The 123,031-nt window shown below is 42.9% G+C and overlaps 1 protein-coding gene across 1 annotated transcript; it reads right to left on the bottom strand.

The window, feature by feature from the left end:
- Positions 1-6,366: 6,366 nt before the first annotated feature.
- Positions 6,367-74,772, bottom strand: LOC101673386 (amine oxidase [flavin-containing] A). The gene is made up of 15 exons (XM_004754926.3): positions 73,452-74,772; positions 55,361-55,455; positions 44,599-44,736; positions 28,159-28,263; positions 27,362-27,453; positions 22,555-22,696; positions 21,771-21,920; positions 21,315-21,474; positions 20,291-20,387; positions 17,181-17,234; positions 13,067-13,124; positions 11,551-11,648; positions 9,631-9,742; positions 9,364-9,426; positions 6,367-9,164 (listed from the first exon to the last, which is right to left on the bottom strand). The coding sequence occupies exons 1-15, from the start codon at positions 74,770-74,772 to the stop codon at positions 9,018-9,020; spliced, it is 2,832 nt and encodes a 943-aa protein (XP_004754983.2). The 3' UTR covers positions 6,367-9,017.
- Between the last annotated feature and the right edge of the window lie 48,259 nt (positions 74,773-123,031).

The raw sequence follows: 123,031 nt of genomic DNA, 5'->3' as shown, positions 1-123,031 counted from the left end.
GAGGATGACTTTACAAGGTATCAGTTCCTTTATAAAAAAGATTTTATTTATTTATTTGACAGACAGAGATCACAAGTAGGCAGAGAGGCCGGCGGAGAGAGAGACGGGGAAGCAGGCTCCCTGCTGAGCAGAGAGCAGGATGTGGGGCTTGATCCCAGGACCCCGAGATCATGGCCTGAGCTGAAGGCAGAGGCTTTAACCCACTGAGCCACCCAGGTGCTACCAAGGAATCAGTTTCTAAAGACAGTTCTCAAGGCCAAGAAGTCAACATGTGTGTGTCGCAATCCTGAGTATGCTCAGTGCTGCATTACATCTAAGAACTGAAACCAACATGCTTTCCTGGCCCCGAGCTGAACCATACAAGAACCAGTCAAAACAACTTGGCATCTTGTCCCAGGAAAGACTTGTTCCTGGGATACAAAACTTTGAACTGCCAGCAATAGCCTATCTCTCCAGACTAACAGCTTGCTTGTCAAGACTCATTTCAAAGACACAGACCTCACTGTGCCTAACCATTTGAAACTATGATGTCATAGACTGCCAATCCCAACGAGCCTTCTTTAAAAATATAAATTTATTGGAGAGTGAGAGAGCCAGAGAGAGGACATGAGCCTGGGGGAAAGGAAGAAGCCAGCTTCCCGCTAAGCAGGGAGCCCGATGTGGGGCTTGATCCCAAGACCCCGGGATCATGACCTGAGCCCAAGGCAGACACTTGATGGACTGAGCCACCCAGTTGTCCCTCCTAACCAGTCTTCTACCTTGCAAGATCAGCCTTAAGAATCACCCAGCCCAAGTCGAACACCCTAGAAGCCTATAAACCCTGCCCTAATCGCTTTGCTTTGAGGACACTGCGAACACTGCTGATATGATGGCCTTCCTCACAGCAGCAAGTCTAATAAACTTAGCTTTGCTCAAGCGGCACATTGCCTCGTCTTTTGGGAGGTGACAAGTTGACAGGTGCCTGGTAGGATACTTTTACTCTGAGGTCCTACTACCTGAAGGGAGGACCAACAAGGTTTCTATAAGAGTCCAGTACTCAGTCATGTACTCAGAGTCTGAAGGAACTTGGTTTAGAAGAATTTCTGTTTTGTCGTTCATGGAAGGGGCAACACTGGGGCCTGCTTTTGTGCTTATCTGAGACCTTTGCTTCTGAGGATCACAGTTTTTCCAGCCTTTTTGTACCTAAAGGACAAAACCAAGAAATGGCTCTCCTCAGATGTATGTGTGGTGGAGTGGGGCAGGGGGGTGGGGGACGGCATTCGGGGAAGGAGAGAGCTCATTTGTTCTTAAATCATTCAACATTCTACTTGCTGCTCCAGATTCAGGCCCCCCAAAGAGCAGGAATCTGAGGACTGAGCAATGCTGGCATTTAATCCTTGGTTTTGAAGAGCATTACGGTCCATGCTGTAGACTGAACAATGACCCTAACAAAGACGTTCGTGTCCTACCCCCGGAGCGAGGAATATATTACCTTCCATGGCAAAAGGGACCCTGCAGATATGATTAAGTTAAGGATTGTAAAAAATGGGGAGACTACCCAGGACCCAATCATTTATTTATTTGTTTGTTTATTCATTAAATTAAAATTTTTTTTCAGTGTTCCAAGATTCATTGTTTATGCACCACACCCAGTGCTCCATGAATACCCACCACCAGGTTCACCCAACCCCCTCCCCACCTCCCCTCCAAAACCCTCCATTTGTTTCTCAGAGTCCAGAGTCTCTCATGGTTCGTCTCCCATTCCAATTTTCCCCAACTCCCTTCTCGTCTCCATGTCCCAATGTCCTCCATGTTATTCCTTACGCTCCACAAGTAAGTGAAACCATATAATAATTGACTCTCTCAGCATAATCTCTTTCAGTCCTGTCCATGTCGATACAAAAGTTGGGTATTCATCCTTTCTGATGGAGGCAGAATATTCCATTGTATGTATGGATCATATCTTCTTTATCCGTTCGTCTGTTGAAGGGCATCTTGGCTCTTTCCACAGTTTGGCGATTGTGGCCACAGCTGCTATGAACACTGGGGTACAGATGAAGTGTGCCCAATTATTAACACAAGTATCCTCCTTAAGAGAGAGTCGGGGGCGCCTGGATGGCTCAGTTGGTTGAGCGACTGCCTTTGGCTCCGGTCATGATCCCAGAGTCTCGGGATCAAGTCCCGCATCTGGCTTCCTGCTCAGTAGGGAGTCTGCTTCTCCCTCTGACCTTCTCCCCTCTCATGCTCTCTCTCTGTCTCTCTGTCAAATGAATAAGTGAAATCATAAAAAAAAGAAAGAGGGAGTTGGGAGGACGAAAGTTGAGGAAGAGGTGTTGGGTCCGTGGTAGCAAGAGACCGGAGTGATCTGGCACCAGCCAAACATGCCAGCAACCTCTAGATGCTGCAAAAGGCAGGGAATAGATTCTCCCCTGAAGCTTCCAGAAGGAATAAGCTCTATTGACTTTTTTATTTTAACCCTGTAAGACTCATTTCAGACTTTTGACCTTTGGAGCTATAAGATCTTGAGTTCGTGTTGTTGTTGTTTTTTTTTTTTTTAATTTTTTTATTTTTTATAAACATATATTTTTATGAGTTCGTGTTGTTTTAAGCCACTGAATTTGTGTTTATTTGGGATAGGAAGGATAGGAAACTAATACAGCCGGCAGGATTAAAAGGGCAGGCATAACGAAGGTGGTTGGTTTGTCAGAGAAGCTGATCCTGCCTTTAGCCTGTCTCCATGGACCCCACTCCCGCCACCTCCCAGTGAACTTGGCTTAAGGAGGCACACTCCAGCCTGCTCTGAAAAATATAAAGGCCATCTCACATAGCCTCTTTGGGCCCACCTAAGGGCCCCATGTCCACACCTCCCATGTTCCCTGGTTGATGCTGACACAATGGTCCGTGGTAGTCAGGTGAAGCCACAGGATGCATAAGCAGACCTCTCTTTCTCAATATAAATCGAATTCCCCGTGAGGCCTATTTAGCGTATATCCAGCCTGGGATACACAGTTTACCAGCTCGATGTGGACTTTCCAGGGCACAGTTGCTGAGGTCCTTGTCTTCAGTTTGTCTGAGATCCCATGAACTGAAACCACAGAATTCAGGCACAGTTCAGGATGCCAGGCACTATTAGCCATATATTCTCTGAATTTATATAGCCTTGAATAATATAGGCTGTTTGGAGGACTTCTAAGGTGGTCCCAGTACAATATAGTATCTGAAAGAAACACAATTTAGCCCCCCAAAGTACTCACTGCACCACACAACTCTTAGCCAGACTTCCTAAAGACCCTCCTCACCTTCTGGTTCCTAGGTGGTCAAGGCAGCTTTTGCAAACCCTTTTTCTCCAGCTACATTCCAGAGCTCCAAGTTGACTTTCTAGAACTTTTTCTCTTCTACCCCCTCCCCTAAGCCGCTCTCTCCTGCTTTTCCTGGATTAGGTCCCTGCTCTAACTGAGGTGAAAGTAATTCCTTCCACCTCTTTCTTGGCTCCCACACATTTTCCTCACCCAGTACCCAGACAGACACAGTAGAAGCCAAGCAACCAACATAACAAAACAATCTTTCTGGGGATTTTGGGCAGAAGAAAGGCTGTGGATATTAAATACTAAATATTTCTGATCCAGGTAGCAACTGGGAAGTAAGAGAGCACAGACAAGTAAGTGTGTCTGGAGGTGACACTTAGTCCCCAAGAATGAAACTCTTGAATACTTTAGGCTTTCCATTGAAACAGCAGTATTTGGCCAGAAGATGGCACTCTTTTAAAACAAATTTAGGTGGCCCCTGCGTACAGGGGGCTGGAAGAGAGTTCTAGTTAATACAGATCTCCGGGGGGCAGAGAAGGGCTCGGTAGTGAACAGTGGTCCATGGGGCAAATGGGACTTAACATTCAGCATTTATCGAGGTTGCTGGTTGTGATTTTCTTTACCCTTTTCGCCATGCTGTCTGCCAGGGACTGGATGCTTTTCCCCGTAAAATTCTTGTTGAAATTCTAACCCTCATGCTGATGGCATTAGAAGGCGGGACCTTTGGGAGGTGCGTGGGTCAGGAGGGTGGAGCCCTCAGGAATGGGATTAGTGTTCTTACGAAGGAAGCCACAAAGACTCCCTCCTACCATAAAGGGACACAGTGAAAAGGCATCATCTGGTACCAGAAAGTGGGCTCTTACTGGACACCAAATCTGATGGAGACTTGATCTTTGACTTTCAGCCTCCAGAACTGTGAGAAATAAATTTCTGCTGTCACAAGCCACCCAGTTTACGGTGTTTTGTTGACAGCGCAAATGGACTAGGACTCCATCTTGTTATTTTGTACTTCCTTTCTCGGCCCGAGGCAGTGTTCTCACTCAGTTGCCACACAGTGACACTTAAAAAGGCTTCAGGCAGATCCTAGAAACTTCCCCTTAAATCTCATGTCCCCCCAGAACACTTCCCCTGCAGTCATATATCCTATGTTTTTCTGTCACAGCACGGACCAGATTCACAGTGAACATGTTCCTTGGCTTCTACACTAGACTTTGTGCTCTACAAGGTGGGCTCTGTCTTGTTCACTGCTGAATCCCAGCACGGTGCCTCCCAACACATAGTAGGTGCCCAATAACTGTGTGTTGAGTGACTGTCTGTTCCTCTGATGTCTCAGCCGGCCCCTTCAGGTTAACAGACATACTTGACACTTTCCCCATCACCTTGGTATAAAGCGGACAGCAGCTTCATAGTTTTAAAAATCCATCCAATGTTGATGTCCTGTTTACTGAAATTATACTGTAGTCAGCGCAGATGGAACGCTGACGGAAGAGCTGAGTTCTATCTCACTGCGAAGATGTGATTTTTCCAATAAAGTTTGGCACTGTTCTTGTCAATCACAGCATTGACAGGGCTGGAGATAAGCATTGCCTGAGGTGGGCTGAGGGAAGGGTTAGCTCTTGAGGGAGATTTCTGGTCTAAGAGGGACTCGGGAGGAGTGCTTTTCCCCCTTGTCTTTTTGCTCTTCTAAACCCAGCCTCTCTTCCCTGTTCTGAATAGTTTTACAGAATAGTTGCTGGTCTTGGTGCCATTTCGCAGAAAATCAAAGGCATCCTAAAACAATCTGTCATTTCGGTGAAGTAAACCCGAGCCTTGTCTTACTTATCAGAGACTTCAGAAAAATTTTGACAATTGTGAGCAAAGCCTCAACACGTTTTCATCAGTTAACAATCTTTTAAGGCACTCTGAATATAGATACTTCCGAGAGAGGCAGGTATTGGCCAGATCAGCCACAATCCCCACTGTTCCCTAAGGCGTCATACCTACTGCTGTTCATTTTCAGCTGCGTCACTCCTGAGAACATCCGATTTGGGACTCCTGCTCATAAATTCACATCCCCCTACCTTGATCTGTTAGCAACCTGTTGAAGGGACTTCTTCATTGGGATAGAGATTGAAGCTTTTCTAGAGTTTCTTCCAATTTTAGTTTTTTCTTCCATCTAGCTAGTACAGAAGTACAACCTTCTAAAAGCAGTTCCCTTATCTAACAAGGATAGGCTCATGGAGATAACTCCATTCTATCTGTAAAACCAAAGCTCAAGTTCAAGTTTCATACATGACAAAGGGCAACTGTATTCTCCTGGGGAGTAAGTGGATACTGTGGGTGCCTCTCCCTGGATCCCACAGCTACTGGGAATACAGGCTGATCTCAGTTCACTGAAGTTCCTCACTAGGAATGGTCCTTGGACCTGCCTCACCCAACCCAAGGCAACACCAGTTCTCAGAGGGCAGCTAAGGAAGGGATAGAGGCTCTATCCCTTGTTTCAGAGGGGACCAATTCTGAAGGGCCGTCCTAGCTCCCCCCTTAGGATCTGCTGAGGCCTCAGCTGCAATTGCTTAGTAGGTCAACTCCTGCCCACTCTTGCCTTGCTCACCCCCCTGAGCTGTATTTCCTGAGAGCCATCCCCAATAGCTTCTGCCCCTATTCTCCAAGCTTGTTTGTTTCCAGGGAATCCAATCTAAGAAAAGGAATGAACCAAGACAGAGGGTGACTTTGCCTCTGCCATACCAGTAGAGGCCGAAATGTTACCAGAGTGCTGGCAACAAATGTATAAATCCCTTGATGATGACCTGAAACAAATCTTAGAAGTCATTGGGTGCAACCCACCCTCTTCCAGATGGGGAAACTGACACAGAGCCACAGTGATCGGCTCAAGGCATCAGAAGCTCCTTAGGTGAGAAAGCTGCCATTAGACTCCACACTGATTGTGACCCAGTCAGGAACACAATATTCTAGCATTTGATCATCTCCCAGGAAACTCTGATAGAATGTGAAAGTCAAAGGGAACTGTGAGAATTTGGGAGTCAGTACGAGGTAGCCTTGTAAGCCCATCCCTCACTGACTAAAAAGAGGAGCCAGTTCTGCGTCAGGGATGGTAGTGCACTTTATTAACAAACAAAACAGTACCATACGGGCAAAATCATTACTTCAACGGCAAAACACACACATATGCATACTCCCACATGTAGCACTGGGGCACATTTCAGACAGAACACTAGGCACCAAGTTCACAATCAAACTAAACAGAGTTCACGATCCTTCGGTATTTTCTCTTCAGTGCGGTTCAAGACCTTCTTTAACAGTTGTCACAAAAAGGTTACCTTTTTAAGTTTAATTCTCGACCTTACTGTGGACTGAGGCTCACGCAGCCTTCAGGACTTTGAAGCAGATGCCAGGCTCTATCAGCTGCTTAAACTGCCTTTAGTTTCTTGGGGTGGAAAGAAAGACCTATAGGATCTTGGTGGTGGACAAATAAAATGGTGGGAATTCTCAGCTCTGATTTCGCATCTCAGCACACCTGGAATAGCATTCATTTTTAAGCTTGATCTACAGTTTAATCAACAGTTTAATGGGGCTGATCTCATTTAGGTAAATTATTGGTCTTCTAAAAAGTTTGAAAAGAGGGTAAATTACGTACTCAGGAGTCCTTCAGCATTAAATACAGATAATGTTAACAACCTCCTTACCGTTAAAACTCCTGCCAGTTAAGAAGTTGAAGTCAGCATTTCCCAAAAGGTGTGTCAGAACAAAGTTAATCAGTAAGTGAACAGAAACAACTGAAATAGATCAGGGCTGTGATTTCTCTGAGCAGTTTGATATAATAGGCACCAACTCCTTATGGACTGGAGCATATCCAAGATATTACCCAAACTCCTAGTTGGCCAAAACACTTTTCAATTACAAAGTAAAGAGTGGCGGAAAAATCCTGCTCTTTGCTCTTAGGATAGGCAAAACTGGAAACCTTAAGCCCTCATTATCAGGGTCCAGAGATTTGTGAATTAATAAGGTTAATTATGTAATAAACTTGGGTTGATTTTCCCTAGAAATCTTTAATTCTCATTCAAAAGAAGATAGGAGATTAGGTTAAGAGATATTAGGAGATAATAAGGGTATGAAAATCCTGAAAATGGGAAGAGCAGTATGAGAGAAGAAGCAGTAGATTCACCAGCTATAAAACAATCATGTGACATTCAGTAGAGGTGCATACACAATGGTATCTATCACTCTCTTATAAAAGTATAAAATGATCAAGACACATAAGGATTGACCTGATTAATTAAAAAAGGTAAACTGGAACGAATCTTATTGAATAATGTGTGGAAGTATACCCAGCAACATTTTTATGTAAAATTTTTGGTCCACAATAGAGTAAACTTCAGCTATCTAGAAACTTCTTCTAAAATGAAATGCCTCATTCATCAATGATATGGGGTAAGGTGAACTCTGTATCCACCTGTGGACCCAAGTCCACTGAGCCTTGTCAACTGTCTTTGATCACATTGGTGTTGACTTTTCCCCCTAGATGCTGAAACCTCTGGAGGGGGCTTTAAGAAATCTGAGTTTTTTAAATGGTGAAGGCCAGAAAGAGGTGGGCACTGCTCTGGGTGCACATTACTCCTAAAATAGAGAACTCAGTCTTCATATTAAAACCACTCAATTTCATGTCTGTTATAAACTTAATAACTAAAGTCAGTGAGATTATAATATAAAGCCCCAGTTTCCTTTCTCTATTTGATAGTCTCAACAAATAGCAATCAGAATTTATCATGTGTATTTCAGTTCCTGTTTGAAAGAGATCAGCATGTTAATATTTACTCAAAGGTAACTCCGTCATTCAAGTTAACGGATCTGCTTAATTCTACTGTGGTCTTAGGAAAAAAGAAAAAAAAATACACCACTAGGGGCCTTCAGACAGCCAGGGTCTACCTGAAAAAATGAAAATACTTTTTTTAAATCAGCAGAGGAGGTTATCGTGCTGTCTAGCCATCTTCCAAGAGGAAGAGAAAATGCCTACTATATTCAGTCTCCTGCAGCACTCACCAGGAAGCCTTCTGGGGGGCAGTCCCACCACTAGTCTGCTCTGCTTTCCTGGGGAGCTACACCACAAGTCACAGCAAGTCGCCTGAAACATCAGACTAGATGTCTAGAGACTTCACAGGAAGAAGTGGCCAGGACGACCCATAAGATGTCCCTCAATGGTCTACACCTCCATTGTTTTCATTTCTCTTTCACTGCCTCCTCCAAAGGGGGAGCTGCTCATCCCCAGGCTCAGCCCCACCTCTTGGCTCTGGACCCACGCTTCCCCATTTCCCAAGGAGTGAAAAGGACGGTCTCAGGCTGGGTCGCCTCCTATTCAACCTCTACAAAGAGAAAGCGAACCGCTTCATTTCTGCAATTATTCGGCATTTCAGTTATAAAAGAGCAAAACAGGACACAGAAATTGTTTCTCATCAGCATTTCAATCACATATCTTTAAATTAGGGAGCTGGTCACAAGGTTTTATTCTACCAGCCAACACAAGTTAGATGACACAAGGCAAAGAATGTGATGGAGCTTTGATCTTACTGAAATTAACGAGGTGATTCTTTGGGTGGTTTTTACGTTGACACCAACTGAGACTAAACTTATGGGTGAAAACCAGTGCATTTAAAGATGGTCCAATGATACGGCCTTTGCCAACATTTTGCTTTTGATGATGCTGTGAAAAGAGTAAGCAGAAAGCGTGAGGCCGAAACCTCAAGATCGTGTCAGCAGCCTGAATTTGTACGCCACAATCCACAGGGCGGTGACGGATGTGGAGAAGCCAATGATCTTCAGTAGGCCTGCCACGGAAGGGAGGTTCCTCTCCCAGAAGGTGTGGGTGATCTCCATAGCTGGAACATCCTGGATGGATGAGCAGACAGCATTAGCAGAGCAACTCTCTTTCGCCTGGACAAGGGCAGGCAGAACATATCCGCCAGGCCCACACGTGGACATACGCCTGACAGTGGCATCTACAATGACCTTAAGAGCTAGAAGATGAGAGTCAAGAGCTTTATAAACTTCGATCACTGGCCCATGGAGAGGAAGCCGCGAAACTCACCTTTGATTCAGGTTCCTGGACTCTTATGTCTTTTTTGGCCACCTTCCCCAAAGCATTCAAGACCTACAAGAAAGTGACCATGGTGTTACGAAGTGAGCTTCTAAAGTCCCCACGGACTTGGCCCCACGTGCCATCAAGGAGCTCCCCCAGGAGTGGAGGGAGTGGCAGAGAAGTGGATGTGCACATTTATCTGTGTCAAGAGCCAGAAAGGCCCGATGCCAAAACCACCACCGGCCTCAGGCAACAGTGATGTCCCCCTTGCCTTACCTCTCTAGCCGCCCGTTCACCGGCTTCTACTGCCCCTTCCATGTAACCGCTCCAGTGTGTAGCTGTCTCTGTGCCAGCAAAGTAAATCCTGCCAACCGGTTGGCGAATGACCCTTTGAGAGAACAGAGAGGGCACGTACAGTTACTTGGGAAGGCGCAGAAGGTCACTGAGCCCACTGCTGCCCTTATTTACCCTAGATAAGACCGCGCAACTCAGATCATTTCCAAAACTCCTGTGTGGCTAAGCCAAAGGTGAAAGGCCCCTCCCTGTTCCCTGGGCCTGTGCCCAGGGATATGAACTTTCAAGCCAGAGAGAATTGGGCTGTCAGATCATTAGTCACTAACGGTGACACTGGCCTTTTCCTAGCCAGCTAGGATCAGAAAACAAGAACACACATGAAATCTATAATCATATTTCTTGGCTGTAGGTTTCCTGTTTGTAGTCCATTCTACTCCCAACACCATTTTTCCAAAGGGGTGCAGTCTTCACAAGAGGGGATCCGACAGCAGACTCCAGCCAAGCGGGCACTCCCAGGGTATCAGGAGGAAACACAGTGGTGAATGGGAAGACAGGAAGAAGAAATGATTTCCAGCAAAGGACAGACCCAAGGGATTAGAAGTCTGTCCGTCTTAAAATAACCATGTCTGTACAGTTAGCTTTTGTGAATTTATGTGGAGACTGGCTGAGGACAGGGAAATGGGCCTTCCCTTCCAAAGAGGTCTTGGCAAAGAAAACCACAGAAGGACTGGGCTGAATGGGCAAGTGTCCCCTCTTAGCTCATCAGCTTTGAAACCAACCACGTCTGCAGCCATTCTCATCCACTCTCCCGAGTGACACACCCTGTACCCGCAAGGTCTTCTCGCCTTTTTCCAATTCAGAAATCTCTGGTTTCACCTGTCCTTGATTCTAGTTTCCACTTCTGGGCTTCTACTCTGCCTTCCGAACTATTCTAGTTCATCAATCCCGTTATCACTAACAAAAAGACGATTTGATTCAATATATTAAAAACAAAGAAAAATCTTAGTGAACAAGTCCCTCTTTCTCTGTGGACACACGTGAGCTGGAGGTAACGTTCTAGCTCAGCTCCTCTGGGAACCTGATGGAAGGTAGCCTGCCACAGACGTTACCCAGTGACACGCTTATGCCCAAACGCCTCTCCCCATGCCCCTCACTTGGATAATGGCATGGGGTCTGGGAAGGCCATCAGGAATTGCAGACATTCAGCAGGAAGCTCTGTCTTTGGGCTTCCCCGAATCCATGCAGAGATCCCCTCCTCACAGGGTAGCTGTCCACGGAAGGGACAGCTCTGCTGAAGACAAGTGGCTGCAGTGAGATGTCTGCAGCCAACGTCTGTAGGTAGAGATGGGCACCCAGAAGCCTAGGGTAGTCGCGTGAAACTCGATGTCTCATCGGGCTCAAGAAAGCCAGTGGGAGGACATGGCAGCTTGCAGAGTGCTCATATGGAGCACTGACAGTGGGAGCACTGACATCTGAAATCCTCACCGGCGCTCTGCTATTGTGCTGTGTGCTGATGGCTAAGCTCCTACGTACCAGCATCTTGATTCTCCTATGGACACCCAGAAATCTACACACTAACTACGGGGCATTTGAAATTGGAATGCTGACTACTATTTCTATAATTTCCCCTAAACTTTGCTTATGAATTTATGTGGTGCATGACGGGCGCCTGGGTGGCTCAGAAGGTTAAGCATCTGCCTTTGGCTCAGGTCATGATCCCGAGGTCCTGGGATCGAGTCCCACATTGAGCTCCCTGCTCGGGAGGGAGTCTCCTTCTCCCTCTGCCTGCGCTCCCCCTACTTGTGCACACACGCGCGCTCTCTCTCGGTGACAAATAAATCTTTAAAAGAAAAAAATGTTGGTGCATGTCTTGGAATAATCAGGATGGTGTCTGGGTCATACCTGCCATAATGCGTCATGATCCCGGGGGGGAAGTAAGCAGTGTAGCAGCCCCCGGAGTACTGTTCCTCGCACCAGTTCTTCTCTTCGTAATGTACCGGCTGCATTTAGTAAGGAGAGAATTCCAAAGGAAAGACAAAACTGAAACACTACTGGTCAACCATGAAGGCTCTTGTGTGTTTTATAACAAAAGTTTACGTTAAAATAAAGATGGCCCTGTTTTTCTTTTTAAGGGGAAACAGGACCATACCAAGTAAATGGCCTTCAAGGAGGTATCAAGTGACAAAAGATGTATACTTTGACTTTTTTGACCTCTTGATGAGGGAAGGCATGGAATATTCCAGCATCTGGGAGAGAGGGTGCTGCCATGCAGACTCTGAAATCTTTAGTCTAAGTCTACGGGAAGCCCCAGCAACAATGAGATTCTGGAAAGGCCTGCTCAAATCTCTGGATTCTCTAAACTAACATACTTTACTTCCCCATCTACTACAGCTGAAAAAAAAAAAAAGGTGGAAGGGAGGAGGCATAAGATAAACACAATGCAGGAGGGCCTGGGTGGCTCAGTCAGTTGGGGGTCTGACTCTTGATTTCGGCTCAGGTCATGATCTTGGGGTCCTCGGATGGAGCCCCGCATCAGGTGCTATACACAGTGCAGAGTCTGCTTGTCCTTCTCTCCGTTCTCCTCCACCCATCTGCACAAACCCCTCTCTCACTATCTCTAGAATAAATAAACAAAATCTTAAAAAAAAAAAGTAAGTATAGTGTCTGAGAAAGGCTTTTTTTGGAGCCATTTCTCTGAGCTGGGAAAGTGAATGATGGGAACCCTGGTAAAATGGGGACAATCTGAGATGAATAATGGTTTCTAAGAGACATGAGAGAACCTTCTCTGAGTTCTTCCCTAAGGGAGTCTGTGAGTTTATTGTCTGAACAGTTCAGAGGTAATCCCCTGAAAGAGCCCCCAGCTAGCTAATAGCAGCTTCAGATAGAATTTCATTCCCATCATCCCTTTCGGTGGTTGACTGAAAGCACTGGAATTCCTACGTGAGCTGTGAATGAACTGTACAAATGGAGAAATCCATTAGTGTGGCTTTGACGTGAGAGAGTCTAGATTCTGCCCATCCTGTCGAGCATACGCTAGAGTGCGCTCACCAATAAACAAGGATATATTTGGGATTTTGCTTCAGAGCAGTCAGTTGGTTTTGATGGGAGGGCAGGACCTCTGTTCTGGAACTGATCTCACCCACCCCGGAAATACCTGTGACTCCAGGCCCTGATTGCAATTGGCTGCCAGTTATCCAGGGAACACGAAAACAGCCCAAGGAACTGCTGCATCAGAAACTGCATGCACCTGATGGCAGCTTTCATTGGCCTTTCTGTGACTACAGTTAATCCTCCAGTAAGCATATACTTTCATAAGATTCTCTTCGTAAGACTGTCAGGAAACCAGACTCTGCTTTGCTTTACCACATAGAGCAAACAGAGAAGAACCTTCCAAGGATTAAAGCTGAGGGTTTCTTACTTGTAAAGCTTCTTGGGATCCTAATACTTTGGCATAGAGCTCACAGATCTTCTTCTTCCTGTAAAGAAGAATTTAAAAAATGTTAAGGAAGTAATAACCGAGGAGTAGAGAATAAACACAGTGAGTTTACTCATTACCATTGGCTCTCGCCCATGAACCAGATGTATTAAGGAAAATCTAAAATCAATGGTAACTACACAACATGAACAGTTCCATGAATCTCTGCACTCGGGTCAGTGCTCTATGCCTCAATACGGTCATCTAATTTGAAGATGCAACAGAATTTTCCTTCTACAGTTTTGCCTCTTTTACTACCCAATATCCTATCTATTCAAGATTCAAATGGGGAAAATAAGATTCGATGAAGTACACTCGGTATAGGAAATGATGCTAAGTCACTTTTCTGGAACACATAGAATTCTAGAATAATCCCTTTTAGGAGTCCACAGTCCACATGACAGTGTCTTTTAACTATCCTCTACTTATGTTTTACCTAAAACTCATTTAATCTTTTAAGTATAACATAAAATATGCCACACCATGAGAGGCCTACAGTCATTCTACTCTAGTCATCAGGCATGTGACAGAATGGTCTACAGTACTTCCAAGGAATGTGCTACACGATGTTACCTCAGTCAGTCTTTGGCTACCCTCATAATTCATTATGTAAATGACTATCACAGCTCATGACATGTGGTAGAGCTTAAAAAAAAAACACAGTAACTCACTGATCTAAACGCTCCTTGAAACAGGTATTTTTAAACTCACAACCACTCTTGGGGAAATTAAAAAGTGCTAATTTACTAAAATCACCCCCTTTTCAAAATAAATGGTTCAATTTCAGGATTTGTTTGAACACGTTCACACTGGGCCAGTTATATGCTTTGGTATTTACCTTCTTTAATCCTTATATAGTTTCAACATTGAAACTGTTCCAAAGTATTTGTTATGAGCTAATGAGCAACTGGGGGGAAAATGTGCTAAAAAATGTGGTGCAGGGTTTACCTCGAATCTGAAAGGCAAGTTCTGAAAGGTGAGGGGACAAATGGCCAAAAACGAGAAGAGGGGGTAAAGGAGGGGTGCGAAGGTTGTATTTACGAGTAATAAAAGAAAGAGGTTTTAAAAGATGATTTTAAATTGCCGATTCCATTAGAAAACATTTTTAAAACACATCCTCCATTTCTCTGAATGATGTGAGACAAAATCTAACCTTATAAATTTGTCCAAATGCTCACATTTAGGCCATTTATATAATTCCCACAACTTTCATTTCATGGAGCTGCAGTGTAAAATCAGGAACAGGAAGTGAAATCATAAACATGGTGGCAATTAGCTAATTACCACTGTGTTCCCACAGAAGGTTTTCAGAGACAAAAGGCTACTGGTGAAGTAATGTCCTAGAACATTTAGGTAGCTCTATAAGTTTCAGTACATCAAGAAAAGTTGGGTTTCCTTAAAGGAGCTGTTCCTACTGCAGATGAATAACCATAAAGGAAAGGCAGAACTGGAAGAAGTTTCCAGACTACTGTCTGCCTCTGTCTCTCTCTGTCCAATCCAAGCCCCTTATGTCAAAAATAAAGAGGCTGAGGCTCAATAAAAATGTACTGAATCAAAATCCATCCTCAGGGGTGCCTGGGTGGCTCGGTGGGCTACGCCGCTGCCTTCGGCTCAGGTCATGATCTCAGGGTCCTGGGATAGAGTCCCACATCGGGGGTCTCTGCTCAGCAGGGAGCCTGCTTCCCTTCCTTTCTCTCTACCTGCCTCTCTGCCTACTTGTGATCTCTCTCTGTCAGATAAATAAATAAAATCTTAAAAAAAAAATCCATCCTTGGGATAGTAGCCTCTTTTCTACTCTGTGATGAGAGGACAGATTCTTACCTACTTCAAGTGGGTGTTACAAGGGAATTCCAATATTTGAGAGTCCATCAGAAAACAAATATATGGATAATCATTATTCTAAAGGTTTAATGATGCTTAGAGCTTATTTTTGGGACATGAGATAAAATCCTTATTAAAACAGAATGAAATCTAAAATCCAGTCAACTTACCTTGCAGTTAATTTTTCATGCATGGACAATAAGCCACTTACAATAGAAATGGAAGTCATTATTTACTGTATTTTATAGTTATCAGGTAAGTCAAGGATGAGTTCATACAAATCCATTAGGAAGTCATCTTCCCCATCCCTTCGTCCCATTAAAATGTAAAAATATTTGGAAAAGTTAGATAAATCAAAAATGTTAGAGTGATGAAGTGATCAAAAATGTTAGTTGAGCTCTAAAAATAATAAAACATATTTTAAATGATGGTCAAAAGAGGTCACTGTGGAAATCTCTTGTAATTGTGTTTACTCACTGGTTTCTAAATCTGGCTGCTCATCATAATCATTTAAAAAGCTTGTTGGGGTGCCTGGGTGGCTCAGTGGGTTAAAGTCTCTGCCGTTGTTCGGCTCAGGTCATGATCTCAGGGTCCTGGGATGGAGCCCCGCATCAGGCTCTCTGCTCAGCGGGGAGCCTGCTTCCCCCTCTCTCTCTGCCTGCTTCTCTGCCTACTTGTGATCTCTCTCTCTGTGTCAAATAAATAAAATCTTAAAAAATAAATAAATAAAAATAAAAAGCTTGTTAAAAAATACAAAATACTGGGGCGCCTGGGTGGCTCAGCGGGTTAAAGCCTCTGCCTTCGGCTCAGGTCATGATCTCAGAGTCCTGGGATCGGACCCCGCATCAAGCTCTCTGCTCAAGCGGGGAGCCTGCCTCCTCCTCTCTCTCTCTGCCTACTTGTGATCTCTCTCTGTCAAATAAATAAATAAAAATCTTTAAAAAGAAATACAAAATACTGAAGCCCCACCCTTAACCTACCAAATCATAATCTACTGGCCTCAGAAAAAAAACGTATTTCCCAAACATTCTCTGGTAGATGTCAACGTAGCCCGTTCTGGGAATCTTGCTCCAGTCAAAGACACATTTGGAGTTCTATGGGTTTTGCCTTATAAAAACTTTTGAAAAGTTCAGCCACCGTGTGGAATCATAACCAAATGTCTACATCCAGGCTGGTATTTATTTTACTATTAATAAAGAGGGAAAGCAGGAAATCCAAAAGAAAATGTCAAGCTTAGTGTGGCATAATGAAAAAAAAAAGTTTGCGTTGGATACTATTCCTGACTTGTCACAAGCTAGCTGTGGACACCTGGACAAACCATTCTCTGCCACTGGCCCCCAAATTCTTCCTCTTTTGAGTGAGTAGATGGACAAACACTTCCCTCCCCCAAACCAGGTAGCTCAAACAAACAAATTCATGCGCAAATGTTGAAACTTCGGCAGCCTGAATTCCAAAGTCATCAAAGTAACTCTCTGCTCCTTAATTGTTTAATTAAGTGCAGAGAGAAGTGTACATCTGTGTGTGTCCTGGTCCTCTTCAAAAGCTAACAAAGGATTTAGGGCTACCCTCCAGGGCACACCTCCCTGCCAAATGACTGTTTCCAGGTTAAGAATTCCTGGTAAGATTTTATCTGAACAAAGGAAAGGATTCCAAGGCAAAACAAAACAAATGCAACAAGGCAGAAAGAGAAAGGCAGAAAGGAAGAACAAAAGCCACTGTCCTACAATGACTGTTTTATACTAGGAAGCTATCAGGAGAAGGGAAAGTCAGAGCTGTGTCCTAGATAATCAAAAGAGGATACTTCTACGTACACAAACGGCAACAGGTTGAAACCCACACGCATGGCTTTGCTCTTCGGAAAAAGTACAGGTCAGAGAACCTTGGAAAAGGGATAATGGTCTCGCAAAGCGATCAGGACTCAGCCTCTAAAGCTTTCTGCACCACTAATGTTTCCTATCGGTTTTCTCCATCTACTCTACAGGGAAACCCTACCTCTCCAACCACTGTACAATAAACACAAGTATATAAACCTAAATTAATTTATGCATACAGGCAAGCCCTGAGTCAAGGGGACTTGTAACACAAAGGTTGCAATGGTGACCAAAGGTTGATTTTTTGGGATTTTAAGACTACTTGTGAGTCGTGGGGTTTTTCAAGATGCCATTATACTGTTGTTAGTGCGACCGGTACAAGGTGAAGCTAAGCTTTCACATGCGTTTCAGATGTCACTTCTTACCTGATTTCCTTATGGAGCTTGGCGAGTCGGTCAGCTTTTCGGGCAAGTATGAAACTGTAGAGAGAGGTTACATTTGAACAATTAGGTGACAGAAAGAGCTGCCTCTTTTTTGAAATGTTCCTGCCTCCACCCACTCAGCATTGATGAACGCTCCCACGCACTCCCATTATTTCCCTCTATGAGAGCAAATGTCAGGCTACTTTCCACCGGCCTGTGTCCCAAATCCCTCTAGGCTGCGGGCTCCTAAGTAACTGGTCACCTCCTACTCAGTGTTTTACCCCTAGAGTTCAGCATGGCTCTTGGCATATAGTTGGAAATCAAATGTTAGTTGAATTAATGTTGCGTTAAATGATAGCTTGGTAAGTGAACTTTGCCTTCGGCCAAAAATTTGATAAAAGCTGGAAAACCAAATTGAAGTATGTAGTTGTAGTGAATGCCATCATGGGCCCCCCAGAGTCCTCTTCGGGACCAAGCACTCATTACTCTGAGCTCAGGGCTGGACCCTTCCCCAGCCACCGCCTTCTGTAGAAGAGGGCTGCCTGGCTCCAGGTCCCGCCTCTCCCCAGAATGACCGGCTCTGGGGTGCGGTGGGTACCAAAGTCCACTCCTTCACCTCAGGTCATGATACCTATATCAAAGGCCATCCCAGTTCTAGAGTTCCCTGTGGTTTGGAGACCTCCGCTGGGATAACACTTGGAGCCCAGCCTCTTGCTCTGCCCAATCCTGATTCCTTCTCTTCCTCACAGGCAGTGACCAGGGCACACACCCCAATGAACCCCTTGCACCCAAATCTCCATGTCCAACTTGGCTTCCAGGAAACTGGCCTAGCAAATTTAGCAACTCAGTAAAACTTGGTTATAATTAATCTGTAAATACTGATTATTACTGATTGGATATATGTTTTAAAGAACTGAGTCATGACAAGAGTCCTTACATACACTATTATTAGAAAGCATTCACAAATCCCAATGAGCTAAAGGACACTGAAATTATTTCTCCATTTAGAGAAGTTTTACACTTATATTTCTTTGTTCTAGGCAAAAAAGACAAGTAGATCAGGACTGAGAATGCAAGAGCCGAACACAGATATTTCATCCTCTCCCTCACACCCAAATTAAACGGTTCCTCAGTTTGGCAATTCCTTTAGAGCCATCTGTTACTTGAGATCATTCTGGAGAGCAAGGATTACACAATGAATTTGCATTAACCCAGAGAACAGTATTTCGGAGGAATCTGTGGACAACCTAAGGAATCTGAACTAATCAACTCTATGGCATATAGTCATAATTTTGCTTGATTTAAGACTGTTACATTACGGCTTACTAGTAATGATTCTGGTTAAATTTTAAGTTTATGCAAGAATCTGTCATTTTGAGTCTTACACAGGACTTCAGTGAAAATCACCAATATCGGATGAAACAGTAAATGATTTCGATCTTGGGTGCTTCTTACAGCTCCTTCTCTAAAGGGCAGTTCGTGGTGGCCATTCCTGCCAAATCTCAAAACGAGAATGCAACAACAACCCCTTTGACCCACCTCTAACTACAGAAAACTATTCTTTAACTTGCTCTGGGGTTTTATTGAGGAAATGAAACATGCTGCTTTGGGTTGGGGACATTTCATGACTCTAAAGTACACGGTCCTCTGTAGTTGCCAGTCATCACAATCACAGCCTGGACGATTACCACCCCTGTCCTCAAGGCTTTCCTTGCCCAGAGCAAAGGGCAGGGTGGAAACCAGGCAGTGTGCAGGCAAGAGCAGGGCGTAGGCAATGGTCCAGATAGAGGAGATTAGAGTATCACTTTTTAGGAACTACCTAAATAACCCCATTCTCATCTGGAAAACTTGTGCCAAGCCTATCCTGGCTAATAAAGCCGAAGAAAGCCCAGAAAGGCAGAAACCACAACATCTAACTCCCGGGGCAAGAAGACCATCAGTGCCCTTCCAGCCACAGCTGGGTTGGTCTTGATGGTCTCCTGAGACCCCTATGTCCACCTTCTGTTTTCCTCTGGCACGCAGAAGGTGATGGCAAATGGCCCCCACAATCTGTATCCTTTTTTGCCCAGTGGGGTTAGAGATGGAGAGGACTAGCTGGTCCTCAGTTCATTGCGCTGTGAGCACCGCCCTTCCCAGGGAGGCTGGGGCTCGTTCTGATGGTCTGCAGCCAGCGACGTGCTTACAGGACGACTCGTGGGCAGTCCAGTAGAGCCGCCTGCTAAGTCCCGGGTCATGGGTCGGCCTCTGGTTTTGTAATTTCCCCTCGATGATGCAATGTGCATGAGCTTGACTCTCCCCAGGGGGAAGGGGAAAACCGCTGTTATCTGGAAGCCACTTGGCTCTTACAGAACCCTGCTGTTCTGCTGTCACGTGGGAGAATAAACAGCTCTTTTCTTTGTGGAGCTTTGAGAAAGGGTCCAAGGCAGAGGCGCTCCTTAGCCACTCCTTTGTGAAAGCACTGCTTGTTGTCTGGACCTTTAGGCCCCCAGCAACAGAGGAGCTGCAGGCAGTGGGGGCTGGGAGGACAAGGGGAGAGCTCTTCTCTTCCGGACACAGAACCAAACCCTGGACCATCTCTAGCAAAGGACAACTGGGCGTGACCGATCACAACAAGGGACATCCACTTGAGGCCTGGCTATACCTCCAACTGCACCTCCTCACTGGTCACCGGTCTCATAACCCTGGGTAACAATTAACGTATTCACACTAGTGGTATAGTGATGTCTGGAATGGAGAAGAGCCAATGGTCCAGAAACCCTAACTCTGAAAGGCTTTACAGAATAAAATAGTCAATTCTCATTCTAGATGAGTGTGGACAATCTGGCCCTGGGCAGGGTTGTCTACCCTTACCGCCTGTCTAGCTGCTTCCTTCACTCTGTCCTCAAGAGTTGCACGGGGGAAAGAAAGAGGCACAAGTTGAAACAGGGTCAGTTTTTGTAAAGTTTCCGAGTTCCGTGCCACATACCACACATTAACAGTTTAAAGTACAGAAAAAGATATATTCCTATAGGGTTATCTACAATTGCTGGAGCTCAAGTCCATACGCTCTGCCAGCATCCACACCAAGACGCCCACACAATTTAGGAAATGCGAAGCACCCAGCTCTAACCTACCCCATGATAGCGGGCAGCGATCCATCTGGTTTGGTGTCGTCCAGGGTTATTGAAATTGGAGCTTCCTCATCCTCAATGATCATACAACCACAGTAATCTTAATAAGGAAAAAAATCAAGAGGAGATTGACATGGACCTCATCAAAGATTTAAGGAAAAAATTATATATATAGATATATAGAGAGGTATATACACACACAGATACACACACACACATACACTGTATAAAACTCTTTTGCTAAGAGGAAGGCAAATCTCAAATAGTCTTTGCCCCAACCCTAGAAGACATTTCCTTATTAAATACATTAACTACACAAAGATGTCTGCAAACAGACACATGGAAAATGACCTATCTTGATGACCTCTACATAAATGTCATGTAGGACCAATGCATGGCTCACACCGTACTGAGGGCCCGGAGCCTTGCAGCACACCGGGAAAGAGGCTTGTGTCAGAGGGAATCACCCCGAGGAGCCCACGGAAGAAGCGGGGGAAGAAATCCTTTGAGGACCAGGTTTACCAACAAGAGCCGCCATATCCACTCAGGCCCTGCCTCAGCTAGTTGGCGGACACAACCTGACAGTAGGTCTCACTATCACCACTTGATGTAAGGAGACTGATGCTGAGTGGTGAAGTGTCATAGCCAAGGCCACTCAGCTAGTAAGCAAGCGAAGCCCAGGATGGTGGGACTTCAAAGCAGCGCTCTTCCCCCAGTACTCCTTTGCGTCACTCTCTCATTTAGAGAAAGGGGCAGGACGTATGCCAGGAACCAGGGTCATGGTGCCCCTGCCACTTGGTGGGTCTCTTCTTTCCCTTTCATTGACAGCAAGGGCTCTTGGGGTCCTTCTGTGTTGCACCAGGGGTTGTGGAGTGACGGAAAGATTGAGATTTCTGATCCTTTTTCTACCAATTTAAAAATACTTATCTCTGTCATCTTTTTTCTGGCCAGGGTCTACCAGAAGGTCCCTAAAGAGAGTGTGGTCCCTTCACTTAACACAATTTAAACATGAGCAGGTGCAGCCTACCCTTCTTCTTCCAAAAGGCCTCCTTGTAATACATCATGCACTTAATGATGGCTCCCATCGGAAGACGTTGGATTAATTGGTTTCTCTCCGATGGAAGTTCAGGTCTAAAGTGGATCTTGGCAGTCAAAGTTGGCGGGATGGCACTAATTACGTATCCACACTAAAAGACACAGACACAGAATACCACCTCAAACGTGTGAGTCTCAGTCTTTACAGAGGGGAAGAAACACCATATTTATCATTTAGAATGACACCGAGCAGTAACCACATATAAAATGAGGCCCCTGTGACGCAGCACAACAGAACAAGGCAGGTCAACTAAAAATGGTAATTTAGAAGACAGAGTTGGGATCATACTAGCATTAATTACACCACTGCTTGGATGGTATTTAGTTAGAAGCTGAGGAAGACACAAGGCCTATTTAATATATGTTCCTTGGGACTAGGCTGAATTACCTCGTAAGTTTCATGATTCAGCGTCTCGATGATGATGTTGTCACCTGACTGGTCCACATAGGTGACAGGGCACCTCAGCTTCACTCTGTTCCCGAGGCGTTCCATTATCCGTTCACTCACTTGACCCGATCCACCCACAAATTTCCGTTCCTATAGAAGAAGGCAGGCAATGAGGACTATAAACATCAAAATATTGATCACAATAGCTTAGAACGTAAAATACAAGTCAAAAGAAATAATGTGGAATTTCTAAGTATAAAGCTAACTCAAAGATGCAACTGTCCTACACTTGCTAAAGCTAAGGGTCAAATGGCTAATATCTCTTAGGGCCACAAGAACAACTTAGGGTGTTCCAAAGATCTTCTGAGGAGAGAAATTATTTACTTGGTGGAGAAAGATACTACACGTTGCACTATGGAATGGAGCCTGTCTGGAACATAGATGACTTTAAGTACCAGTTCTAGACATTTCTGAAAATCAGTTGATCGTAGTAACTCAGCTTCTCCCACAGAGCTATACTAATTTTATCCACCTCTCCTGCCCCCAAAAGGATGGACCCGAATTCCCAAAACCAAATTAGTTCAAAACGAAACACTCTTAAGCTGTAAATTCATCTCCAGGAACAAGAAAAGGAAAGGAGAACTTTTGGTTTGGGGCACATTCATTGAAATGTTTTCAAAAATTCGTGTCTCAGATCCAGACACGGGAGCGGCTATTAAGATGGCACACTGGGTGAGGGCAGAACCACAAATGAAGTTACAGGTTGAGAACGGACACTCCATACCTGGCCCCCGTTGGTGACTGAGAATATCCGAGTGGTGCCTCCGCACTGCTTCACATACCACAAGAACCACAGCGCAGACACCTCATAGGGCTCAGAGGTCACATTGATGTTCACGAAGAGCGATGCAAACTGCCTAGCAGTCCTGGCCGCATGACAAAGGTGACAGTCGGGTGTAAATACATACATGCTTCATGGGACAGGAGCTTTTTTTTTTTTTTTAAAGATTTTATTTATTTATTTGAGAGAAAGAGAAAGAGAGGACCCTGGGATCATGACCCGAGACAAAGGCAGATGCTTAACCGCCTGAGCCACCGGGCGCCCCAAGAGAACAGCAGCTTTTCAAAACACAATTCAGTATGGTTCAAAAGCATTTGCACTGTTTTGGGGAAAATAAAACAAAACACCTCAGAGGCTCAACTTCTGAAGGAATGCATATTTTAACTCCTGGTGAAAAATAACCTTTTCCTTTGTTTTGAGAGAGTTATGGGTCTGCTCCAAATATATTAATTCTGGTACCATCTAAAAGGGTCAAGATGCTGGTGAGGGATCGTTAAGGATACAGTTCTCATTTATTCAAACAACCGTCCTCTCTTCACCTGAGCGGCTCCCACCCCGCTCCAGTCCACCCGCATGCCTCACCTGGGTCACAACGGTGGTGGCTTCCTCCTGGCCATCTCTACCTGGTTTATGACTACAGCCCCTTCTGACCCCAGTGAAGCCTTTTGACAGTGCAAATCAAAACAAAAAAACCCCACTCGCAGAAAACTCTTCAATGGCATTCATGGCAAAAGGCAAAAATCCTGAATGTGGCCACTCTATCTTCTACCACCAGCCCCCTCTCTGACCTCTAATTACACTGCGTTCTCGTGGCATCCTTAGTGTCTAGGCATACTGTCACAGCATGGCAAAAACATGTCAATCTCCCCACCTCAGGGCCTTTAAGAGCTGTTTCCTCTACATGGAAAAAGGCATCCCCCACACAATCCACCCTTCATATCTCACAGCATTCATGGTGGCTCATTCCTGGAAGATACCGTGCCATAACACCATCCTTCTTCCTGTCTCCTATCTACTGTCACTGTAGCTCATTGCCAGAAAAGACGGCCGCTACACCATGTATCCTTCCTGTAGCTTCCCCTACCACCACATACCTGAGGCACTGTTGTTCATTCCTGGAAGATACTATTCTCCTACGTTGTCTGCCCTCCCCCATCTATCCTCACCTATGTAGCTCATTTGTGGAAGCAACCTTCCCCACATACCAACCACACCTCTAGTCTCCTCCCATTCTACTATGGCTCATTCCTGGAACATAGCATCTTCTCACACCATCCAATTTCCTGCCTCCCCCATCCACAGTGGCTCATTCCTAGAAGAAACCATCTCACCACACTATCCACTCATCCTCTTCCCTGCCGTCCATTGTTGTTTATTTCTGAAACATATCATCCCTCAACACCATCCACCCTTCCTGTCTCTCCTACCCACTGACGCTCATTTCTGGAAGATACCATGCTCCCACATGATCTACCCTTCTTGTCAACCCCCCCTCCCACGGTCACTGTAGCTCATTCCTGGGTGATTCCATTTCCTCTTCCTCTCTCCTCTCCATCCACCAAGGCTCATTCCTGGTAGATACCATTCTCCCATACCATCCAGCTTTCCCATCTTCCCCATTTTTTACTGTGGCTCATTCCTGGAAGATATCAGTGCCCCTCACTGCCCGCTCGCACACATACATACCCTGTTCCTATCTACCTCCGTGGATTATGACTCACCACATCCATCTTTGCTGACTTCCCCTGTTCATGTGGTTCATTCCTGATGGATAACATCCACCCTCACTACCCAGTTTTCCAGTCTCCACCCATCTATATGGTTCATTCTTAGAAGATACCGATCCAACCTCCATGTCTCCCCCTATAACCTATGGCTCATCCCTGGAAAATATCATCCCCTCAGACACAATCACCCATCCTGCCCTCTGCCATACACTGTGGCTCAGTCCTGGAAGATACCATCCCCCAACCTCCATCTTCCCTCAGGTCTCCCACATCCACTGTGTTGTTTCCAGGTTGTCACCACATCATCCAGTCTCCCAGTGTCTCTCTCCCACCTCCTCCATCACTACTGTTCCTTCCTGGAAGATAAATTTCCCTTCCAGCCATCCACCCTTCCTCTGTCCTCCTACAGTGGTTCATTCCTAGAAGATACCATCCCCTCAACCCTCAACTATTTCTATCCTTCCTATATTCCACCCCCACCAACTGTCGCATCCCTGGAAGATACTATCCACCTCATCAACCATCCTTTCAGTCTCACCAGTCAACTGGCTCATTTCTGGAAGATATCATTCCTCCTATGCTATATATCTTTCCTGTCTCTCCTATCTACTGAGGCTCATTCCTGGAAGATAACTTGCTTCCACTTCATTTACCCTTTCTGACTCCTCCCACCCCATAGTCACTGTAGCTCATTCCTTGATGATACCATCTTTTCATACCATCCTCTCTTCCCTAACTCTCCCAATCCACTATGGTTCATTCCTGGAAGATACCACCCCCTCAACACCATCCACTCTTCCTGTTTACCTCCATAGACAATGGCTATTCCTGGAAGATGCTGTCCCACCATCCATCCATCCATCCTGTCTTCTTCTCCCACCGACCATTTGCCATGGCCTATTCCTGGAAGAATCCCATCCTCCCACACCATCCTCTCTTCTTCCCCCACACCATCTATCCTAACTTTCTCCCCCATCCATGTGGCTCTTTCCTGGAAGTTACCATTGTCTCACACCATCCAGCCTTCCTATTTCCCCATCCACTATGGTTCATTCTTAGGAGATACCATCATCCAACACCATCCTTTCTTCCTTTGTCCCTATCCATTTGGCTCCTACCTGGAAGACACCATCATCACCCCACACGATTCAGCTTTCCTATCTCCCATCCCCCAATCCAAGTGGCTCATTCCTGGAAGATACCATCCTCTCACACATTCCACTCTATTCCACTCCCCCACCAAATGGCTCATTCCTGGAAGATACTATTCCCCCACACCATCAACCTTTCCTGTCTCCCTCCATGGATTAAACTCACTCAGGGAAGATAGCATCCCACCAAACATCCATTCTTGTCTCCCCAAGTCCATCGTGTTTCATACCTAGAAGATACCATCCCCTCACATATTTCATTCTTATTCTTTCCCCCCATCAATTGGGTCATTCTTGGAAGATACCCACCACCATGACTGCCACCACCACCACTCCCCCACCACGTCCCCCCTCCGCCCCGCTCCCGCTGCCAGCACAAACACCATCCAGCCTTTTTGTCTACTGGCATACACTATGGCTCATTCATGGACGATACCATCTGCATACACCAACAAACTTTCATTTCTTCCCCTTCCACTAGGGCTTATTCTTTGAAGATACCATTTCCCCACACCATCCACCCTTTGTCTCTCCTCATCTGCTATGGCTCACTCCTGAAACATGTCATCTCGATATTATCTATCCATCTGGTCTCCCCCCATCCACTGTGGCACATTCCTTATAGATTTCATATTCCCACATCATCTTCCCTTCCTCTATCCCCAAATACTGTGCCTCATTTCTGGAAGACACTCCCTTCCACACCATCCATCTTTCCTCTCTCTCTCCCTCAACCACTTTGTGGCATTCCTGAAAGATGCCTTGTCCCCCACACCATCCACCCTTTCCTATCTCCTCCCATCCTCTCTCACTGATTTTTAGTGGATGCACTTAGTCCTTGGTTCATGTTTAAAGATGGCTGCATCCAGAAATCTCTTCCTTACCCTCAGATCAAGATCCCTGTTTGTCAGTCTAGTAGCATTATGGAATTATGTGCATAATGTCAATCTTTCCTGCTAGAAAAATAATAACTCCATGAGTTTAGGGGCCATGCCTAACACATTCACCGCAATTCCTCACTGATAGCTACAGTGCCTTCACATAGCAGCCCCTGAACGCTGACTAAACAATCTGTAAGTATCTCAACTCATTACACATGTTTTCATTGAAAACATTATAAAACTTAGATTTTTTATTAATAAAGACTAGCTTGCCTTCCGTTCCATGTTTTTCTATATCTGTAGGGAACAACTTTAATATCTTTCTAAATTGCTTCTGCAGCTGACTACTGTATAATTTGAATACACAATTACTTGTTTTATTGCAAATCACACAGCCCTTTCATTAAAAAAATTCTACTTCATTTGCCTCCTCTTTTCTTTGTGTTAGATTCATTTTATGTTCAAACCCATTCAGCAGGGTCTAAAGTTCCCTCAAAGATGCTACTGACCGAAAGATCATTAGGTTTCCTCTTAACTTTTTTCCTACAACCTATTAAGAAAAACACTGCAGGGGCCCTGGCTGGCTCAGTGGGTGAAGCATGTGACTCTTGATCCTGGGATTGTGGGTTCAAGCCCCATGTAGGGTGTAGAGATTACTTTAAAAATAAAATCTTAAAAAAAAAAAAAGAAAAGGAAAACAGTATGGTTCAAGATAGGACAGAAAGGATCCAAAGGAAAGATGAAAGGTAAACTTTAAATAGTCAAGGTTATTTTATCCAAACCATAAGAGACTCTTAATCTCACAAAACAAACTGAGGGTTGCTGGGGGGTAGAGGGGTAGTGATAGGGTGGCTGGGTTACGGACATTGGGGAGGGTATGTGCTATGGTGAATGCTAATGAAATGTGTAAGCCTGATGATTCATAGAACTGTACCCCTGGGGCAAATAATACATTATATGTTAATAAAAATAATTTTTTAAAAAAGATTACTTTGTCCAGCAGATTTTATCGATGAGATCTTTCATGGTCATCTTGTCCCACTCCTCAGCATGTGGGGCCTCCCACGGTGCATCCGCTGGAATCTGCAGAGGAAGGAGGGCCCACATTCAGGTGTGATGGTTACTGCCCACTGCCGTGCCAACAGGCCTTCAGGAGAACCTCTGAAAACCAGTCTCTGGGTGTGTGTTGGGATGTGTGATTGGCACAGATAGAGGTGGGGTTGGGATGGATAGGTCTCTGCATCCTACGCCTTAATGTTGTTGCCATAATAATGATGATGGTGATGCAAAAAGGGGGGGATTACATATAAATGTATATATAAAAATGAATATGTAATTATGATGATGATCCTTCTTATTGAATGCCAACACCCATTTTAAGTGTGAGAGAGTGATCTTATGGAGCCTAGGCCTAAGTAAAAAAAAACTTGGGGAGGGATAAATCCCTTTTTCCTTTACTATCTAAAGTGGAATCACACATGGATAAGAAAACTATGAATAGGGTTAACTGGCAAACACACGTCACACAAATTCTCAGTGCCATGGAGTTGAAAACACACAGGCATTACAGTCAGAGAGATGTGGGTTTGAATCCTGGTTCCCTTGCAGTGTGGTGTTGGGGAAATTACCATAGCCCCTCAGCACTCATTTTCCTTGCAAGTGGGAATACTACCAGCTTGGCAGAGCAGTTGGGCGCATTGTAAATGACATGTATGAATGTCCAGAGCAACGTTCCCTGCACTATTGGAAGGATATTAAGGTCATGTGTAAGCTGAACACACATTTTACCTCCTTCCCCATGTTATCCATTGTCCTCCACAAATTGTTGTAATCCAAATAGGCAATGGGATTCCATACCGGTGGAAAGGCCCCCCGAAATGGATAAGTTCTCCCCTACAACATAAAAGCAAAAGATAATACATTAAATTAGGATAGCATTCTAAATAACAAAACCCAGCCAACATAAGAGGCATTTTCAAACTAACAGTATGCTTTCCTATTGCAAAAGCATCACCTTTGATGGGAAGTAAATACATTTTATCTATAGAGGCCCCAAATTTCAATTAGATTAGCAAAATGCCTCAGGTGTTGTGCTACCTGCTTTTAATTTACAGGAATTAATAGCTGTGAACTTACTTGTACTTCTATAGAGAACATAAATATAAGTAGCTTATCCTAATATCTAATGCTGATGCCACAATATTCTCAACCCTTGAGCTCCTAGCTCACTAATCTCTTTGCAGGGATGCTTCCACTCAGATGAGAGCAGGATGATGACATGGAAGACTGTCCTTGGACCACACAGAAGACTGGAACAACAAAGCAGAATATCTCGGACTGAGTTTTAGGGTTCACATGGACTAAATAAAGACTGGCTAAACTACTGGCTATGCCTGAAGTCAAGAATCAAAATATGGGGGGAGCCTGGGTGGCTCAGTGGGTTGGGCATCTGCCTTCAACTCGGGTCATGATCTCCGGGTTCTGGGATCGAGCCCCACTTTGGGCTCTCTGCTCAGCGAGAAGCCTGCTGCTCTGCCTACTTGTGATCTCTCTCTCTCTCTCTGTCACATGAATAAATAAAATCTTTTTTAAAAAAGGAATCAAAATACGGGAAACAGAATAATGGGCATTTGACATTTTTTTGGCTGCCCAGCATCCATGTTCCTCTCCCAGTATTATCCTGGTTCCTTTTTGGGAAGCTGTCTCTCCTCTGTGGGTAGATGTGTAGGGAGGATGATCCTGGATATCATCTCCCATTACAGTAGGTGATGGGCTAGATCTTTCTCTACCCGCTCTGGATACTGGTGCAGCGGGGGTGTGAGCCTGTCAGCTAAGCTTGGCCAATCACACACACTCTCTGACCCTGGAATGAGTCATCCAACAACAGAAGAAAGCTAACTCTGGGTTCTCCTTCCCCATGGCAGCATGCTGTACACATGCTTCCTGCCCTAAAGACCATGGCTGTGGTTCCTGCCCCTAACTTGCCAGAGCTCCCCTGTACTCTGCCTATTCCTAAATGTGGCCCTCCAGCCTTTTGTTGGTTCTGTGGGCTCTCTGATATACTTTCACTAGATCCCCCTCTTGTTAGCCAGAAATGGCTTTCTATTGGCTGGTACCGAGACCTCAAACATAAAGATAGCAAATTATGTGCCACCATTGACTTCATTTCCATTCTGTGACAAGTCCTGTGCTATGCAAACATCGGGGTGAGGTGAGAGTGAACCCTGGGGTAGAGATACCAGGTCTGGGTATTTTCTAAGGTTTCACTCCTAATTCATTTCCTCTAAAAATAAAACATTCAAAAGATTTAAATATTTTCTACTAATTCAATTTTGCTTGAGATTTGTATTTTTTAATCAAAGAAACACATAATACTCGCAGAAAGCCTACTGTGCATATTGCACAGTATTAAGAACTGTTTTGAATTAAGAAGGTGGGGGGAGGGGAACTAAAGCAAAACTCCTAACCATCAAGACCCAAGAGCATTTGCATTCATGTGCACACACTTACACACGCATGCATGCACACACGTACTCTTCAACTGAGTAACGATACACGGCAGCCATTAAGTGACAAGTAATTTTGCCTGCCACGGTAGCAAATTCAAATAACCCTGGCAGATTATGTGATCTGATTTCTTATCTGAAAAAATGCCATGTTTGTAATGCTGCAACACAACTCTCCAAGACTCCAAACCTTTATCATCACCACCACTATTGCCACCATTATTACTAACATTTATTGAGATCTTTCTCCATGCCTGGCCCTGGCCAAGCTCTTCATATGCATTATCTCACCCCAACCCTGTGGAGGCAAGCACTATTAATACTTCCATCTTATAAATGAGGAAACTAAAGCCCAGGGATATTAGCTGGAAAACAGCAGAATGGAAATTTCCTGTTCCCAAAGCCTTTGCTCATAAACATTAAGCTTTCTGGCCTTCCTATAGGGTTGACGGGATGTGGGGTTAAGTCTGTTCTAGAGACATATTAACCCTCCGAACTGGATGAGGGAGTGTTTGGAAATGTGAAACCTTAGAAATTTCCCACACCATCTTTTATGTTTCTAAGGAATAAAAGTGGAGACAAAGAAGCTCTGGGGTATAAGCTGGCTGTTGAGGAAACAGCGTCAACCCTGGGAAATGAGGAAGCACGGCTGGAGAAAAACAGGCAGACATTTTACCCAGAATGCTATGCTAGCTACAGAGAGGAGGCTGACGGTTAACAGCTCATGGGCAGCCTTCAGAACAGCGGTTGTCATTACAGTTCTTTCCTTAGTTGAAATCGGGGAAAATCTACATTTTCCTCTGTAAAATGTATTTATACTCAAGGATTAGTCTCATAAAAAACTGATCTTTGCTTTGAAAAGAAATACATTTATAAAAACAAACATGCTCAATCATCTGGGGACATTAAGATAAGTATAAATATAATTCAACAAAATGTGTCCCACATTCCTAATAAAGTTCTTCTCAGGATGATGCCAACCAGAGTCTCATTTCACACACGGCCTAAAGGCCCCATGATCTGAGCCTTGATTAAAAAAAAGGGGGGGGGCACCTGGGTGGCTCAGTGGGTTAAAGCCTCTGCCTTCGGCTCAGGTCATGATCCCAGCATTCTGGGATTGAGCCCCGCTCCGGGCTCTCTGCTCTGCAGGGAGCCTGCTTCCTCCTCTCTCTCTCTGCCTGCCTCTCTGCCTGCTTGTGATCTCTGTCAAATAAATAAATAAAATCTTAAAAAAAAAAAAGAGGTGGCAGGAGAAGTAAAGAATCCAAGGAGAGAGGAGAGTCCAGTCTGGCAATCTTTTTAGAAACGGGAGCCACAGAAACACTAAAAGAAGACCATAAAGGCCGGCCGCCAGCCAACTACAACATTAATTTCTACACTACTGACAGAGGCACCAAGTTGAAAAAGGGATTTGACTAATTAGTTTCACTCTTCATGACTGGCTTCTCTGCTCTTATTCCATAGAAAACCTAACAGTGGGACATCTGGGTGGTACAGTCGGTTAAATGTCTGTCGCTTGGTTTCAGCTCAAGTTGTGATCTCAGGATTGTGAGATCAAATCAAATCGAGCTCTGCACTTGGCATGGGGTCTGCTTGAGATTCTCTCTCCCTCTGCCCCTCCTGCTCATGCTCTCTCTCTCTAAAATGAATAAATAAATCTTTAAAAAAAAAGAAAAGAAAAGAAAACCTGTTTGCTAAAGAAACGCATATATGTGGGAATAGACTCCTACACGTTACCTCTTCCTTTCTCTGAAACCCCTGAAAGGCTTATTTCCTCCACGGCCTGCTTCTAAACTAGACAACTCAAGACAACTTTTTGCTCCTTGGAATCCCTAAAGCAGTGCAGTGGTAGGGCCTGGAGCTGTCTCTTGATGGAGTAAGAACAGCTTGACAACCGGACCTTCTCAAGCTCGTAAATGTGACTATACCGTTTTCTCCCAAAGGCACCGGTACTTTCTCAGTATTTCCAAATACTTCTAAATATTTCTAAGTGGTTACTGCTCTTGGAAAATAAAAGGAAAAAAAATCTTGAGTAAAGGTCAAGTTCATTTTGTACCTATACTCTGGAGCCTTCCAACACTTCCAAAGTGGCCTTTAATCTCCAAAGCACAGTGTCTCCTAGTTGAGGTCAAGCAGAACACAATGTCCCTGGAACTGTGCCCCAAATACTTAAATCCCTTTGAGAAACCACATCCTCAATGTACCGATGTTCCTAATAAGAAGAGACTATTGCTAGGAGATGGCAATTTACGACTCCCACATCATTCTTTATTGTTGGTCTTACAAAATAAACCACGTTTAGAGCAAGCGAGTAACATTTAGTGAATGGCGTGTTGGAGAGTTTCGGCTCTTTGTACATTTAGGTTTTAGTTAAACAAAAGGAAGTGGGTGTTATTAAAGAACATCACAGGCCCCTGAGGAAGGCTTCCAAGCAGTTTTTTAAATTATCTTGAAAATAAACAGTTATGTGCTAGACTGTTTGAAGAACAAGTCTGCCCAATTCCAATGAATTCCTTGGCATTCTCCTTGTCCCACTGTTTTGACAAGCCTATAAAAGACATCTTTGGATGGTTTCTTTTCTACAGTATTTAATAATGCTTTAACTAAAGAAATCATCTAAAAAGGCATTAAATAGGATGGCAGTACTGTGTTGTACTCATAGTTAAAAAAAAATCGTTTTCTTCCTCTTTCCAAATGCAGGTTAGCCAAGCTCTCTTCAAACCTACATCATTCTACTCGGCCAAAAACAAGCCATCCTAATATGGAAACATCTATCCCATGGTACGGCGCTGCTTGTTTCAAGTCTCCAACTAGTGTCCATCCTTCTTTGTAAAACCCTCCCATCCTCCATCCACTGCCTCCCGACGGTCTGATCCTCAGTCTTTTCCGCCCCCCATTTCCCCACAGAACTCAGCCAATGTCTGGGTTTGTCCTTCGATTTGCGCAGTGTTACAGTGTACATCTTTCGAGCCTCTGCTCCCTCGATGTTGGAGAGAACTTCCAAACCATAACGTATAACTTCTCACACAACTTTCAAGGGCTGGCAGCACATTCCTGGGTGTTTGCTCATAACCTGATACTTCATCTTATTCTCAGTCTCTCTCTCTCAGGACTTGGAACCGCTACGAGGCCGTGTGGCAGCCCATGAGTTGTGCGGTCCCGTCTTGGGGAATAAGACAACTGAAAAGCTCAGGTACAAATGATGCCACAGAATTAAGAAGGAAAGGTTTCAAATGAAGCTATGCTGCCTTTCCCAAGGGACTACAGTTCTATACAGTAATTACAAACAAAGCAATTAAGGGATGCCTGGGTGGCTCAGCCAGCTAAGTATCTGCCTTCGGCTCAGGTCATGATCCCACAGTCCTGGATCGAGCCCCGCATCCTGCTCCCGCTCAGTGGTGGAGTCTGCTTTTCCCTCTGCCTGCCGCTTCCCCTGTTTGTGTGAGCACTTGTTCTAACTCTTACTCTCTCACAAATAAATAAAATCTAAAAAAAAAAAACAGAACAATTAAGATAGCAACAATATGACCTCTTCTGGAGGCTCTTGGGTAAGTAAAGATAATTGACAGAGCCTTTTCCTCTTTCACGAATGCCATTAACTCTGGAGAAACAGGCAGTTAGGAAAAAAGATGAAAATGTTACACGATGAGGATGAGTGGCTGCTTTTCCAGAACAGCTTTATTAAGACATAGTTCACATACTTGAGGGGCGCCTGGGTGGCTTGGGTCATGATCCCAGGGTCCTGGGACTAAGCCCTGCATCAGGCTTTCTGCTCAGTGGGGAGTCTGCTTATCCCTCCCCCTCTGCCTGCCCCCCCCAAGCTCATGCTCACTCTTGCTCCAATAAATAAAATCTTTAAAAAAAATTCACATCCTCCATAATCCACCCATTTAAAGTATATAATTCAATGGGGTTTTGGTATATTCGCAGAGCTGGGCATCCATTATGGCATCTAACTTTAGAACATTTTTGTCACCAGAAGAAGGAATCCTTAGTCATTAATAGTCACTCTCCACCCTCCCCCCACCCCATTTTGCTCTCTTCCAAAGCAGCTGCACTATCATGCAAAGCAGCTGCACCATTTTACTTTCCCACCAGTAATGTATGAGGGTTCCAATGGCTCCACTTCTTCACCAACACTTGTTACTGACTGTCTGATTCTAGCTAGCCTGGCGGGGCCAAACCGGTACCTCACTGTAGTTCTGACTTGCATTTCCCTAATTAGGGGTGATGGCCAAAGTCAAATCAGGCTCTGTCGTGATCTCTTTCTCTCTCAAACAAATAAATAAGTACATAAATAAATAGTTTTTTTAGGAAAATTGTTTACTTGCTTTATTCTTATTCCTTACATCTTCCATATCACTATGCCTGGATTTCATGTCTGATTTCTCTTGGTTTTCATTGCTTCAAATTAAAATCCTGTGATCATCATAAGTGAGATGCATCACAGGATAATAAATTTGATGAATTTAGCAAGCTCACTACATCTCTGAAGATATTCAGAGGTTCACATGTATTATTATTATTATTATTATTTGTATGTATTAGATTTTTGACATATATGTGGGTATGTATATGTGTGTGTACACGTATAATTAATCCCAGCTGGTGCCTTGGCAGAGGCAGGAGAATTCATGACTCCATGCCTTTGGCTTAGTCCCTCCTGTGCCCTGACCCCGGGCCTCAGTCTCCATGTCAGGAAGATGGGACCCACAGTGCCCCTGAGCTGGATCCTCCATTGGGAGTCTATTAGGATGTGCTTTCTGTGTCTGGAGGTTGTCAGCATGAGTAAATACAGCTCTGAGACAAACATGGTCCCAAAAATCCTACCTAGTAGCGGAAGGTGGAAATGACTTCTGTTTCCTCTGGCAGACTAAAGCACTTTGTTGCCCATGGCACCTCACTATTTTTTATACCATTAAACTGATTTATGTAAGAACTTTCCCGACTAGTTTCAACACACCCAAGAAGGGCGATGTCTCACACTTGTTTATATCTCCTACCCTGCCTTGTATATACCAAGGTTCCAAGAAATGCTCGTTAAATGGAGGAATTGAAGGGATAAATAAATACAGGGGCGCCTGGGTGGCTCAGCCGGTTAAGCGTCTGCCTTTGGCTCAGTCATGATCTCAGGGTCCTGGGCTTGTCTCAGGGTCCTGGGATCAAGCCCTGAGTCCGGATCCCTGCTCAGCAGGGATCAGCTTCTCCCTCTCCTCCTGCCCCTCCCCCTGTTTGTGCTCTCTTTTACTTTTGCTTTCCCTCTCTCAAATGGATAATTAAAATCTTTTAAAAAGTGGGTGGAATACAATTCTTGCATGTTTAGCCCATCTGATCTCACATCTAGCTCTACCAGGCTCCAAAAATAGTCCAGCCTCTTTCTACACAAACAAATCCCTCTTTTCCCACCTCAGACAAGATCTTTTAATGAATGCCAATTTAGCACTGGTTTTTAATGATCAACTCCACAAACACACCTTTTCTAAAAGAGCTGAAGTCAATATTACCAACAGATTTACTAGAACTCCCTATGTGTAAGGTACTGAAGGGAAGAGAAAAAGATGAAAATCTCTAAAACCATTTCCTATGTGAGCCTTTCTCACTCTGATCTTTCTGGATGCTATGTAAAAATGGGTTCCATGGTGATGAATCTGGGAAATTCTGGCTTATAGTTAAACAGGTTTTCTTTTTAATTAAAAAAAAATTTCTGCTTATCCTTACAGGACCCCTAATTTGCTAACAAACATCTTGGCACTCAATGATAGGGATGGAACATGGAGCATTCCCACATGTATACGACCAAGAAACTCCCTCTCTAGCAAAGCGTTGCTGGGATTAATGTTGATTAGAAAATATTCCTTTAGACATGCTTTCTTCCTCTTCTGGCTGGCGCTCTCAGGGGTCCGAAGGGACATGGGAGAAGAGAGGCTAGAAAAAGGAGCCCTGCTAACCAGCAGATTTATTTTCCAAATGCTCCTCACGGGGATACAGTCTCCTGTGGACATCTCCTGAACAAGAATGCACGTCATCCCACAACACTGAGTCAATAGGAAAAATAAAATGAAATCACTTGTGCGTCTAGCTGAAATTGCAAGAGCTCTGTGCAGAGTCTTGAGCCTGGGACTCTCTGCCCCTGGGAAGCAGGCAGGACAAAGAGAAAGTATGTCAGAGCAGGTACAGAGGGTCAAGGGTAAAGCGGAGCTTCTTGCCAGACTGGCTGTTAACCGAGTGCATTCACCTTGTGTATCCCAGTGGATGGGGTTGGATCTGCGTGGAGTTACTTCGGCGATGGCTCCCGTGATCATGATGGTGCAGACGTGGAAGGGAGAGGAGAGTGGGAGCCATCAGATCCTTAGCACCATCTTCCCCACATGTGACCATCAGAGAAGGATTTTCTTTTTTAAGTCTACCAACTGGGAAGAGCCACAGATACTCAGGACTTCTTTGGCCCATATAATTATGTAGATTAGCGACGGTGCCCACATCTGCGCCTTGGAGGCATCTTTTATAATCACTGCTGGGCAGCAAATATGGGCCAGTGGTGATTTCTTCCCATTGGCTCTGAAGCCTGAGGTTTTTTTCAGAGACATTTATCTGCTAGAGATGGCTGTGGAAACTAGGCCACTGGATACTTTGGCAAACACACAAAATTAAATCTCAGCCTGAGGTTCCCAGTGTATCACTTGAGTCTGACAAATTACAGAAACACTGTGAGAATGAAAGGAAATGGACTCGTAGTTCAGGAATTGATCCCTCTGTTTGAAAAACCTGACAGGAGAAAAGTCCTTTAAATGGAAAGGACATTTCCACAGTTTTCGGGATCAAAGTGTTCATTGCATTTAACTACAATTAACATTCACATTTTCTGTCATTCCACCTAGAATTTTCTTCTTTTGGTTGCATGAGACCCCAACACAAAGCAACAACAAAATGAAGTGTTATGAAGACAGTACTGGGCTGTTCAAATAGAAGGTCTCCACGTTAGGATCGGTATTTGTCTCTTCAGTTTCAAGGTCTGTGTTTGCTAAGGTTAGTTATCAACTACACTTTCACATCTGTCTTTCTCTCTCACTCTCTTCTGTAGGACCTTGAACCAAACACTTGCATTCTTACAACTTTCTCCCATCTTGAAAGTAAGGAAAACTGCTTACTAAAACTCACTTACTAAAACTCTGTGGTCCACCTGGTTTTCAAAGGGTATTTGTTCAAATGAGCTTGACACGGAAGTGAAAAAGCTTAGAGTCCAGGCCTGCAATAGAGGGCTACTATGGCAGCATCGATCCCATTAAATGGCAGGACAGGGCAACGACTGCAAAGACCTTCTGGTTGGGTTAGCATGTGCTCATGGGACATGGGAACTTCCCTTCTTCAGGAAGTGCCCAGAATGCATCAGCTATGGGATTTATAAGGACATTCAATGGTGTTTCAGTTTCAGCTGTTAGAAGGCTACTTTACAAAAGTTAGAAATTTCAGGACCAATGCTTAACTCTGGGCTACGATAGTGGGTGCGTGTTCTTGGGTAAAGTAGGGCCTGCAGAGGGGAAAGCAGGGAGGAAGCAAAAATAGGGATGAAGAAAGTAGGGGGAGGAAAAAAGGAGTTTTTGACCTCAAACTAGCAACATTTAACCTGAAAGCTCAAAACCTCTAGCAGTTGGGTTATCATGGAGACGAGAGCAATTTCTGTTAAGAAAGGTCCTTATGTGACGCTTCATTCCACTGACAAGGTTCTTTTTGCCATTAACCACAATGCCAAGGCCCCACTAAAGGAGAAGATTGCAAAGTTCCACAGCCTTAGAGAAATCCTTCGTGTCTGACTGAATCCCCTTTCTGCGCTGCCACTGAAAGCCAGTTCACTGAGTCACAGAGGCCAAGTCTAGACCACTTCTCAGTGAATGCTGAGATAAGGATTGCCGTATGAACTGGCCTTATTAAAAATGGTAACAAGAAGTATGAAAAGAGTTGAGTAACAAGAAGATGAAAAGAGTTTTGTGAATGGATGATGGGTGCACAATCATGTGAATGCACCTCATGTCACTAAATTGTACACCTAATGGTTAAGAAGATAAACTTTTGTTATGTGTATCTTACCACAATATTTTTTTGAGAGAGAGGGAGAGCACGCGAGCGCACATCCACGTGGGGTGGGGAGGCACAGAGGGAAAAGGAGAGAGAGAATCTTTAGCAGGCTCTATGCTCCGCGTGGTGCATGAGGCAGGGCTCAATCCCACGACCCCAAGATCATGACCTGAGCCAAAATTAAGAGTCAGACGTTTAACCAAATGAGCTACCAAGGCGCTTCCACAATTTTTTTTAAAAAACAGAAAAAAAAAAAGGAAGGGAAAATATTTAACAATTCACTTGACTTTTCTATTTATTGGGCTGTCACTTCAACCAAGTAGAAGTTTTGTGCTCTACAAACTAAATGGGAGATTTCTCCCTGAAAGTTTATAGGAAAAAGGAGGCTTTGAGAGAAAATGGTTAATGCTGACCTAGTTTTCTAAACAGTACAAGGCTTTAAGAGTAATTTCTGTCATTACACTTTCCTGTCAACATAAGAAATAAATGAAAAAAAAAAAAAAGAGAAAGATGGGGCGCCTGGGTGGCTCAGTGGGTTAAGCCACTGCCTTCGGCTCAGGTCATGATCTCAGGGTCCTGGGATCGAGTCCCGCATCGGGCTCTCTGCTCAGCAGGGAGCCTGCTTCCCTTCCTCTCTCTCTGCCTGCCTCTCCGTCTACTTGTGATCTCTCTCTGTCAAATAAATAAATAAAATCTTTAAAAAAAAAAAAGAAAAAGAAAAAAAGAGAAAGAAATGAAGTCTTTTTAAAATGGAGGGTGGAAAAGAATGGAAGTTACTAAAAACTATTTTTAACAAGCGACGTCCATGTATCTTTGTACTAAATACTTGATAGATGAACATATTTAGTCTGTCTGCTTTTAAAGACCCAGGTATAACTATAATTTAGAGAAGAAAGCAAATCATCCTTCTTATGTTACTTCATTTCTATGATCAAACAGAATTTCTTATCATGAGCACCTGCCCATTTACCATGTGCCTCTTCTTACCCAATTTTTTATCTCTACCCTAAATAATTACCCTGAAATAATATACATAATAAATAATAAAATAATATACAAATTATTTTAAATCTCTCTTTCTTTTTCTTTAAAGCCTCATTTATTTTTAAAGGGCGGAGAAGGACAGAGGGAGAAGGAAACAGAATATCTTCAAGCAGAGTCCCCACTGAGTACAGAGCCCAAGGTGGGGCTCGATCCCATGACCTATGAGATCATGCCTTGAGCCGAAATCAAGAGTCAGATGCTCAACCAACTAGGCCACCCAGTCTTTTTTATTCTTTTTAATCTTTTTTTTCTCTTTAAGCCAGGGAGGATACAATGGCATAAAATAAGGTACTCTTATCTAGATAATACTTTGACTAATGAGTTCATATAAATCACTTAACAAAATGAATATATACCCAACAATTTCAAAGCATGTCCTAGACCTCTAGACTTAGTAGTCTAACAGTGTAATAGTGTAATAGAAACCATCTGTAGTCTTCAGCCTGCTGAGCCTAACTGGGGTTCTCTGGGGGTTCCTTGGGAGTCAGGTGCTTACTGAAGGCCCAAGAGGCTCCAGATTTATGGCTCAGGATGCAAGAGAAGCAGCCACCCTGGTAAATGGAACCACATATGGCTCCCAGTGCCTGTGTCCACAGGAGGCCAGGTCCACAGGAGCCCCTACTGCCCGAGTAGCATGTCAGGAGTTCAGAACCCTTTGGGGTAAGGTGATTTTTGTCATACCTCACAGCTGTCTCTTACAGAGATTTATAAGTTGACCTTCTGCCTGTTGAATAAGGAACAATGTGACATAACCCACAGAACTCTGGGCTCAAGACATGGAAAGCCCGACTGTGGTGCCTAAGCTTTCTGAGCCTCAGTTTTCTCATCTGCAAGATGGAGGGGATTCTTATTACCTCATAGGATCACTAGGCAACTCACATGAGGCAACACATTACAGATAGAAGGCAACACCTGTGCATGGAGTGAGGAGGGATGGATATAAGTGATTAAAAGAAAGGAGACAAAGACAACAAGCAATACCCCTACAAGAGCCTTTGGTTCCTTGCCTTTCCTACTGAGCAGACTTGAAAGTGAAAGCATAACTTTATTTGAACATAAAAGATATACCTTCTGTGAGCTGATACGGAAAGGTGTTGAAAGCAGTTTAAAAATATATGTCCCTAATCCTAGAGAAACACTCTATTATAAAGCAAGGGGTCAAAGATACAGGTATTTCTGGCAAGCATTTAGACAAACTAAGAAAAAATAAATCCCCTGCTTTCAACACGGCCTTGTGGTTAAAACAGAGTTCACCTCTTTGCAACAACAAAATAATTTTTACTTAGTATTCCAGAGCACACACATTCTGAAAAGCCTTTGATTTCAGTCATTGGCATAGAAACCTCAAGTAAACAGCTGTGGGAAGAACAGAACCCATACTAGAAAACTTGCTTGGTGAGCTGTTACTATCAGGAAAGCCTACATTGTTTTAAATAAATTTTTATCACACCATTCTCTAAAAAGAAATGTGTGGTATATATTTAGAGTTTCCATTTTTATTTAGAGAGAAAGTGGGAATGCATAAATGTGTCAAGTTCTCCTTCAGAGCGGCGCCTGCCAAATGCCTTGCTTCATCTTTCGAGGCAGTGTTCTCCCTCTCTACAGCGTACCTGCACTGTGAATATCTGGAAGAACCCAATAAAAGAAAAGAAAAGAAAAGAAAAGAAAAGAAGAGAAAAGAAAAGAAAAACAGGAGCGCCTGAGTGGCTCAAAGTGTCTGCCTTTGGCTGAGGTCATGATATCTGGGTCCTGGGATCAAGCCCCACATCAGGCTCCCTGCTCAGCCAGGAGCCTGCTTCTCCCTCTCCTTCTGCCTACTTGTGCACACACACACACACACACACACACACACACACTCTCTCTCTCTCTCTAATAAATTAATTAAAAGAAGAAAAAAGAAAAAAGAAATCAAGCATTTCTTCCTCCTTCTCTAAGACTCAGCACTGCAAAATTTAACAAAAAGTCTCCACAACTTCATGAACTTTACTCATAAAATAATCATAATGATGGTACACCTAACTTACTAATGCAAGTAACTGATCAATCAATCCAAGAAGCACTCAAGTCCATCTACTTGTCTTACACCATCCAGAGGAAAAGAAGTGATAAAGAGAGTGTTTTAGACACACCTAGCTGATGCCACTTCAAATCCACCTTTTAGGGTAAAGACAACATGGTTGATTTAATTTCACAAATGAGATACAATCACCTAAACCGACCTGTATCAAATTCACCACATTCATAAAATCTGTTAAAAAACCTATTCTATAAGAATCACAATCCACTAGGCAGCCTGGCCGGCTCAGTGGGTACAGCATGGGATGATTAATCTTGTGGTTGTGAGTTCAAGCCCCAGGTCGGGTGTAGAGATTATTTTAAAAATAAATAAATAAACAAACTGAAGAGAAAAGAATCAGGATATACTAAACCAGAATTAGGATAGGTATTCTATTCACAAGATCCATGAAGTATACAGGCAGAAATGTTAGCTAAAGGTAAGCTCCATGCAAGCAGGAACTTTGATCATGTGTCTACCATTTCCAGCCTAGAACAGTATCTTGTACAGAGAAGACTCTACAGTAACTATTTATTGAACTAATGGATAAATTTGCCAATAATGACATGAACTCTCTGCGATTAGACGGAGTCTCCCTGGGAAGGGAAAGAATGTTCAGCTCAGAGGCGCAGGCTTGGAACTCCACACTGTTGTGTCAAAATTTGCACTGTCAACGCGATCTACCAAAGGTTATGAAAAATTCTTTGATGAATAATAAAAATCATCCTAGAACACGTCGAAACTTGATGCACTACAATCTACTGCCAGAAGAAATAACTGAGCTATTCCTTACAGCTGCATGCTGGGAAAATTTAACAGCTAACGCAACCTGGACCATAACTAATACGGCTTAGTTTTAACTAGACAATGTCAATCTTCTGATGGTTCACCTACTACCATTTTGGTGGTATTTACTGAAAAGCAAGCACTGTGGAAGATTATAAAAGCTCGGGTTGTCACAAGAGCCAATGCAGAGAGTGCCATGAAGATAATTTGCATTATTAACCCTATGCACTATGGTGATGGGATAAGATCCATTTCTTCCCCCTCAGAAGTGGACTGAACAGTGAGGGTTGATATATTTTTAAATAAGTGGAATTATTTTTTGCCGTATGTTTTATTAATAATCTTACATGGAATAATAAGACTCCCCTAATCTGGCCTCCTCGCTTTACAACTTCCTGGTCATTATAAAAACATCAACCCCACTGAATATTTCTCATTGCAGAAATGATACGATTTACCAGAACCCTAGCAGAAAGGCATTCATTCAGGTAAAATAACTTAACCTCTAAATGACCCACTATAGTTTTACCTTAACATTGCTGTCTAACTTGGGGGAAAACACATGTTCTTTGGCAGTTTAAGGTATGTGAGGGGATGGTCTGTTTAATCGAACTTCTAGAATCCATCTTTACTTTAGATGAGAATAGGTCTTCGATGAAAAGAATGGTGTTTAGTTTCATCCCTTAAATAGGTGCATATTTGTTAAGTCAGTCCTAAAATTGATGAACAGTAGGAGCTCAGGGGATAGGCAGACCATTAATAGTTCCATAGCCTTCACTATAAGTCAAGCAGAGAAAGACAACTATCATATGATTTCCCTGATATGAGGAAGTGGTGATGCAACATGGGGGCTTAAGTGGGTAGGAGAAGAATCAATGAAACAAGATGGGATTGGGAGGGAGACAAACCCCAAGTGACTCTTAATCTCACAAAACAAACTGAGGGTTGCTGGGGGGAGGGGGTTTGGGAGAAGGGGGTGGGATTATGGACATTGGGGAGGGTATGTGCTTTGGTGAGTGCTGTGAAGTGTGTAAACCTGGTGATTCACAGACCTGTACCCCTGGGGATAAAAATATATGTTTATAAAAAATAAAAAATTAAAAAAAAAATAGTTCCATAGCCTTGTCAAGTTGCTTTCCTTTGCGGAACCTCAGCTTTCTCCCCTGTAAAATGGGGACAATTGTACCTGCCTAACAGAGTGGATGTAAGGAGTTTGTGCATAAAAAGAGCACTTTGTTATTTACTGTGAGCCTCCAGGCAAAATAAAAATCTCTCAGCTCCAGAAAGTTCAACAGGAAGAAGTTAGAAGCCCAAGTCTGCTCAGGTTCCAGGACAATCACCAGACTCATTTGCCTCCCAGTTGGACTGGGGAGTGAGTGAATGGACGTGACTGTTGGTGTAATTAGTAGTTGAGTGCGAATACGTTAGGTAGGCTAACACACGCAAATGTGCTCAGCAAATGTTAGTTGCTACCATTCTCAATGTTGTTATTGCCTAGTCCAGGGAAACACCATCCCAGGCAGAAAAGAGAAAGTGGGGAAGCAAAGGGGTGTTTTCCCTTTGTGATCATGAAGCCTCTGGAAACCTGCATTCATCAACACTTTGCGTCATTTTTTATACTTTTATACTTTCTTCATTCCTCCCTAGATTTCTGAACTCCATTTTGCCAGACTCTTCCCCCAAGCATCCCGAACCATCCCAAAGCAGCTATCAGAATTTCCCCAGATTTCCCTGATTGTGCATCAGTGTGCATACCCTCACAAATTCCCTCAACCCCAAGCTTCAGAAGTCCCCGCAGGTGTGGAGCCTGACTGCCTGGGGAGCGGGGGGAGCTGTTGAGAAGTGACTCTACCACTAATTATGTACTATACAGTGGCTAACTTAATACAAAATAAAAGGAGTCTCTCCCTCTCCCTCTCCCTCTTCCCACTCCCCGCTGTGCTCTCTCACTTTCTGCAATAAACACATAAATGTATATATAAAACAATAAAGAATGAGTAAACTGCCATGGCAGATCAGAGAACTTGTGACCTCTCAAGGCACATCTCCAGACTCCAGCTGCTCCATGCTGGGCTTCAGTAAGAAAGAATAACACTGGCAACAGCTGCCGTTTCCTGTGTGGATGTCAGCAGAGTTTAAATAATCTCATTTCAACAGTACGAAACTGCACAACCCAGCTAGACTTCCCAAGAGTCAAGGTGTGACACAGAGGAAATTATCCAATTGTGCAAAGAAATGTCAGGTAAGAATGAGAATGAATAACCTGTTTGGTCTTAAGAAATGGCCTCAGACTACTGTGTTCCTTGGGGCCTTAGAATTGCCTCATAGGTGCCTGGGGGGCTGCCCAGGGCACTGTGTGTGTGTGTGTGTGTGTGTGTGTGTGCGCGCGCACACGCACGTGTTTCCACCACAGATGACTCCCGCTCCCCTCATCTCCCCATCCCCCACTCTCCATAAAGGGTAAAGAGGAAAAAAAAGCTGAGAGCCTCTTACCCCTACTCCAGTTGGACTGGGGTGAGGGTGGACAATTCAAGGGCTACAGTGGGTGAAGTGGAGGAGAGCCAAGCTGATGCCGGCAGTGTTTCCCAGAGTCCACAAGGATTTTTTAAAAAGAAAAAAGAAAAGAAAACACAGAATACTACTGTAGAGCTGACAGCCTACTGGTAGAATGGCTTTGAGAAAAAAACAACTAAAAACAAAAACAAATACTTTCCCAAATACAGTGCTCTCCTACTGGTCAGTTGAGTAAAATGTCAGACTTACCTTGACATATTGTACAAGACGTTCATTTACGTTCACTTTGTAAGTTTCTAGACCCAGCTCCTTGGATAAACGTAAGATTCTGTTCTGGGTTGGTCCCACATAAGCCCCACCAACATCTACGTAATTGACATGTTCATTCTGTAGAAAGAAAAAGCGGCCAGAAGATTTCAGTTAAAACTCGGGGGGAAAAAAAACCTTCAATGTCTTATTTAAAGACAAAAACAATTATTATTTACAACTCACATATGCCTTGCTTTGCTCTTAGAGAGTGCAACTGAAAACGGCAACCCTTTCTCCTCTGCCCAAGGACCAGGAACAACCCGGTATGACACTCATCACAAAGCAATCCCATTTGTATAGTTACTGGGGAGGCCGATCCGACAATGACACGTATCACAAATAAAAAATGCTGTAGTACATTCTGCTGCTCTAGATCCTTTTCAAAGCATTTAGGTTTTTCTGTATGTTTTCTTTGGGGCTGTTGCTGTAGGCCTAATTCTCTGATTTCCAACAGAAGTTTTAAATCAGCCCACACTGATGGGCTCTTGATCTTATTTTAAAATATTAGCAGGGGGCAGGGGGCACCTGGGTGGCTCAGTCAGTTAAGTGTCTGCCTTCAGCTCAGGTCGTGATCCCAGGGTTCTAGGATCGAGCCCCGCATCAGGGAGTCTTCCTTTGCCTTTCCCCTGCACCCCGTTCATGCACTCTCTCTCTCTCTGTCAAATAAATAAATCTTTAAAAACATAAAAAATAAAATAAAACACTAGCTGGGAAGAATATATTACAGGAAAAGGTACACAAAGCTATAAAAAGATTCATATTAGACCTAACAAATCATTTTATAAATACACAAACCTTCCTTCATAAACCGAAATTTACTTTCCCCTCTTTTGTGCAGTTCTACATTTTCTCCAGCTTTTTTATGAACACATTTCCCGGTAATTTAATCAATAGACTGAATATTGGTGACTTACATCTCCGTGTTTTTGTAATAACTTCTTTTGGGTCTGCTTCTATTTTGTTGTCTATATCCGTTCTCATCCATGTTGCCTTTCCTCCTTGTTTGCCTGATTAATCTCTACTGAGTGCCACTCATTGAATTTGAAAAAATACAAACTAACTCGAATCCTAGGAGGATATCTTTCTCAGAGAGGATCTCTGTCTGCTTCTGCCCAACACCTAGGGGCCCTTATAATATGAGATAACTTTATTGCATTTCCTGGGCCTGATACGATTTGAAGCCAGGCTGAAATGCACACACACTCCAGTCTTCTTACAGCTCATCCCAAGGACACAGGCCAACCCAAAGCGTGAGAGCTGTACCAATGCCTCCCTCCATTTGCACACAGTCTGGTGGGCTCTGGACTTGACCCTCAGTTGCTCTAGCTTTGGATGATTTTTGCAAGTCCTTCTCAGCCTCTCACTTGCTTCTTCAGTGGTCAGTAAACTCCCCCTCCCCCTCCCCACCTTCCAGGGGAAAAGTAGGCCAAACCTTCCTGATTACAGTGCAGTGATTCTTCACTACATTCTTAGCTCTCTGATGCTTTGAAGATTCGTGTGTATAAAACGCAATTTGTCCAATCTCTTTGCATTTAGTAGGAGGGCTGGGGTGATTCGCCTAAGTGTTATTTCCAGAAAAGTGATTGTCTAGTATCATTCAACTTGTCTTCCTGGCAAAACACAACCTGATATTATCTTTCTATCGCAGGATATGCTTTGCTAACATTTTGTTTAGGATTTCTGTAGCCAAGTTCATGAGTGAAATTGAGATTCTTGTACAACCCTAGTCTCCCCTTTGTGTTAGAGTATTGCTAATCTCACAAATTAGTGATCATACTTTCTTCTAGTCTTTGGAAGTGTTTGTATATACATAGAATTATTTATTCTTTAAACATTGGGTGGAATATAATTCTAGAGCTATCTAGGCTTGCTGTTTCCATTGTTGAAAAATCTTAAACTATGAGATGCGATTTACTTTGAGGCTAAACCATGACCCATATTTTCTATTTCTTTTTAAATCAGTTAATTTTGGTAAACATATTTTTCCTTATACATTTTGTGTATGTTTCAAAACTATTGGTTTAAAGTTAATAACATCCTTTTTTCATTTATTCTTTACTGAATCACTGGTTATATCTACATTTTCATCCCTTTTATTGTTTATTTGAGATGTCCCTTTTTTTTTTCTTGAAAAATCTTACCAAACACTTCTCTATTTTTAGTTTCTTCAAAGAATCAACCTTTGTCTCATTGATCCTCTTCATTGAATATTTATTTTCTATAACATGGATTTATGCTATTTCCCCCTTTTAGATTATATTCTTAATTTTCTAACTCCTCACGTGCTTTTTTCATTCATACTGAGCCTTTTTTTCTTTCCCAGTAGAAGAATTTAGGCTATAAATCATCCTCTAAATATTGCCCTAACTACATACACAGCTTTATTTTAAATATTTCAATGTGCAGTCTTAAGTATTTTCATGTTTCCATTATAATTTCTCTTTAGACTTGTGTTTCTAAAAACTTTGCTGGATTTTAACTTCTACAGCTGGGATTTTTTTTTTTAAGTTATCTTTTTGTCATAAGTGCACTGTGGTCAAAAAATGTGGTTTCTATGACAATTATTGAGACTCATGTTATGACCTAGCACATGACCAATTTTCAAAGATTTTCATATTTGCTTGAAAAAAATATAGTCCATAAAATGATATGCATGACTTATACATGTCCATCAGAATGAGCTTAATTGTGCTCAGACTTCTTCTGTTTGGAAATTATGTAAAAAATCCCCTACTCCATTGGGCATTTATCTTTGATTCCTGTTAATTTTTGCTTTATATTTTGAGGCCACATTATTCACTGTTTAAAAGTTCAGAACCGTTTGATTTTCTGTCTTTTTTCATTATGTACTGATACTTATTTCAATGACTTTTTTTTTCAATGACTTTTTTGTTCAAAGTTTACTTCGTCTGATATTAATATAGCTATAACAGCTTAGATTAGTATTTGTCTATCTCTTTTTCTATCTTTCAGTTAGAGTTTGTAGTCTGACGATTGTTTTCCTTTGACAAACTTAGAATTTACATATATTATTCCTTTTTAAGTGCTTTAACTTACTTCTTATTTTATTATGCCTATTCAAATAGTTTTTCCCCAGATTTCTTTTCTTCTTTTGGAATGAGGGGTTTCTTCTTTTTTCTTTTTAAATTTTTTTCTTGTACTTGTTTGGAAGTTAGGCCTATTTCAGACTTTTTCCTAGCAATATTAACACGCACACTTAATATAGTCTAAAGTTTATCAGTGGATTATCTTCCTACTGAAAACTACGAAAACCTTCATGCTTCAACTGTGATCACCCTTTTTCCAACCCATAAGCTATAAAAGTACTTTAGTTCAGATTTGTCTCGAAACAAATCTGACACTACTTTGTTTTATTGTTTTGATGTTGCCGAATTATATTTAAATATTTACCAATATCTTTGCTCACTGTCCCCTCTTGAATCTCAGACCTTTTATTTGTAATCTTTTTCCTTCTACTTGAAATACATTTTTCTTTATCATCTCTTCCAGTTTGGGTCCTAAAGCCTTTGTTTTTGTCAGTCTGGCAAAAAGATTTTTTCAAGCAGGTAATGAATTCAGTTTAGTTCCTCTTTCTCACTGTCTCAGAACATTAAAGATATCTTCTGGAAGGGTGCCTGGGTGGCTCAGTGGGTTAAAGCCTCTGTATTCAGGGCATGATCTCAGGGTCCAGGGATCAAGCCATGCATCAGGCTCTCCACTCAGCAGGGAGTCTGCTTCCCTGCCTCCCTCTCTGCCTACTTGTGATCTCTGTCTGTCAAATAAATAAATAAAATCTTAAAAAAAAAAAGATATCATCTGGCATCTGTTTTTGTTGTCCAAGGGTCACTCATAAATTTAATTGTTGATTTTTTAAGAGTATGTATGATTTGCCTTTTTTGCTCTTTAAAAAATAATTGCTTATGAGATCTCTTTTATTTGGTATACTGCAGCTTCTCTGTCCCTGGGTGAGAATTTCGTTTCCTTTATCATGCATTGGACCTGACAGGTTTTGTCTTGTGTTCCAACAATGCTGGGAATATCAGCTAGTATTTTTTTATACCATCATAACTCTATCTTTCACGTTTTAGCTGCTTGCCACCCTTGAAAACATATTTTCTAATCTTTGCTTCAGAATTTCATGCTAGGCAGTTTTTCTAGATCTAGCAGTTCATTCACTTTCTTTAGCTGTGTCTAATATACTGTTAAATCTGCCTGCTAAATTTTTTCATTTTAATTAGTATATTTTCATTTCCAGAATTTTTTAAAAATTTACCAGATCATTTTTTAGTTTCTTTACCTGATCCTAGTTTTAAAACCACTTCTTTTCTTTAAAACATGCTGAACAGAAAAACCAAAGATTAAAAAATAAATTAATTTAAAAATTTAAAAATAAAACAAAAATATGCTTAACTATAATTTTTTACTCTTTGCATTATATGACTGTTACAAAATCTTTCTGGATCTTTTTTTTTCATGCTTGTCCTTTTTTGGTGCCTCTTTTCCTAGTGTGCTTTTTCATTTTTAACTATGAGTTACTTATTTTCTTTGGAACATTTCCTCTGTAAATGATTTGAGGCCTGGATGGAAAGGATTTGAGTCTATTTTTGCTTTGGGGATTCATTTGTTTATTCAACAAATAGACTGTGCTTTCCTACAAGATGCCACGTACTCTTCAAGGAGCTTCTGTTACATCAGTACACAAAACAAAGATCCCTGCTCTAAAGGAACCTACATTCAATGGGAAGAGACCCATTGGGAATAAACCCCAAACATAATAACTAAGTATCTGAGAAGTTGATAAGAACAATGAAAAACAAAAAAATTACAGTAGGACAAGGGGTCTAAAACAGCAGAGGAGAAAAGGAAAGATTGCAATTCAACATACAATGGATATGTCAGCCTCCTTGAAGAGGTAATATTTGCATAAAGACTTGAAGGAAATGAAGAGATTGTCCACATGCCAGGAGAAAAGCATTCCTGGCAGAAATTAACAAGACGGGAAAAACAAGTGTTGGTGAGGATGTGGAGAAAGGGTAGCCCTTTTACACTGTCGGTGGGAATGCAAGATGTTGCAGCCACTCTGAGAAACAGTACAGAGGTTCAATAGAGCAACCCTATGACCCCACAATTGCACTACCAGGTATTTACCCCAAATATATAGATGTAGTGAAAAGAAGGGGCACATGCACCCCAATGCTCACAGCAGCAAAGTCCACAATAGCCAAACTGTGGAAGGAGCCAAGATGTCCTTCAACCGATGGATGGATAAAGAAGATGTGGTCCACATATACAATGGAATATTACTCAGCCATCAGAAAGGATGAATACCCAACTTTTGCACTGACATGAATGGAACTGGAGGGGATTATGCTAAGTGAAATAAGTAAAGCAGAGAAAGACAATTATCATATGGTTTCACTCAAATGTAGAACATAAGGAATAGCATGGAGGACCACAGGGAAGGGAGGGAAAACTAAAGGGGGAGAAATCAGAGAGGGAGATGAACCATGACAAACTAAGGACTCTGGGAAACAAACTGAGGGTTTCAGAAAGGAAGGGGGTGGAGGGATGGGGTAACCAGGTGATAGGTATTAAGGAAGGCACATGTTGGGATAAGCACTGGGTGTTATATGTAACTAATGAATTGCTGAACACTACAACAAAAAGTTTTGATGTACTATATGCTAACTGAACATAATAATCAAATAAAACCTACAGACCAATCAAATAACATGCAAATGCTTATTAAATGTCTACTCTAAAACAAACAAAGAAAATACAGCCAGTGCAAACTCTTAAGGCAGAGGGAGTCTACTGTGTTCAAGAAATAGGAGACCAGTATGGCTAAAACAGAGTGAGCAAGGAAAAGAGAACTGAAGGGGCACCTGGGTGGCTCATTTGGTTAAGTGTCTGACTCTTGATTTCCGCTCAGGTCATGATGTCAGGGTTGTGAGAGCAAACCCCACACTGGGCTCTGTACTGATGTGGAGCCTTCTTGGGATTCTCTTTCCCTCTCTCTCCCTTTGTCCCTTCTTCCCTTAAAAAAAAAAAGGAAAAGAGAACTGGAGATGAGGTTAGACAGGTTATTGGAGGCAGGTCACAGAAAGCTTTACAGGGCATTGTAAGGACATCAGCTTTGCCTCTGAGAAGGAAAGCCTCTGGAAGCTTTTGAGCAGAGACGTGCCAAGATCTGACTTAGGTCTGAAAGGCTCACTCTGGCTGCTGTACTAAGAGTAGATTCTAGGAGGCGAGGGTAAAGCAGGGTAGTCAGTTTCAGGAGGCCATCACAGCAATCTGGCCAGAGATATTGGTGGCTCCCCCCAGGCGGTAGCCATGGAAGTGGTACAGAGTGTTGAATTCTGGTGGTATTTTGAAGGCTGAGCCAACAGAATGAATTTGGAGCCTGAGAGTATTGAGTGTGATGCTTGAGGTCTTTGGAGTTGCTATCCTTTGATACCGGGAAGGCTACTGGAATGGCAGTCTTAACGGAGAACAGCAGAAACTCAGGTTGGGTACATGAAATCTGAGATGTCTGTTCAACCTCCAGGAGATCTGCAAATTTCTGATTTCCATGTCAAGGCAGCAATGTATATTTTATTCAGCATTGTGCTTATTGCCATGGGGAGCGTTAATCAGGGCTTCCCATTCTGCCCTAATATCAGAAATGAGGTGTGCCTTTCACTTCTTTCACCTGTCCCTTATATAATCCTCACCTTCTCTTTCACTAAGCCTTGGTACTGTCTCTAAACCTTCTCCAGCACCCTTCTAAAATATAAAACAGAACTGGCATCAGTACTCCAATAAATTTCTAGGCTTTGACAAAGACAGCAAGAGGACTCATGGGAATTTCCACACATAATGTCTTTAGAATATTGACACTATCTTTAAAGCAAAAAACCCTAAGTAGTAAAAAGGGTGAGGCATTTTACAGAATATTTCTTATTTTTACCACACGAATTATTATAACATTACCGACTATACTCCCTAGGCTGTATTTTCCTTTTTTTTTTTTTTTTAAAGATTTATTTATTTGACGGAGACACAGTGAGAGAGGGAACACAAGCAGGGGGAGTGGGAGAGAGAGAAGCCGGCTTCCTGCTGAGCAGGGAGGCGGATGCAGGACTCAATCCCAGGACCCTGGGACCCTGACCTGAGCCACAGGCAGACGCCTAATGACCGAGCCACCCAGGCACCCCTAGTGTGTACTTTTCAACCCTTTCAAGTGACTTTTTATTTTATAACTGGAAATTTGTACCTCTTAATCCCTTTAAGTATTTTGTCCACCGCCCCCCCCCACAAGTATCTCCCTCTTGGCAACCACCAGTTAATTCTCTGTACTTAGTCTGCTTCTGGTTTAGTTTGTTTTCTTTGTCTTCGTTTGTTTTCTTTTACAGATGTTTCTTTACAAAGGTGAAAGATTCTAAAGCAGGTGCATCAGGTTCAGCATGAACATATTGGAACTCTAATACCATATTCTGCTATATTGTGTCTCCATCTTGAAGGTCTTGATTTTGATCTTATTTCTCAGCCTCTGAAGAGGCCACAAACATGCAACTATATTAGGAAACAAATACACCAGCCCTGCAATAGCCCCACAGGCATTTTGACTTTGTAAAATTGGACCTGAAGAATGATAAATGAACCATACTAAGAAAAAATTGGCAAGTTTTTTTTTTTAATTTACTTTAGATAGGCTCCACACTGAACATGGGGCTTGAACTCATGACCCTGTGATCAAGCATCACATGCTCTGTCAACTGAGCCAGCCAGGTGCCCTGAAAAATTGGGAAGTTCTGAACTCATAGGAGATCTCTCTGAACAGCTGCCAAGTGTAATACCAAATTTAACATTTCAGTGCTTAAAGATCCAGAGTAACTCTTAGTGCATCTCCACCCCAAATTATCCTAATTGACTATGCTCTCAGAAGCAATTCTAACAATATGCGATTCAGTTTCTTACAGTTTTCAGCTTTCTGTCCCTTTTTTGCAAAGTTCTTTTTTCTCCTTTTACTCAACTGTAATCTTATAAATGTCAAGTCCTAGTCTGTAAGCACTGAAAAGTGCATTTCCAAGTACCTTCCTCATATACCTAAGGAGTTACAATATCATGGTCAATACACAAGAGTTCCTGTATGGGGCTGACATGTATAAATGATGCCATGTGAAAAATAAGCCTGGGGCAATAAAGCAGCTGGGGAGAGGCATGTTGGAATTCTCATTTCCCTTATATCAAGAAACCTATTCTTAACTGAGAATCTGCAACATGACTGATGCTCCTATTTAATAACCAAACGGTTTTAGAGATAAGAAACGTGGGGCTAAGGAACAACTTAATAACTATCACCAAAGTGAAGGAATAATTTTCAGAAAATGACAGAATTGTATCCAACAAGGTCAGACACACAGGATACGCAATCCTTCTTTTGCACTCTAACACACGTCTTCAACTAGAACTTTAAGCTGCAAAGGAGCTTCGAGTACATTTCGATTGTATCTTCACTGCCCAGATGGGCAAACAAATGTAAAGCGCTAACAGCACTTACCCAAGCTAAGATAGTATGTCAGGCAGTGCAAGGGCCTGAATCCCAGGGTCCTGGCTTCCAGACCACCAGGCTCCCAGTGGACTACGTCCGAGGAAGCACTCAGAAATTCTCCCAATACAATTAATCCGGATTTACATTAATTTCAAGCCAGCAAGCAAACAGGGCAACACATCTGTAGCAGCCCCCAAGGACCCTGTTGAAATGTAGATTTGGATTCAGTGGGTCTGGGACAGGGCCTGAGACTCTGTATTTCTATCATGTTCCTGGGGGACTCTGAGGCTGCTGGGCCATGGACCACACTTTGAGTAGCAAGGCTGGGGAGCACTCTCAGAGCTGAGCCGAGTGAAAATGGACTCATGGTACATCCTTGTACATCTAAAAAGGTAGGAAGCAAATGCCAGGGGGAACATGGTGTGGTATGACTGGAAGAGCTAGTACAATATGCTAGTTCCGATGTTGGTTGGCCCTTCCATATCCATTCATATGGCCTTGCCCACCACACCTGCTTCTACATACGATGCAGCCTGGAAATGTTAAACACTTGCTTTCTCAGGCTCCCTAGTGGCTAAGGGTAGCTGTGTGCCCCAACTCTGGCCAAGGGGACTGGAGAATGCCCGCCAGGTTCTTCTCGTAAAGGAAAAGCTTGGTTGCAGATAAAACTGAGGATGCCTCACCAAGAACCAGACTCTTAACTCTAGAGAACAAACAGATGGTCACCAGAGGGGAGGGGGCAGGGGGATGGGTGGAGCAGGGGCTGGGAATGCAGGAGGGCACTTGCCCGGATGAGCACCGGGTGTCGTATGGAAGGGTCGAATCACTGCATTGTGCACCGGAAACGAAGAGTACACGGCTTGGTAACTAACTGGAGGTTAAATACAAACTTAAACGGAAAACTGGGACTGCCTCTTCATGCTCCTTCCTGTCTTAAACGAGGGCTCGATGCCTAGAGTCGCAGCAGCCATCTGGTTACCATCAGGCAATAAGCCAACATGCAAAGAACGGCTGAGCAGGAAAGACATGAAGAGCAGAAAGCCCTGACAATGAAGCCCAGCGCCTGCAGCAGCTCGGACTCCCTGCCTCCAGACTTCTTCTCACGCAAAGTAACCGAATGTTTGTATTGCTCAAGCCCTTGTAATGAGCACCGCCTAAGCCATTCTGCTGTAAGTCTGATACCTCTTCTAATTAGATAAATCCTTTGTCTCTTGCCAGTCATTGCAACTGTCTGGTTTTGTCCTGTCGGTCTCCCGCCTGTAAAACAGTCTATTTGTGTGCTCTAGAAAAGGTTCTCATTCATGACCTAAATGCCAAACACAAGAGCCTCTTTGCAGCCCTCATCCTATGTCAAATGCCCTTGGTGTCTGGCTTGGTGCAGCCTCCCTTCCTCTTTCCTCCACGGATTTGCACGGCATTGCTCCAACTCTGCTGCTTCTCTCTGGCTCCTCAGCCATGGCCCCCGTTAAAGCTGTGTGCTCCCCAAACTTCCATGTTTGGCCCTCTCTTCCCCACCCCATGTTGGCCCCCTGCTTGACCACCCGCCACTGTGTCCTTGAATAACAGTAAACCATAGTTAGCAGGCATTTTTCTAGAATGGTGACATTAGCCCAAGTATGGAAAGAACTGAGCTTCCTCGTCATGTCTAGTGGGCCTTACCCGAGCGAAGAGTGTCTCTGGCAGCCGCAGTCCTTTTAGGGAACAAGGACCAAGGACAAGGTGGCACAAAAACATGCTATATTTGCTGTTGCTTCCTGGGGCACACATCTTTTAAGCTGCGTATTCTTGGATAAACAAACAAGGATCCTATACTCTGCGTGTGTGTGTGCACTCATGTACACGTGTTGTGGGCGTATAGTCACTTCAAGTCCAGCCAAACTGTAACCCCATCTGAGATTTAGGTCTCCAAGTGTGGAAATTATGAAAGTGCACTGAAGTTATTTGTTCACATTTGTTTTCATCCTGAGACTACAAGCTACTGAAGGTCAGAGGCTGTCACTCTCAGCAAGTGCTTGTTGAAAAGCATGGACCCATATTTGCTGGAGAAGTTTAGGGCTCTGGAGGATAAATGGCTTCACTACATGAAACCCTGAGATCACCTTGAGCTCTGGGACTTCCAGTGCCCCCCCCAGTGTGAGTGAGATATTACATGTAAGTGTAATCACTTACCCTCACAGTGTATGTTCTCCCTCCAACTCTGTCCCGTGCTTCTAAAACCAAAACGTTAACGTCATGTTCAGCTAAGAGTTTGGCAGCAGACAATCCTAAAAGGAAAAACAAAAAGAAAAACAAAAACGAAATCAAGGAACATATTAAGACCCAAACGTGAGACAGCCAGGAGTTAGGCAGACCTATACATAAAATGAAAGCAGGGCATCATACGTAACCCTTCATTTTGCTATCTTTCTAATAAAGTCTGGCCATACTGTGATCGATTGAGCCACCAATTTGATAATGTTGCCTATATTACATTATCATAATTTTATCATCTCTTATAAGGTTGGTTGACAAAATGTAATTGTTTTTAAAATATATGTATTTTTGGTGATAATGAAATCCTATTTAAGAGAATGTGCTAAACCCCTAAATCAACCCTTATTGTGCCCTTCTTCCAGAAAACCTGATTGCATAAACAGAAGAGTTTGTTTTCTTGGAAACTTCCCCTGGCTACAACAGCCCTCAATATATCTGTGCTTTTCTCAACTTAAAAACCCCTTGTAGGGCCGCCTGGGTGGCTCAGTCAGGTAAGCGTCTGACCCTTGACTTCAGCTCAGGTCTTGACTTCAAGGTTGTGAGTTCAAGCCCCACGTTGGACTCCACATTGACTGCAGAGCCTACTTAACAGAACAAAACCCTTATAATCACATCTTATGAATTCTATCTGAATTATATGCTTGCTAGGGCTTGTTTTTCCCACCAGATTCAAAGTTACCTAAGGTAGGAATCATGCATCACACTATTCGTTGGCTCAAAGCTGAGAATGGGTTTTTCACATCTAAATAAAAACCGTCATAAAAGATGGATTTAAAACCTAATACAGTAATACCAAAAAGGGAAATGTTGCAGATTAACATTATTATTGTGACAAAAGGGTTAGGAACCTACCGATAGGGACTCCAACTGGCCAAAGATGGAACAATCTAAGTATCAAATCAAATTAACAACTGCAGGGGGGAGATAGGGCAGGGGAAAAAATACAAAATAACTGCGGTGGCTGAAATCCATAAATTCCTAATAATACTAAACCAATTAAAAAAAAAAAACTCTCCCTGGATCTTTGGAGAAGGATAAGGAACCACCTCACCAGTTTGGAAATGCCTAAAGGAAAAGAAAAGCATCTGGCATTCATCCTACCTCTCCTACTTGCAGTGAACTGCAAAGCAACCAAACAGCTAACAAAGGGAGGTTCTGCACCTAAAAGCATGCTAGCTAATCAGTGAAGACAAATAAAATTAGAACATCAGCATGCTGCAATGCCTAATCAACTGATGGACCTAGTGTAATAAGCATCAACATCTGCCAACATCACACAAAAAAGAGAGATAACCAGATATTATCTGCCTCCTGATGGAACAACACACCAGCATCTATGAAGTCATTAAGAAGGAAAGAAGGGGAGGGAGACAAGGGGCAAATACTAAATTCTAATGTGATCAAGCTTCTAGATCTTCTACTTTAGGGCAGAGGAACATGTTTAAATAGTACTACTGCGATGCAATCAAGAAAAGCCAGATTGTAGGAAATCCTACAGGACTACCCTGGTATTTGTTTTTGTTTTCTTGTTTGTTTTTTAACGACTTGCCCGTTCCTGTTCTCTTCCCCCTCTTTATCCGTTGCAGGCTTTTCCCATAATCAATCTCATACATGTCTTGACGTCTGCTCTCAGAGGACCCAGACCGACACAGCATTTTGTCCATATACAGAATCAAGGATAATCTGGGTTTAGAAGATCTAGAATGTGGGGAGGCTAAACCATAATATCGAGCACTGCTATCTGCTAATACTTGTATGTAGTTTTGACCCCTTCAAGTACAATGTAACATTACACTGCCGACATTCATGAAAGATTTAGGTATGCAACAAATCTTTGGAATCTGCTCATAAAGAAAGCATCCATCCTGTGACATTTAAATAAATTCAAACCAATGTCTGCAAACCTTGGTGCAATGTGTTCTCGGGGACAGAGCCAAAGGCTTCTTCTGCTGAGGGTCATTTAAAAAAAGGATGAAGTTGATATTAAACGTCTATTGATGCACAGATCTTCTAATGTCAAAGTACCACTCTATATTTAAAAGCAGAGAAACTCAGATACAAAAAGGTTCCTTTCTTCCCAGTTCGTCTTAATCAAACTATAAACAAATTAGAAAAATAAAGCCAAGGGTTTACTAGAATTCATCGGTTGGTAGCTCCTCCTCTAAAGGAGGAGAAAGTCGCCCTCTGCACGCTGCCTACAAAGAAGCTGAGATGGCTCTGACCTCCAGCAGCTGTGGGTCCCACAGCGTCCGGCTCCTGGCACCTAAGGCAGCCTAGCAGCTGGTTTGGGGTTACATATACAGATCAGGTTCATGTGCCTTGCCTGTTACCATCCCTGGGAGTTGATTTCATTGTCCCCATATTCCAGATGAGAAAGCCAAGCACCCAAAATGACCACAACAAAGTCTCCAGAAAAGTGAATGGTTTTACTTCTCACACCCTCACTTGGAGCCTGAGCAAAATCAAATTTAATGTGTAACTCTAAACGAGTTTGGCAAGTGGTGTTCAGTGCCAATAAAGAATAAGCACCACTGGGGATTCTGGAGGGGATGGGGGGAGCGGGACGAGCTGAGTTGGGACAATGACCACACCAGGAAAAAAGTCATTTTTGGATATAAACAAAATTAAAAAGCTGACCACAAGGGTTGTTTCTGCATTCCAAGAAAATGATTGGGCCTATCTCAGCAAGGAAAGATTCAACTCTTAGTTAAGAAATAAAGAGAATATTTAAAACATTTTAAAAGGATTTCAGAAAAAAAAATGCTTTTAAAAAAGATCTTGGGGGTGGCTAGGTGGCTCAGTTCGTTGGGCATCCAACTCCTGATTTCAGCTCGGATCACGATCTTGGGGTTGTGAGATGGCACCCGTGTAGGGCTCCACGCTCAGTGTCTCATGTGTGCTCGCTCTCTCTCTCTCTCTCTCTCAAATAAATAAAATCTTTAAAAACGTCTAGGAATTTGAAGAGGGAAGATGTAAACTATCTAGAAAAAATATTTCTTCTACAACACTGAATAAATGGGGTTCCAAGGTTTCAGTTTGTGTGTTTATTGTGAACAAGATAAGGAACTTCCACAATAATTAAAAGATTAGAAAATACTGAATATGGAAATAAAAGCTAGGGCCATTTAAAAAAAAAGTTATTTAAAGATATATTTATTTGAGAGAGAAAGAATGTGCGCACATATGAGGAGTTGGAGCAGAGGGAGAAGGAGAGAAAATCTCTCAAAACCCTGAGACCATGACCTGAGCCAAAATCAAGTTAGGTGCTTAACCGACTGAGCCACCCAGGGGCCCAAAAACTTGTTTCTGAATAATAATAATTAATTTTGAATAGATAATTCAGTAAGTCGAAAATAAGGCACAGGCAAATACTTACAGTCCAGGAAGTTTTTCTACTATTATAACTGTGGCTGTTGATTTGAATGAAACTGACGCCTGCTTCAAGGTCAAAGTCTTGGATATTCCTTAACTCCTATTTTGTTCTTACTCTGTGTATCACTATGTATCACTTCCCCCATCACCACAAAACTCAATAATCATTCACAGAAAAATGTCATATCTCAATTGTCAACTCCACAGATTAGCTTAAAGGCTTCTGCCTTTAACTTTCAAAATATTTACTTAGCTTTTTTTTTTTTTTTTGTAAATGGGGTAAAATTTTTAGAAAAGAAAAGGCTTTTACGTCTGAAGGCAAGTCACCAAATACAATGTAGCTATTGCAAAATGGATTTTATTATTTTTTAATTGAAATATAGGGCTCCCCACAAGGGTAGCTACCATCTGTCACCATACAACGCTATTACAATACCATAGACTATATTCCTTATGCTGGACCTTTCCTCTCCATGACTAATTCCTTCCATAAAAAGATTTTATACTCAAATTCTTTAATTTTCATATTTGTTATGAACAGAATAAATCTCATATAGATTTAAGGTTCATCTTTTTCCAAAGAAAAATAGATCAGCCAAAGCTAAGAGCACTGAATGCCATAGCTCCTCATTTCATTCATTTTTCCATCATTTCATTGCCACATGGAAGCCTGAGTGATAGAAGAGACCTGCCCCCCACCCAACCCTCCTGGTAGGCACCATCACCCTTCCCCTGCCAAAATAAGGAAAGGGTTTGTTATAGTGGTGTGCTGCTAAATGGTTAACAACCATCTCTGGGCTGTGGGGAGGGAGAGGACACCTGATTTGTACCACTGGGGTTTCTGTGGTGTATAGACATTCCCATGATGTCTGATTTCAAACTACTTATTTCAAGCTACCCACACGGTATCACCGAATGTGGAATTGGAAAGAGGCCTCCCCAGCTGGTAGAAGCCGGCTCCCCCACACACTGTTAGAGGTATAAACTCTCGGCCTCAGATCTGTGTGGAGAGGGATAGAGTCAGGGAGGGGAGAGTGTGTATTAAATCAGCAGGTGTATGAGATACAAGTGTCCTTGTGTCTAAAGTCTCTGGTTCTCCCACAGAGAACCTCCATTTGGAGGGGAGAGGTCTAAGTGGGTACTGGTAGAATCTACCATTCATTGCACATGCACCTAGAGCTGTTCCTCTCCCAAATCATGGCAAAGCAAACTCCTTAGGAGGGAAAGAGCCCAGGACTCTCAAACGTCCTGTGGTTTTCTATGAGGGTTAAGAGCCTGGAAAAGTCATGTCACAAAGAGTTTGATCAAGGCTTACTGTGTAAATCAGGATCTGATCACTTTTAAAATGCAAAAAAAATCTGAAAAGCAGGAAAATCAGAGGAGCAGGGCACAAGCAAATCTTGAATCATTCTGCCATTAAGTAGCTTAAATAGGAACGAGGAGTTTAAAACAATACAGTTCCTCTCCCAATATTTCTTCTATCATTTGGGTTTCAGATAAACCAAAATAAAACAGGTGAAAGGACGTATTAGATAAGTTTAAGAAAAAAAAAAGCCAGGCTGCTTTTAAAAACACACACCAGGGCGCCTGGGTGGCTCAGTGGGTTAAAGCCTCTGCCTCCGGCTTGGGTCATGATCTCAGGGTCCTGGGATGGAACCCCACATCGCATCGGGGCTCTCTGCTCAGCAGGGAGCCTGCTTCCTCCTTTCTCTCTCTGGCTGCCTCTCTGCCTACTTGTGATCTCCGTCTGTCAAATAAATAAATAAAATCTTAAAAAAAAATAAAAACACACGTCGTCTGAGAGTTCAGGCAACTGTTTTGTTTTGTTTATACAACAATACTGAAAAATTGTGCTCGTTCTGAGATACTATACTATACTTTCCTTAGTTTTATTTTTTATCTAATTAATTAATTAATTAATTACTGCTGGTTATTGGGCCAGGAGGGCCCAGAGGAGGCAGGCAGCAGCGGTGCTGCTATGGCAACCTCAGACCAAGCTCCAGCTTCTTAAAGCCACTGCCCTTGGAAATGACGTTCCAGCAGACTCTGCACTGCCTCCCAATGTCCGGCTGTGCCTAACCTCCCCACAGAAACGGTTCAGGCAATGATCTCACCCACGCGGTGCACCTGGCAATGGAATTAATCATACCTGCAATGAAGCCTTCCAAGAAATGGTCCTCAGCTTCCTGGGATAGAAATCGGTTACTGTGGAACCTGGCCTCACACTAAGCCCCACCTCCTCTAGCTCGCTGAGGGCCCTTCCCTTCACTGTCCTTCCTCAAGGACCTGCATTATTACTTTATTTGACAGAAAAGAAGCAATTCGTCCATTTGACTCGTGCTACCCTTTCCAGTTCAATTTCTGGTGTTGCTTCCACAACAGATGATCTGGTGTCTTTTCCACTCCTTCACAAGAACAAACCTTGAGACAGAGCCCATTCCTCGTGACAAGTGTCTGGGGAACACACTTTCAATACAGGCAGGTGTTTTCCTCTTCTGTCACACTCTGTCCCTGTCAGCCTGTTTTATTTTTCTTCTTCCCCCCAAGTGCCACCTGGAACCAGACACAAAGCGTTTATGGCACCTGCACTAGAATGAAGTCCCCAAGCAAGGTGGGTCACAGAGGCATCTCCAGCTCAATACGTCTCAAGCAGGACACTTGCTATCTCCCCAGAACTCAGTCCTCTCCCCCAACCCTCTGCAACTCAGTAAATGGCACCACCATTTACTCAGACGCTCTGGTCAAAACTCTCGAAGCTATTCCTGATTCTTCTCCTTTTGTCACTTACTTCATCCATTCGAGGGGCAGGTCCTCTTGGTTGCGGCCTCAGACTATGTTCTGAATCTGCCTGCTTCCCATTGCGACCACAGACACTCTGGTCCAAGCCATGGTGGCCCTTTGCCCTCACCCAAGGCACCATGATCTCTTGCCCAGAGATCTGACTCATAACTAGTGTGTTGACTTTTTTGAGAACAGAAATGTGTTATACGTCTTTGCATCCCTAGAACAGACCCTGCCATGTTGCAGGTGCTTAAATGCTGTTGCAATGACTAGAATAATCTCATACTGAGAAAATGAAACCATGCTCACCTGGATGAGGGCAACAGGGAAGTTTCTAATGCTTGGATTGTATTTATCTCGAGCAGCTAAGGAGACTGAAAAGGACAAGGCGCCACATCATTTTAACCTTTGTGTCTAAGCCAGCCAGCGGAGTCTATACTACTAGTACATTTTCTGGTCTCTGATCCAGTATTGTACTTTTTAGCAAAACGGAACAGAGTATCAGTGCATACACAAACCTGTCCTGGACACATATAACCATTCCAATCTATGTATCCATCCTTACGTCCAACTGCAATGTGTCCTTCCTTTCAGAGAAATAATTCTCTGCTTTTGAAAATGCCAAATCTTCTAATCCCTTTGATAAGCTAAAAAGACAGTGCTGTCTCAAATGATAAATAGATGAAAACTAACAATTAACTTCAATTTGCCCGGAATTCGACAGACTGGTTGTCTAGACAGTCCTAATTTATTTGATTATTGTTCAGCATTCATCTTTACTTTAGACAAATGGATTTCATCCGAGTTTGGGAATGCAATTACCCCTTAATTCATGATCCACCCCATTCCTTTACTGAAACTTTAAAAATATACCAAGGGGTGGGGGGTGGGTACGCCTGGGTGGCTCAGTCGGTGAAGTGTCTGCCTTCGGCTCAGGTCACGATCTTGGGGTCCTGAGATCGAGCCCCACATCAGGCTCCCTGCTCAGTGGGGAATCTGCTTCTCCCTCTCCATCTGCCCCCTCATCTCACTCATGTTCTCTTCTCCCTTAAATATATAATTTTTTAAAAAATACACCAAGGGCCCTCCACACTGCTGTCCCTAGATTCTGCACACTAAGATGCACTTTGGTTTAAAGTGATAGTTTCAAAAATATTTTATGGGAATAAACATCCTCAAGATGTTCAGGGGAGAAGTATCAATGTTCATGGATGTTGCAACATACCTCATTTCTCCCTCTGGGAAATGTGTGGCACATGGTGGCATAATAAAGGGCCCTAATAAGTCCTGCAGTGAAGAGACCCAGTCAACTCAGTATTTCTCCACCTTCTGCCTTTTTATTTATTTATTTATTTTAAATTGATTTCTTTTTTTTTTTTGAAGATTTTTATTTATGTATTTGACAGACAGAGCTCACAAGTAGGCAGAGAGGCAGGCAGAGAGCCCAATGCGGGGCTTGATCCCAGGACCCTGAGATCATGACCTGAGCAGAAGGCAGAGGCTTTAAACCACTGAGCCATCCAGGTGCTCCAACCTTCTGCCTTTTTAAAAACACTACTCCTCGAAACACACTTTGGGAAAGCTCTTTTCATCTCTTATAAAGTATCCAAATATTGATAGTTATAAACTCCCCTGGACAGGGACCCAGGTGAATGATACCTAGAGCACAAGCTAAGGGTTCTGAAGCAAAACTTGAGGGCAGCTACTGCTTATGCTCTGCTGGCTCTCCTAGTTCTTCCTCTTAATTCTTAGAAGTGACATTTTTCTTCAACGTTCACATTCATCAACACCTAGGAATGTGTAGATTGTGTATCACTTATTAAGCTTTTAAAGTTAACTTTCTGTTATTCAGCAACGTGATCTCTAGCCAACAGAATTCTTATATAACTGCACGTTTGGACTCTTGGACTCTACACTCTGAGGACAATAAAAAGTATAGTCAAACATCACCTCTTACCAAAGGTTTAGAAGCAATGTTCCCAAAGCAGGAAAACAGAAATTTTGCTCCCGGTGTGCAGTAAGCACACGATCAACAGATTATTTATCAAATGAATGGATGAATGAGTGAATGAATGAGCAAACACGGACAGGTGTGCAAGAAACATTCTGGAATTTGGGGCGCCTGGGTGGCTTCTTGGGTTAAAGCCTCTGCCTTCGGCTCAGCTCATGATCTCAGGGTCCTGGGATCGGGCCCCACGTCGGGCTCTCCGCTTGGCGGGGAGCCTGCTTCCCACCCCCCCTCTCTGCCTGCCTCTCTGCCTACTTGTGTTCTCTCTCTGTCAAATAAATAAATAAAATCTTAAAAAAAAAAAAAAGAAAAAAAAAAGAAAAATTCTGGAATTTAAGCCACGGCTCAAAGAAAACCCATTTAACCTGGAAATGGTCACCTTAAACGTCATCTTGATGTGTCAACTATACCTCAATTAAAAAAAAATTTCTAATTTTAAAAACAAAATAAATGACTTACCAGTAAGAAAAAAGAAGACAAGAAAAAAAAAAAAAGAAAAAGTTGTTTTTATTGCATTTCAGAAATTCACTCAAAACCCACAACACTTCTGTCAAGTCTTACTTCCTCTAAGAAATCCTACCCTTGTCTGTCATTTCCTGCTTCCCTTGTCTGTCCCACCACTGACCTCCTGAACCAACCTCAGACGCCAACAGCATTTCAGATTTCTAGTTGGAATGGCACAGAAAGTTCCTGGGCATCACCTGGTCAGTGGAGAGACAAGTGGACTCTCAGATAAACTGGAGAATTTCACTCTTCTACTGAATTTTGTCAAATGCTCCCAATGACCAAGGAGCATAGGCTATCACGAATGCATGTTAAAGGGATGTCTGGGTGGCTCAGTGGGTTAAAGCCTCTGTCTTCAGCTCAGGTCATGATCCCAGAGTCCTGGGATCGAGCCCTGCATCAGGCTCTCTGCTCAGTAGGGAGGCTGTTTCCTCCCCTCTCTCTCTGCCTGTCTCTTCACCTACTTGTGATCTCTGTCAAATAAATAAATAAAATCTTTAAAAAAAACCAACTGCATGTTAAATAACAAATATATATTTAATATTAGTGGCTTAATTTCAATACCTAAAATCTGTAAATACCAATCTTGGAAAACTATTTTCCAAAAAAAACCACATCAACCACCATAGCCTTCCATTTTCTTCACCTGTGTTGTCTCTCCACATTCAATTTTTCCAAAACATGTCTGGTTCACTGCTTAACTTATCATGGACTTAATATAGGAGACACATATGCCTTATTTTTCAGCCTAGATGTCTTGACTGTTTTTAATCATTGTCTATTTACACAGTCATTACTTGTAACTCTCTAATGACTTAGTCAATCCTTTGAATTTTCATTTTTCCACTACTTCTGCGAACTCTCAGTCTCAGCCCCAAATAGTTACACTACAGGGACAGTGATGCTGAAGACGTTTCCATAACAACTGATGTTGGCCTGGGGCAGGAGGAAAAAGTCTATGAGTAAAAACTCATATTTTTTGGTGTAAAATTTCTTTTTTTAAAGATTTTATTTATTTATTTGACAGACAGAGATCACAAGCAGGCAGAAGCAGACAGAGAGAGGTCGGGGGGAAGCAAGCTCCTCACTGAGCAGAGAGCCCAATTCAGGGCTCGATCCCAGGACCCTGAGACCATGACCGGAGGTGAAGGCAGAGGCTCAATCTACCAAGCCACCCAGGCGCCCCATGGTGGAAAGTTTCAATAGCTTTCATCAGATATTCAAAGGGAGACAGGATCCAAAATGTTAAGAACCACTGATGGAAACTAGTCAAACAACTGCTCCTCATGATCCTAAACACACCAGGTATGGACCTTTCAAAAAGGAAATAAATTCTTCATATGAAAGTCATTTGACCTTAATAGGGTGTCCCATATTTTTAAGTAAAAATGTTCGTGCAGCAGTAACAGGCCATGTAACATATTCTAAAACATAAATTACTGTGCAACAATAGTTATCACTGTGTTTTAGAGCATCAAGCATCAAAGTAGAGCAAAAATAAAGTTTACTGCAGTTCTAGGGACGGGCCTACGGGGCAAGCCCAGCGAGGCAGGGTAAAGAAGCAGCACTGCCCTGATGGTCAACGTTTTAGGGGTCCAAAGTCAAGAATTTTTTGGCATTTGGTAATTTACTTGATCCCTTGGAGCCTCTGTGTTGGTCCCTGTAAGGGCTTACAGGCTGTAATTCTGTGACCTTTGAACATGGTTAATATGTAATAAATCCAACTCTCAAAGCTTATCATCTGATGTTTACGTTCTTATTGACACTTTTACCGAATCAATGATTAATTATTGCTATAAAGTGGAGGTTTGTTTACTTTGGCTTAGCAACAACTACAAAAGGGTTTTGAAACTAAGGCTCAGAGAAGTCATGGAGAAGGTGTGAATGAGTATGTGTAAGAGAGCTCCAGACTCGGATTTAATTAAGTTAGTGTAGGATGTCAGTGTGAGAGATCATGCAAACTGTTTCCAGAATACAACATGGAGGGAAAAATGTGTAGAGGAGGATATTCAAAAGAGAAAGCTGAAGAGACAGACAGTAGGACGACTACTAATTACTAAAAGAGATGCTGGAAGATACATTACATATAACATAGTCCAACTTAATCCAACCTCTAATTGTATAGATAACAAAACCCACAGCTAAAAGATTTTACACTGCCCTGGGGGCACCTAGCTGGCATAGTCAGTAGAGTGTGCAACTCTTGATCTCAGGACCGTGAGTTTGAGCTCCACATTGGGTATAGAGATGACTTAAAAAATTGTTTTAAAATGTGGAAAAAAAAAAGATTTTAAGCTGCCCTAATTCATAATGCCAACATAATAAGGAACAGATCATCCAGAAGAAAATACAAATTCCTGGCAAAACTATAAAATATTTTTCACCATAAAGGCAAAGAACAATCCTAACCATCAACTTGACTCAAAGCTTACAATAGCAAAAAATGTAACTAAACTTCTTTTGGCTGATCTTGTGGAGTTCTGATCACTCAAACCTAACATGAGAAGGAGCTGTCATTATGAAATCTACCCAATCTCATACACGCAAGCAGTCTTCAAACAAGTGCTGCCTGGATGTCTGTGCTCTTGCAAAACCCTTGTATGTGATATAAAATGACAACAGGGGCTGCCTGGGTGACTCAGTCAGTTAAGCCTCTGCCTTCGGCTCAGGTCAGGGTCCCAGGGTCCTGGGATCAAGCCCTGCGTTGGGATCCTTGCTCAGCAGGAAGTCTGCTTCTCCCTCTGCCCTTCCCCCTGCTTGTGTAAATAAATAAAAATCTTTAAAAAAAATTTTTTTTTAAACTACAACAGGGGGCGTCCAGGTGGCTCAGTGCGTTAAAGCCTCTGCCTTCAGCTCAGGTTGTGATCTTGGGGTCCTGGGATGTAGCCAAACATCGGACTCTCTGCTCGGCGAGGACCCTGCTTCCCCCTCTCTCTCTGCCTGCTTGTGATCTCTGACATATAAATAAATAAAATCTTAAAAAAAAAAACTACAACAGAACCTCAGTCTTTCTGGGTACACTTGAATCCAAAAACTGGCAAGATTGGTTATATATAGATTAATATGTGTATGTCATACCTGCACAAAGACTGTATGACCCATAGTCTCCAATAACAAACTCCCACCTTTCAACTTCTCAATCATGGGTCTCTGTGACGTAATTACGCTAATTACACTGTACTTAGATCTATTGTTAAATGCATTTTTCACATTAGCTGAGGACTGTGTGTCAAGTCAAGCCAATTAGTACTGGCTACATGTGAAAACGGCCCATTAAATGTTAGCTAAACCCCACATCTCATTCAACCATGAAGATTTCAAAAAAATCAGAACCCAAATATTCTAGCATTCTTTGTTCAACATCAAAAAAGTTCCTAAAGTGAAAGGATGCTAATTTAAGAAAAAAACACAAAACAGAGGCAAAGACGTGTCCTAAAAGGCAGAATATTAGTGCCCCATCTGCACTGAACCTCAGAGTATCTGAATAACTATGGTGCCGCAAAAAAACAGCATTTGTAAATGTTTTTTGTAATCACTACCAAACCACAACCATCTGTTGCCAAGTTCTGAGTTAAAATGCCAAAAATGCTCTCAGCAAAAAGGATTCTTCAGGGTGATGCATTTCAGCAAAAAGGGAAATTGCGGTATGTTGTGGACTCCGTTGTCAGAATTCAGAGGATTAGTCAACCTTCTTGCAAAACAGCTTTTCTGTCTCAGAGGATGAAAAGGATTCAATCTCCGCTGACTTTATACAGTCCCGACTTCTGGGTGGCTAGTGTGCTCAATTCTTTAAGCAGAATTCGGCTCATGGATAAAAATATGGGGGAGGTCCTCTACTTAAACACTAGTTGGAAATAATCTCTTTCCATGTGACACTTCAAAATTTCCAAAACCGTGGAAAAACTCTTCCACTAAGTGTTTTCACTTAAAAACTTATCTTTCAAGGTCCCAGCACTTGTTCATACTCATGACAATAATGTTTCTTCCACTGTTCTAATGTCGATTATTCTCTTACTTGATTCCTTCTTGCACAAGGATGAGGCACCTTATGGGCAGGGAAACTACTTACTCATCATCAGACCTTTTCTCCCGAGATTTAGCCACTGCCTGGCATAAGGCAGAGGCTCCCAAAGGGCTTCAATGAGTCCAGGCAGCAGAGCCATCTCTGCTCATAATAAGTTGCTCTGAGGAGCAGAGCTTTCCCCTTCCCTAGATGTGTTCAAAGCTACAGCCAGATCATCACCAAGGACATGCCGCAGAGACGATTGAAATCTTAGGTGAATGGACCGGACTGCCTGGCAAAAACCCCTTGGGCCCAAAGACTCTGAAGTACACATTGACCCCTGGAGGTGGGCTTTTTTCCCCCTTTTCTTTTTCTCCCCCTACAGACAGCCAATTCAGAAATTCTAGGTTCGGGGCAGATTTTAAAATCGTATGCCACTGGGTTTCTGTCATTTGTTGTATCTGTGTCAGCTCCTGCCTAAGAACTAGCATCAACGGTCAATGACTAAATTGCTATAGTTAAAATAACATCAAGAAATAGACACAGAAAATAAGTGTGCATTGTTAGACACAGATGACAAACACTAACAGGGAAAAATCAAGGCCAGCCAGAGTGATTAAGGAAAGGGTCTTTAGGGGCAGCTGGGTGGCTCAGATGGTGAGGTGTCTGCCTTTGGCTCAGGTTATGGTCTCAGGGTCCTGGGATTGAGCCCTGTGTTGGGCTCCCTGCTCAGCAGGAAGTCTGCTTCTCCCTCTGTTTTCCTTCTCCCCCCACTCCCCCCATTCCAGCTTGTGTGTGTACGCTTACTCTCTCTCTCAAATGAATAAATAAAATCTTTTTTTAAAAAAAGGGTCATTAATCAGATGTTGAAGAATGAATAAAATGTAAACGGTCAGAGAGAAACACTCCCATGTTAAGAAAGACAAAAACAAGGAAGCGGTGAAGGGACAAAATAAACATGGTGTAGCACTGTTGACAAGACAGCAGTGTGCCTCCATGTTGGGGGCAGTGGGGGATGTTAGTTGTCTAACTAAGTGGGCTTGACAACTGAGCGTATGGAGGGAAGCTTGAGGGGCTGGTAATAGACCACTGAAGGAAAGTCTTGAGCAGAAGAGCAAGATGATGAAGGAAGTGTTTAAAAATTCAAGTCTGGGGACGCCTGGGTGGCTCAGTGGGTTAAGCCGCTGCCTTCGGCTCAGGTCATGATCCCAGGGTCCTGGGATCAAGCCCCATATCGGGCTCTCTGCTCAGCAGGGAGCCTGCTTCTCCCTCTCTCTCTGCCTGCCTCTCTGCCTACTTGTAATCTGTGTCTGTCAAATAAATAAATAAAACCTTAAAAAAATTCAAGTCTGGTTATGGAATGAGTAAGTCATGGGGATGAAAGGTACAGCATATATGAAAGGGAATATAATCAATATAGTACCGTACTACAGTGTAATGGTACACATGGTAACTACACTTCTGGTGAGCCTAGAATAACATATAGACTTAACAAATCTCTATGTTGTATATCTGAAACGAATGTAACATTATGTGTCAACTATGCCCAAATTGAAAAAAAAATATCAACTCTGGGAGAACACTGCAGGATGGACATGAAGGGAGAGCCCAAAGTAAAGGGTAGCCATTGGAAAGATGGTCATAACCTGATGAGCCAAAGGGGTCCAGAGTCTATCCTGGGGATGGGGGAGTCACTGGGTATGGAGAAGAGGAAAAGCCCAAACAAGGAATTAGAAGGATCTGTTGGCTGGGTGTAAAGGATTATGGTGCCAAGAACAGAGCCAAGGCAGTGAGGAAGAAAAGCTGGGTTGGAGGTCAAGGAGGCTTTTGGACATGCTGAATATGAAGCAAGAACAGGACATTAAAGGGTGAAATACCCAGGAGCAGATAATAGGATCTCAGAGAAAGAAATGGATCCAAACTAGAGACTTAAGAGCTTTCTATAGATAAGGGAAATCCCAAGTCCTAGAATGAGTAAGAAAGGGGAAAAGTGCATAAGAACACAACAGTGATCAACAGCTGAACCTCAAGCCATTTCAAAACTGGAAGTTCACAAAAATATGGGCGCAATGAAAGGAACAGTAAAGGGGCAATCAGTGTGGAATAAAAAATTCAGGATCCAAGTGTCACAGAATGAAAGGAGTTTCAAGAAGGACTTGATGATAGATGATGGATGACAAGTAAGGGCAAAGCATATACCATATGCCATTATATTACTTACAAATGAGCATGGGGGTCTCCCTTCTCCACTACTGACACAGTATATACAATTATGTAATTGATGAGTGGACAATAAAAGGGGGCTTATGGCTATAAGACGTGCTCTGTTTTTTTTTTTTTGAAGATTTATTTATTTTGGAGAGAGCATGCATGCACATGCATGATTGGAAGAGGGGAAGACAGAAGGAAACTTCAAGCAGACTCCCCACTGAGTATGGAGTCCCACACAGAACCTGATCTCAGCACCCATAAGATCATGACCTGTGCCACCAAGAGTCGGATGCTTAACCCACTGGGCTACCCAGGCATCCCTGTTTTAAGGTTTGTTTGTTTTTTGTTTTTGTTTTTGTTTTGTTTTGTTTTTTTAATGATGAGAGAGCTATATTAAGATGCTTCCACTCTTGGGTGCCTGGGTGGCTCAGTCAATTAAGCATCTGGCTTCAGCTCAGGTCACGATCCCAGGGTCTTGGGATCAAGCGCCACAGCCCCTTCTTCTCCTTCTTCTGCTCCCCCCCAACTTGTGCTCTTTGTCAATTAAATAAATAATCTTTAAAACTGATATTGAAAAAAGATGCTGCCATTCTTTATAGAGCCAAGATAGTTATCAAAAATGAAAGATAATTCTGTTACTATGGATTGATTTTGAGGAATGTCATTTGGAATTTGTACTCTTCTGTGAGCTACATTGTTATAAAGTAATGACACTGAAGATGCTGAGAATTGGCCATATATTATAAGTGTGTGGGTAGCATATTAAGGTGTTCAAGTTGTGATGGAAGTTTTAAGAAATATCCCAAAGCATTTAAAACTGATACAGGGATTAAGTCGCTCACGGGACTCTTCTAAGCACAGGCAAAAATGATGTGTTTCTGAGATGGGGTTCTCAAGAACCCCTTAAGCAATAACGCTTCTCGCCTGCTTATGAAATATCCAGTCTGTGTGCAGGGTTCAGCCTGAGCCAGACTTGCATCTACTTTTAATTTTAGCTGTGAACCATCCTGGGAAAGCACCACAGCCAGAATCCAATGTTTCTGGTCAGTTTTGGTGTTAAAGCCACTCCAATTGAGTGATGAGAGATGATACTAGAGGAAGCTCCCTGGTTTTCCACTGTCACTAAGGGACTGGAAGCTGATTGCTAGAATAGGTGTGTGAAATACTGTGCAATAAAGTCCCTCTGCTTTTCCTCACATGAAACAAATGAATAATGAATAATGATCAGAGACAGATCCAGGTTTTGAGGGGCCTGAAGCTTACATGATTTGGGTGCCCTCTTAAAGAAAAAAGAATTCAAGGTTACCAATACAAGACACAGTCTGAAGCTATTTATTCAGAATGAGGAGCAGAAGGCACCTGCAGCTTAAAGGCCATAAAGCAGGACGGTCACCGGCTCCACAATAAATCCACCTTGGCTCATGACCAATTATTAGGAATAAGATTTGGAAAGGGAGACACAACAGGTAATTGCGCAGAGGGAAAAGACAAGACAAAAACGCTCCTTAAGGAATACGGGAGCATAAAACAAGAAAAACAAAGATAAAATTCCAGAAAGAACCCCAAATTGTGAAGTGTGGATAATGGAGATGGGGGAAGAGAAAGAACTAATCACTTCATAGACCACACAATCAGAACATTTATTTCAACAATCACATTGCTTCTAGGAGGCATGCATGGGAGGACTAGGTTTTTGGGAAACACCAGTTCTCTTCACTGCACGCACTTGGCAAGTGTTTGTTCAATGGATGAATGGAAACAAGAGAAATGTACTTCTTTTTCTTACTCTCCACCATGCTCTGCTTGCCTCTGATGTTCCAACATACATGCATGTTTTTGTGGGCACTGGCTAGAGTGTCAAAGCAACAGCTTGGGCCAACCTCTCCTCTGGAGATTCAGACTGTTGATCCTCAAGAGACCAAGTCAAGCTATCTCCACTCAAAATTGATTTTTAAGCATGCTCAGAGTCTCCCCCTCCTCAGATGATGCACACAAATGGCTACTGTGGGCCATTCTACTTAATTCCCTTCCACCTTCTTTCTGGCTCTTTCTAAATCAGATCCTGCAGGTATATTTCAGAAATTAGTGGGAATCTGGGCAGATTCATGCGGGACTCTAGCTAGGGCTGAACTGAAACACAATGCCTGAATTTCCAATTTTAGCAATTATGACAGCCGAAGTGACAACTGAATATATCAGTCATGATGAGGTTTCCAGGAAGATACAGGCAAGCCTTATGCACTTGGTCAGCTGCAAACCTAGGACAGGACCAGGGGAACCCAGGCTCCCCAGCTCCACACAGGACAGGATTCGGTCACTGGGAGCTGTTATGAAAGGACACAACAGGGAATGACCAGCTACAGGCCTCTGCTTCACAAAGGGATTCCCTTTGGGCAACACATGCCCTACACCTTCCTGCAAGTTCTAAAAAAACAGCCGGAGTAGGTTAAAACTAAGAGCCCATCTTCTCTCCTCTAAAACAAAATAAAAAAACAACGAACACGTTTTACTAAACGATTTTTCCTTCTTCACTTACCAAATTTTCTAAGGAAAAGATCTTGGAGAAGAGCAGAACCAGAATAACACTCTTACTACTTCAATACTACAAAAATCCCAACACTGATGTTCTGTTTAGGGCAAAGGACGTGAAATAAGTGAGGCAAAGCAGCCACCTCAGGGATTAGAAGTGAAGGTCTTAAATGGAAAAAAAAAATCATTCAGCCCTTTACTGGCTAAGTGGTTCAACTGCTGGAAAGTAATTGAAAGTCTCCAGACCTCAGTTACTTGGTTTTGTAAAATGGGGGCGAGTACCCCTCTCACAGGACTGCTGAGGATTGAGGAAATGCTAGTCAAGTACCGAATATAACTGCACAGCGAGTGCTATTTAAATGCTAGTATTTAATAGTAGCAGTAAAATTATTGTTCTGCCTCCCCCAGTTCACACTACGGGCAAATCTGGCCCAACCCCCACTCTCGCCTCGCAGGATCCGGGCCCGGGCACTGTTGCATTGTTGCACTCCAGCAAGCAAAAGAGACCCCCGCCCACCCCATATGCTGCTGCGCTACTGGAAGCCCCCCACCCCGGGCCGTCCAGGGGCCCTCAGGTTGCCACTACGGTCCATACTGACCTGAGATGCCGCCTCCTATCACGACTACGTCGAACATGTGGCCCGCGATACTCGACTTCTCCTCACTCTCCATGCTCTGGCTGAGACTCTCCCGGGGCGTAGGTATAGGAGTGGAGCGGGCCAAGGGCGGGGCGGGCCCTTCTACCCACTCTCTGGGGGAGTCCGGGGGCGGAGCCGATTCTTCCACCGACACTCGGGCAGAGCCCGGCACTGAGGGCGGAGCAGCCCCTCGCACCGCTCGGTCAGGGGACCCCGGGGGCGGAGCCGATCCTTCCGCGGATGTTCGGGGGGCACCTGGCACTGAGGGCAGGGTGGACCCTTGTGCCGACCCTCGGGAGGCGTTCCTGGGCGTAAGAAGTCCTCGTACCGAATCCCAGGGGGAGCCGGGCACGGAGGGCTGGGTGGACCCTTGTGCCGACCCTCCGGGGTTGTTTCTGGGTGTAAGAGGTCCTTGTACCGAAACCCGGGGGGAGCCGGGCACGGAGGGCTGGGTGGACCCTTGTGCCGACCCTCGGGAGGTGTTCCTGGGCGTAAGGGGTCCTTGTACCGAATCCCGGGGGGAGCCGGGCATGGAGGGCTGGGTGGACCCTTGTGCCGACCCTCGGGAGGCGTTGCTGGGCGTAAGAGGTCCTTGTACCGAATCCCGGGGGGAGCCGGGCACCGAGGGCGGGGTGGACTCGGAGAGCTGGGCGGATCCTTGCTGCAGAGCCGGGAGGGAGCTGAGCTTGGAGGGCGGGGCGGACCCTTGCAGCGACACTCGAGAGGAGTCCAAGAGCGGGGCAGATCCCGGCAGTGAACTCCGCGGGGTACTGAGCACTGAGGGCGGGGGCGACCCTTGCACCGACACTCGGGAAGACTCCGAGAGCATAACAGATGCGTCTACTGACAGTCGGGAAGAGCCGGGTCCTGAGAACTGATAGGATCCTTGCAGTGACACTAGCGGGGAGTTATTGGGTACGGGAGGCCCCTGCACCGAACTCCAAGAGGAGCCGATCACTGAGGGCGGGGCAAGCCCGAGTGCTGACACCTCGGGAGTGTTATTGGGTGTAAGAGGTTCTGGAATTGGTAACCTGAGGAAGCCAGGCGAGAAGGGCAAGACAAACCCTTGCCCTGATTCTTGGATAGAGGTCGTGGATGTAGGACGTCCTGGTACTGATTCTCGGGAATAGACGAACACTGCGGGCGGGGTGGACTCAGATATCGACGCTAGAGGGGGAACTGAGAGCGAGGCAGGTCTTTGTACCGGTACCCGGGGGTGGCCTGCGTCAGGGGTGGAAGCTGGCGCGGCCCCATCGGCGGTGCTCTGGCGGGTGGCAGACATGGGGATCTGATGGTTCAGGCCGCGGGCGCCGAAGCCCCCCAGGCCAATCCTAGAGTCTGTGTTGGTCCTGGGGCCGGGAGTGGAGCCGAGTTGGGCTGGCGCGCCGGAGCTCTTCTCGTATCCGGGGTCCGGTATGGAAGCGTTCGACAGGAAGCTGGAAAACGGACTAGAGAAGGTCCGCCACTCAGAACCGCTGCTTGACCCGGAGGCGGAGGATGTGACCGCGCCCAAGTTGGAGTCGGGGTCCGGGATACGGGAAGCTGTGCCCCCGGCTCCAGGCGCGGGCTCCGCCTCGCAGCCCCTCCCGCTGCCACTGACTCTGGAGGCGGCGGAGCTGTGTGAGCTCATGATTCCGGAGCGCGCGGGGCGGGTGACGACGTTCTGCTCCCCGCCCCTCCCCCACGGGCGCGTGCCTCGCCAGCTCCTGGGTCCGGTACCCGCGTGCTCCCGAGGCCGCCCCAGCAGACTGGCCCACTGGGCGGCGGGGGAGCCTAGGGCTAGCTCAGCGCGGCTCCTTCTCTCTCGCCGGCCCCGAAGGGCGGGCGACGCCCCCAAGGGCGCAGTGGCGGCCCCGCGGGGGTTTGAGCCTAGCGCCCTTATTCTCACACCCTGACTAAAAGAAGACTGAGCCAGGTGGGCTAAGGGAAGCGGGTAATTATGACTGTGGGGTCCCGGCGCTGCACGGCACTTGGGTGGGCTCCTTTGTGACGTCACAAGGGGCTGGGTGAGGTCTGCGCAGCCGCGGGCCCCTCCCTAGGGAGGGGGCGGGGTGAGGTGGGAAGCCGTTGGGGCCAACGGGCGGTTATTGATTCTCTGTGGGGTTGTCCAAGCTGAGGTGCTTGACCCCAAACGAAGCAAGTAGGCAAGAAAATTAAGAACTGTAGTATCAGGGGCGCGTGGGTGGCTCAGTCCGTTAAGCTTTTGCCTTTGGTTCAGGTCATGATCCCAGAATCTTGGACTGGAGCCCCCATCAGGCTCCCTGCTCTGTAAGGGAGCCAGCTTCTCCCTCTTACCCTGCTTCCTCATCCCTTAAGCTCGCGCTCTCTCTTAAATAAGTAAATGAAGTCTTTGAAAAAAAAAGAAAAGAAACCAAAAAAATCCCTCAGCTATCTCAGATTAAGTGGGACCTGCACTTTAAAAGTGAAGATCAAGGGCTGGTTAAGGAGCACAAGCAAACAAAACACGTTTCCCCATCCTACCAAAAAGATACTTAGTGAACATATTTTACTGTACAACCAGCCTCATGCTAGTTTTATCCCTTCTTTAAATTACCACTTTAACCGCCTAGAGCTGATTTTGTCATCACTAGAACTCTCAAAACAAATATAACATCTAGAGTAAGTGACGAAAACTCCAGGAAATTAACTAGAATCCATGCCCACCCATAAATATTTCCCCTGCTTCTCCAGTTGTATATCAATCTTGTTAAAGAAACTGTAAGGGAATATAGATATAGTCTTTTTATCCAGTTTTTTTTTTAAGTTTTTTTTTTTAATGCATTTATTTGAGAGAGAGAGAGAAAGCATGTAGGGGGGGGCAGAGGGAGAGGAAGAAGCAGACTCCCCGCTGAGCAGGGAGCCTGATGCTGGACTGGATCCCAGGCCCTTGAGATCATGACTGGAGCTGAAGGTAGACGCTTAACTGACTGAATCACCCAGGTGCCCCTATTTACCCAGTTTTAATAGCTTTTACTTTCTAGAAAAGTAGTTGACACATGACTAAATAAGTATCAAAATTTTTATCTTTTTAGACTCTGAAGCAAAAAAAGAGGAAATAATGGATATAAAGAATTCAGATCTTTCTAATACGATTCGTCCAGCTTTGTCCTTATCCCTGTTGCGTTTATTACTTTTCATTCAAATACTGATTTCGGCGGCGCTTGGGTGGCTCAGTGGGTTAAGCCTCTGCCTTTGGCTCGGGTCGTGGTCCCGGGGTCCTGGGATTGAGCCTTGCGTCGGGCTCCCTGCTCAGTGGGGAGCCTGCTTCCCTTCCTCTCTCTCTGCCTGCCTCTCTGCCTGCTTGTGATCTCTTTTCTGTCAAATAAATGAATAAAATCTTAAAAAAAAACACAAAAAACAAACAAACAAAAAACAAATACTGATTTCGTACTATGTGCTAGGCACAGGGCAAAGTACTGGATGGAGATGTGCAGGTGACACAAGACAGCCTACCGTCTGCTAGAGGAGCTGGTAAAGGAGATGGCAGCCACATGCTTGATGTGTTCACATAAGCTCTGATAAATGTAATGTTGGAAAGGCTGCTAGTGATAAGAAAGTGTTAGGGTGTCTTGATCACTCTGGAGGTTAACTTTGGGGAGGTATGTAAAAACATCCCAAAAAGGGCCTAGGTGGCTCAGATGGTTGAGCGTCTGCCTTCGGGGTCATTATCTCAGGGTCCTGGGATAGTGCCTTATAGGGCCCGTGCTGAGCAGGGAGTCTGCTTCTCCCTCTCTCCCTTTGCCCCTGCCCCCATCCCCAGCTGGTGTTCATGCTCTATCTCTCAAATAAATAAATAAAATCTTAAAAAAATAAAAAGTCCCAGGGGCACCTGGGTGGCTCAGTTGTTAAGTGCCTGCCTTGGGCTCAGGTCTTGATCCCAGGGCCCTTGGATGGAGCCCTGTGATAGGCTCCCTGCTCAGCAGGAAACCCTTTTCTCCCTCTTCCACTCCCCCTGCTTGTATTTCCTCTCTTGCTGTCTCCCTCTCTCTGTGTCAAATACAAAGATAAAATATTAAAAAAAAAAAAAAGAGCCAAAATGAGGGAGCAATGTGGGCAAAGGGCCTGTGGTAGAAAGATACATGGTTCCTTGGTGAAGCTAAAAGCCAGACAGTAGAGCTAAGCAAGGGGAGGAAAGGAGCACAGGAGACAAAACTGCTGAGGTTAGCTGGGCCAAAGGACGCCCCTTGGTCTGTATTCTAAAGCAGTGGAAGCCATTGCAAGGTTTTAAGCAGAGGGTGTTATGACTAGATTGCGTTTTGAAAAAGTCTGTCTGCCTGCTGTGTGAATAATGGGATGAAGGAGACAAGAGTAGATAGATACAGGGAGACCCAAGCTTGGAATTCTTCAAAGAAAGAGGTGATAGTGTCTTGGACTAAGGTGGGTGGTGGCAGCTGGAGAGCTGTGGACATATTAGAGACATTTACATGTAAAATTGACAGGACTTGGTTGTGACTAGAATTTAGAAGATCATGAGCCTATTTTGGACATGTTCTGTTTCAAGTGACTTTGAGACATCCAGATGAAGGTTATAGAGTAGACAATTGAACGTAGAGCCTGGGATGAGAAGCAGGAGTTTGCCTAGAGACAAAAATATGGGAATCTTATTAAATAAATAATGGATGGGTTGGGTGAGTCGAAATATAGGTATTTCTTCTCTTCATTTTATTTGTACTGTATATTTTGTATATCTTTTGTAATAAAAACAATAAAAGTTATTTTAAAATAGATAAAGAAACAATTTTAACATATCCTACAATTATTATTTCCTTCCTTTTGTGACCTTGGGCATATTACTTAACTTCTCTGCATTTATCTCCTCAGATATAAAGTCTCATAAGTCATTGTATCTGTCAGGGATCCGGTAGGAAACAGAAAACTCTAATTAGATCATTTGAAGAAACTGACATAAATATATATGTATATATATATATATTTTTTAAGTTCTTATTTACTTATTTGACAGAGAGAGAGATAACGAGAGAGGGAACACAAGCCAGGGAAGAGGGAGAAGCAAGCTTCCTGCCAAGCAGGGAGCCCGATGTGGGGCTCCATGCAAGGCTCCATGTGGGGCTCGATGGGGTCCTGGGGTCATGACCTGAGCTGAAGGCAAATGCTAAACAACTGAGCCACCCAGGTGCCCCATAAAGGAAATATTTTAAAAGAGATAAGTAAGATGAAGAGAAACCACAGGGAATCAGTCGGTATCCCCAGGCTGGTTAGAGCAAGAAGGCATCATTGTGAAGGGGTAAAGGGAGAGAACAGTTATCAGAACCTGGTTACAGTGGTGTTTGGTAGGGGCTGCCTACACAAGCTGTGGTCTTTAGTTCAGGGAGGTTTACAGCCCACAGGAAACTCACAGAGAGGGAACCAGGAAAAATAATATCCAAAACTTCCTTGCCGGACTTCCCCTGGTCCTTTCCATTGCCCTACCCCAACCAGAAGATAGAAGGCAAGAGATTCTGTTGATGCAGCTCTTACCAATCAAAAGAAACTGGAGAAGAGTGGTGGGTGCACCTGGAAGAGCCAAGGAATCTAACCAGTATCCTTGTAGTGAGGGGACAATGAGCAAACACAAAATACTTAGGCAATTACTCAATACATACATTTTAATTTTTAAAAACTGCATTATATTCATGTCATGTTATCCTCTAACATGAAGCATGTAATACTTTTTAATTTTTAAATATAATGCATAGCTTAGAGATGAATATTTTTGTGCAGAAAGTATCAAACATTTTTTTAGAATTTCCTTGAGATGGAGTCCTAAAACTAAAATTACGGGGTAAGAGAGTAGGAGATTTTCTTTTTTTCTTTTTTTTTTTTTAAAGATTTTATTTATTTATTTGACAGAGAGAGATCACAAGCAGGCAGAGAGGCAGGCAGAGAGAGAGGAGGAAGCAGGCTCCCTGCTGAGCAGAGAGCCCGATTCGGGGCTCGATCCCAGGACCCTGAGATCATGACCTGAGCCGAAGGCTGCGGCTTAACCCACTGAGCCACCCAGGCACCCGAGAGTAGGAGATTTTCTAAAAGTCTTTGATTGAAGTTACCAAATTACTTGCCCAAGATATCATACAAATGTATACTTCATCAACAATGTCTAAGAATGACTATCTAGGGCCCTAGGATCTGAACAAAGCTCTCATTGCTCCTTCAAAAAAAAGACTGTCCAAGTTCTTACTGCCTGCACTCTCACATTAAGCCATTAAGGAAGCTAACTTTTAAACTTTCTTTCCTTCTTTCTTTTTTTTTTTTTTTGAAGATTTTATTTATTTATTTGACAGACAGAGATCAGAAGTAGGCAGAGAGGCAGGCACAGAGAGAGGAGGAAGCCGGCTCCCTGCTGAGCAGAGAGCCCGAGGTGGGGCTCGATCCCAGGACCCTGGGATCATGACCTGAGCTGAAGGCAGAGGCTTTAACCCACTGAGCCACCCAGGTGCCCCCTTTTTAAACTTTCTTAACTTGAAAGGTGAAAAATCAGCATGGCATTGCTATCTGCAACAGCGTTTCTTTGATTACTGATCAAATACTTTTTTCAGATATTTCTTAGCCATTTCAGTTTCTTCTGTTGTGAATGATCAGTTCATGCCTTTATGTAGTTGATTTCTGTAAGTGATTTGTACAGTAAGGTATTACCCCCTCCTTGGTAATTTCACTGCAGATAGTTTATTCCAATTTATATTTTAGTATTGTTTATGGCATTGTAGATAAGCAGAAATTTAAAGTATAGGTGCTTGTATCTACCTTTTGGTAATTTCTCCCATTCCTTTTAAACTTACAGATTTGAAGGATGAATTCTGTTTTCTTTTGTGTTTTGATGGTTGGTTATTTTAGAATTTATTAAATCCTTATCTACTGGGATGTATTTTGTTATGTTATAGAGTGAGGATCTAAATAGATACTCCATCTCAGATTTCAGCGCCAAATAAATAAATAGACACCCTCCACACGCCTAAACAGTTAACTGCTCATAACAAAAGTGTCTATTGAAAAAATCCTTCCAGGGCACCTGGGTGCCTCAGTTGGTTGAACGTCTGCCTTTGGCTCCCATCATGATCCCAGGTCCTGGGATCGAGTCTCACATCTGGTTCCCTGCTTGGTAGGGAGTCTGCTTCTCCTTCTCCCTTTGCTCCTCCCCCGGCATGTGCTCTTTCACTCTCTCTCGTTCTTTGTTTCTCTTGCTCTTTGAAAATGAATAAATTAAATCTTTAAAAAATGAAGAAGAGAAGAAAAATCCTTCCATTTTCCATGGATTTGCTTACATAATATAACATAAACACTAAGATCTGGCTTTGGACCATCTCTTCTGTTATATTTACATGCATATTCTCTCCACATTGCTACCAATGCCACAGTGATTTACTTTTAGCTGCTTTTAGTAGATTTTACCAGACAGAGGGATTAGTCCCTTCCCAATACTCTTCTTTATAAATTATTTATGATGTTCCTATATATTCTTTCTGTTAAGGTATTCCTGTATGTTTAAATGAATTTTAGAATCATTTCATCAATTCAAACTCTCTTGGCTAATTTAATTGAGATGGTGATTATTCCAAAACATTAATCTAGGAAATTTAGATTTCCTAGATTTAACATCTTATTTTTATTTTTATTATTATTATTTTTTAAAGATTTTATTTATTTATTTGACAGAGAAAGAGATCACAAGTAGGCAGAGAGGCAGGCGGCAGGGTGTGTGTGTGGGGGGGAAGCAGGCTCCCTGCTGAGCAGAAAGCTCTATGTGGGGCTCCATCCCAGGACCCTGAAATCAGGACCCAAGCCGAAGGCAGAGGCTTAGCCCACTGAGCCACCCAGGCACCCCATTACTTTTAGTATTGTTTTACGTAAATGCTATGCCCAAGGTAGGGCTTGAACTCACAATCCCTAGCTCAAGAGGCCTATGCTCTACCAACTGAGCCAGCCCGGCCTCCTAACATCTTTTTTAAAAGATGTCTTTATTTCCAGAATATTTATAGGACATGGTTTTATTTATCCCTGAAGTGAAAAAACTTTGTGAGGATAACGTGGATCTGTGTGTGTATGGGTGTATGCATGTGGTATCATAACTCCTTTCAATCTGTGGATTTTTAATTTACAGTTTTAATTAATCTCCATGCTAGGACATTTTCTTCTACTCTGATTTGGATTACTGCATTTGTTCTAAGTGGTTTTTTCCAGAGAAGCACTTATAATTATGTTATTGGAGCATCTTTCTATGTCCTTTATCATTGTCATGTCTCTGTTCTTTTCCTCTGAATTCTGAGACAGCTAATCATATTTATCCTTCGTATTAGTGATTTAATTTTCTACAGTTCTAATTCTTTTCTAAGTGTGTCATTTTATTTTTTTTAGTTTCTACTTACTTATTTTGTTTTTATTTTTTCTACATGCATTTTATTTTTTTAAATTTGCATTTCCTGATTAAAATTTTTTTTTTATTATGTTAGTCAGCATACAGTACATCATTAGTTTTTGGTATAGTGTTCCAATATTCATTGTTTATGTAAAACACCCAGTGAACCATGCAATACCTGCCCTCCTTAATACTCATCACCCGGCCAACCCATCCCCTCACTCACCTCCCCTCTAAGACCCTTTGTTTCTTGGGAGTCCACAGTCTCTCATGCTTCATCTCCCCTTCCGATTTCCCCCCCACTTCCTTTTCCCCTTCCTTCTCCCCATGTCCTCCATGCTATTCCTTATACTCCACAAGTAAGTGAAACCATATGATAATTGACTCTTTCTGCTTGACTTATTTCACTCAGCATTATCTCCTCCAGTCCCATCCATGATGATGCAAGAGCTGGGTATTCTTCTTTCTGATGGCTGTGTAATATTCCATTGTATAATGGACCACATCTTCTGTATCTATTCATCCATTGAAGGGCATCTCTGCTCTTTCCACAGTTTGGCTATTGTGGACATTGCTGCTATGAACATTGGGCTAAACATTGGGGTGCACCAGAGTCCAATGCGGGGTTCAATTCCAGGACCCTGGGATCATGACCCGAGCCGAAGGCAGATGCTTAATGACTGAGCCACCCAGGTGCCCTGAGTGTTTCAACTTATTGTCAAATAATTTAGAAAAAAACATACACTGAAATACTTCTTTTCACTACATCTGTATTTTTGGGGTAAATACCCGGTAGTGCAATTGCAGGGTCAAAAGGTAGTTCTGTTTTTAATATCTTGAGGAATCTCCACAGTGTTTTCCAAAGCGGCTGCACCAAGTTGCATTCCCACCAACAGTGTAAGAAGGTTCCCCTTTCTCCACATCCTCTCCAACACTTGTTGTTTCTTGCCTTGTCAATATTTGCCATTCTAACTAGTATAAGGTGGTATCTCAATGTGGTTTTGATTTGAAACATTTTTTTTTAACTAGGCTCCCCTCCCCATGTGGAGTTTGAACTCACAACCCCAGGATCAAGAGTTCTGTGCTCTACTGACTGAGCCAGCCAGGGGCCCCTCCCCAGTTCCGATTCTATTTTTCTCTGCCTCTACTACAGATATTGACAATGCCATTTCAGTTTAGGATTTTTCTTGACCTTTAAAACTTTATTTCATCCAGATTACTTTTCATTGATGCCACATATATCTCGTTGTATCTTCTCCTTATGACTTCCAAATTTTGTTTCACAATGACTTAGTTTTGTGCAATTTCCGAGGACATCAACCAAGTTTGAAATGCTCTTCTTTGCAGACATGTAGCACAGCCTCGTTCACTGCTAACTCAAACACAAAATGCTACGACCCCTGTGGAGAGGAATTTGGTGACATCTCAGGAAATCACATATACATTCACCCTTGGACCGTGCACTCCTACTTCTAGGAATTTGTCCTAACCATATACCTCAACAAACAGGACTAACATATGCCTGAAGTTATTTACTGTGAACTTATTTTTAATAGCAAAATAATTGAAGCAATTTACATGCCCATCGATGGGAAACTGCTTGCATTAACTTTGATTATGTCTCCAGAGTGAAACATTATGCAGCTGTTAAAAAAAAATGACAGGGCTCCTGAATGGTTCAGTTGGTTAAGCATCTGCCTTTGGCTTGGGTCATGGTCCCAGGGAGGTGGGATAGAGCCCTACATGGGGCTCTCTGCTCAGCGGGGAGTCTGCTTCTCCCTCTCCCCCCTGCTTGTGCACTCGCGCTCTCTCTCTCTCTCTCTCTCTCACTATCTGTCTCTCTCTCAAATAAATAAATAAAATCTTTAAAAAAGAATGAGGATGTTCTTTATGAACTGATATGAGTGACTTTCCGGATATATACCTTTATATGTATGTGTGTGTGTGTGTGTATGTGTGTTTCTGTCTTTGTGTAAGAAAAAAATATGTACCTTTATTTGCAAAGAGAAACTTAAGTAAGATAAATCATAAGTGAAGAAATGTGTGACCATGTAATGGTGGGGGTAGGGATGGGAATAAGTTTTTTGAGTATTCTGTTCTAAAAGAGCACAATTCGGGGTGCCTGGGTGGCTCAGTGGGTTGGGGCCTCTGCCTTCGGCTCGGGTCATGGTCCCAGGGTCCTGGGATCGAGCCCCGCATCGGGCTGTCTGTTCCGCGGAGAGCCTGCTTCCTCCTCTCTTTCTCTCTGCCTGCCTCTCTGCCTACTTGTGATCTCCGTCTGTTAAGTAAATGGATAAAATCTTTAAAAAAATAAAAAAATTAAAAAAAAGTAAAAGAGCACAATTCCTCTTATGGATTTTTATGGGCTCAATGAAACCTTCACACTCACAAAACTACGATGGTCCCCCTCTGGCTTCAGTCTGCTCAGAGAGATACAGCTTGCCAGCAGGGCAGAATGTTCCATCACGGGATACCCTGCAGTAGCAGACAGGTCATGGAACCGTCCAAACAGCATCAATCAGCTCTTCTCTTATCCCACGAGTGATTGCTCAGGGACAAGGGGAAATTTTTCCCATCAGGCAGGTATGGAACCTCTCCTGGGGTGGCAGCCTCATGCCCACAGGCGCCAATAACTGATTCTCAGGCATAATATCCAGGGTCCCTCATATGGGACACACCCAACTGCAACAGTCACCACACCCAGGGATCCCCAGCTTATGGCATTTGCATCAAGTATTTATAGTTCATTTATAGTTTCTACCAGTCCACATGCTCTTGACTGATCAGGAGGCACTTAGATTGGCCGTAAATCATGTTGCCTCATCAAACTGTAACAGTTAGAACATCCAAAGGATTATGATGATTGTTAATAAAAGATTAACAAAAAATGCATCAGTCCACCGTGTTAGGAAAATATAAATTAATAAAATATTAGGAGAAAAGAGTCTTTAAAAGGAAAATTATTCTTTATAGAAACTATCAGGTTGTGAACAGAGGATTTCTTTTTAATAACACCATTTCAAGTCTTGTAATAATTGGTTTAAGCAAGGATCTCAGCAAATGCTAAAGACCTTGAGTGAAAGATCATTAGGAAACAGTTTATTTACACGGTCTCCAAGTAGGACTCCATACATTATTGTACTAATTATAAAGGGAAAATTTTTTTTTTTTTTTTTGCTGTTAAGAGATCTGGTAGTTATCCCCTTAACCAAATGATCAAACTTAAGATCACCAATTATCAATAATTTAATATAGGAGCGCCTGGCTGGCTCAGTCAGTAGAACATGTGACTCTTGATCCTAGGATTGTGAGTTTGAGCCCCACATTGGATGTAGAGCTCACACCCCCCAAAAAGTATCTAATATAAAATGTCCTTTGATGTGATGTAGTAACTACACAATCTCACATGTGCTATATTCTTACCAAAAATGTCTAACTTGAATCCAATCATAAGGAAATAACCACACAAACCAGACAAAGGATATTTTACAGAACAACTGGCCTGGATTCTTTAAAAAACAAAATGAAACAGTGTTGAAAAGAAACCAAAAGACAAGAGTGCTCTTGAAGAGAATAAAAAGACATAAAGACCAAACACTGAGAAACCTGACTGGATTCTGGATTGGAAAATTTAAAAAAATCTATAGACATGGTGACAACTGAGAAGATTCTAATATGGGCTATATATCTGGCGATGTTATTCACTAGTGTTCATTATCCTGGATGTGATCATAGTACTGCAGTTTTTTAGGAGAACTTTCTTGCTCTTCGGAGATGCAGGCAGAAATTCTTTGAGGTGAATATCATGCGTGTTTCAACTTATTTTTTTTTTTAAGATTTTATTTATTTGACAGAGATTGCAAGTAGGCAGAGAGGCAGGAAGAGAGAGAGAGGAGGAAGCAGGCTCCCCGCTGAGCAGAGAGGCCCATTTGGGGTTCCCAATCCCAGGACCCTGGGATCATGACCTGAGCCGAAGGCAGAGGCTTTAACCCACTGAGCCACCCAGGCGCCCCTCAACTTATTTTGTTTTAAAGATTTTATTTACTTGACAGAGAGAAACACAGCAAGAGAGGGAACACAATCAAGGGGAGTGGGAGAGGGAGAAGCAGGCTTCCCGCTGAGCTGGGAGCCCAAGGCAGGGTCCATCCTAGGACACTGGGATCATGACCTGAGCCAAAGGCAGATGCTCAACGACTGAGCCACCAGGTGCCCTGAGTGTTCCAACTTATTTTCAAATAATTTAGAAAAAAACAAACACTGAAAATGTGTTAATATGCACAATTGGTGGATCTAGTGTAGGGTGTATCAGTGTTGATGAAAGTATTCTTTTTTTTTAATTAGAGAGAGAGAGAGAAAGCATGCGGGGGCATGCACACACATGAGCAGAGAGGAGGGCAGAGCGTGAGGGAGAGTCAGACTCTTAAGCAGGCTCCATGCTGAGTCACCAGGCTGGATCTTAGGACTTGGAGATCATGACCTGACCCTAAATTGAGTCAGATGCTTAACTGACTGAGCTACCTAGACACTATGTTGATAAAAATATTCCTTTAAATTATCTGCAGGTTTGAAATATTTTCCATATAAAGTGTTGGGAAGAAAACAGTTTGGAAGAAAAATTATTTTGAACCCCAAGTTCTTTACCAAGAGAAGTCAATCATTAGGAAGGCAAAAGAAATTCATCAAATAAGCAAAGAAGAGAGTTTACCTCTCTTTCTAAAAGTACCTTTTTTAGTATTCACTCCAGAAAAGTATGGCCTGAAAAGTAAGAAAGAGGGTTGTCCCATGGCAAGGAACTAACTGGAAATCCAGTAAAATGTCAGTGGCCACAGGTTCGCAGTCTAAAAAGTAAATAGGCCAAATTAAAATTCAGTGGGCTCTAAGAAGACTATAGTGGATTCCAAAGGAGATATAGAGTGAATGAATTGGAATACACAGGAGTAGAGTAATGAAAGCCCATTATTTGTTTTTGTTTTGTTTGTTAGTTTATTATCATTGCTTTTATTTTTTTTAACTTCAATTAGCCTATTTATAGTACATCATTAGTTTCAGGTATAGTTTTCTATAATTTATCAGTTGCATATAACACCCAGTGCTCATCACAGTACATGCCCTTCTCCTTAATGCCCATCACCCATGAAAGCCTATTATTATCCTCTCAATTAAACAAAGACAGAGAAACAAACAAAAAAGGTGGCATTGCTGAGCAATTTATTACATTTAAGAGCAGCAAATCCATTTGATCTTGACACTAGGCAAATTCTCCTTTGCTTGGCATGAGGATTATGACCATGGAACCAGAGAGAAGAAAACACTATATAATTTTGCCATATAACTCAGCTCTACAATTAACTATGTTATTTGATAAAAAATACTATTGATTCTTCTACTTTTAGAATACTTAGTTATGGTTGCAGAAAATAATGTAAATGTTATCAATCTTGACAATAAAAAATAAAGGAATAGCTGACAGATGATGGGGAGGAAAAATGTAGAAGTGTCACAATACTTATCAAGTGTCAAAAGATACATTAGAAAACTGGTAGAAACTGAAATAAGGGTTTAAGTATATTATTGAAACATATAAAGGAGAAAGTAAAATAATGAGCCAACAAGCAAAAATGGGAGTGAAGAGAGAATGTGGGAGTGGTGTAACTGAATTAGATCCTCACCTAAAATACAGGGAAGTCAGTAGACAGTGCCTAAAGTAGGCAAGTGAGGAAATAGTGCCATGAGCTGGGACTGTGGAAAAAAGTACCTGCGTATATTGCTGATAGAATTGTGAATCTCAGTAGCCTATTTTAGGATAATATGTATTAAAAGCCTTATAAATATGGATACTCTTTTGTTTAGTAATTCTACTTGAGGGAATTAGCCTAAGGAAATAATTATAAGAGATTTACCGATAAGCAGGTTCATTGTTCATACAAGTGATACATTGAGAGGAACCCAAATAAAGGGGATTTGGTAAATACATTTTGGATTACCCAAAAAACGGAAGATTATAACCATTAAAAATAACAATGTATATTTCATTCAGGAGTAATCATGGCTATGTTCCTTCACTGATTCATTAAGAAATATTTATTGGGGGAAGCACCTGAGTGGCTCAGTGGGTTGAGCCGCTGCCTTCGGCTCAGGTCATGATCTCAGGGTCCTGGGATCGAGTCCCGCATCGGGCTCTCTGCTCAGCAGGGAGCCTACTTCCCTCTCTCTCTCTCTCTCTGCCTGTCTCTCTGCCTACTTGTGATCTCTCTCTGTCAAATAAATAAATAAAATCTTTAAAAAAAAAAGAAATATTTATTGGGGCACCTGGGTGGCTCACTTGGTTAAGTGTCTGACTCTTGATTTCGGCTTAGGTCATGATCTCGGGGTCCTGGGATCAAGTCCCATGTCGGGCTTCACATGCAGCAAGGAGTCTGCTTGGAATTCTTTCTTTCTCTCTGCCACTCCCCAGCTCATGCTCTCTTTATTTCTCTCCAAAATAAATATTAGAAAAATATTTATCAGGGGTGCCTGGGTGACTCAGTGGGTTAAAGCCTCTGCTTTCAGCTCAGGTCATGATTCCGGGGTCCTGGGATGGAGTCCTGCATCGGGCTCTCTGCTTCGATGGGGAGTCTGTTCCCTCCCACCCCGCCTGCCTCTCTGCCTACTTGTGATCTCTGTGTGTCAAATAAATAAATAAAATCTTAAAAAATATATATATATATATATCAAGTATTCCTTATGTGCTAGGCACTGACCTTGATGGTACAGATACATCAGGGGACAGAATAGATCATTTCTCTGCCCTCATAGAGCTTAGATTCTTTTTTTTTTTTTAAGATTTTACTTATTTACCTGAGAGAGAGACAGAGCAAGCATGAGCAGGAGAAGGGGCAGAGGGAGAAGGAGAGGGAAAAGCAGACTCCCCGTGGAGCAGGGACTCAATCCCAGGACCCTGGGATCATGACCTGAGCTGAAGGTAGCCGATTAACTGACTCCGATTAAGCTCCACAGGTGCCTCTAAAACTTATGGGGTTAGACAGAAAAGAAAAAGAAGAGGAAACAACAAATAAATAAATAAATAGCTATATTGGATGTCAGGTTATAAAAGGGCTCTGGAGAAAAATCAAACACAACAAGGGGAAAGAGAATAATAGGATAGGGTTTAATATTTTGTATAAGGTGGGCAGGGAAGGCTTCTTCCATCTGGTGACATTTGAGTAGCCATGACAACAAATTGAGGGTCAGAGCCCAGAAGATCACTGGGGAAGAGCACGGCAGGCAGAAAAACGGCAAGTACAAATTCCTAAATCTAGAAATAGGCTTGACTTGTTTGAGGAACAGCAGGGGGTCCGGCAATGTCGAGTGGAGTGAGAAATGCAGGCAGTAGGGGGAGAGGAGTGTGGTGCAGGGGTGGTCAGAGCTTACTGGACTTTGTAGACTATGGTAAGGAGTTTTTTAAAAAACATTTTATTTTTAAGTAATCTGGGGCGCCAGTCAAGTGCCCCTATGCTAAAGACTTTGGATGATTTTTTTCTGCATGATGGGAAACTGTTCAAAATTTTGAGCAGAAGAGTAAAATAATCTGACTTCCATTTTAGAAAGATAATTCTAGCTATTTTGTGACGGATAGACAGTTAGGGCCCTTCTTCTTGCATCTGGGTGATCTTAAGACCACTTCTAGCAATAGAATTTGGTGGAAGTGATGTGTGACTTCTGAGGCTAGGTCATAAAATATCATGAAGTTTCCATTTTGTTCTCTTGGGATGCTTGCCACAGTGGGAATAGGGCCCCCACCTGAGAGAGCCCCATGCCAGAGAGGCCATGTGTTATGGGTCCCACTCAACAGCCCAAGGTGAGCTCACAGCGGGCAGCCATCATCAGCTGTTAGGCCCATGAGTGAGCCATCTTGGACAGCCAGCCCAGTCGTGCCTTAGGAAGACTATAGCCCCAGCTGACACCAGGCTACAACAGCATAAGAATTGCCTGGCTAAGTCCTTCCCTGAAGTCCTGTCCTACAAAATTGTGAGCAGAATTAAGGGGGTGTCATTTTATTCTCCTCCTTTTGGGGCTGTAATGTGTGATACATGAATAGTAAGAATACCATGTATGAGGTGACAGTGACTTGAACCTGGGTGGTAGATGCAGAGGGAGCAAGATGTAATCAAATTCTGGAAGTATTTGGAAAGTAGAGCCAAGTACAGGCTGTGAGGAGTCAAAGCAAACTGGCAAACTAAGGTGAGGAGAATGAGGCACTTTCCTCGGGTGCAAAGTTTAGGGGGCACCAAATACTGAGTAATCAAGAAAAATAATATTTTCATGCAGTTTTTTTTTAAATCAAAATGAATGCTGAAGTTAACCCAGAACAAAATATCCAAATTATAAATAAAGACAGGATTCGTAATTCTGAGTTTCCCTTTTGCTAGGCACAGCACTGTTTCTAGGTGTTCCCAATAGACCCTTCCTTGGTTTTGCTCATCTCAGCAGGAAGGGCATGCATACCGGCCACTCTTTTCAGGTCACTGGGGTCCACGGGACATTCTTTTTTGATTTCCCCACTGTCCCTCCCCCTGTCATCTAGAGTGCTTCCATGAGACATAAGAACCATTCGGGGGCTGATTGCCTGCCAACTCTCAGCGTCTTTGTGTCATTTCTGAAGAGGTTGTTTCCTGTCTCAAACACTGAACACAAGATTGACTGAGGTCAGTTCAGCCTCGGAGACTTGCCCCTGCCCTCTGGCGCTCAGCCAGTCGTTGTCCCTACCCACAAATGCACAGCACCTACAGTCGTAGGACCCACAACCTCTCTGAAAGTCATAGGGTACGCCTATTCTCTCAGACCACCACAGCTAGTCACTCTTTCGAGGAGGGCCCCACCAGGGAAAAGAAGGCACACGGCAAATTAGGATAATTTGAAGAAGGGTTAGGATCCAGAATATTTACCAAAGTGTGAGCAGAGTACAGGGAGGCTGCAAAGAACAGTGAGGTAACCCCTGAGGAAAGAATAGTGGGGCTGTTATCACTACTGGGAAGGGCTAGAAAATCTGGAAAAATAAAGTCATACAGAGAGGACTCCCTGGAGAGGAGCAGTCAGCACTGGTTGAGGGATACAAGTAGCCCCTGAAGAGCTCACAGGGAAGAAGTGATGGGATCAGTACCCCACACTTACCCTTTCCCCTTTTATCTCCCCATTGGACGAACTCAACAAGAAGCCAGAGCATATGGAGCCTGTTACAGAATACAGAAGACAGACTTCTGCGGCAGGAAGAGGTGCAGAAGAGAGGGAAGTAGATCTAGATGGGTAATTGGAACTGGAAGGTATTCAGCATAGCTAGCCTCCCATGAAAGCAATGCATCAGTTACCTTGTTTATCACAACAAAAAAATCATCTCTGTCATTTGTGATTTGTCAGAATTTTTGGCTCTTTTTAAAAAAAAATTTTATTTATTTGACAAAGACACAGTGAGAGATGGAATACAAGCAGGGGGAGTGGGTGAGGGAGAAGCAGGCTCCCCTGTGAGCAGGGAACCTGACTCGGGTCTTGATCCCAGGACCCTGGGATCATGACCTGATCCAAAGGCAGATGCTTAGCGACTGAGCCACCTAGGCACCCCTCCCTTTTTTTTAATTGAAGTATAGTGAAGGCACAATGTTACATCAGTCTCAGGTATACAGAATTTATGGCTCTTTTATTTATTTTTATTTTTAAAATAAAATAATTTTTTAATAAAGGATTTATTTATTTATTTGACAGGGAGAAATACACAGTGAGAGAGGGAACACAAGCAGGAGGAGTGAGAGAGGGAGAAGCAGGCTCCCCCCCACTGAGCAAGGAGCCCGATGTGGGGCTTGATCCCAGGACGCTGGGATCATGACATGAGCCGAAGGCAGATGCTCAGTGACTGAGCCACCCAGGCTCCCCTTTAATAAAATCATTTTAAGGATCAAATGACTTTCAAGATTTTATTTCTAAGTAATCTCTACACCCAGTTTGGGGCTTAAATTTCCAACCCCAAGATCAAGAGTTTCATGCTCTACTGACTGAGCCAGCAGGTGCCCCTTATGGCTCTTTTAAGAAATACATTTTTAAAAAAGATTTTATCTATTTATTTGACAGACAGAGATCACAAGTAGGCAGAGAGGCAGGTGGCGGGCAGGGTGGGGGTGGGGAAGCAGGCTTCCTGCTGAGCAGAGAGCCCGATGCAGGGCTGGATCCCAGGACCCTGGGATCATGACCCGAGCTGAAGGCAGAGGCCCCAACCCACTGAGTCACCCAGGCACCCCTAAGAAATACATTTTAACTTGCAATCCTCTCCAGTCTCTGGTTGTTTGCCATTCATCCACCGTAAACAGTCTTGGTTGGAAAAACCAAAATTTTACGACGTTACCCAGTGGTATCTTCTAGAACTGAAGGTTAGCAAAGTCTCAGGAATCCGCTGTCTGAAGTGTTTTTTGATATGTTCTTTCAGAAGTGGCAATGGGAGTGTGGAGCAAGTGTAACCAAATTAACATGAGTTTTCTCCTTGGTAAATCCCAGATAGAAACTATACCAGGGAGAGTTGTTGCACAAAGGAAACATAATTTGCGGCAAAAAAGGACATCATGGGGAATAACTTCCGAAGTGGAGACTCCCCGAGCAAGGGTGGACGGGTTCCTTTTATTTAGGGTTAGGACTAATATTTAGAAAGGGGAGTTTTGTCATGGTCTGAAGAGGCTGGTATAAGGTCCCACATACACCTTTAAAAAAAATGCCTATCCATACATTGTCTGTGATGTAAATGTGGCTTGTGCTTCTCCCCAGGGGAGACTTACTACTCTGATGAGTTAAAGGTAACTGTCAGTCACTCCATGGGTCTCTCTGTGCAGGGGTGAGCTGAGGGTTTATCTCCTACTTGTCAGGGTTGCCTGGCCAGGAGAGCTTCAAAAAGATAGCTGTTATCATTTGACAGATAGTATCAATTTCCATCAGGGATGTTATGCCCCTCGGGGATTTTCCCTGAGTTAAGAGATAAGTTGGAAAGAAGGGCTTAAGGAGAAATGTGGGACGAAGGTCTGTGGGGACAAGCAGGTGAGCAGTAAAGGTCAGGTCTTGGGGTCTAGCTGGTGACAAAAGTTTCTTTCACACCTAACTCTTGGGAAAGTGGATTGGTACAAACTTAGTAGAAAATCAATTTGGTGGGGCACCTGGGTTGCTCAGTGGGTGAAAGCCTCTGCCTTTGGCTCAGGTCAGATCCCAGGGTCCTGGGATGGAGCCAGCATTGGGATCCCTGCTTGGGGGGAAGCCTGCTCCTCCCTCTTCCACTCCCCCTACTTGTGTTCCCTCTCGCTGTGTCTCACTCTGTCAAATAAATAAATAAAATCTTTAAAAAATTATCTTTACAAGGACTTTTATCATGGCAGGAGAAAAATATGATGATATAAGATTGAATAAGTATGATAAAAATTTAAGTGGCATGTGATCTCAATTATGTAAAGCAAATATAACCATTGAAACATTAATCCCCAAATTTAAGCTTTTATTTTGAAATAATTATGGGCTCATGGAAAGTTGCAAAAACGGTAGAGAAAGGTCCTATGTACCCACCTAGCTTTCTCCAGCAGTAACTTACCACTAGCATCACTGAAGTTCGTTCGTTCATTCGTTCGTTCTTTCTCTTAAAGATTTTATTTATTTATTTATTTGACTGAGGGAGGGAACACAAGCAGGGGGAGTGGAAGAGGGAGAAGCAGACTTCCCACTGAGCAGGGAGCCCCGTGGGGTGCTGGATCCCAGGAAACTGGGATCATGACCCCAGCCCAAGGCAGATGCTAACAATGACTGAGCCACCCAGGCACCCCTGAAGTTATTTCTGAATAATAGTCCATATAAACCACCAGCAATTATACTTCATGTGTATACATATCACTGTTGACATGCCAACACTTTGATTTATAAAATACTGTCATTCGGTCAAATCCAAGTAAGAGTTGTAATCTAGATAATTGCGTTGCCATTGTCAATTTCCTGGTTTGGCTACCCATTTACACTCCACCCCCCACCACACACACACTCTCTCCATGCATGGGCAAGAGTCACACAGTGTTTCATAATTTTTTATACTGTGCTGCTTCTTGACCTAAATTCTCCCTCTGTATGAATTTTTGCTTGAATGTTCTTGATTCACTTATCTGAAAAAAAAAAAAAGAAGAAGCAGAAAATGGAGGTCATTTGCTCCCCAGGTAGGCAAAGCAAGACTTAATTACAATTTCAACTCTCCTAGGAATGTGACCTTGAAACAGTTCATCTGAAATTCTTTGGCTCCTGTAAGATGATCTGCAGTAATGGTCCCTTCCCCCAACAAAGATGTCCTGGCCTGAAACAACCGTTTGTTCTCTTTTGTGAATAACTTTTTTGCCCTACCCTCCCTCTCTCCTATAAGAGGCTTCCATTTTGTATTATTCCTCTCCTTGCTAGATGGAGTGCTGTCCTTCTCGCGAGACACTTCGGAAAGCCAATGACATCTTTAAGTTTACTTGGTTGAATGTTGATTTCTAATGAATTTGGTGTCAGCGAAGGGATTAGAAGAAGTCAACCACCACTGGCCTTTGGCGACGACTGAGAAACAGACGTGGGGGCCCGAGAACTCCTGAGTTCACCGTGTTTCTGGCCGTTTCCAAGGGCTGTGGTTAAGTTCCTCTCGGTGGATCTTAGCTCTTTTTTTTTTTTTTTTTCATTCAAGCTCCCAAAATAACTGGGTTTCCTTGACAGGGCAGGTCAGCTTGATCTGGCAGGGTTCCACCCTAGTTGGCTGATATGGGTGCATCTACGTGGAGCCAAGCCTTTGGCCTTTCAGACTTTAGTTCCCTGGCTTGGAAAAACCCTATGCATTAGCTCCATCTCGGGATTACAGGCTAGGAACAGCTGATGTTTCAGTCTGTGCTTCCCCATTGGTTTGGAACTGGTCTGCAGTCCCTGTTCCTTGGAGTCTGCTGGTTCAGTCTCTTCCTTAGTGCAATACTGCATGACGTTGCTGGTGGCGCGCAGAGCGTCTTCTGGTCACCCGGAGGCCATGACTCCGATTAGTTACTGCTGGTACATTCAGGTGCCTGTGTTTGTATTGCTTTGTGTAGATAAAAGTTATCGCTACCTGGGTATCTTGGAAGCTAGAAAGAAACCCCAGCTCTTTGGTTTGTCCCCTTGGCACAAAATCACAAACCTTTTGCAACTTCTTAACAATCAAGGGAGTTTGATTGGAGTGTCGGTCGAGTCCAGCTGCCTGGGAAACACACTTTTCGCAGGGAAGGAGGTTCTGCGGAGAGCCAACAGTTACAGGCTGATATGATTTTTTACATCTTGTAGAAGCTCGGGAGATTATAGATTGGCATGTGGGCAGGAATCAGGAATTTTAACATTAAGGAATGCAGAGAGTAAGAGCATTGATTGCTATCTCAAGGACAAGATGGGTTTTCCTTCAGGCCACTCATTCACAAAGCAGGCAGGGGCACAACCTATGTGTCACGGGTCAGAAGACATGCTTCTGGTTTAGACGAAGTTTATGTACAGTCATGCTGACTTAGACGGAAATCTAAAATTTCCCCTCTGTCTCAGGCCTTTTTTTTTTTTTTTTTAAGATTTATTTGACAGAATAAGGAAGGGGAGAGGGAGAAGCAGGCTCCCTGCTGAGCAAGGAGCCCGATGGGAGGTCCCTTCCAGGACTCCAGGATCATAACCTGAGCCAAAAGCAGACTCTTAACCAACTGACCCACCCAGGCATCCCTACCTCAGGCCTTTAAAGAGTTGTTTTCTCACATCAGTTCCCAGATTCCCAGATTCCATGATAGGAACTGTTGGTGGTAGCTGTCGTCCTCATTCTTTGATTTCTTGCAGGCTCATTCAGCCCTTTCCTTACTCCTCAGATTAGTAGTGTGGCTCTCATAAACCCAAAAGACCTAGCTGTGGGAAATGGGGTCCTTTATATCCAGAGAGGTGAGTGACTATGCAACAACCTTCCAGCCTACCTGCCTATGTTATATATAAAATATATAGTCCCAGGGATGCTTGGGTGGCTCAGTTGTTAAGCATCTGCCTTGGGCTTGGGTCCTGATCCCAGCATCTTGGGATCCAGTCCCTCATCAGGTTCCCTGTTCGGCAAGAAGCCTGCTTCTGTCTCTCCCACTACCTCCTGCTTGTGTTCCCTCTCTCACTGTGTCTCTCTTGGTCAAATAAATAAATAAAATCTTAAAAAAAAAAAAAGTGTAGTCCCAAGGGATGCTAGGGTGGCTCAGTTGGTTGAGTTTCCGGCCCTTGATTTGGGCTAGGCCTTGATTTTAGGCTCATGGGTTCAAGCCCTTGTGTTGGACTCCATGCTCGGTGTAGAGACTACTTATAAAAAAAGCATAGTCCCATAAGTTTCGGAGATGTAACAAACTGACAAAATTTTACTAAAAATGACTTGGAATTACAAATGGTCATTATGAGGAACATTCCAAATAAATAAGATCATTTTATTTTGTATGTATTTTTTTTTTTAATTTTAAGTAATCTCTATGCCTAATGTGGGGCTCAAACTCACAACCCCAAATCAAGAGTGGCAGGTTGGAAGCAAATGATTTTTATGTAAGAGGAATAACAGTTTATAGACAAAATCTTGAGGAATAATTATATTTCATGGTATATGTCCTTAAAAATAGCTTCCTAATCTCTTTGGTAGCTTGAAATTTCAGAGTTTTGGTAAGTTAAATTAAATGATGGAAATTTACTGAATATTTAGATCATTTCCAAGTAAGGTATAAAATATGGAAATATTAATTACTGAACATAGGTTTATGCACTTATAGCTTATTCCAGAAAAGCTGAAGATTTTTGTGTTAGTAAACATGCTTTGTGTCATGCTGAAACATTTATTATAAGAAAGCATATGCTTCTAGAAATTATAAAACATATTTATAAGTCTGTCAAGCCACAGACTGCTAATACCATTCATAATTGTTTACTTCTTAGTTTTCACTAAAAATAAGGTTTCTAAGTGTTAGGAATTCTCATTCATATATGTAATTGGGGCTACTAGAAATAGTAAGGGGAGAATCTTCATATGCAAAGAAAGTAAGATGTGTTTTCCATAAAAAGAAGATACAGGGAATGGAGATGCATTTTTTGAGGAAAAAAAGTTGAAAGTTTCTGAAAAAGGAATCATTGGAAAGGTATTTTATGTGTGCTCAGGACTAAAGTTGAAATGAATATGCCTTTATTTATTTATTTATTTGAATATATTTTAAAGATTTTTTATTTATTTATTTGACAGAGAGAGATCACAAGCAGGTAGAGAGGCAGGCAGAGAGAGAGGAGGAAGCAGGGGCTCGATCCCAGGACCCTGAGATCATGACCCGAGCCGAAGGCAGCGGCTTAACCACTGAGCCACCCAGGCGCCTCATTTGAATATATTTTAATATCAGAAGTGTAAGAAGACCTCAGCTACCTCCATTTTGACCTCAAACTTTATAATTAAGTTCTTTCCAGCTTAATTCTTAACTCAGGCAAAAGACCCTTCAGGCAAAGTACCCCCTGATGGGAACCGAAACTACCCTGCACCCCTCCCATTAGCAATAAGGACTGTCTTGAGCCAGCAAGACCCCACCCATGTCAATGATGAGTTGACCTTTGCTGCCCACCTGCACCTAGCCCTGACCTTTGTTCCACTTTTCCCTTCTATAAACTGAGAAGTTTCAGCATTTTGAAGACAGTCTTTGAATCACTAGTCCATTGTCTGCCCAGTGGGGGCCTCAATGATTGTTTCACCTCCACTGGTTTTTCCACCTTTAGGTTTTGTCAACAGGGAATGGCTGAACCTGGTCAGTTTGGGACCCCTGCTGCTCTTGTACCCGCCCCCTGAGCCCTGGTACAGAAGTGGGCTGTTGCAAATTTAGAATTTGGTTTTCTCTCTTAAAAGGATGGAGAATTTATATATATATATATATATATATACATATATATATATGTATATATATGTATGGCTTTTAAAGTCCTTTTGATAATAGATTGTGAACTTCTTTTACTTTTAAAGTACTCTTCCCAGAAAACAAAGATTCTGCATTTTATCACTGTAATTTCCTATGTTTGCTCTCCTTATCAGGTCTTTGAATAAGTAGGAAAACTGAGTGTTAATATTAAGAGAGTGAAGTTTTGTTAATGGTAATTAATAAGTTTTATAATAATCTGTGATCCCATTCTGACAACTGCTTTAACAGATTTTTTTGGATATTTTTCAAAAATGCTCACAAGGTAACCCCCCCCCCTTTTTTAAAGCAAGCTCCCCCACAAAAAAAAAAAAAAAGCTCCATGCCCAAGGTGGGGTTTGAACTGAAGACCCAGGAAAGTCATATGCTTTGCTAACTGAACCAAATAGGTGCTACCTTCCTAAGGCAAATTCTAAATGAAGTCTTTTTTTTTTTTTTTTAACATATAATGTACTATTTGCCCCAGAGGTACAGGTCTGTGAATCACCAGGTTTACACACTTCACAGCACTCACCATAGCATGTATCCTCCCCAATGTCCATAACCCCACCACCCTCTCCCTGCCCCCTCCCCCTGGCAACCCTCAGTTTGTTTTGTGAGATTAACAGTCTCTTATGGTTTGTCTCCCTCCCGAACCCATCTTGTTTCATTTATTCTTTTCCAACATATATGATAGTTGACTTATTTTGCTAAGCATAATACCCTCTAGTTCCATCCATGTCATCACAAATGGCAAGATTTCGTTTCTTTTGATGGCTGCATAGTAGTCCATTGTAGATATATACCACATCTTTATCCATTCATCTGTTGATGGACATCTAGGTTCTTTCCATAGTTTGGCTATTGTGGACATTGCTGCTATAAACATTTGGGTGCACGTGCCCCTTTGGATCACTACGTTTGTATCTTTAGCGTAAATACCCAGTAGTGCAATTGCTGGGTTGTAGGGTAGCTTTATTTTCAACTTTTTGAGGAACCTCCATGCTGTTTTCCAGAGTGGTTCCACCAGCTTGTGTAGGAGGGTTCTCCTTGCTTCGCATCCTTGCCAGCATCTTGTCATTTCCTGACTTGTTAATTAAGCCCTGAATGAAGTCTCTTTTACCTGGAAGAAACTTTGGCATTTTCCAGACAGTCCCAGCAACATTTCAATGGATTTGGTAATTAGGCTTATTTGATATGTTCAATTATATGGGAAGCTTTGTCAAAATAGAAATAACACTAAGCCTTCTGTTGTGTTTGTTTAGGTATATAAATGTTCTAGAAACTATATGAAACTCCTAAAAATCTGATATGTCCTGGTAGACTGTCATCATTATAATTTGAGTTATTATCCTAAAATGTACGTCCTCTGGGATCCCAGTCAAAAATGGGCAACAAGCAAACAATCTTCTTCACTACTATTCTCTTACCTTCTAAAGTTGTTGTCATCAAAATTGAGGCTCACACCGAAAAGAATAAACCTGAGTATCAGGGAAATGCCCCAGCTGACCTTCATGTGTGTTCAAAACACCGAATTCAACTGAGTAAATTTGAAAATACTAATTGGCTTTATTAAATGACTCATGATTCTCTATAAAGTAGAGGGGTCCTCTGAGGTGCTTTGGGACATGAAAGATTGGTATAGGAAGAAGGAAGCAGGAAGAAGGAAGTTGTACTAGGCAAAAAAGCTGATTGATTGTTGGGGGATTACTTTCCTTTAGGGGATGGCAGGGGATATATCTGGCTGACTCCTTCCCTAGTGTTGATCAGGTAGTTCCTGACTGGCTTATGATTCCATTTCTGGGAGAGCTGGAACTATACTTTAAGTTTGATGCTGGTGGGGCTTAGTTTGTCACTCCCCATTTTTGTCTGTTGTCTTGTTTTTAACACGATGAAAGAAGATCATTGTGATTATCTGTGTGGAAGAGACAGTCACACCAGCCCCCCCAAACCTGTTTTTCCCTTTTATCATTAGAATAGAACCCATAACTAAGCCCAGAAAAAAAAAAAAAAAGAACTAAAACCCATAGTTTTTGCTGCTCAGAATAAAGACTGTAATTTCCAAGGCTCTGTTGTACTAAGTATGACTAAGTTCTGGCTCATAGATGCAATTGGCAATGTCATGTGAAACTCCTGGGAAGTTTCCTTAAAGGGAGGGATTGTCCACTCTTCTTCCTTCCTGCTGCTACCTGGAATGTAGACATGAAGGCTAGAAATCACGTGCCATCTGAGATGGTGAGATAGAAGGAGGCTGGTAGAGTAATAAGAGGGAAGGAGTATACACACATTTCTAGACTCTTCTGCATGAGAGGTATGTTCTTTTTGTTTAAACCATTATTATTTGGGGTTTTCAGCCATAAGCAGTTGAACTTAATCCTTCTGTATAGTTCTTTAAGTGAATGTGGAACAGAAAATACGTGCGTATTGTTGCCTTGCTCAAGGAAGGTAACTGCCAGCTGTTTCTGTTCTGTTCTACCTTACCCCAGGGGCTGACGTTCTCCTTTCATGCCTCCTATCTCCACTTTTTGTTCAAGAGTGGAGGGAGAGGGGGGCTTAACAGATTTCTGGTATTGTGGGGAAAGCTGGGTTGTCCACAGATTATGATGAGGCGGGGGAACTAGAGGAAAGCTGATCCCCTTATCCTCAGCTCCCTGGTTATTGTGACAGAAAATCCATTCCTCCCACTCTTCTGTCCTTCCTTTTCCATTTGAATGTCTCTTGTGCATCTCTTTCTACTTTGCCTAGTCTTTGTCTTATCTAATCTCTGGGAGAGGAAAAGCTGACATCCACATTTCCCAAGAATCATTTTTTGACACACAAGTTAAAACTTTCTTTGGTCATTCTTTATGTACCCTAACTCCACCTTCCGTGTAGACTGGAAGAATGGAAGCAGCCATCAGGGCACCAGTGAGAGTAGAGAGGGGGCAGGAAAAGACAGAATACCGCTAGAATAATATTTTGAAATACAACCCTGTCGTGGAAGAGAACCACACTGATGACCGTGTGGACACCGGTGATGGTATCCCTGGGACATGCTATCTGTGGACCAAATTAAAGTCCCCAAAGAGTCTCCCAGATACAAGAAGAAATTATAAAAGGTATGTGGGTGACAGGTGACTCCAGTTCTGAGTGAGGCATGGGATGGTAGAATGATGTGATGGGAACTCCATCTTCCTAGTGGCTCAATGGTTGCCCTTGAAGTTTCCATACTCAGAGGGCAGGAGTGCCTAGTTCCTTTAAAGGTTCTTATGTGCAATGACAGGACATTGGGGAAAGGTAAGGCTTTCCAAGCACATCAACATCAGTTCTTTGCCAGACTTCTGGTCAGCAGTAATATTGAATCAAGCCCTTTGGATAATTTTTTTAATGCTGGCTCTGGCTGTCTGCATCATTGCCCCTCCAGGGACCACATCTGACATTTGTAAACGTGTTTACTCTTTCTTTCGCCTAAAGAGACAAGAATTGGAAGAACCGTCTGAATCATGTGGCTGTAGGCAATTTAAAGTCCAGGCTCTTCTTTAAATCATCCTTTTAACTTTCAATATTTTGAGACAGAGTTTGAACGGGAATGATAAAAAAATCGAACCAAACCAACACAAAACAAAACAAAACACACACAAAAACCCCTACAACAAAACCCAATCACCCAGGCAGGGCTCTTTTAAGCAGATAAACAATTAAGCTCAAATCTGCCTCACTTAAGAAATGCAGCTCTAGGCTTTCCCACTGACTGGGACCAGGGAGGCAAAGTAAAATGGCAGGGTAAACAAGCAATTATCTACACAATTTGATCAATGTGGAACTGGAACACCAGGCAAACAAGACCTTCCTTAAGAGCATGATCTTAAGAGGGACTTGAATTATGAACCAGATAACTGCCTTCAATTTCCTCAAATTGTTTTTGTATAAACACTTGAAACGGGCTGAGGGCGTGTGCTGGCCCCTCAGTGTTTCTCCCTCTTCCGCACTGATTTTTTCCATTTTTCTCTGTCCTGCTCTGACCCCCGTGGAGTGCACGGTCTGAACACCCGGGCCTTTTAGCTTCTGGTTGGGTTGGGCCAGAGAGGTAGGGGTTATTAGCAAAAGACTGAAGGGCTGGAGGACAAGGTCAGGGTGTTTATTGCATCACCATCACCATCTCTCCCCATTCCCCACTTAGATGAGGTTATGGTCATGATTGCCTCTTCTTGTGTGCTGCCATTTTCCAGCTCTCAGCCTGGATGCCTTTTTTTTTTTTTTTTGGTAAGATTTTTAATTTATTTATTTGAGACAGAGAAATAGAATGAGGGGGTGGAGCAGAGAGAGGAGAAGCAGACTCCTGGCCGAGCAGAGAGCCCAAAGCGGGGCTTGATCCCTGGACCCTGGGATCATGACCTAAGCCAAAGGCAGACGTTTGACCAACTGAACCACCTATCCTTCCCCTCCTCTCCAGCTGGGATCCCTTAACACCATTTCTTCCCTATGCCCTGTCAGGCCAAGTAATGGCTTTCCACCCTGCTAGTCCCCTGAGTGCCTTGGCATCTCCTGTAGGTTCCCTTTACCCAGCCCACGCCTTTGTAAATAACTCTCCTTTGAAAAAGTTCATTCGAAAATCCCAACTGAGCTTGTCCTGTGGCTCTTATCAGGACCCTGATTAATGCTCAACTGTGTAGAGCAAGACCAACTGATAAGAAAGACTTTGTAGCTCTGTTTACTTTCTGTGTCTGTTTTTATGTCTGAATTTTAATTTTTTTTTTTTTAGATTTTATTTTTAAAGACTCTGTACACCCAAGGTGGGGCTCAAACTTATACTCTGGAGTTCAAGAACCACACGCTCTGCCGACTGAGCCAGCCAGGCTTCCCTCTGTGTTCTACTTTTAAATGAGTCCCTTAAAAATATTTCAAAAATTGATGCAGTGCCTAGGTGGCTCGTTCAGTTAAGCATCCAACTCTTGATCTCAGCTCAGGTCTTGATCTCAGGATTGTGAGTTCAAGACCTGCATTGGGGTACATTTTCATTAAAAAAAAAAATTTCAAAAATGTGGGCAATTGCAGTGTATATGCACAGTAAATAAACCATTCTAAATCTGCTGAGCTGGAAAGAGAACGTGTAAAAAGAGGTGACCTGACCTCTGTTATCAGTTATCATGATCCTTTGTGTGAGGGTGAAAGTTCTTTAGAACAGTTTCGATTGGTAGGTGTGAGCATGACTCAGCCTCATTATTTCCAATTGCTTCCTGTTCGCATTAAAAACTTGTAGTTAACAGCTCTTGCTACAAGTGTAGAGCACCTGTGCTGGCCCAAATCCTTCCGGTTTATTTCTGTGATATATTAAGGTTAATTAAATATTTCCCTGAGGGGGCTAAAATCTGAAATCATGAGATTTTTAAGATTCTATTTATTTATTTGACAGACAGACAGAGAGGGAACACAAGCAGGGGGAGTGGGAGAGGGAGAAGCCCAGGGAACCCGGGGCTCGATCCCAGGACCCCCTAGGATCACAACCCAGGTCAAAGACAGAGGCCCAGCGATTGAGCCACCCAGGTGTCCCCAAAATCATGATTATTGCAAAAAAATTTTTTTTAAAGATTTTATTTATTTATTTGACAGAGAAAGGCAGAGAGGCAGGCAGAGAGGGAGGGAAGCAGGCTCTCTGCTGAGCAGAGAACCTGATGCAGGGCTTGATCCCAGGACTCTGAGATCATGACCTGAGCTGAAGGCAGAGGCTTAACCCACTGAGCCACCCATGTATCCCTGCAAAAAAATTTTTTTAAGTAATCTTTATGCCCAATGTGGGGCTTGGACTCACTACCCCAAGATCAAGGGTCCCATCCTTGGGGTGCCTGTCTGGCTCAGTTGGTAGAATCCAACTCTTGATCTCTGTGTGGGGAATTCAAGCCCTGAATTGGGGGCAGAGATTACTTAAAAAAAGAGAGACAAAGAGTTGCATGCTGTACCAACTAAGCCAGTCAGGTGTCCCTGCAATAAAGTTTTTTTTTAAAAAGTTGAGAATAAGCTGAGAGCATCGGAAATGGGGCAAGCAGGCAGAGAGCGTTACAGATAAAAAGACATAAATGGACACTGTGCAGGAGACAAGGGTGGCAGGCATTGCCCGGTCTTTTGACACTTCTCCATGATTTGAGGAAGGGAAGGGTCTAGAAAGACTGGCTATTGTCTCTGAGCATGGAGTTTGCTGTATGATGGGGACTTTCTCAGGACTCACTAGCAAGACCTTGTGTGTGTGTGTGTGTGTGTGTGTGTGTGTACAGTAAGACTACAGGTTTTTAGACTTGGGATTCTTAACTTGGGGTCAACTTATAGAATTCAGGAGGATCGGTGATCTTGAAAAAGGAAAGAACTTACGTTTGCATTTTTACTAACTTCTAGCTAAGATTAGCATTTCTTTCAATTATGTATGTAGGTAACAAACCACAGTAGCAGTAGTAGTACTACCTGTGACTTTGTCACCAATAAGCATCATAGGCAGACATTGTTAACATCATACACTTCTTGAAGGTGTCTTGAAAGTTCTTTACACTCATCACAATAATTCAAAATTAGTCCTAAAGCTCACTGCTAGATCTTGCTACTTCATATACTAATAAAGAATCTCAGAAAAAAAGAATCACACATATTATTTTATTATGAAATTTTAATACTTTAGTAACTTGTGTTTCAATGGAATTGGTTTCCTCTGTAATCTTAGATTTTTTCCTTTATTAATTTAGACACATTATTATCCAGACTGTAGAAGGATCTGTGGCACAGATCTGCCTTAGTTACCAGCTCTGACTTGTAAATCATTGCAAGTTTTCTAGTCTATTGATTTTTTAGATCTCAGTAACCACCTCGGTGGTTACTTTTAGAAGATTTATTTATTTTAGAGAGGAGAGGCAGAGGAAGGAGGAGAGTCTCAAGCAGACTCCCCGCTGAGCACAGAGCCCAGGGATGGGAGCTGTGTGTGGCTGGATCCGAATCTGAGCCCAAATCAAGAGTTGGACATTGAACCGACCAAGCCACCCAGGCGCCCTGCAGTCATTAGGTTTTGAATGATCTGGAGAGATAATTTGGCTTCTGTTGAGTCCAGAAGAGAGTAACTTCCTTGGAAAGTGTTCCTAGGAGCACTGTCCCCTGGGGATAGAGGAGTCCATTCTCCATTACTTTTCCTGTTCGCACTGAGGGGTAGCAGAATATGCCATATCAAAATATGCCATATTGATTATATATTATTTTGAGCTGGAGGCAAATGAGAATCCACAGATACAAAATGAAGCTTCTCTGGAGCTTTTCTTATCTGAGTAAAAGCAAAAACTTCTGAGAAATGAGGATTGCCATTAATTCCCTCCCTTAGGCAGGATTAATGGCCATGAAGATGGAGAGTCAGCACCACAATGGACCTGCGCAGATAACCTTGCCTTCCATAAATTTTCACCATCTACTAACCCTTTCACAGTTTGCTGTGCTTGAAAGCCTACTACCCTTTTCCCTCTTCTTTTCATGTGTCTATGAATGCACTGCTGTTTTGTTAAGCTGCTGCATAAGCCCAAGTTCTAACAACTTTTTTGAGTTACGTGTCTTTGAGTTCTCCCAGGTGTATGCATGTTGCATATGTTAACGTACTTCTGGTTGTGTTTCACTTGTTCAGAACCCAAGATGGGTAGAGGAAAAAAAAAAATCTTTCCTTCTCCTATGTCATTTTGGAAACCTCCCTTGCCTGCAATTGAGGAGCAAAGAATGAAACTGCCAAGTTTAATAGTCATGGTTTGCTTATAAACATCTGCTGTCCCAGCAAAAATGGCATAACTAGTCCTAACACTCAGGCTAAAATTTTCCTGCCCTCTTATTTTTGCATTACGCGGAGTTAGCCTTGTAAGCAAGTTCCAGTTCTTCCAACCCAACTGTACTGCTTCCACCTGGAACTTCCATTAACAACTTAGATTGTGTATTCATCTCTGTTTGCATTGTCCAGCTTCCCACCTGGATTGCCAACTTCTATGTGACGGGTGTTGTGTCTTATAACAGGAAATGTAGTTACATTATATGTTGGTACATACTCACCAGTGTCACTGTATTATTTCTCAGCCATGCTCTACAGAAGCTGTTAGCAATCGTATTTGACTTGTATACATATCACTCTTGAAATGCTGACACTCCAGGGGTGCCTGAGTAGGGGTGGCTCAGTCAATTGAGTGTCCAACTCCTGATTTCAGCACAGGTCGTGATCTCAGAATTGTGGGATTGAGCCTCGAGTTGGGCTCTGTGCTCAGTGGGAACTCTGTTGCTCTTTCTCTTTCTCTCTGCCCGCTTCTCCCCCAACTGTCCTCTTCCTTAAATCAACCAATCAGTCTTTAAAAAAAAGAAACATGCTAACACTTCAGTGTTAAATAGCATAGCTATTTGGTAAAATCTGAGTAACAGAGCTGTAGTCTAGTTTAATTGTGTAGCCAATGTCAGTTTCCTGGCTTGGCCCTCTCTGCCTGCCCCACTGCTTACTGCCTGCCCACAGTCTGTGCATCCACAAGAGCAACACAATGTTCCATGATGTCACCTCTTTATTTGTGCTGCAGACTGGGCTTCATTCTCTATATGAATTTCTGCCTTGATGGTCTCTCTTCATCTAGGCTAAATTAAACATCATCTCCTTATGAAGTTGTATCATTCAGTAAATACAGGGTCCCAGTTGATTTAATGGTCTGCCGTTCTAGCAATCCAGGTTCCTTTACTTCCCTTACCCCAAAGGAAGGTCTTCTCTCATCTTTTTTTGTACTCTTCATCTTCTCGCATTGCCTGTTTCACACTCGTGTTACTTCCCACACTGTCCACGTCAGAACTTTTAGATGTAAGCCTGTTCTTCATGTGTATGTGAGAGTCATTCAAAACAAGACCCAAAGCTCATTTTCTTTTATTTTTAAGATTTTATTTATTTATTTGAGAGAGAGAAAGTGAGAGACAGAGCACCAGTGGAGGGAGAGGGAGGGACAGACAGAGAAGAAGACTCCCCACTGAGCAGGGAGCCCGATGCCAGGCTTGATCCCAGGACCCCGGGATCATGACCTGAGCTGAAGGCAAACACTTATCCAGCTGAAGCACCCAGGCGCCCCCAAAGCTCATTTTTATCATGTCATCTCCAAGCCATTTGCCAAGAGGATCCAGAGAAGATGTGAACGAGCAGTTTCAGAGCAGCCTCAGTGGAAAAATACATTGAATACGATTAATTCTTTGCTTTGAGGAGGGAGGCAGATCCAATATTCCTAACTAGTTTAGGATATCTGCTTCTGTGGCTGGTGTATTAAATCAGGGACAGCACACCCCCAGGCCCCTGACATTTCTTTGCTGTCTCTCTTTCCCTCTCAGTTTTCTCCCTCTCCCTCCTTGGCTTGGACCAAAGTTAAATGTTAAAATCTTTCAATTGGGTTTAAGTTTTAAATATTAAAGGATGCTTTGGGAAATTGTCCGTGGGCACAGTTTTATTAAAAGAAGAGTTTCCACAGGATGTTACATGTCCTCACATGTACTCCCTGGCCATCTTTCCTTGCCCAGTTAATAGGCTATAATTTGGCAGGTGACTGCCCGCTATATATTCTAGGAGCCTTTTAATTATTTTATATCCCTCTCTCTTAGACGGATGAACTTTAGATTATGTTTGAAGCAGGATTATATTTGCTCAGTGTTCTACTTGCTCTTCCCAAACCTTTGATTATTGTGTCCCTTGAATACTGTGTTCTTGTTGACATTTCAGTAGACTCTGTCTCTCCCAGGGTTATTAATGTAGCTGATGACCTAGTGAATAGAAAGTCACTTAGTGACTGTTCCTTACAGAGGAATTTTCTAGCTCTGCTGCAAGTCATTGTGTGCCTCCCATGCAGTTCTTGAACAATCAGGGTGTAAAAATCCCTTTTTATAGCCCCCTTTTTGAGAAGCTCGATCACCACATCTTATTTAAGGTTTTTCTTTTTTTTAAGATTATATTTTTTAGGGTGCCTGGGTGGTTCAGTGGGTTAAGCCACTGCCTTCGGCTCAGGTCATGATCTCGGGGTCCTGGGATCGAGCCCCGCATCTGGCTCTCTGCTCAGCAGGGAGCCTGCTTCCCTCTTTCCTCTATCTCCCTCTCTGCCTGCCTCTCCATCTGCTTGTGATATCTCTCTGTCAAATAAATAAATAAAATTTTTTAAAAAAATTATATTTTTTATTTATTTGATACAGAGAGAGAGACAGACACAGAGATAGCACAGGCAGTGGGAGCAACGGAGGGAGAGGGGAAAGCAGGCTCCCTGCTGAGCAAGGAGCCCAGTGGGGGGCCTTGATCCCAGGACTCTGGGATCCTGACCTGAGCCAAAGGCAGAAGCTTTAACTCACTGAGCCACCCAGGTGCCTGGGGACCCTATTTTTTTTTTTAAGTTTTTATTTGAACTCCACTTAGTTAACATACAGTGTAATGTTAGTTTCAGGTGTACAATATAGTGATTCAACACTTTTCATGTAACACCCAGTGCTCATCACAAGTGTACGCCTTAATTCCCATCATCTTTTTCAGGTATCCCCCACCCACCTACTTATTTTTTATTTTTCTTAAGATTTTTATTTTTCAGTAATCTCTACCCACAATGTGGGGCTTAAACTTACAACCCCAAGATCAAGAGTCACATGCTCCACTGACTGAGCCAGCCGGGTGCCCCAACCTCTTATTTTTTATAATCATGTTCTATTGAATATGATTTATTCTGTCTTATTTATGTTGATTAATTTTAAGGGCTTTCTTGAAGTATAATTGACACACAACAAACTGAACACATGAGGAGTATGAGTTGATATGTTTTAACATTTGTGTGCACACTGAAACCATCACCATGATTAAGAAAAGGAACATATCCACCAGCTCCAAAAGTTTCCTTGGGGGGCTTCATCGTCCCCTCACTACACCTAGCTCCCAGGCAGCCACTGATAATGCTTTCTGTTACTCTAGATGGGTTTGCAATTTTCTAGAATGTTGTATATGCTGACTCAGACAGAATGTATTCTTTTTTTAAAAAATCTGGCTTCTTTCCTCAGGATATTATTTTGAAATTCATACATGTTGTCTTATGTATCTCAACTTATGCTGTTTAATTATTTTTTAAAAAGATTTTGTTTATTTATTTTGAGAGAGAAAGGGAGGGAGAGCACAAGCAGTGGGGTGGGGCAGAGGGAGAAGGAGAAGCAGACTCCCCAGTGAGCAGTGAGCAGGGAGCCCCATGCGGGGCTCTATCCCAGGACCCTGGGGTCACGACCAGAGCCAAAGGCAGTTGCTTAACCAACTGAGCCACCCAGGCGCCCCTCATTCTGCTTTATTGTGGATGTTGGGTGTTTATGGATACTGGGCAATTATAGATGTACCACATTTTGTTTATCCATTCACCTCTTGAACATTGGGTTGATTCTAGTTTTGGTTATGACAGATGGAGCTGCTGCGAACATTCACATACAAGTCTTTGTATGGACTTCTGCTTCATTTCTCTTAGATAATGCCTGCAGATGCAACGCCTGGTCACACAGTTGTTATGTTTCCCTCTAAGAAACTGCCAAACTGTTTTCCAAGGGGTTGTGCTATTTTACATCCTAGCAGCAATGTACAGAATTTCCAATGCCTCCAAATTTTTGCGATATTCTGTTGAATATTTAGAATGTCACCTTGGGGATGCCTGGGTAGCTCAGTTGGTTAAACCGCTGCCTTCAGCTCAGGTCATGATCCCAGGGTCCTCGGATCGAGTCCTGCATTGGGCTCCCTGCTCAGAGGAGAGCCTGCTTCTCTCTCTCTCTAACTCTGCCTGCCACTCTACCTGCTTGTGTTCTGTCTTTATCTCTTTGACAAATAAATAAATAAAATCTTAAAAAAAAAAGTGTCACCGTGGCAAAATGGATTTGATGTGATTGCTATAATAAAGAGAAAGCTTTTTTTCCCTTTCCTTTTTCTTTTCTTTCTTTCTTTCTTTTTTTTTTTTTTTTTTGGTGTAGGAGTCTATTTCCATGTGTGGTTGGGACTAAGTATTGTTGTAACAAATGTTACCTGTTCTTAAAATCTAAATTCCTGTTTCCCTCTTAAGGAAAATCCTATCCCATTGAAAAGAAATGGGACAATAAAGTTCAATTATGGAAAATGAAACCATCAGGGCACTTTGCTGGCTCAGTTAATAGAGATGCAACTCTTAATCATGGGGATGTGAGTTCGAACCCCATGTTGGGGCTAGAGATTACTTTAAAAAAAGAGGAAAATAAAACTATTGATTTTATATTTAAAGATCTAAGGCATTTTAACACGTATTAGGAATAATTTTTGAAAACTTGTATGACAAGAAGACAATGATAAATTTATCACCACATTTTTTTGGTTTGAAATGTAAAAATAAACAAACATTCAAAGTATTCAATGAACACATTTTTTAGTGACATATAAGTGACCACGAGTCCTGCTCCAGTAAAGAAATACACTTTTCTATGTGTCAAATTCATTTCGGGCAGCAGGGCTAAGGAAATAAGTCAAAGAACAAGCCATTTCATGAGCATTTCTTTCCTCAAGGATTATTGTTCAGAAAATGTAGAGAAATATAGTAGAGTCATTTTTGTGTCTCTCGTACTTCACTATGGATTTTACTTTGGAACGTTTGTACAAAACAAAAAGCTAGCACCTTCACATCAGGTTATAGACTGCACAGATAACGTGGAGTCTAACTGGTGCATGATGAACATTCTTGGGTCTTTGGGCTTCATTGTTGATGGCTTTCTGGGTTGAGTAAACTTGAGGCAAAATCCTTTTGGTAGGTCAGTAAATAAAGTGGTTTTACTGCATTTTCTGGAGCAAATAGAGCTAGGGCAATGATCCAGCACTTTGGGATGTTTAAAAGACCTAAAAGTCTTGGAAGCCATTGCACAGTGGGATGATGTCTTACTCTGTATTGTATTCCAGTCAGTTTCAATGAACCCTTCAGTCTGGAGAACGTTTATGTGAATGGATCTTACCCAACATGATATGGAACATCTTAAAATTATGGAAAACTGATACAGATAAGATCTTTTCAGTATTTTAAATTGTTGTGAGAAAAAAAAATTTCTTTAAAGATTTATTTTTATTTATTTGAGAGAAAGACAGAGGGAGAGAGCATGAGAGGGGAGAAGGTCAGAGGGAGTAGCGGACCACCCCGTGGAGCTGGGAGCCCAATGCAGGACTCAATCCTGGGACTCTGGGATCATGACCTGAGTCGAAGGCAGTCGCTTAACCAACTGAACCACCCAGGCGCCCAAGAAAAAAGGTTTTTAAAGATTTTATTTATTTGAGAGAGAGAGAGTGAGTTGGGAGAGGAGCAGAGGAAGAGGGACAAGCAGATTCCCTGCCGAGTGTGGAGCCTGATGCAGGGCTGAATCTCCCGACCTGGAGATCTTGACCTGAGCCAAAATCAAGCGTTGGCTGCTTAACCAACTAAGCCACCCACGTGCTCCAGAAAAAATATTTTTTAAAGATTTTTTTTTGTTTTTGGGCACCTGGGTGGCTCAGTTGATTAAGCATCTGTCTTCAGCTCAGGTCGTGATCCCAGGTCCTGGGATGGAGTCCTGCATTGGGCTCCCTGCTTGGTGGGGAGCCTGGTTCTCCCTCTGCCTGCTCTGCCTGCTGCTCCCCCGCTTGTGATCTCTCTCTGACAAATAAATAAATAAAATCTTGATAAAAAAGAAAAGATTTTTGTTTGTTTTTCTGTCCTCTCTATACCCACAACCCTAAGATCAAGAGTTAAATGCTCTGCCAACTGAGTCAGCCAGGTACCCCTGTGAGAAAAAAATATTTTAAATGCAGGATATAATTGTTTAAAAGTGATATTAGGTGAAAGAGATCTTTTGTACTTAGCAGCAGAGAGGAAATACAGAACGTATGTATTTTTGTTCTTTTGCTCAGCATGAACTTAGAGGAACATTTTCATGTTTTATGAATTCTTTGTAATCACTTTGCAATGGCACAGCAGCCCATCGGATGCATATATTGACTTACTTTACACGTTTCACATTTATTTATTTTCATGTCTTTGCAACTTGAATTAATCCTATAATGAAAAAAATGTGTAGACCAAAGCTTTTTTAGTATTTGGAATTGTTTCTTTAGGAGCGATTCCAAGAAATGGAATTACCTTAATGTAAAAAATATTAAGCTTTTGGTTTTAATATGAAATGTTACAGTACTTCCCAAAAAAAGGTGCCAATTTGTACCACACCGATGGTAAGAATGCGTTGCATTAAAAACTCACCAGGGTTAGGCATTTTACAATTTTTTTCATGTATGCTAATTTGATAGAGAAAACATTGTTCTCTTTTAACTGCATTTTATATTACTGGAGGTGATTTGTTCTTAATATTTGCTTTCTTTTGATTTATCTACTCATGGCATTAAACATTTATAACTTTTGAAGTGTCCATGCTTTTATTATTTATTGATGTATATATATGAGCTTCTTAGACATTAAAAATATCAACCCTTGGTCTAGCCATGAAAAATTTACCACAAATGAACACTCAGCACATCTGCCTGGGACTCTAGTTCTAAAATAGCTGTAGGCTGAAACCTCCCTAAAACTGAAACTAAGTTGAAACTAAATTATTTTGTAAATTGCAGTGTCCTACCGACCTCTTTTCAAAGTTTCACGTATTACCACTCCTAAAACAACGTTCTAAGGAAGATACTTTCTGTTGCATTCATATTTTAGCTATTTATACCCATGGCCTTTCCGTTTCCCCAACTTAGAATATTTTCTATATTTTATAAGGAATTGTTTGAGGTCAGAGTCCCTAGTCCCAGAAAGTTGACCCTGAGCCAGAGCTTAGTGTAAAGCTTAGTGTATAGAAGTGTATTCGGGACCATTCCCAGGATCCACATCTGGGAACGTGAAGGAGCAAGGCCTGGTGGTGGCGAACTGTGCTGGAGACAGAGCAAAGAGCTCAGCTCATTTCCTGGGGAGCTCTGAAGCTGGGGTGACCCTTCGGAGTTGCTATTGACCCTGAGATAAGAGGACCAGTCTTTCCACTCTAACCTTGATCCATCAGTGGATGAGGTCTACTCCAAGAAAGAGAGCATGACCATGAGGTAGTTGATTCTTTTTGGCTTTTGGAGACACCTGGACAGGCCTCAGCAGAGAGATACGAGCCGCCAACATTCCCAGCAGTTGGGACAATGAGTGTCTTAGTTCTCAAAGTGGAATCTGGGATAATGGATCATAACAGGATTGAAAACCCTGGCAAGACTTAGAATTCTTTGGGGGTGAGGAACTATTTCTCTGCCATATCTGATCTTCCCCAGGCCTGAGAGGTTGAGTGTGGCTTTGTTAAACCTAATCTGGTCTCAGGTCTTCTTCGCATTCTTGGTCCTATCTGGTGCTTTATCTTAGAGCTTCGGATGGAGTTCAGGTTCTTCCTGGGACTTACGATTGCCATTTCTGAGACCCACATGGGGGTTCCATGGCTGTATGGCTTTGTGTGAATTACACATAGTCCTCTTATTGCCCCAGGAAGAGGTCTGCACCAAGCCCTCCAGATCTGATAGGATCCTGGTCCCAGGACTGCTGTATACATACCAAAGTGGGCCTCATATCTTCTTTTTCCTCTGACATCCCACATCTTCACTCATGCTGGACCTAATAGTTCTTGATCAGATCCTAAATCAATCAGTCTAGAACTTGGATGTTGAAGGAGTTGCTACTCAAGCATTGGCTCAAATGTTTCTATCAGCTTTGAGGTGAGATTTCTAGGCCCCAACAGAAGGTAGTCATTTTGCAGGGTCCTTTCTGTTTGTATTTTTTACTATCTACAACCAAGGAACAGATAGATGTACCAGAGGCCCCTAGAAATAAAAGATGGTTCTTCTGAGAGCCTAGCTGTATCTGTGGTAAGGCTTAGTGAAACCTGTTGAAGAATAGTATTCATTCTTCCAAAGAATGCCAAGTGCCACTCAGAGGAAGTAAGGGGGAGTCATGGGACATGTTAAGGCAAGTGCTGAATATGGGGACCACCTACAGAGCATCTTAACAGACCTTTCTCCCTCAGAGGGCCTAACCCAACCCCACTGCCCTTTCTCTTCCAGATTTCCATGTACTAACACCAAGAAGTGGTCAAGAAGCATACCGCACTGCTCCTGGAGTCAGAGGATCTTGATCACATTTTCTCCGTGTGCAGCTGTAAAGAAATCTGGTAACTTCCCTGAACCTCAGTGTTCTCTTCTATAAAACTGGGAGCAGTATCCTATCTTGGTTCTTGTGTTTTTTCTAATGGCATCACTGAAGCACAAGGCATTCCACTTGAGTCGGTTTTTTGGGTAATAGAGCCATCTAATAGGTGGCATAATGTTACCGATTTTGGGTGGAAATCTTTCAGAAAACTACATTATAGGGACGCCTGTGTCGCTCAGTCAGTTAAGCATCTGCTTTTGGCTCAGGTCATGCTGTCAGGGTCCTGGGATCGAGCCCCCACATTGGGCTCCCTGCTCAGTGCGGAGCCTGCTTCTCCCTCTGCCTCCTGCTCCCCCTGCTTGTGCACACGCTTGGTCTCTCTCTCTCGCTCTCTGACAAATAAATAAAATTTTCTAAAAAAACTACATTATACATTATATATGTTATACATTATAAATTTTTTAGAAACTACACTATACATAATATATTGAAGTTTTTTGAAAGTAGTTCCCAAGAAACATAATCCTTTTAAAAAAGATTTTATTTATTTATTTGACGGAGAAATAGAAAGCACAAGTAGGCAGCAGCAGGCAGAGGGAGAGGGAGAAGCAGGCTACCCGCTGAGCAGGGAGCCTGATGTGGGACTCGATTCCATGAGCTGAAGGCAGGCATTTACTCAACTGAGCCTCTCAGCTGCCCCTAAACATAATCTTTTTGATGATTTGGGCCACCATTATGAATAGCAGCCATTGTACTTTGATATCATGTCCTCCATATACACTGTGTCGTTTTTTTCAAAGATTTTATTTATTTATTTGACAGAGATCGCAAGCAGGCAGAGAGAGAGAGAGGGAAGCAGGCTCCCTGCTGAGCAGAGAGCTCGATGACGGGCTCTATCCCAGGACCCTGAGATCATGACCTGAGCCAAAGGCAGAGGTTTTAAGCCACTGAGCCACCCAGGCGCCCCAACACTGTGTTTTTTTCTCAATTTTAACTTTCTACTGAAATACACTGAATATCCAGAAAATCACACAAACTGAACACAACCAGGTAGTTAGCAGCCAAATAAAGAAACAGAACATTACCAGCACCCCAGAAGCCTGACTCATGCTCCCTTGTAATCACTTCATGTGCCCCTCCCAAGAGAAGCCATCCTCCTGACTTCTAGGAGCACAGATTAGTTTTGCTTTAAGTGTTATCTCATTGTAATTATGTTTATTTAATGAAGAGAATGTATCATCTCTTCTTAGGCTCTCAGAACTTTCATGTCGTTGTACATTTTGATTCTGCTTTATTGGCCTGTTATTCTTCATCAGTTAGTTTTTCAAGCTACATTTTATATACCTGCTGTATACCAGGCACTATTCTAAAACTGAGGACAAGACATACATAGTCCTTGTCCTCATAGAATTAAGGTGGGGATGACAGACAACAAAAGGAAACACATAAAAGTACTACAGATTGTCATAAGTGTTGTGATGGGAATCATTAAAGTGCTGTGATAGGGAGTAAAGTGAGACAATTTTTAAAAATTTATTTTTCACTTTTATTTTTATTTTTTTGAAGATTTTATTTATATATTTATTTATTTCGGACTGAAAAAGAGAGCGCAAACGTTCCCAAGTTGGCGAGGAGCAGAGGGAGAGGGACAAATAGAGTCTATGCTGAGCAGGGAGCCCAGTGGGGGACCTGATCCCAGGACCCTGAGAAATATGACCTGAGCCGAAGGCAGCTGTTTAAGCAGCTGAGCCACCCAGGCGCCTCATCATTTTTATTTATTTATTTAAATATTTATTTATTTGACAGAGAAACACAGCGAGAGAGGGAACACAAGCAGGGGGAGTGGGAGAGGGAGAAGCAGGCTTCCAGCAGAGCAGGGAACCCATAGTGGGGCTCGATCCCAGGACCCTAGGACCATGACCTGAGCGGAAGGCAGACACCCAACGACTGAGCCACCCAGGCGCCCCATTTTATTTTTTAAAAACTAACTTATTTGAGTAATCTCTACACTCCACATGGGGCACAAACTCCCAGCCCCAAGATCAAGAGTCTCATGCTCTACCAAATGAGCCAGCCAGTCTTCCCTAGGGAGGAAAGTGAGACACTTTTCGTGGAATTGCCCAGACATGTGTTTCTCAAGAGTGAGACTGAAGTTGAGTAAGAGAAAGCCATGCAAAAAACTAGGGAGGGGAAACATGCCCTGTGCAGAGAAACAGGAAGCTCAAAGGCTAGGAGTTGATAATAGAATGTAGCATATTCTAGGAACTGAGATACGGCTCATGTGGAGAAGGTGTTTTGAACAAGATGAATTTGGAAAGGTGAGAAGGAGAATAGTCATGGTCTTACAGGGCATGGCGAGGATTTTGGATTTTATTTTCTGAGCAGTTGGACCCAGTTGGGAGATTGTACATAGGGACATATAATGATGTGATCTATAATTTAGCCCCTGTGTGGAAAGTGGATGGAAAGAGATAGGAATGGATATGAAGAGAAGACAAGTTAGGGGGTGTTAAAAGACTACACAGCAGGAATGGAGTTGCTCATTGCTAAGCCCCATGTCACCAAACTGAGCCTTAAGAGTTCTGGCTGCCCCCAAGTTGGAATCTTAAACTAGCCAATCAGGAATTGCCTGAATAACCCAAGTTAGGTGATCGGCTTGATAAATCCCTACCATCCCCTGTAAGGCAAATAGTCTTGCAAAAACCAATCCGACTTTTGCCTTCCTTGTTCCTACTCCCTTCTGCTAATAGAATCTCTTGCCTGTATAGTTCTTTAGAACGCCTTTCTACTATCTAGACTGGATGCCGCCCAATTGAACAACTGAATAAAGCCAAATAATCCTTTAACCTTTACTCAGTTGATTTTTTAAAAATTCTTTAACAGAATAACGCCTATGTAGTGCATATGAAAAGTACTGGTGGTGTGGACCAAGGTTGAGGTAATGGAGATGGAAATAGCAGTCACATTCCAGACCTGTTTTGAAATTAGAATTGACAGTGCTTCCCAGTGAGTTGGTTGTTGTGTGCGTGTGCATGTGTTTACATGCACGCGTGCTTACCTGTGCGTGTGCTTACCTGCGCACTTGCGAACGTGCGCATGCGCCTTATGTGCACAGTGCGTACTTACGTACCTGCGTACTTCTGCACGTGCATGCACGGGGGAGGAAGGTGGCAGAGAACAGCTGAGGGGAAGGCTGGAGTTCAGGCTGACTTCTGGGTTTCTCCTCAGAGCAACTAGATCGATGGTGGAACGGTGGAGCTGCCATTTATTGAGGGGAGAGGGTGCTCTCCCCACCACCCCCGTTCATAAAATTAAGGCATTATGTTTTTCATTGAAGTATCCTCGTAGTATCTACTCTAGTACTAGCTGAATGTTTGTTCAATAAATGAATATCCTTTACGATCAGGCGGTACATTTTTAAAAAAGTTTGTTTATTTGTAAGTAATCTCTGCACCCAGGGTGGGGCTAGAATTCAAAACCCCAAGATCGGGAGTTGCATACTCCACCACTGGAGCCAGCCAGGTGCCCTTCATTCCTTCCAGTTCTAGTAGAACCTGTGCTCTCTTTTAGTATTGTGAAACAACAAAACTGAACCGAGTAAATCTGAGATCTAATGGGCTTTATTAAACGGTTCAGGAAACGGGCAGCGTCTCATCTAGCAAGCGGAGAGATGCTCTGAGGAGTTGTACAAAATGGAAGGTGTTTATAGGCAGGAGGGCAGAGAAAGGAAGTCTCTGGTAAAATAAAAAGGATCATTTCAGGCCTCGGGGGGCTGCTTTTGGGGGTGGGGGTGGCGTGGGGAAGAAAACAACAGGGTTTTTAACCTGCAGATTATGCCTCCCTAGTGCTGATCAGGGAATTTCAGATCCACTGTCACGAGGCGACATTCCTGAGAGAGGTTGAAGCTGAAATAAAATTTGGTTTGCTGTCAGATGACTCCTTTATTATCATTTTTTGATCACTCCACCTTGGGCTTGTTTCTTTTTTAATTCTTATCCTTTCTGGCTATTTTTATTCTCTTCCTCTCCATCCCTGCATCCCCCCCCCCACCATTATTTTTAACCTTTTCTTTTTTATGCTCTTTCCATCAAAATGTAAATGTGCTTAAATTTCTCCCGTTAAAGAGTGATGCAAGAAAAAAAACTCCCAAAAGCCGTGAGATCGAAGGGAAGCCATTTTAGATTACCTTCTAAGTCAGCATGACTGTACATAAACTTTGTCTAAACCAAAAGCCCGTTTTATGGCCGGCGATGCATAGGTTGTGCACCTGCTTTGTGAATGAGTGGCCCAAAGGAAAACCCATCTTGTCCTTGAGATAGCCATCAATGCTCCTACTCCCTGCGTTCCTTGATGTTAAAACTCCGGATTCCTGCCTGTATGCCAGTCTATAAACTTCCAAGTTTTTACAAGATGTAAAAAAAGTACATAAGATTGTAATAACTGCTCATTTTCTGGAGCACTTTCTTCCCTGTGAAGAGCGTGTTTCCCTGGCGGCTGTCCTCACCTAGGCTTGTATGAAAGGGTCTCTTTTTGTCCTATCCTGTTTCACCTCTTGGCTTCTTCAATTCCTTCTCATTTCCTTGTTATCTCATTCTCTAGCTCTCTCGACCCCCTTTCACAGCCAGACTTCTAGAGCAAGTTGCTTGTACTTGATGTTTTTCCAAGTTCAGCTCCCACTCCTTACCAATCTGTATTTTGGCTCTGTACTCGGCTCAATCTTGATTTTTTCCGTTTATCAATCAGCCGCTTATTGCTAATCGAGTGCACATTTCTTAGTTGTCATTTTCTTTGGCTTTTGACAGCGCTCCTTGTGCCCTGTTTCCGTGAAGCCCTCTTTCATTTTGCTTCTAGAAGGAGGCACCATGCTCTTGGGTTTCTACCTGCTTTTCTGGCAGCACTCTGACTCCTTTTCTTCTACTTGTTTCAGGGTGGTTTTTTTTAGTCTTTCATGACGTTGCTCTTGGCAGTTTCTCTTCTTATTATGTGTTCTCTGAGTGGGTGAACTCATTTTGTCCTCTGGCTTCCTTGACCAAACACAGGGTGAGGACTCCCAAGTCAGATCTGTCATGTGAGCTCCAGACAAGAGTCTTCCGACTGCCACCAAAATGTCATCACTTGAATGTAGGCACTAGAAGTTCACGCAGCAGGTCTTGAGTAAATTTGTTCCTTTTCCTGACCATAACTGCTCCATTTCCTCTATTATCTCTCTTTTTAAAGAATTTATTCATTGATTTGACAGACAGAGCGACATCGAGAGATGGAACACAAGCAGGGGGAGTGGAAGAGGGAGAAGCAGGCTTCCCACCGATTGGGGAGCCCGATGCCTTGCTCAATCTGAGGACCCTGGGATCATGACCTGAGCTGAAGGCAGATGCTTAACCCACTGAGCCACCCAGGCACCCCCTCTATTATCTTAATGATGTGCAGCATCCTCTATCTGGCTGAAAAATCACTTCCTACAAGAAACCTTTCTTGATTGCCTTCTCTAGTTTAGGTATTCCTGCCACATACTCCTTTAATTCTCCTCCAATAATGGCATGTACATGATTTTGTTAAAGCCATTTATTTAATTACCGATATCCTTCTATACGAAGTAAGGTTCATGATGCATGAACTTGTCAATCTCAGTTGTCAGGAGGCGATAATTTAGCGAGAACTTTCATTTGGGATTAAAGAATTAGAATTCGAGATACACAGATTTGGGTAGCAACCCAAAGAGTGTCCCACTAAGGGAGCAAATGTCAGGATTTTTTTTAAAGCAAAAAGGGAAAACTTGTATACATTGTTAAAGAGAATTTTCAGTTGCGTTGGCGGCAGAAAATTAATCTTGGCTGAATATAACTGGTTGCTAAGGCCTCCACTAAGCAAAGTCTCTTACTGTAGCAAGTTGCAGATATTTAGGCTTGAGTACCTAGAATATTTGCAGAGTGAAAGTAAATCATCTACTTGTTTCAGTGAGAAAACATGCTGGTACCTGTCTATCATGGTTTTATTTATTCATATTTTATGTTAATTTTTTTTTTTTTTTTTTATTTGGGGGCCCCTGGGTGGCTCGTCGGCTGAGCATCCAACTCTTGGTTTCGGCTCAGATCATTATTTCACAGGTTGTGGGCTCGAGCCCTGAGTGAGTCGGGCTCCATGCTTATCGCAGAGCCTGCTTGAGATTCTCTCTCTCTGCCCCTTCCCCCCTCATGCTTGCACATGTGCATGTGCGTGCACTCTCTCTCAGACAAAATAAATAAATAAAATCTTCAAAAAAACTTTATGAGAAATAAATTTTATTTGAGTAAAGTTGACACGTTACATTGTAAAATGTTACATTGAGCAAAATTGACATACAATGTTACATTCATTTCAGGTGTATAGTACAGTGATTCAACTTCTCATCATGGTTTTACTGAACTGAGAAAGAGATAGAGTGAATAAAAGATACTCAGATGCCGTATTTACCCATGTGTTCAGATGGCATGAATGTCCTGGAAACATTCTGTTTACTTATAGTTTTAAAAGATAGTTCACAGAAACTACTTCAGGGAGCTACCCTATCTTCTGAGGAATCGGTTATCTTGCTCCTTGGTGTTTTGACAGAACACCAGTCCCCTGGAGTCTGGTTTTCTTGAAATGGTCAAGACTCCTTCTAAAATATTATTAGTGCCTGAACATATTAATGAAGTTTTTTAGTTATGCTTAGCATTTCTTAAAAATATTTTATTTGTTAGAGAGAGAGAGAGAGAGAGAGATGGATCGATCGATCACGAGCAGGGGGAGTGGCAGGCAGAAGGAGAGGGAGAAGCAGGCTCCCCATGGAGAAGGAGTTCAATGTGGGGTTCCATCACAGGACCCTGGGATCATGACCTGAGCCGAAGGCAGACCCTTAACCAACTGAGCCACCCAGATGTCCCTGGGTGGCTCTCCATTTTATACCTCAACAATTTCAAGGTCTATAGATAAGCTAGGTGCCAATTTGTCTGAAAAATACAATTTAATGTCCTCTTTCCAGAAGCAGTTAACTCAGTGTTGTTAGTATGCAGTTCCATGTCTGAGAATATTCAACCCAGACAAAAGTAAGAGCACCTGACCAGTGGGTTTGGGGGTTCACCAGGTTCTTGTGCAGAACCTGACAGCCAGCTATTCTCATTGTGTCAGAGGCCACACTATGTGCTCACCAAATCCTCTTTCACCTTCTAGTATCCGGATACACAAGAAGATTCCAATCCCCAAATTCCATTGCATTTAGGTTTCGTGTATGTAACTGGATTCCAGATCATGAGTCTCATGTGGAACTGAATGGTCTCATGTTTTCCGAATGGTAGTGCTTCAAGATGGTGGAGGTCTTATTACTTGAGGGGCTTACTCGTGTAGCACAGTCTCCCTTTGAGTGTTACTGTCTTATTTGATTGGGAAATAATCTTTTGTTAAGCTCCTGAGAGTTTAGGGATTACTCCCTTCTGTGTCCTGACTAATCTACCCACTATGGATAGGAACCTGTAGCTGAACTGAAAACTGAGAACGTAATTTAGACTTTTACTCTGGTTCCTAGGCGAACATTTCAGAAAAAGCTGCTTTAGTCCACAATATGGGAAGTTTGCTAAGTAAACCAGGATTTCACTGGGATCCCTCCCTTTCTTAAGAGGTATCATTTGCTTATTTATAAATACACCAGAAGAAGTCTTGGTATTATTTTTGGCATATGTTCTCTCCAAAACATTTTTTTAAGAGGCTTAGTGCATCCCTTGGCATCTGGCTTAACTGTGGGAAGATTTCCAGGGCCTGAAATCCCCATTATTTTTCTCTCTAAGAGATATGAGGGATATTCTCTGGCTACTGTGTCCCTAAAGGGATAAAGCATTTTTAGAAAAGAGGAACAGAGAGCAGAGATAGAAATTAAAGTTCTCGCTTCTTTTGACTTGTCATTTCCTGAGAGATGTATGCAGACCTTGATCTTCCCCTGGAAAAGGCCACACTTTGCCAGCTTCCCCTCCCTGCCAGTTGGCTTTTATATCCTTAGGTTTGGCCTCTGCTTCAAATCTCTGTCTGAATCCTCTTTCCTTTTCAAGAAAACCACATCCCATTTCAGAGGGAAAGTTCTACCTCTGTGTTCAATACGCCGCCTGGATCCTTCTCCAAGGAAAGATTTGCTACCCAGTGGTGAGTAGGGAAGTCATCAGGCAGATTCCAGCTCTCTGAGCACTTCCAGGGTTGACCTCATCTTTGAAGAGCAGCCTTGTGGAGCTCAGGCCCTTCCGGGGCAGCCCACACATGATGGCTGAGGGAGGCAGTGGTTGGTCTAAAGGCCCTGCGATTTTGGCTGGATGGGAGACAACTCTGGTGTGCAGTATATTTTAAGATTTTATTTTTAGGTAATCACTCTACCCAACATGGGTCTTGAACTTAAAACCCGAGACCAGGAGTCATATGCTCTACTGATGGAGCCAGACAGTCACTCGCTCCCTGGCGGGCAATTCTGTCCTCAAAGATTCCCTTCGGATTGAATGGGGCTGTATCAGGCCTGTTCTGTACTTCAGCTTCTTCTTCTGCTTCCCCTTCCTTTCAAACATATGAACTGCTAGTAAGCATCTTGCACCGCAAACTGTGTCATGGCATCTGTTTCCAGAGAACTCACCCTGTAAGAGGCTCTCTGGATCCTGTCTGGTTCCTGAATTCATCCACTAAGTATCCTGCATTATTCTGGGTAGACCTTGGTGTTTTTCATTGGTTGGTCAACAGGCAATAGCGGGGGGTATGGGATGTGAATATGAATAGCAAGACCTACTGTTGTCCAGGAGAGCTGTCAGCCAAGCAGCTCCATTGCTCAGTGACCTAAGCACCTCTCGTAAGTGCTCCCATTCACTTCTTTTAGAGATCATACAGTCTGAATCCATATTGGGAGAAAACAGAGTCCCCCAGTTAAGAATGGGCTGTCTGCTTTTAGGAACGGTGGAAAATGTGGAGCTTGGGGTAATACTGGAGAATGAAACAACTGCTGTCGTTCATATTTGTAGTCTAATTCAGTGGTTCAGTTCTGCTATAAAAAAAGTAATTAGGATAGATGAAAGTCATAACAAATGGTAAGCATAAATAGTA

The sequence above is a fragment of the Mustela putorius genome, unplaced genomic scaffold, assembly GCF_011764305.1.
Source record: "Mustela putorius furo isolate JIRA1106 unplaced genomic scaffold, ASM1176430v1.1 tig00003836_pilon_pilon_pilon, whole genome shotgun sequence".
NCBI lineage: Eukaryota > Metazoa > Chordata > Mammalia > Carnivora > Mustelidae > Mustela > Mustela putorius.
Note: the sequence above shows the minus strand (reverse complement) of the source record. Positions and strands in the feature narration are given on the sequence as shown.

Bases quoted from the DNA above. Each gene is read 5' to 3' on its own strand.
- LOC101673386 (XM_004754926.3), bottom strand. From the start codon at position 74,772: ATGTCTGCCACCCGCCAGAGCACCGCCGATGGGGCCGCGCCAGCTTCC. The intron at 27,454-28,158 runs GTAAAATGTGTG...CTTCCTCTGCAG, and splicing joins TGGATAACATGGGGAAGGAG to ATTCCAGCGGATGCACCGTG. The intron at 13,125-17,180 runs GTAAGAAGTGAC...TCTTCTTTACAG, and splicing joins AAGCTCCATAAGGAAATCAG to GAAGAAGAAGATCTGTGAGC.